General features: G+C 44.0%; 3 protein-coding genes and 1 pseudogene across 11 annotated transcripts in view; 3 read left to right on the top strand and 1 right to left on the bottom strand.

Annotated features, from left to right (window-relative positions):
• Nucleotides 1-8,151: 8,151 nt before the first annotated feature.
• LOC134339246 (transportin-2) lies at nt 8,152-57,400 on the top strand. Of its 3 annotated transcripts, none has more exons than XM_063035597.1 (24): nt 8,152-8,258; nt 18,567-18,679; nt 25,282-25,357; nt 25,538-25,687; nt 32,152-32,392; nt 32,481-32,562; nt 33,980-34,102; nt 43,274-43,392; nt 43,887-43,947; nt 44,135-44,294; nt 45,152-45,304; nt 45,986-46,211; nt 47,030-47,201; nt 48,344-48,430; nt 50,066-50,173; nt 50,700-50,858; nt 51,688-51,775; nt 52,381-52,479; nt 52,785-52,880; nt 53,221-53,296; nt 53,521-53,620; nt 54,267-54,341; nt 55,705-55,834; nt 56,665-57,400. In XM_063035597.1, exons 2-23 carry the CDS (start codon nt 18,581-18,583, stop codon nt 55,810-55,812), a joined length of 2,658 nt encoding a protein of 885 aa, XP_062891667.1. In that variant the 5' UTR covers nt 8,152-8,258; nt 18,567-18,580; the 3' UTR covers nt 55,813-55,834; nt 56,665-57,400. The 3 variants fall into 3 exon arrangements, with proteins under 3 accessions (XP_062891667.1, XP_062891666.1, XP_062891665.1); XM_063035596.1 differs by lacking the exon at nt 8,152-8,258 and adding an exon at nt 14,876-15,589; XM_063035595.1 differs by lacking the exon at nt 8,152-8,258 and adding an exon at nt 14,876-15,601.
• A 14,804-nt stretch (nt 57,401-72,204) lies between these two features.
• Nucleotides 72,205-110,922, top strand: fbxw9 (F-box and WD repeat domain containing 9). 6 transcript variants are annotated; one of them, XR_010016372.1, is made up of 13 exons: nt 72,593-72,759; nt 78,200-78,384; nt 91,881-92,356; nt 96,058-96,197; nt 96,540-96,668; nt 97,438-97,550; nt 100,249-100,340; nt 100,520-100,668; nt 102,873-102,986; nt 103,179-103,268; nt 105,440-105,505; nt 107,259-107,440; nt 107,900-110,922. XR_010016372.1 is itself a non-coding variant. In XM_063035654.1 (12 exons), the coding sequence occupies exons 3-12, from the start codon at nt 91,915-91,917 to the stop codon at nt 107,331-107,333; spliced, it is 1,410 nt and encodes a 469-aa protein (XP_062891724.1). In that variant the 5' UTR covers nt 72,205-72,512; nt 78,200-78,384; nt 91,881-91,914; the 3' UTR covers nt 107,334-110,922. The 6 variants fall into 6 exon arrangements, 5 of the variants coding, with proteins under 5 accessions (XP_062891724.1, XP_062891726.1, XP_062891722.1 ...); XM_063035654.1 differs by lacking the exon at nt 72,593-72,759 and adding an exon at nt 72,205-72,512 and having other exon boundaries at nt 107,259-110,922; XM_063035656.1 differs by lacking the exon at nt 72,593-72,759 and adding an exon at nt 72,544-72,562 and having other exon boundaries at nt 107,259-110,922.
• Nucleotides 110,923-110,986: 64 nt separating this feature from the next.
• On the bottom strand, nt 110,987-115,741 carry LOC134339480 (guanine nucleotide-binding protein G(I)/G(S)/G(O) subunit gamma-7-like; annotated as a pseudogene).
• Nucleotides 115,742-125,011: 9,270 nt separating this feature from the next.
• Nucleotides 125,012-129,194, top strand: part of dhps (deoxyhypusine synthase) — a 16,769-nt gene continuing 12,586 nt past the window's right edge. Inside the window, exons 1-2 of one of the 2 annotated variants that reach the window (XM_063035849.1) lie at nt 125,012-125,074; nt 125,648-125,917. In XM_063035849.1, the coding sequence (XP_062891919.1) occupies nt 125,708-125,917 (210 nt within the window). In that variant the 5' untranslated portion in view covers nt 125,012-125,074; nt 125,648-125,707. Of the gene's footprint in view, nt 125,075-125,423; nt 125,546-125,647; nt 125,918-129,194 lie in introns of those variants that run through there. The other variant, XM_063035848.1, reaches the window with a different exon arrangement.

Here is a 129,194-nt window from a genome sequence, read left to right as displayed (position 1 = left end):
AAATGGTTAAGGCATTGGACTAGCTACTTGAAGGTTGTGAGTTCGAGCCCCTGCCAAGGGAACGTGTTGTGTCCTTGAGCAAGGCACTTAATCACACATTGCTCTGTGACGACACTGGTGCCAAGCTGTATGGGTCCTAATGCCCTTCCCTTGGACAACATTGGTGTCGTGGAGAGGGGAGACTTGCACATGGGCAACTGCTGGTCTTCCATACAACCTTGCCCAGGCCTGTGCCCTGGAGAGTGAAGACCTTCCAGGCGCAGATCTATGGTCTCGCAAGACTAACGGATGCCTTTATTACTTACTGTTGTAAACACAATGAATTACGTTTTTCTCGTCAGAGGACACAATGAGGTGCAAACACACCACCACACACAATAACTATTCTCCACAAACAGCTCTACTTCTATTGGATCTCAGATCCAAGTTGAAAGTCCTACATGCAAATCATGGACTTGACAGGAGAACTGCAAGAGAAGTTCCAGGCAGTAGAAATGAGATGTTTCAGAACGCCCCTCGGCATCTCCTATACTGACCATGTCTCAAACAATGAAGTGCGAAGAACCATCACCCAGCATATGAGACACTACAAAGATCCACTGTCCACAGTAAAGAAGAGGACACTGAGATGGTATGGCCGCATAGCAAGATCAAGTGGACTCTCAAAGACTGCTCCTGAGGGAAAGGTGCAGGGGAAAAGGAAAAGGGGCAGACAAGGGAAGAAATGGGCAGTCAACATTACAGAGTGGACCGGACAGAGCTTTGCCGCAACCCAGGCACTCACCCACAACTGAGAGAGATGGAGGCAACTGGTGCAGCACTGATCTATACAGCATCCCTATGACCCAGGCAGGTTGTGGAATCCATAACCGTAACTTATACCATTGATTGATGTCACCTTCTCTGAGCAATGGTATTGACTTATGCCTTTTCTGATGAATCATTGTCATAGAGAAGTACAGCGCAGCAACAAGCCCTTTGGACCATCCAGTCCATGCCAAAATCCATTTAAACTGCCTACTTCCAACCACCATAGTCCTCCATATCCCTACATCCATGTACCTATTTAAACTTCTCTTAAACATTAAAATCAAGCTCGCATGCACCACTTGTGCTGGCAGCTCATTCCACACTCTCATGACCCCCTGAGTAAAGAAGTTTCCCCTCATGTTCCCGTAAAACTTCTCACCTTTCATACGTAACTCATGACGTCTGGTTGTATTCCCGCCTAACCTCAGTGGGAAAAAGCCTGCTTGCATTTTCCCTATCGGTACCCCACATAATTTTGTATATCTCATTCAAATCTCCTCTCAGTCTTCTACATTCTAAAGAATACAGTCCTAACCTATTCAATCTTTCCTTGTAATCCAGATCCTCCAGACCCAGCAACAATCATTGTAAATTTTCTCTGCACTCTTTCAACCTTGTTTACATTTTCCTGTAGGTAGGTAACCAAACCTGCACACAATACTCCAAATTAGGCCTCGCCAGAGTCTTATACAACTCCAACTTCCACCCCATCTTCTGTACTCAATACATTGATTTTTGAAGGCAAATGTGCAAAAAGCTTTCTTTACAACCCTATCTACCTGTGATGTCACTTTCAACAAATTATGTACCTGTATTCCCAGATCACTTTACTCTACCACACTCCTCAGTGTCCTAACATTCACTGTGTGAGGCCTACCCTGGTTGATCCTTCCGAAGTGCAAAACCTCACATTTGTCTGCATTAAATTCCATCTGTCATTTTTCGGCCCATTTTCCCAGCTGGTGCAGATCCCTCTGCAAGCCATGACAGCTTTCCTCACTGTCCACTACACCCTCAACCTTGGTGTCATCTGCAAATCTGCTGATCCAGTTAACCACATTATGATCCAGATCGATGATACAGATGACAAAACAAGGGCCCAGCACCGATCCCTGTGGCACACCACTAGTCACAGGCCTCTAGTCAGAGAGGCAACCCTTTACAACCGCTCTCTGGCTTCTTCCACAAAGCCAATGTCTAATCCAATTTACTACTTCAGCTTGAATGCCGAGCGACTTGTCCTTCTTGACCAGCATCCCACACAGGATCTTGTCAAATGCCTTACTAAAGTCCATGCAGACAACATCCACTGCCCTGCCTTCATCCACTTCCCTGGTAACTTCCTCAAAAAACTCTGTAAGACTGGTTAGACATGACCTACCACGCACAAAGCCATGTTGACTGTCCCTAATCAGTCTATCCAAATAATTGGCCCCTTATCTGGCCCCTTAGGATACCTTCCAATAACTTTCACACAACTGATGTCAGACTCACTGGCCTATAATTTCCAGGTGTCTGTTTAGAGCCTTCAAAAGGATAACATTGGCTATTCTTCAGTCCTCTGGTACCCCTCCCGTCACAAAGGACATCTGAAATATCTTTGCTTGGGCCCCATAATTTCTGCACTTGCCTCCCGTTGGGTCTGAGGGAGCACCTTGTCAGGCCCTGGGGATGTATCCACCCTGATTTGCCTCAAGCAAGCTAACATCTCCTCTGTAATCTGTACAGGATCCATCAAGTTGATGCCATTTTGCCTCACTTCTATAGACTCTGTATCCACCTCCTGAGGAAATAAGAATGCAAATAATGCATTTAAGATCTCCTCCAACTGTTTTGGTTCTCACGTGGATTACCATGTTGGTTATCCAGAGGACCAATTTTGTCCCTAACAGTCCTTTTGCTTTTACCATACCTGTAGAATCCCTTATGATTCTCCTTCACCTTGTATGCTAGAGCAACTTCATGCCTTCTTTTAACCTTCCTGATTTGTTTCTTAAGTGTTGTCTTGCATTTCTTGTACTCCATAAGCACAATATTTATTCCTACTTGCGTATATCTGTTATGCACCTCCTTTTTACTCTTAACCAGGGCCTCAATATCTCTTGAAAATCAAGGTTCCCTACACTTGTTATTCTTACCTTTTATTCTGACAGGCACATACAAGATTTGTACTCTCAAATTTTCATTTTTGAAGGCCTCCCACTTTCCAGGACAACAGCATGTCCCAATCCCTACTTGTCAGATCATTTCTGATACTATCAAAATTGGCCTTTCTCCAATTTAGAATCTCAACCCGCAGACCAGACATATCTCTTTGCATAATTACTTTGAAACTAATGGCACTGTGGTTACTGGATGCAAAGCGTTCCCCTGCACAAACTTCTGTCACCTGCCCTGTCTCATTCCCTAATGGCAGATCCAATATCGCATGCCCTTTCGTTGGGACTTCTATGTACTGATGAAAGAAACTTTCCTGAGCACATTTGACAAACTCTATCCCATCTAGTCCTTTTACAGTATGAGATTCCCAGTCAATGTGTGGGAAGTTAAAAGCAACTACTGTAACCACCTTATTTTTCCTGCAACAGTCTGCGATCGCTTTACAAATCTGTTCCTCCCAATCCCTAGGACTTTTGGGTGGTCTGTAATATAGCAACATTAACACGGTCAAAACTTTCTTATTTCTCAGTTCCACCCGCGCTTATGGAGTTCTCCCATCTATCCTGACAGAGCACTGTCATGATATTTTCCCTGACACCACCCCTCCTCCTTTAATCCCTCCTGCTCTGTCATGTCTAAAACAATGGAACCCCAGCATACTGAGCTGCCAGTTCTGTCCCTCCTGCAACCAAGTCTCACTAATGGCTACAAAGTCATAATTCCAGGTGCTGACCCACGCCCTGAGCTCATCCACCTTTCTTACGATACTTGCATTGAAATACACGCAGCTCAGGGCACCAGTTGCACCGAACTCAACCTTTTGATTTCTAACTTTGTCAGAGGTCTTACCAACATCTGCCTCCACAACCTCACCACTAACTGTTCTGGCAATCTCACTCCCATCTCCCTGGAGCTCTCATTTAAACTCCAACTTGCAGCATTAACCAACCTTCTCACTGGGATATTAAGTCCCCCTCCAGTTCAGGTGCAAACCATCCCTTTTGTACAGGCCCCAACTTCCATGGAAGAGAGCACAATGATCCAAAAATCTTATGCCTCCCTCCTACACCAACTCCTTAGTCACATATTAAATTGTATAATCTTCCTAGTTCTGGCCTCACTAGCACATGGCACGAGTAGCAATCCTGAGAGGTCTTGCCCTTGAATTTAGCACCGAACTCCCAGAACTCCCTAAGCAGAAACTCGTCACTCATCCTACCCACATCATTAGTACCTACCTGGACAATGACCTCCAGCTGCTTGCTTTCTCACTTAAGAATGCGGAGGACTCAATCTATTGATGTCCCAGGCCCTGGCACCCAGGAGGCAATATAACATCCGGGAATCTCACTCTCGCCCACAGAACCTCCTGTCCATTCCCCTAACTAATGAGTCACCTATTGCCACAGCGTTCCTCTTCTTCCCCCTTCCCTTCTGAGTCACAGAACCAGACTAAGTGCAAGAGAGCCAACCACTGTGATTTTGCTCTGTAAGATCAACGTCCCCAACAGTACCCAAAGTGTCATACCTGTTGTTGAGGGAAAAAGCCACATGGGTACTCTGCACTGGCTCCTCAACCCCTTTCCCCTTCCTGACTCTCACTCATTTTCCTGCGTCCTACACCATGGACGTAACTACCTCTCTATATGTCCTATCCATTACCCCTTCAGTCTCCCGAATGATCCGGAATTCATCCAGCTCCAGCTCCTGAATGTGGATTGTTAGAAGCTGCAGTTGAATGCTCTTCTTGCAGTTATAGTCGTCAGGGACATTGCAGGTTTCCCTATCTTCCCACATCCTGCAAGAGCAGCATTCCACTATCCTGCTTGGCATGTCTAGTCGTCCTAACTGAGCAGATATGAAGGAGGGAAGGAAAAGAAACTTAACCTACAGCTTTTCTTTGTTTTTGCTTTCTCTGACTAAAGCCTCAAAGAGTAAAGTCTCAAGATCACCCCTCTGACTCTGTCCCCTCAGATGACAGCCGCTGCGCTTGCCTGTCTTTCTTTAGTTTGCTTTTGCTAATCAATCTCAAACGCGGATTGGTCGCTGTTCAAAGCTCTACTACGCTGCTGCAACCAGCTGCTCCCTTTTCTACTCAGGCAGTGGACCTGAGTGAAATCCCCTCCTGTCAAACTTACTATGTCAGGATTTGCTGCTGGGCAAAGTTTTAATATGCTGTTGCAACCCACTGCTCCCTTTTCTACTCAGCCAGTGGATGCGAATGAAATCCCCTCCTCTCCAACATCTGATGTCCAGTTTGGTTGCTGGTCAAAGCTCTATTACCATTTTCATGAAGAGGGATTCCATCAGTCAGAGTTGACCATGGATAATGCATCCTATCTGTCTGAATACTCAAGCCTGGTCAGTACAATATGGAGAGCAAGCTGTTGCCCATGTAGCAAGCTCCCCCTCTCCACACATCTGATGAACCCAAAGGAATGGCAGAGACCGATACAATTTGCTACCAGCAGCATCACAAGAGTTGCCAGTTGACATTGAACTCAGGAGTTGAACTTTGTTGTCAGAGGCTATTTGAGGCATACACCATTGGGAGCATTTAATAGGTAGAGAGAGCTTGTCCCCATTTTCACCCCCGGCTATAACAACCTTAAGGAACCATTACCATTTTGATAATGATAATTGATAATTGTTTGGACCCAAGTTATTGCTTATTTTCGTATTGCTGTATTGCCAAGTGGAAGATATCCACAGCACCTCTAAGTGTGTGAGAGAGAGGTGTGTCTCTGTTCTGATTCATACAACTACTGTGCCCATATAATTTACAGCTAAATGAACAAGTCCAACTATGAGCCCAATTTTCCAGCCACAACTGATCCTTAACTTTGGCAGCTGTGTCAAGCAGTAAGGAACAGCTGCACAAAGCTCAAAGTAAATTTTATTATCAAAGTACGTAATTGTCACCAAATCCAACCCTGAGATTCCTTTCCATGTGGGCACACTCAGCAAATGTATAGAATGGTAACTACAACAGGATCAACGGAAGATCAACCAGAGTGCAGAAGACAACAAACTGAGCAAATGCAAATATAAATAAATAGCAATAAATAATGAGAACGTGAAATAATCAGATAAAGAGTCCTTAAAGTGAGACCATTAATTGTGGGAACATTTCTCTGATGGGATAAGTGAGTGTAGTTATCTCCTCTTATTCAAGAGCCTGATGGTTGAGGGGTGGTAGTGCGAGTCCTGATGGATGCTGCTTTCCTACATCAACATTTCATGTAGATGTGCTCAATGGTTGGGAGGGCTTTAACTGTGATGTACTGGGCCAAATTCACTTATCTTTTGTAGGATTTTCTGTTCAAAGGTATTGGTGTTTGTCCATACCAGGCCGTGATGCAGCCAGTCAATATACTCTCCACCACACACGAATAGAAGTTTGTCAAAGTTTTAGATATCATCTGCAGACTCCTAAGGAAGTAAAGGTGCTGCGATACTTTCTTTGCAATTGCACTTACGCGCTATGTCCAGGACAGGTCCCCTAAAATCAAAGTTGCTAATCCTTTCCACCTCTGCTCCTCCGATGATGACTGGTTCATGGACCTCCAGTTTCCCTCTCCTGAAGTCTCTAATCAATTCCTTGGTCTTGCTGACATTGAGTGAGAGGTTGTGGTTATGACATTGTTCAGGGAAATTTTCATTCTCCCTTTTGTATGCTGATTCATCACCACCTTTGATTCAGCCCACAACAGCAAACTTGAAAATGGCATTGGAGCTGTGCTTAGTCACACAGCAGAGCAGGTGACTAAGCACGCAGCCTTCTGGTGCACCTGTGCAGATGGAGATCGTGGAGGAGATGTTTTCGCCAATCTGAACTGACTAGAGCCTGCAAGTAAAGAAATCCAGGATGCAATTGCATAAGGAGGTATTGAAGCCAAGATCTTGGAGTTTATTGATTAGTTTTGAGGGGATGATGATATCGAATGCTGAGCTGTAGTCATCAAAGGGCAACCTGCTGTATGCATCTTTGCTGTCCAGATGTCCCAGGATTGAGAGAAGAGCCAATGAGATGCCATCTGCTGTGGGCCCGTTGCTCCGTTAGGCAAGTTGGAGTGGATGCAAGTTGCCTCTCAGGCGGGAGCTGCTATATTTCAACACCAACCTGTCAAAACTCTTCATCACTGTGGATCTAAGTGCAACTAGATGATAATCATTGAGACAGGTCACCACTCTCTTCTTGGGCACCAGTACACGCCACAAAGGGAGTGATAATTTCCTCTTTTCTTCAACAAACAATTTTGTAAGATAATTATGCAGGATGTTGAATTTGCTAAGTTTTCACAATTTCAATGATTTCTATTCAGTTCCTCACGATCAAGGGTGACTTACTTCCACTCCAATTTAATAGGTTTTGAGGTTTACTGTGGAACCCACACATTCCATGCCAGGAAGCACAGGGATTACTTTTGGGTTGTTTGTGTGTAGTGTGCTTCTTCTGATGCTGGTCCTAGGTTTCTATGTCTTCTTGATAAAAAGACAATAGGTTCACTCTCAATGACCCAAGAGAACACCTAGTTCATGACCGCTCAAGAGGGATCATCATCTGTGCTTTTGCTGAGAAATTGTGTTTATGTATCAGGCTCTAACAATAGTGAAGGACAAACTACGGAAGGAATGTGTCACCACCCAAGCTGCCCATTCACCCAACTACCCAGTTGCGCACATCCCACTCCAGCCAACGGGTGCCATGCCGATTGCAACCTCAGAACAACTGAACTAGATATCTATTTGCTCCAGCCCACTCAACGTTAATACTCTCTATTCTTTAGAATCACCTAATTCTTGTTCTGACCCTCGCTCGTACTTAGCAGCTCACCTACCTACCTCGTTCGTTGCCTCGATATCCTTTGCAGCCTCATGCCGGCCAAAGCGGGCACCTCCCCACAAACCCTGCTTCAGTCTGGAACAATTGCATAAATACAAGTTATCCTCTCTCTCTCTAGAATTAGTTAATGCCATTGACTTAATAAAAATGGATAGCTATAATCTTTAAAAACATAATTAGCCGTTTGCAGCTACTGTGGGCTTCAAGCTGAAGCCAGGGATCTAAGCACGTATCCTAGCAACACGGCATGGGGGTGAGGGGTAGTGGAGGTAAGCCGCCCTCATCCAACAGCGCATGCTCGGAGCGCAGCGCCTTCTGGGTAGAATAGGCTCACGGTCACGTGTAGAGAAGCTGCGACTAGGATTGGCGGAAGAGAATTTAAACCGGGTCCAGGGCAGCGGCGCGAGCAACCCGGAGAGAGCGAGAGAGAAGGGAAAAGGAGGTGAGTGAAAAGGGGAAGGGAGGGAGGCAGGACCGGGTGAGGGTAAGGATCTGCTGGAGGAGAGGAAGGTCGGGGTGGGTGGCGTGCTGGAGTCTCACGATGTGAAGGGTGAGGGGAGGAGAGAGAAGTTCGGATCAAATAGGCCCGAAGGGAGGAGGAGGAGAAGGAGAGCGGCGAGGGCGGGCTTCTCGCCCTCCAGAGGGGGGGATTGCTGGCCAGATTTGTAATGATGGGATGCTTTGGAGGCAGACCAAAGAAAGAGAACCGCAGGTTCCATGAGGAGGAAGTGGTGGGAGTGGACGGAATATATGGTACCCAGGAAGCAGGATGAGTTAGAGGGTCCGAGTGTGGGGCCCAGGATGAGGAAATGTAGGGGCCATGGGTGGAGGATGAGAGGTGTGGGGTGGCCGTGGGTGGAGGGTGAGAGGTGTGGGGTGGCCGTGGGTGGAGGGTGAGAGGTGTGGGGTGGCCGTGGGTGGAGGATGAGAAGAGGTGTTGGGGGGCTTTAAGAGAGGTGTGGGGAGCAAGTGAGGGGGATGGCAAGGAGAGGCTTTGGGGGCAAGTGAGGGGGAGAACGAGGAGAGGCTTGGGCAATGGGGGGTGTTTGGGGTAAGGGAGGTGGAGGACCAGGGGTGTTGGGGGGGGTAAGGGAGGTGAAGGATGAGGTGTATTGAGGGGTAAGGGAGGTTGTGGATGAGGGGTAAGGGAGGTTATGGACGAAGGGTGTTGGGGTAAGGGAGGTTGTGGATGAGGGGTAAGGGAGGTTGTGGATGAGGGATATTCAGGGTAAGGGAGGTTGTGGATGAGGGATATTCAGGGTAAGGGAGGTTGTGGACGAGAGGTATTGAGGGGTAAGGGAGGTTGTGGACGAGAGGTATTGAGGGGTAAGGGAGGTTGTGGACGAGAGGTATTGAGGGGTAAGGGAGGTTGTGGACGAAGGGTGTTGGGGTAAGGGAGGTGGGGGACGAGGGGTGTTGGGGGGGTAAGGGAGGTGGAGGACGAGGGGTGTTGGGGGTAAGGGAGGTGGAGAACGAGGGATATTGAGGGTAAGGGAGGTTGTGGACGAAGGGTGTTGGGGTAAAGGAGGTGAAGGACGAGGAGGGATATTGGGGTAAGGGAGGTGGAGGATGAGGAGGGGTATTGGGTAAGGGAGGTGAAGGACGAGGAGGGGTGTTGGGGGTAAGGGAGGTGGAGGATGAGGAGGGGTATTGGGGGGTAAGGGAGGTGGAGGACGTGGAGGGATATTGGGGTAAGGGAGGTGGAGGATGAGGGGTGTTGGGGGGTAAGGGAGGTGGAGGACGAGGGGTGTTGGGTAAGGGAGGTGGAGGACGGATATTGAGGGTAAGGGAGGTGGTGGACGAAGGGTGTTGGGGTAAAGGAGGTGAAGGACGAGGAGGGATATTGGGGTAAGGGAGGTGGAGGACGAGAGGTGTTGGGGGTAAGGGAGGTGGAGGACGAGGGGTGTTGGGTAAGGGAGGTGAAGGACGAGGAGGGGTGTTGGGTAAGGGAGGTGAAGGACGAGGAGGGGTGTTGGGTAAGGGAGGTGAAGGACGAGGAGGGGTGTTGGGGTAAAGGGAAGTGGAGGATGAGGAGGGGTATTGGGGTAAGGGAGATGAAGGACGAGGAGGGGTATTGGGGGTAAGGGAGGTGAAGGACGAGGAGGGATATTGGGGGGTAAGGGAGGTGGAGGACGTGGAGGGGTATTGGGTAAGGGAGGTGAAGGACGAGGAGGGGTATTGGGTAAGGGAGGTGAAGGACGAGGAGGGGTATTGGGTAAGGGAGGTGAAGGACGAGGAGGGGTATTGGGGGTAAGGGAGGTGGAGGACGAGGGGTATTGGGGGTAAGGGAGGTGGAGGATGAGGAGGGGTATTGGGTAAGGGAGGTGAAGGATGAGGAGGGGTATTGGGGGGGTAAGGGAGGTGGAGGACAAGGGGTGTTGGGTAAGGGAGGTGGAGGGCGTGGAGGGGTATTGGGGGTAAGGGAGGTGAGGGACGAGGGGTGTTGGGGGGTAAGGGAGGTGGAGGACGAGGGATGTTGGGGGGTAAGGGAGGTGGAGGACGTGGAGGGGTATTGGGGGTAAGGGAGGTGGAGGATGAGGAGGGGTATTGGGTAAGGGAGGTGAAGGACGAGGAGGGGTGTTGGGGGGTAAGGGAGGTGGAGGGGTGTTGGGGGGTAAGGGAGGTGGAGGGGTGTTGGGGGGTAAGGGAGGTGGAGGACGAGGGGTGTTGGGGGGTAAGGGAGGTGGAGGACGAGGGGTGTTGGGGGGGTAAGGGAGGTGGAGGATGAGGGGTGTTGGGGGGTAAGGGAGGTGAAGGACGAGGAGGGGTATTGGGGGTAAGGGAGGTGGAGGACGTGGAGGGGTGTTGGGGGGTATGGGAGGTAGAGGACGAGGGGTGTTGGGGGGTAAGGGAGGTGGAGGACGAGGGGTGTTGGGGGTAAGGGAGGTGGAGGACGAGGGGTGTTGGGGGGTAAGGGAGGTGGAGGGGTGTTGGGGGTATGGGAGGTAGAGGACGAGGGGTGTTGGGGTAAGGGAGGTGGAGGACGAGGGGTGTTGGGGGGTAAGGGAGGTGAAGGACGAGGAGGGGTATTGGGGGGTAAGGGAGGTGGAGGGCGTGGAGGGGTGTTGGGGGGTATGGGAGGTAGAGGACGAGGGGTGTTGGGGGTAAGGGAGGTGGAGGACGAGGAGGGGTGTTGGGGGGTAAGGGAGGTGGAGGACGAGGAGGGGTGTTGGGGGGTAAGGGAGGTGGAGGACGAGGAGGGGTGTTGGGGGGTAAGGGAGGTGGAGGATGAGGGGTGTTGGGGGGTAAGGGAGGTGGAGGACGAGGGGTGTTGGGTAAGGGAGGTGGAGGACGAGGGGTGTTGGGCTAAGGGAGGTGAAGGACGAGGAGGGGTATTGGGGGTAAGGGAGGTGGAGGACGTGGAGGGGTGTTGGGGGGTAAGGGAGGTGGAGGACGAGGGGTGTTGGGGGTAAGGGAGGTGGAGGACGAGGGGTGTTGGGGGGTAAGGGAGGTGGAGGACGAGGGGTGTTGGGGGGTAAGGGAGGTGGAGGACGAGGGGTGTTGGGTAAGGGAGGTGGAGGACGAGGAGGGGTGTTGGGGGGTAAGGGAGGTGGAGGACGAGGGGTTTTGGGGGTAAGGGAGGTGAAGGACGAGGAGGGGTGTTGGGGGGTAAGGGAGGTGGAGGACGTGGAGGGGTGTTGGGGGGTATGGGAGGTAGAGGACGAGGGGTGTTGGGGGGTAAGGGAGGCGGAGGACGAGGGGTGTTGGGGGTAAGGGAGGTGGAGGACGAGGGGTGTTGGGGGGTAAGGGAGGTGAAGGACGAGGAGGGGTATTGGGGGGTAAGGGAGGTGGAGGGGTGTTGGGGGTATGGGAGGTAGAGGACGAGGGGTTTTGGGGGTAAGGGAGGTGGAGAATGTGGAGGGGTGTTGGGGGGTAAGGGAGGTGGAGGACGAGGGGTGTTGGGGGGGTAAGGGAGGTGGAGGACGAGGGGTGTTGGGGGGTAAGGGAGGTGGAGGACGAGGGGTGTTGGGGGGTAAGGGAGGTGAAGGACGAGGAGGGGTATTGGGTAAGGGAGGTGGAGGACGTGGAGGGGTGTTGGGGGGTAAGGGAGGTGGAGGACGAGGGGTGTTGGGGCTAAGGGAGGTGGAGGACGAGGGGTGTTGGGGGGTAAGGGAGGTGGAGGACGAGGGGTGTTGGGGGGTAAGGGAGGTGAAGGACAAGGAGGGGTATTGGGGGGTAAGGGAGGTGGAGGGCGTGGAGGGGTGTTGGGTATGGGAGGTAGAGGACGAGGGGTGTTGGGGGTAAGGGAGGTGGAGGATGTGGAGGGGTGTTGGGGGGTAAGGGAGGTGAAGGACGAGGAGGGGTATTGGGGGGTAAGGGAGGTGGAGGGGTGTTGGGGGGTATGGGAGGTAGAGGACGAGGGGTGTTGGGGGTAAGGGAGGTGGAGGATGTGGAGGGGTGTTGGGGGTATGGGAGGTAGAGGACGAGGGGTGTTGGGGTAAGGGAGGTGGAGGACGAGGGGTGTTGGGGGGTAAGGGAGGTGAAGGACGAGGAGGGGTATGGGGGTAAGGGAGGTGGAGGGCGTGGAGGGGTGTTGGGGGGTATGGGAGGTAGAGGACGAGGGGTGTTGGGGGTAAGGGAGGTGGAGGACGAGGAGGGGTGTTGGGGGGTAAGGGAGGTGGAGGACGAGGAGGGGTGTTGGGGGGTAAGGGAGGTGGAGGACGAGGAGGGGTGTTGGGGGGTAAGGGAGGTGGAGGACGTGGAGGGGTGTTGGGGGGTATGGGAGGTAGAGGACGAGGGGTGTTGGGGGGTAAGGGAGGCGGAGGACGAGGGGTGTTGGGGGTAAGGGAGGTGGAGGACGAGGGGTGTTGGGGGGTAAGGGAGGTGAAGGACGAGGAGGGGTATTGGGGGGTAAGGGAGGTGGAGGGGTGTTGGGGGTATGGGAGGTAGAGGACGAGGGGTGTTGGGGGTAAGGGAGGTGGAGAATGTGGAGGGGTGTTGGGGGGTAAGGGAGGTGGAGGACGAGGGGTGTTGGGGGGGTAAGGGAGGTGGAGGACGAGGGGTGTTGGGGGGTAAGGGAGGTGGAGGACGAGGGGTGTTGGGTAAGGGAGGTGAAGGACGAGGAGGGGTATTGGGTAAGGGAGGTGGAGGACGTGGAGGGGTGTTGGGGGGTAAGGGAGGTGGAGGACGAGGGGTGTTGGGGCTAAGGGAGGTGGAGGACGAGGGGTGTTGGGGGGTAAGGGAGGTGGAGGACGAGGGGTGTTGGGGGGTAAGGGAGGTGAAGGACAAGGAGGGGTATTGGGGGGTAAGGGAGGTGGAGGGCGTGGAGGGGTGTTGGGTATGGGAGGTAGAGGACGAGGGGTGTTGGGGGTAAGGGAGGTGGAGGATGTGGAGGGGTGTTGGGGGGTAAGGGAGGTGAAGGACGAGGAGGGGTATTGGGGGGTAAGGGAGGTGGAGGGGTGTTGGGGGGTATGGGAGGTAGAGGACGAGGGGTGTTGGGGGTAAGGGAGGTGGAGGACGAGGAGGGGTGTTGGGGGGTAAGGGAGGTGGAGGACGAGGAGGGGTGTTGGGGGGTAAGGGAGGTGGAGGACGAGGAGGGGTGTTGGGGGGTAAGGGAGGTGGAGGACGTGGAGGGGTGTTGGGGGGTATGGGAGGTAGAGGACGAGGGGTGTTGGGGGGTAAGGGAGGCGGAGGACGAGGGGTGTTGGGGGTAAGGGAGGTGGAGGACGAGGGGTGTTGGGGGGTAAGGGAGGTGAAGGACGAGGAGGGGTATTGGGGGGTAAGGGAGGTGGAGGGGTGTTGGGGGTATGGGAGGTAGAGGACGAGGGGTGTTGGGGGTAAGGGAGGTGGAGAATGTGGAGGGGTGTTGGGGGGTAAGGGAGGTGGAGGACGAGGGGTGTTGGGGGGGTAAGGGAGGTGGAGGACGAGGGGTGTTGGGGGGTAAGGGAGGTGGAGGACGAGGGGTGTTGGGTAAGGGAGGTGAAGGACGAGGAGGGGTATTGGGTAAGGGAGGTGGAGGACGTGGAGGGGTGTTGGGGGGTAAGGGAGGTGGAGGACGAGGGGTGTTGGGGCTAAGGGAGGTGGAGGACGAGGGGTGTTGGGGGGTAAGGGAGGTGGAGGACGAGGGGTGTTGGGGGGTAAGGGAGGTGAAGGACAAGGAGGGGTATTGGGGGGTAAGGGAGGTGGAGGGCGTGGAGGGGTGTTGGGTATGGGAGGTAGAGGACGAGGGGTGTTGGGGGTAAGGGAGGTGGAGGATGTGGAGGGGTGTTGGGGGGTAAGGGAGGTGAAGGACGAGGAGGGGTATTGGGGGGTAAGGGAGGTGGAGGGGTGTTGGGGGGTATGGGAGGTAGAGGACGAGGGGTGTTGGGGGTAAGGGAGGTGGAGGATGTGGAGGGGTGTTGGGGGGTAAGGGAGGTGGAGGACGAGGGGTGTTGGGGGTAAGGGAGGTGGAGGATGTGGAGGGGTGTTGGGGGGTAAGGGTGGTGGAGGACGAGGGGTGTTGGGGGGTAAGGGAGGTGGAGGACGAGGGGGGTTGGGGGTAAGGGAGGTGAAGGACGAGGAGGGGTATTGGGGGGTAAGGGAGGTGGAGGACGTGGAGGGGTGTTGAGGGGTATGGGAGGTAGAGGACGAGGGGTGTTGGGGGTAAGGGAGGTGGAGGACGAGGGGTGTTGGGGGGTAAGGGAGGTGGAGGGGTGTTGGGGGTATGGGAGGTAGAGGACGAGGGGTGTTGGGGGGTAAGGGAGGTGGAGGACGAGGGGTGTTGGGTAAGGGAGGTGAAGGACGAGGAGGGGTATTGGGGGGTAAGGGAGGTGGAGGGGGGTATGGGAGGTAGAGGACGAGGGGTGTTGGGGGGTAAGGGAGGTGGAGGACGAGGAGGGGTGTTGGGGGGTAAGGGAGGTGGAGGACGAGGAGGGGTGTTGGGGGTAAGGGAGGTGGAGGACGAGGAGGGGTGTTGGGGGTAAGGGAGGTGGAGGACGAGGAGGGGTGTTGGGGGGTAAGGGAGGTGGTGGATGTGTAGAAGCGGTGTGGGTGTATTCCACGGTGTGGGGGTGGGGTGCTGATATTGGTCGCCGGATGAGGAGCAAGTGGAGGGGAGTAATTTTGACTCGGTCGTAGAATGAGACGGCGGAGGCCTGAATAGAAGCCCAGGAGTTGAGGCCTGTGATTGTCTGCGTGGGGTTGGAGGGCGGCATAGCTAAAGGCAGTGCATGTAGCACAAAGCTCCGGAATGGAGGGGAGAGGATGGAGGTTTAGGCCTTGGGCGGAGAGGTCGTGTGGGCCTTGGGGGGAAGTAGTGGGGATTGAGTGAATGGGCTGGGTCTGCGAGGAGATGAGCTGATGCCGAAGGCAGTGGGTGATGATGCTCGGTCGGGCAGCGGGCGAAGTGGTTCCGTAGCCCTGGCGGTGGGGGAGGCCTCCCCGAGGGAAGCCGAGGCGGCAGTTCAGCGGTGGGCTGGGAGGATGGGTACACTGGGACAAGGCGCCGGATCCAGTGAGTCAATCGCCGTGGCGGTCGGGGACTGAGAGGAAGGTCCGCTGCTTGGGGCCGGGATGTGTGCAAGCCGCTGCTTAGGGCTCTCCTTCGTCTCGGTCGCGGCCGGCGCCGAGCAACTGCGGGCTTTAGGCCTCGCTCGCTTCAACCCGCTTCCCGCCCATAGGCGGAGCCGCACTCCCCCGTATTGGCGGCTGCATATATCGAGGCCCTGGACACCCGGCCGGCGGTCCTGGGTGAAGTTAGTCTGAATTGGTAGTGGTGTGCTTTTAGGCGACAGGCCATTGCACCATGTCCGATTACTTCATGCTCAAGCCTCCAAATGATTACTGGGAGGAATGGTGAGAACAAAGGTATTGATTTCTGCACAGACGTTGGGCCTTTGTGAACTAAATATTCTTTCTGTGGGGTGATCTACAAGGTTGCTATCCGAACACTGGGAGAATTGTATGATGAGCAGGGTCAGGATTTAAATTTAATGCCCGCGTTTTTACAACATAGCTCAATAAATTTTAATGTAGTAGTTATTTGTCCCTTTCCACTTGTACTATTCCACTCGGTTAAGAGCATTTTTTTTTCTGCCATTGTGTCCCATAATGTGCAGGTTGACGAAAATAGTCGGGTAAAGCAGGGATTCTGATTTGTACTTGCTGTCATAATCACTACAGTAGATTCTGAGATCGCTCCTGAGTTCAGTATGACCCTGAGCAACAGTGGATTCATTGTAATTAATTAAAATGAACGATGGACTGTATATTAAAGCAGTGTGAAAGATGCACAGACAATTGAATAAGATGGTGTCTGTGTGGGACATCTTGTTAAAACTGCTGAAATATTGCACATGTTTTGTCAGACAATTGAAGGCATTCAGGAACCAAAGCAAGTGATTTTACAAAGCTGTTTTTATTAAGTTGACAACGACACCATAGATAACACTGTCACCTGAGTTCTTTTCTGAATTCTTTGTTAAAAAAATGTAAAAACCTGTTTGTAAAAATGCCATTCCCTTCTGTTTCTTTGCCTGTTCTCAGGACATGGTTTTTAAAGAACAGGGTTTCCCTTCCTCCACTGTTGATGCTGCTCTCACCCTTGTCTCTTCCATTTCCCATGTATTCACGCTCACCCCATCCTCCCACTGCCCTAACGGTGGCAGAGTTCTTCTTGTCCTACCACCCCATTAGTCTCCGCATCCAACACATCTTCCATCTACAAAGGGATCCTGCCATTAAACATTTCTTTACTTCTCCCCCGCCCCCACCGCACTTTCTGAGAATCACTTCCTCCACAGTTTCCTTGTCCATTTGTACCTACTCGCTAATCATCCCCTCGGCACTTAACTCTGCAAGCGGCCTAAGTGCTACCCCTGCCCATACACCACCTCCATTCATTCAGTGCCCCAAACAGTCCTTCCAAGTGAGGCAACACTGCACCTGCAGATCTGGGGTTGTCGATTGTGCCGGTGCTCTTGATGCAGCCTCTTCTGCATTGCTGAGACCATTCGTAAATTGGACAGTTTCATCCAGCACCTCTGCACCATCTGCCACAAGTAAGACTTCCCAGTAGCTAAACATTTATCAGAGTCCCATTCCTGCTCTGACGTGCCGATCCATGGCCGCCTCCTGTGCCAAGATGAGGCCACCCTCAGGGTGGGGGAGCAACACTTTGTATTCTGTCTAGGGACCCTCCAGCCTGAAGGCTTCCAGTAAATCCCCCGTCCCCTCTATTCCCCAATCTGTTCTTTTACCTCTTCTCACCTACCCGTCACTTTTCTTTTTCAGTCTCCTCTCGGGCGATCAACAGGGGTGATGCCAACAGGCTCAGTAAACTGATTAGAAAGGCAGACTCTGTTATAGGAGTCAAACTGGACACATTGGAGGCTGTGGTAGAACAAAGGACCCTATGGAAAATCCTGGCAATTCTGGTCAAGGTTTCTCACCTTGACTGAACAGAGGAGTACTTTTAGTAATAGATTAAGATAACTGCACTTCTCCGAAGAGTGCTATATGAGGTCATTCTTGTCCTCTGCCATTCGGCTTTATAATGAGTCAACCTATTGCCGGGGAAGTGATGACCCCCGCCTGTTTCTGTTTATTCTTTCTACTTCTCTTCAAATATTTATATCTGTGCCCTTGTAATGCTACTGTGACACTAATTTCTTTCTTCTCCAGCCCTTGACCTTTCCCACCTGGCTTCACCCAGCACCTTCCAGCTAGCCTCCTTCCCCTTCTCTCCCCCCCCCCACCTCTTTATTATGGCATCTTCTCCATTCATTCTCAATCCTGAAGAACGATCTCAGCCCAAAACATCAACTGCTTATTCATTTCCAGAGATGCTGAGTCCTGCTAGCATATTGTGTGTATTTTGTAAAGTACCGTGTTTTTACTTTGAGCCTACGGATTAAACAAGCGACAGCTAAAATCTGCCTATAGCTGTTGTACTCTGGCTTTACAGACTTTCTTTCAATGTCAAAAATTGTCCTTTCCATCAGCATTACAGATTCTTCCAATATCCAGTTTTATATGATTTGATATTAAGTTCAGCCTCTGATCCTTCAGCTTATCTGCTAGCCGTATGTTAACTTTTGGTTAAACTAGATGCTGAGCAAATTCTTCTGCAGCAAATGTATCAATGCTGATATTATCCCAATTGAACACTTCGGAGCCTTATCGGTGGTATTTTCTGTTTTCAGGAAATTTCACCTAGGCTGGGGACAGTTTCAAAGTGTTTCTCAGACTTGATTAGTGGTACGAGCTGAAGTGGAGGATGTGTTTTGTTAATTGTATTGCCTGTTTATTAAAAGAGGTTTGTTTTGGGCCTATAAAACAAAGTGCCATTTAAGCTTGTTTAGAAACGGATATTGACAATCCACAAGTTCCAGAGAAGCTTGGGTATTACTCGTGATAGTAATATTCATCACTTGTTCTTCAGGCTTTCTCATCAATGATTCATGTATGATCTCTAGGTATTGCTTGTGTTGAGTGAAAGTTTATATTATGCTCAGCTACGTGCATTTGTTAGGTTGTACAGGGTATCATGGAAGCGGACAGTGTCTAGAAACTATAATGTGTCTGTTACATTTTATATTAACCAGGCTCAGAGTGACTGGTTTGCTTGTTTAATTTGAGGTGACCCCACTTACTAGTTTTGTACATTTGGACTCGCCCAGCAGTCAGATGCGACCTTGGTTGTGCTTTTAGTTCAGCTTGATTATTTTTTCTGCTATCTGATTTAATTTCTCCTGCAAGTTATGCAGTTATAAACTGGTGCTGGTGTCCTGATTTAACCAGATGTCTCATGGATTTTCTCCCTTCGTTGCAGGTTTGTTGTTTACGATGGAGTGGCAACCTGATGAACAGGGTCTTCAGCAAGTGCTCCAGCTGCTCAAAGACTCTCAATCGCCAGACACAGCAACACAACGGGCAGTTCAACAAGTATCCTATCACTGTTCACCATATACTGTCTATATTGCAAAGGAAATCTGCTCGGTCATATCCCAGCCAGGCAGCCAGTCTCTCTGATTTAGGAACTTGGACTGCCAACTTATCAAATACTTTAGATAGTGAACCAGTTGTCAGTATACTCAATTGTGTCTGATGTGCCGGCCAGTTCCCTGAAACAGTCAGCATTGCTGCTGGTACTTCCAAATGAAGTGATCTCGTATCTCCTGACATGGAATTTGCACATTCTCTCTACCGTTGCATGGGGTTCCTGGCTGCTATAAACTGCTTCCAAATGCGTGGATGAGTTGTAGGATCTGTAGTGTCGTTTGGAATGTGGGCGGAATAAAATGGGATAAATATAGGGTTAACGTAATTTGTGCTTGATGGCAAAGTGGTGGGTAGCAAGTGTGTGCTACGTGACCATATCACCTATTGATGAGCTTAATTCTGGGTGGATATGCATTCCACCATTTGGGGCCTGATGTTGCTGAGGGTGGGTGTTCCCATTTCTTCCTTCATTGTAACTGCATGGGCAATGACTTCCTGAGCGGTAAAATCGCATTTGCTTTGGGTAGTGCCACATCAGGTAGTTAATAGCTTTTACCTCAGTCATTGAGGTCAGTGCCTCCAACCTTTAGGTCCGCTGAGTGCTCTGTTTTTCTCCATTGCTGCCTTCTAAGATTTGGTCAATGGAGAGCTGGGAGAGGAAAATTCAGTGACGGTGGCTGTTCTCTGGCACCTGGAATCAAAAGCTTGTGCATTGGATGTTATGTTTGTGGTGCTGCAAAACCAGAAGGCCACAAATAACACACGAAAGATTTGGGGGGGGGGGGTGATGAAACAAAATGTACGCAGTTTATTTTACTTGTAAGTCTACCCAGAATGCCCCCTCTCATTACGTCATCACGTTTAGTACGTAACGAGTGGGGAAGCTTGATCGCAACCTGTAAGGTCAAAATTTACGTGAATACATAACATATCCTTCCTCCCTTATTTTAAAGGTTTCTCCCCCTTCCCATATACAGACTAGCTGCTGAACTCTTCACATACAATGGAGTAATCATCAAATTCAACCAACAACGAAACTTTTTTTTTCTAAACTCGGGAAAGCGGATACACTGCCTTTATTCCCAGATGTAACCCTGGGGGTTATTCTGCTCTGTGTTAAGGGTTAGTCACTAAATGTGATTCAATTGGGCAGGAGGCTGCCTGTTCCTGTGAGTGTATCGACGACCTAGGGATGATGCTAAAGTTATTTCATCTCTTGGTGGTGTATGTATAGATCTTGGCTTGGTTACTGCATTTTCAGTACGTGTGCGCTTCCGGGCTTACCCTGCAGCTAACAGCAAAGGGAAGTCTGGGTGGTCCATCAGCATTTAAATGGTGCTTGGATCTCTTGTACTTTACATCATGCTGATGCGCAGATAGTAACAGAGCCCAATGTTCCACTTGACTAACAACTGGGGAAGGAATGCCTCCCTGGGGACCAAAAATTGGTGTTGTGGTGACCTGTCAGTAATGTAAATTGTTAGCTAAAGATTTGATGGATTTAACTCCAAAGACAATTGCATGTGCTTCCTGCCCAATATGGGCATAGTAGCTTTCTGCCTTGCTTGATGTCCTTGAAGTGAAATTGATTGGGGACTTCACCTGATGCCATGATGTGTGAGATAACTGCCGCCACACTATAGGGTGATGGGTTGCAGGTCAACTGTATGGGCAGTGACAGGTGGAAGTGTGTGAGTGCTTCAGATTGTGACAAAACTGCTCTGGGTTTTTAAAAGCCTCTTCACAGTGATCTGTCAACTGCCAGTGTGTGTTGATTTGTTTTAAAATCTGAAGTTTTCAGCTTTCTAGCTGGGTTAGGAACAAACTTTGTAGTATGTTAGTAGTCCTAAGAAAGATCTTAATTGACTCATAGTTGCAAGAAAGTTTGTGAACCCTTTGCAATTACCTGATTTTCTGCATTAATTACTCGGAAAATGGGGTCTAATCTTCATCTAAGTCACAACAATAGACAAACACAATCTGCCTAAACTAATTGTACAAACAATTGTACTTGTATTTATTGAACACATTGTTTTATCATTCACAGTCCAGGCTTAAAAAAAAGTATGTGTACCCTCGTATTTAATAACTGGTAAAACCTCCTTTAGCAGCAATAACCTCCACCAAATGTTTCCTGTAGCTGTTGATCAGACTTGCACAATGGCAAAGAGGAATTTTGGACTATTCCTTCATACAAAACTGTTTCAGTTCATCAATATTTATGGTATACCTTCCACGAAGAGCCCTCTTCAGGTCATGACACAGCATCTCAGTTGGGTTAAGATCTGGACTCTGACTTGGCCATTCCAGAACACAAAATTTTCTTTTTAAGCCATTCTGTTTATTTTCTCGTGTTTTGGATCATTATCTTGTTGCATCATCCAACGTCTCTTAAGCTTCAGGTGACAGACTGCTGCCCTGACCTTCTGTAAAATGCCTTGATACAATTTTGGATTAATTGTTCCCTCAACAGTTGCAATCTGTTCAGTCCCTGGGGCGGCAAAGCAGAACCAAACCATGATGCTCCTTCCACCATGCTTCACAGTTGGGATGAGGTTTTGGTGTTTTATAAAGTTGCAACATAGCCTGACTTTTGACTTTCACTAATAAGAGCAAGCATTCCATAAGCTGCCTCAACCACCTTATCACGGAGCTATGGACTTGGATCTCAAGATATCTCTGCTCAGGAATACCGTTGATCTTGTCTTTAACTGTGTACTGTCTCCTTGCATTTGCCCTGCTGAGGGGCAACACCTCACATTTATCTGGGTTAAACTCATCTCCATTTCTTGGCCCGTATGTGCAACTGATCTATGTTGTGTATTCTTTGCCTCTCTCCACTAATCATGGTATCAACCGCAGATTTACTAACCACCCATCTACATTTTCATCCAAGTCATTTATATACATTACAAACAGCAAAGGTCCCAGCAGAACACCACTAGTATCGACCTCCAGCGTGAATGTCCCTTCTACTACCCTCTGTCTTCTATCCGCAAACTAGCTCTGAATCCAAACAGCTAATTCGCTGTGGATCCCATGCATTTTAATCTTCTGGATTAGCCTCCTATGAGGGACTTTGTCAAACACCTTACTAAAATCCACATAGATGACATCCACTGCCCTACCCTGATGAATCTCTCTATAGTCCCCATGTCAAAAAAACTTTCCACTTCAGCCTTTGCTTTTGGTTTGAGAGTATATAGAGCACTACTTGTGTTCATGAATTTAGGTTTGGTGTCAGGCCTAACTGTCAGTTCAACAGTGATTTTTTTCATACTGCCCAATTCTCCATTGAATACTTCTGTGTGTTTCTTAAAAGCCTGTTGTAGATTAGTGCTCCCACTGATCAAGTGCACTTCATGCCAGTTGAGTTTGAGCTGCTTCAATCACGAGCAGCCCTGAAGCACTGGATAGCCACCTCTAACTATGTACAGTGGAAGTTTCTTTGTTAATCTCCACCGTACATGTACCACTCCCCTCACTAGAACAACTTCACTCAAGTCTCGCATGTGATTACATTCAGTACATAACACACAGAAGCTTGAAGGCAAACCGTAAAGGTCAAAATGTACATGAATGCATAACGCTGGAGTGACTTTCTCAAGAGTAAGACATTGATGCTTGTGGGTGCAAATTTTAAAGGCTGTCATATTGATCCAGAGGTCCTCCCATTTGGTCCTGATGGCATCTCATCATGGCAGACAGAGCATGATCTGTGGATTGGTAGGTAGCACGTAGGATACTAAGCTTTTTAGCAGAAGATTATGGTTATCATTATCAAGCCACGTTGAGCACAGTTGTCAAAAATGGGATGCTGTTAATATTGGCGTTCCCTTGCAATTCTTGCGATAATTCCATTCTAGTTCCCTGCTGTAGAGACAAGAACATTATTGTAACCTGAGTAAAATCTTATCCTGTCCTCCATTACGGAGCTGGGAAATGTGTGCTTCAATGGTTGATAATCGTGATGTGTTGGTTTTTAAGGTGTAGACAAAGGGTGATTTGACACCCAAGGCAATTTCAGGAAATGTGCCAGCAGCACTATTCCTGACAGCAAACCTAAGCCTCTGCAGTGGGGTCACTGCTTGATTTTTACCCTCTTTCCCCCCCCACCCTTGGGAAGATGTATTCCCCATTAATCTTGCCTTTGCTTTGTTTCCCTTCCCAGTGGTGTTGGTTTCACTGCAGCAGTTATCTTAGCATTGGTCCTCCATGCCAGCTTCTGGGCTACATTGGTATTTCTTATTCTAAATATTCATTCCTTCGTTTATCTGAGTATTCTCTCATATCAGGTTCAGAAGGTTAGCTCTTTTCTATTCATATCACATTGTTGGAGATCCCACTAGGTGTGGTCTTCAGAAAGAAGCATGGGGCAGCATATGTTTGAGGCATCTTTTCTAACCTCTCAGTTAAGGTTAACAAAAGACATAATGAAGATGCATTTGCTGTAGGACGCTCGGGGAAGTGGAGTCCTGTGGCTATTGCTAATCCTCCAGTACTTTAGGTGTGACCTAGTCTTCTTGCTGTATATTACAATTTTAAAAAAAAACAATAGTCCAGTGACCAATTTTTGGTATTACTGATGGTTTAGTATCTAGCTCATTAGTTGTGTGTGTGAGAGCCAGGGCTCCAGAATGCATTCAGTGTGCAACAGCAGTCAGGGTCAGACTTAAGAATATGAGTAAGTTTGCAGCTATAGCCAGTGTACAGTGTATTTGCACATACTGAAGCAACTAAGCTGAAACCTGCAGCTTTCTATTTAACATTCCCTTTAAATTGACAGGGTTCACTGAAAATTTCATTATACAATGTTTTTTCTTTAAAGCATTAAAGTATTGAATATTAAAGGAATAACGTCTGACAGCCCAGAAATTTTCAGATCTAGCACCACCAAATTGGTGGATATCAGAGTTCACTATATTTAGTTTCCAAATGTCCATCTTGATAAAATCTGTGATTTGAGGGTTCCTTTGTCTATGGGGATTTGTCTTTCTCTTTTAAAAAATGTACGTAGACTTTTTGCTATGTGTATTAAATTCATTAGAGATGCAGCAGAGGCCCAGCAAGCTCATGTCACTCAATTACACCCAAGTGGCCAATTAACCTATTCACCCATACATCTTTGGAATGTGGGAGGAAAGTGGAGCCTTTGAAAGAAACCCATATGGTCACGGGGCAAATGTAGACTTATTTGGAACTCCCTAACAGGGTTTGTAGATGATTTCATGACAGTTGCTAATGTGTATGAAGATGTTAATGGGGGGGGGGGGGGGGAACTGGCAAGTGGTTTATAAATATCCACTTTGGACCAATAATTTGAAATTTAAATTGTTATCACCAGGAGTTATTGGAAACAGAAATTTGAGTAGTTGGGTGCAAATGAAAGAGGTGGAAAGCAAATAAAAGGTTATGCAGTTGCAATTCTTAAAGGAGAATTTGGAGTGCAGAATCTTCTTTGACTAACATAAGATGCTCATTTGTTGTGATGTAGGCAATCATGGTCTTTCCATAACCATGCTGGTTCCCTTGTTCCTGACAGTTGTTTTTTCTACAGAAGTGGTTTGCCATTGCAACCTTCTGGGCAGTGTTTTTGCAAGATGAGTATTCTCTCCTCCCTCCCCGCCACCCCAGTCGTCATCAAGACTCAGACTCTTCAGAGATTGCCTGGTGTCAGTGATTGCATAACCAGGACTTGTGATGTGCACCAGCTGCTCATCTGGCCATCCACCACCCACTCCTATGGCTTCATGTGACCCTGATCCAGGGAGGGAGCTAAGCAGGTGCTACACCTTGCCTGAGGGTGAGCAACAGGCTAGCAGAGGCAAGGAGTGCCTTACACCTTTGGCAGACGTATCTCTACCCTGTCACCCTTGTGTGCTTAAGACATATGACAGTAGTGTTAAACACATTTTCTCAGTTTGGGGAAATGATATACTATAATGGAATATTTATTTATTAAGCTAGTGTGGAATAGACTCTTTGAGCCGTGCCACCCAACAATCCCCTGATTTAACCCTGGTCTAATCATGGGACAATTTGCCATGACTAATTAACCTTTAGACTGGGAGGAAACCAGAGCACCTGGAGGAAATCCATGTGGTCATGGGTAGAATGTACAAACTCCTCACAGGCAGAGGCCTGTACAAATCTCCAATTTTTGACAGTGACTTGTGAATTAGGTAAGGGCAGATTTCCTTCACCTAAATTGCTGAAACACTGTGTACATTATAATTTGAAAACGGAGTTGACAAGGATTGTTTTTCTGACTACTTTCTTAAAGGTATGGGTATGCAGAATTAAGGGGATTTTAATTAGCTCCAAGAAATTAGTTGTAGGGAATGTAATGAGGGATAATTTTTAAAAATAAATAAATAAATAAAGAGTGAAATTGGGAGTGGTCCTTAATCCTCGGATTCTTTCTCTGAGATTAGGGATTTTCAGACTTCTGGTGTTCTGGGGTATTTTCTTTGTGGCATCTATATCTGATATTTGTTGAGGATGTCTGTACTTTTTGTCTTACTTTCCTGAGCCATTTTTCCCAGAAATTGGAGCAGCTGAACCAGTATCCAGACTTCAACAACTACCTGATTTTTGTCCTAACCAGACTGAAATCTGAAGGTGCTGTTTAATAAATTATCTGTAGGGAAAAAAATAATTTTCACCTTCTCAGTGGGAGAGTGCATAGCTGAATCTTGAAGATGTGACAGTACCTAAGTGATGTTTTTAGATCAGAGATGCTGTATTGTGATCCTGTAATCTGGGCAATTCTAGCAAATAACATTGTTTCTTTCCTTTCAGATGAACCAACACGGTCCCTTAGTGGCCTGATTCTCAAGAACAATGTGAAAGCTCATTACCAGAGTTTTCCCCAGGGGGTTGCAGAATTCATCAAACAGGAGTGTTTAAATAACATTGGAGATGCCTCCCCACTCATCAGAGCAACCATAGGTAACTACTAACCAGACCAGTGTAGACACTCGGTAGGAGAACTTGATATATTCACCAGTCAGTCTCCTCCCAATAACTATTAGTGTATTGCAATGTGAGGGGCTTGGATTCAATAAGCTAACATTTGCCTTTGTAAGTAGGTTCCAATGAATGTGCCTGTCTGTCATTTTCAGAAAGAAATGAGTTTTGGATCTGCTTGTTTAGTTTTGTTCTTGATGTTCATTTGAAGTATGGAGGTTTGCAGCTTTGGACAGACTTGCCACATTTATCAGTCAGGAGGTGGGTGGGGGTAGTTGTTTCCATCTTAAACTGTTTGATTTTTGCCTCTACGCAACTTTGTTAACTTGAAATTCGGTTTTGAAATTTCATTTTGGCATATTATCTAATTTTTCTATAGCAGGCATATTAGACATGAAACAGTTCAGCACGGGAACAGGCACTTTGGCCCACAATGTTGAGCTGAGCCAGATAAAAAGTAAATTAAACCCTCCCAAGAACTAATCCCTCCTACCTACACAATGTCCATATTCCTCCAGCTTCCTTACATCCATGTGCATCTTTCAAAAGCCTCTGATGTATTTACCTCTACCACCATACCAGGCAGTGCATTCCAGGTATCCACCACTCTATATATTTAAAAAAAACACTTGCCCCTCACATCCCATTTAAACCTACCCCTCTCACCTTCAATGCATGCCCTCTGTTATTAGACATTTCTGCCCGGGGAGAGAGCTGCATAACTGATAAAAGAATTACCTCCAGCCTGGACCACATTAACCTCACCTGCCAGGCTATGAAATTGAAGCAGTCTTCCAAATCTCACTTTAAACTTTTAAGTCTTCTGACAACCCAATGTGCTGTAACCAGTACCTTTTAAATTTGAGTTAATTGTCCTTTGAATTAAAATCAAAGGACAATTAATATCAGTTTTAAATTGTTTATTGCATTCAGATTTCCATGTGATCAGTGGCTGAGTTTGAGTTTAAATGGCTGTAACTACCACACAGAAAATGTAATTTAAACCTTGAATGTTGTTTCTATAATATAGTTTGGTGGCTTTTGAGTAAAGGTAGAGCCCTGGAGACTTGGCAACATCTTCTTTTATTTTAAACCCCTTCGAAACTAAAGGACATCTGAAGTTTTGTTAATTTCTTTCATAGCTCATAGTTGTCATTTTGAAAGTTAGAATTTTAAAAGCAATCTCTTAGTATACTTTCAATTCATTATTTAGATTTTTTGACCAAGTAGGTGTTCAATTATCAATCATTAGGAAATTCAGTGAAATGTAACAGTTAATTGTTCTCGACACTTTCTTCAGACGCGGGATAGCCTCTACAGCATTTGTAGCTATACCGAGTTGATAACTTTGGCAAATGAGGGGAAATGCTGAAATTATACCAGATAGCTGAGTAAGCAGAATTAATCTGTTCAGAATCACCCTTCTGCAAAAGGGATTAGCACAGTTCCTTTTATTCCTGTCATCTTAACATTCACTTTCTTTCAGTGGTTAATTTTTGATTAATCACATGAATCTGTTGACTAATAATTAGTTCCCCAACTAGCCAGTGTCATAAGGGCCAGTTTGAATTCAGTAGCTGTTGAGAAATCTGGCTACCTTTGGTCAAGCTGATCCTGTGCAACATTATGCAAGGCAACTTACTAAAAACCCCAAATGTGCAATTTCTGAACCATGGGTTCAGATTATTTGCCTGTGTGCTTGACACTTCCATTCTTGCGAGTCTTTTAAATGTTTTTGATTTGGTTACATATACCTTGAATGGGTTGTTGCAAGGAACTTCCCACGGTTGAAAGTCCCCAGGTGTGTTTAATCCGGTGATTCTGATTGCGCCAAGTGAACCAACACACACGTTGCTGGAGGAAGAAGTCAGCTTCTGAGGGGGGGGGGAATTACAGTCGATGTTTTGGGCTGAGACCCCTTGACTGTCCTCCTGAGTGATTTCAGCCCAAAACATCGACTGTTCCTTTTTCCATAGATACTGCCTGGCCTGCTGAGTTCCTCCATCTCAGATTTTCAGCATCTACAGGTTTTCTCTTGTTTGTGGTTCACTTGGAAATAGATTTTAGTGTATTAGATCCACACATGGTCCTCATGGGTATTTTGGGGGAGCTAGGTCGTGGCCTGAACCCACTGCAGTTTGCCTGTCACCGCAATATGTCTACAGTGGACACAATTTCATTGGTTCCTTGTGCGGCCTTGGATAATCTGGACAATAATACTTGCACCAGGCTTTTGTTTATTGACCTGAGCTTAGCGTTTAACGTAATCATTCCTACAGTTCTGATTTTAAAAAGCTCCAAAACCTGAGCCTCCTGTCTCCCTATGCAACTGGATCCTCAGCTTCCATACCAGAAGAGCACAGTCTGTGCGGGTCAGAAATAACATCTCCACCTCACTGATGATCAACAGTAGCGCACCTCAAGCATGTCTGTTGAGCCCACCACTCTAGTCTCTCTACACCCATGACTGTGTGGCTTTCTTTTCCAATACTTTTTAGTTATTTCTATATAGAAGAATAGAGTCCAAGAGAATACATATTATAAAGCAAAATAAAAAATATAATGAAACCAGATACAGTATATTGAATCACATTAACAAACTCCTTACTCTATATTCGTGTAGATTAGATTAATTTGTATATTAGAACAGGGGTCCCCAACCTTTTTTGTAACATGGACCGGTTTATTATTGACAATATTCTTGCGTATTGGCCGACCTGGGTGGTGGGGGGGGTGCGGGGTAGGGTTGCCAACGGACAAGAATAGCAGTCAAATACGTTGTTTCCCGGAGAAAGACTACAATGACCATGAAGCCTTGCACGGGCACCAGTGCGCGTGCGTGTACGTGCTGATTTTTTTTTATCTACAAATCGTTTTTGGTGATTCTGTTCGGGGGGGGCGGGCAGGGTGTTAATCACAACCGGAATTTAGGTGATAAGTGGCTAATACAATCAATTTCATGTCTAAAAGGGTTTATCTAACGAATTTAATATCAAACACACAGCGCATATTTTCCTCACATGAGTATAGTGATAAGTCAATTATCAGGGGAGGACAGAGGAGCTTGAAGTAAGTGTTGAACGAACTTCCAGTAGAAGTGGTAGAGGCAGGTTCGATATTATCATTTAATGAAAAATTGGATAGGGATATGGACAGGAAAGGAATGGAGGGTTATGGGCTGAGTGCAGGTCGGTGGGACGAGGTGACAGTAAAAATTCGGCACGGACTAGAAGGGCCAAGGTGGCTTGTTTCTGTGCTGTAATTGTTATATGGTTATATAAGTCACTTATAAGTCAATAGCATCATAATATTTTAAGTAAAGTTTGGATATTAAACACACAGTGCATATTTTAACCGTATGAACATATAAAATCATTGCAACACACCAATATCGCTGAATCAGTGGGAGCCCTGGGCTTGTTTCCCTGCAACAAGACGGTCCTAGCGAGGGGTGATGGGAGACAGCGATACTCGAAGAGGGTTCCTTATGTCCAGTCTATTCCGCAATTTAGTTTTCGTTGCATTCATTGCAGAGATATGTTGGAAATGGAAGCAACGTTTTCAGTGCTTTCGTGGCTACCTCAGGATATTTAGCCTTGACTTTGATCCGGAATGCCAGCAGAGATGTTATGATAATCATACTTTTCAGCCCGCTGTCATTTGCAAGCTTGAGGAGTTGATCTCCTTCCCACACTGACATGGATGACACGTGTGTAATGACATCACGTGTGTTCAAGCTCAACAGTGGGCGTGACAGGGAATGAGGAAAGGTGCAGCTGACTCCTATCGCCAAATCATATCGTTTCCTCAGGGCCTGGTAGCACATGCTTTCTGGCCTGGTGGTTGGGGACCACTTTATTAGAATATAAACAAATTTATTTTAAAAATAGAGATCCACACCCACTACCAAAGTCGAAGCTGTTTGGGGAATAAAAGAAAAAAAACTTTATCAGATAATAAAATATGCTATTAACCAACTTCTGTACTTTAACAAGAAGTCAAAGATTATGAAAATTAAAAACAGTCCCCACAGATTTTGAAAATCTTAAGAAATTGAACAACGTACCTTTTCTAAATTTAGGCATGCCATAACATCCCGTAACCACCGAGCATGGTTAGGCAGAACAGCATCCTTCCATTTAAACAAAAGCACCCTCCTAGCCATAAGAGGGATAAAAGCCAGAATGTGCAAATCAGATGTCTTCAAAATGATCTCTTTCCTTCCAGCAATACCAAATAGGGCAGTCAAAGGATTAGGCTTAAAATTTACTTTAAAGAGTACAAAAGATGTTTGGCATACTTCCTTCCAATATTTTCCAAGACTTGGGCATGTCCAAAACATATGAATAATTGAAGCTTCTCCATTGTTACACCTATCACAGTATGGAGATATATCCATATAAAAATGACATAACTTATCCTTGGTCATATAAGCCCTATGAACCACTTTAAGTTGTAAGAGGGAATGATGAGCACATAATGAAGAAGTATTAACCAATTTAAAAATTTCATTCCAAGTTTCTTCAGAAATTGAGGTCTGTAAATCTTCCCAAAGATTTTTGATTTTGTCTAAAGAATCATTTCTCATTCCCAACAAATCATAAATATTGGATATTGAACTATTATAAAATGATTTCATGAAGAGTTTCATCTAATACGTTCTTATCAGGACTATTAGGAAATGTATATAATTGAGATCACAGAAAATCTCAATTTCTAAGTACCGAAAAAAATGGGTTTTTGGTAAACTATATTTAGTTGACAATTGTTCAAATGAAGAAAGACTTCCTCCACAACAGATCCCGGAAACATGTAATGCCCATTCTTTCCCATTGTTTAAAAACTACATCAGTCATAGAAGGCTTAAAAAAAATAATTTAAAGAAATGGGCTAGAAAGGGAGAATCTCAATAAGCCGAAGTATTTTCTAAATTGTATCCAAATCCTCAAAGTATGTTTGACTACCACATTTTCAGTTATCTTACTTAAAGGATAAAGGAAGTGAAGATCCCAAAAGAGAGATAATAGAAAAATTATTAACCGAGTTAGCTTCTAAAGAAACCCACCCGGGGCAGTCCTCATGATTAGTATAGTATAACCAAAATGTGAGATTCCGTATATTAGCTGCCCAGTAATAAAACCTAAAATTTGGTAAAGCTGAACCTCCATTCTTTTTAACTTTCTGGAGATGGACTTTATTCAATCGAGGATGTTTATTTTTCCATATGTAGGAGGATTAAAATGGAGTCCAGAGAGTCAAAAAAAGGATTTAGGAATAAAAATGGGTAAAGCCTGGACTGTGTGGCTACAAATTTGCTGATGACATAACTTTGGCAGAATTTCAGATGATGACAAGAAGGTGTACAGGAGCGAGATGTACCAGCTAGTTGAGTGTGTCGCAGCAATGACCTTGCACTCAACGTCAGTAAGACCAAAGAATTGATTGTGGACTTCAGAAAGGGTAAGATGAGGGAGTACACATCGGTCCTCAGAGATCAGAAGTGGAGAGAGTGAGCAATTTTAACTTCCTGGGTGTCAATATCTCTGAGGATCTATCCTGGGTTGAACGTATCTTTGAAGTTGTAAAGAAGGCAAAGCGGTTATATTTCATTAGGATTTTGAGGAGATTTGTTACGTCACCAAAGACACTTGCAAATTTCTACATGTACCAAGGAGAGCATTCTAACTGGCTGATCACCATCTCGTATGGGGAGGAGGTGTGACCACTGCACAGGATTGAAATAAGCTGCAGAGAATTGTAAATGTAGTCAGCTTCATCATAGGCACTGGCCTCCCTAATGCCCAGGATATCTTCAATGAGCAATGACTCAAAAAAGTGGCATCCATTATTCAGGACCCCTATCACCCAGGACATAGCCTCTTATTGCTACCAAAAGGGAGGCAGTACAGGAGCCCGAAGGCGAACACTCAGTGATTCAGGAACACATTCTTCTCCTCTGCTGTTAGATTTCTGATTGGACATTGAACCCATGCACATTACCTCACACTTCTTTTGTACTAATTTAATTTAACCATGTGTGTATAAAAAAAAATCATATTTCAATTCAGTTTTTATTATTTTGTATTACAATGTACTGCTGCCGCACAACAAACTTCTCGACATATGCTAGTGACATTACACGCGATTTTGATTGAGAGTCTCTAGTAGTATTTATTTGCATATTTATACCTCGAAGTTCAGCTCCGGTGTGCGTGATTCATCGGATCTGAACCTCTGGCTAACTTCTCCCTCAAGCTCTTCCATCTAATTTTACGGATCTTCTAATGCTGTGAAAGGTAGCTAGATGGGAATGTGGTGTTGAGGTTCTGTTCAGGTCAGCTGTGATCTTGAATGGTGGAATATACTTTAGGGGCAGAGTGGTATAACTCTGCTACTTATTGATCCATTGAATTGCAAGTTTTTCTTGACCCTATAATCTTTTTCAGGTATTTTGATCACTACTATTGCTTCGAAGGGAGAGCTGCAAGCTTGGCCAGAGCTGCTTCCTCAACTCTGTAACCTGCTCAACTCTGAAGATTACAATACATGTGAGGGTTCTTTTGGAGCCTTACAAAAAATTTGTGAGGATTCTTCTGAAATGCTGGACAGTGATGCTTTGAATAGACCTCTCAACATCATGATTCCCAAATTCTTGCAGTTTTTCAAACATTGTAGTCCCAAGATCAGGTAAGAAATTATTTAATCCTAGTGAGCTATGCAAGAGATAGAGGCCCTGGGTTCTTTATTGAAATGCGTGTGTGTCTTTGTTTCACAGATCCCACGCAATCGCTTGTGTGAATCAGTTCATCATCGGCAGGGCCCAGGCACTCATGGACAATGTCGATACTTTCATTGAGGTATCGTGTTTAAGTGCTTGGGTAGTTGGGTTGAAGGCTGTGATCCCATCTGTTCAAGAATCCCTAAGCTGTTGGGGAGTGGGGATTCCTGAATTAGAGAATTCATCCAGGAATCCTGCTCCGGAGCATATTAAGAATCCTATTGTAAGCTGTTTAAATACAGAGGCTGCCCATCATATTTGCTAGCTCTAGTGTGGAGAATTGGGTGTTAAGGAAGTATTTTAGCTGCTTGGAGAAGGGGAGGGTGGAGAGTGTGCAAGTGGCAGCCTTAAAAACAGTATTAGCGTTTTATTTCTTTGCCTATATGCATCTGAAGTTCATTATTGAAGGTACAGGAAATGAGCGGCCTTTGGGCACTGTATTATACCTTCACTGAATGTACTTCTTGATTGCTCCTGTGTACTTCTCCAAAGTGGTCAGACCAAAATGAAGTAAGCTCTTGGTGAGGGTTGGGAGGATTGCACAATGATCTGAATGAAGTAAGAATTGGCTGACTTGACAATAAATCAAAGGGTATTTTACTAAATTTTGTATTTCCTTTATTTTGCCTTTTAAAGGTATGTCATGGACTCTTTGAAAATGTTTGGCCCTCGGTGAAAGAGTTTTAGTTTGAATTATGCAAGTCTAAACCAGCAATTTCATCAGTCTCATTCCAACTCTTTTATTGAAGGTTGTTATCAATTAGTCTTCTGTAATTTGTATGCACACCCTGATTTCTCTGTTCCTACATTCCCATTAAAATTGTGCTGTTTGGTTTGTCCTCTTTTCTGTGTAAGTATATCACTTCATACACCAGTAATATAATTTCAGTTGTCTTTCCTTACTGCCTTGCAGTCTATTACAATCTTCCTGTTTATCAAACTTCTAAACTTTGTCATCTGCAAATTTGGAAATTTTGCCTCGTACATCCAGCTTTCAATAAATCATTGTTATAAAAAGAATGATTCCCAACATTAGTTTCTGGATTCACAATCTACTGTCCTTCATTCCTGACAAATGATCATTTACTGCTGCCTGCTGTTTAGTTTTGTATGCAGGCTGCTGCTACCCCTTCAATTCCATTTGTCTACAATTTTTTTAAAAAGGCTCCTTTTCCTTACATTTTACTGATTCTATTTGACTTTAAGGTTTAATTTTATCTCCTAGACTGTGCCTGACTGTAAATAGTCACCTTGCTTGCCTTTGGCTGGAAAGCAGTCTGATTTGTGTATCAAGTTCAGTTTATGTATTCAATGCCGACCTTTTAGCGTGGGCGAGTTCATGGGATAAATGTAAAAAGCAGTGTTAAAACACTTGGCTGGCTCATGGCTTAATTGGTAGTAAGTGATATACTTGCCATATTAACGTCATTATATAAATGTAAACATTATTCAGTGTGAGTTCTGATCGGGTGATAGTGTTAGCTTGCTTCCTGCAGCACCTATTTGCGTTGGCAACAGATGAGGATTCAGAAGTGAGGAAGAATGTATGCCGGGCACTGGTGATGCTGCTGGAAGTTCGGATAGACCGCCTAATCCCACATATGCACAGTATAATCCAGGTAAGGTATCTACTGTGTGTGTATTATTTCCTGCCGCTGTCTATAAGGAGTTTGTTCTTCCTGTGACCATGTGGCTTTTTGGGTGCTCTAGTTTTGTAGGTTAATTGGTTACTGTACATTCTCCCAAGATCAGGCTAGGGTTAAATCAGGTTGCTGGATGGCACGGCTCAAAGGGCCGGAAGAGCCTTTTCCATACTATATCTCAATTTTTTTTTTAAAAATGTGCACTAAGCTTCATGGCTAGGTGTGCACAAACTTTTGAGTTATGTGGCACAGAAATGGGACCTTCAGCCCAATTTGTCCATGCCATTCAAGGTGCCTGAGTGACCTAATCTTACTTGACAGAATTTGGCCCATATCTCTGAACCAGGGGTTCCCAGCCCCTTGGGTTAGGCTTATTCACATGAAAAAGGTTGGAAATCCCTGCTCTAAATCTTCATGTTCATGTACCAGTCCAAATATGTTAAATAACTGTACCTTCTATTGCCTTTGACGACTTGTTCCATAAACCTACTGCCCTTTATGGAGTAGGGGGTGGGGGGTGCTTGCTCCTTGGACCTCCTTTAAATCTTGCCTTCTCATCTTAAACTTTTGCCTCCAATTTTTGGACTTGTACTCGAGGGAAAAGATTGACCACATACCCTAGCAATGCCCCTCATAATTTTACAAAGCACCATATGGTCATTTTTTTATTTTATTGAAATGCAGCGTAGAGTAGGCCCTTCTGGACCTCCGAGCCACGAGGCACAGCAGTCCCCTAATTTAATGCTAGACTAATCGGACAATTTACAATGACCAATTAACCTACCACCTGGTATGTCTTTGGGCTGTGGGAGGAAACCCACACAGTTATGGGGAGAACGTGCAAACTACTTACAGGCAGTAGCAGGAATTGAATCTGGATTGGCTGTACTACAAACCATTGTACTAACCACCACGTTCCCATGCCGTCCCTTGTCTCCTTCACTCCAGGGAAAGTAAATGTGAGTAGCATCAGTTATTGTACTTGGTGTAGAAGGAAGTATTCAAATCTTCATTGTTTGTAGCCAGTAAATTAGTATCCTTATGTAAGGCTGTTTGCATAAATGTGACTGACATCTAAGTTTTTGCCTTTTGCGAGGAGCAATTTTGGGCAGTATCCTTGAGGGTTAGTTTGAACAGGTGGAGCTTTCAAGCATGGCCTTGATATAGGATCTTGCCAAAAGTACAGCACATCACTAATGTGTTAACTGCTCTGCACATAACTGCAAGAAGCTGCAGAGAGCTCATCTCATCACAGAAACTAGCCCGTGTGAACTCTACTCACTACTCCAGTAAAGCAGTTGGCATAATTTAATGCACTTCCCTGACTCCCCCCCACCCCCCCCCCCCGGAATTTCTGTAAAATGAAAAAGTCTGCAGATGCTGGAAATTCAAGCAAAGAAACAAAATGATGGAAGAACACAGCAGGTCAGGCAGCACCTCTGGGAAAGAGTAAACAGTTGACAATTTGGGCCGAAACCCATCATCAGGGCTGGACTTTCTTTCCTCTTCCAGTGGAAGGAGATATAAAGCCTGAACGCACATACTACCAGGCTTAACAACTTCTAGCCTGAAGCTGTAGTTTCTCATTATGATAAGTTGGGACTCTTGACCTTGTATTCTGCCCTGCTATGATCTTGGAGCTCACTGTTTTCGTGTACTTTCTCTGTAGCTGTTGGTCTATTCTGCATTGTTATTGTTTTACTTGTTCTGCCTCAGTGCACTGTGTAATGATTGCATCTGTGTGAACAGATTTTATCTGCGTGACAAGTTTATCACCATCACAGTACATGTGCCAATAATAAAGTAATTCCATTTCCACATTCCTCTAGATAAATCCTTCGGCCACTCAACTCCAGGCCAGAAGTCCCTGTGTCTAATATGTTTTAATTGTGTTAGAACCAAACTTTAAATCAGGATCAGAAGACTTGAGATTATTTTTTTGTGGTATCAAAATACATAATTACTATAAATTACAAAATAGTGCAATATACCAGAATAATGTAGTGGTGTTCATCAACTGTTTAGTAATCTGAAGGCAGAGGTGAAGAATCAGGGTGTGGACCTTCAGGCTGCTGTACCACCTCCCTGATGGTAGAAATAAGAGCATGTCTCAGGTGGCAAGGGTGTTTAATGCCACTGCCTTGATGCATTGTTTCTTGAAGATGACCCTTCCTACCAGAGGAGATGGATCTCGCCATTTCTACAAGTGCATGTGTAGCCACATGTGATCCTGTGCATTGGAGCCTCCATACCAGGATGCAAAATGCTCTCCGCTCTACATCTGTAGAAATTTGCAAGTTAGAAAATTGACCCCTGTGAGCAGTCCACTGTTCAGTTTATCTAATGAGGAATTCTTATGAAATGTGTAGGATTTGATTATTTTATCTATTTTATGTAAAATATCATGGACTCTGTTAATTGGGACTAGTACATTTTGGCCCAATTAAGCAGCTGGCCCATTACCTAAAGTTTCATGGAAATGGTTAAAAGGTATTTAAAACAAAAACTAACTGCCATTTATCTGAGTAACAAATTGTGTATTTAAATGAAAGGCAGAATAAATTGGAACACTACCAGTTCCTCTACAGTACTACAAAACTATTAGTTCCTAACACAGGTTGACCACCTATTTTTCCGCCTCCCTCTATTCCTGAGCCTTTGATGAATTAACATTTTTGCCTGATTAAGAGGTCATGCAATAATAATGGCAAAAATGGACTGTAGAAGCTTGTAAAGGATTAACAATTAAAAATTAAAAGTAAATTAATTACTGTACCTACAAATGTTGCTTAGTTATCTTTTTAAACATTTCATCCAGGCGAAGTTGTTTCATGTTTTTTTGACCACTTCCCGTGTAACTTTCTTGCATCATATAAAAACTCGTTCACTTTTGTTCCGTAAGGAAGGTATGTTTCTATAATTTGATTAAATTACTGAACAGCTCAATTAACTTGTCAATAGTAAATTGTTCAGTTTTGTCTGTTCCATCATCATTGCCATCTTGATCACTTGCAGTGTTTTTATCAGCATTCAGAGCACTGTATAATTTCTGAATCTATAAGGTCAGCTGTCCCCAACCACCGGGCCGCAAAGCATGTGCTACCGGGCCACGAGGAAACGATATGAGTCAGCTGCACCTTTCCTCATTCCCTGTCACGCACTGTTGAACTTGAACATAGGGTTGCCAATGGTTCCATATTTGCGGGGAGATCCATATATTGGGCTAAATTGGTTTGTCCCATATGGAACTGCCCTTGTCCTGTATTTCCCCCACTAAGGTAGAGCGTTCCTATGAAACCTTTTGTGCCGAAATGCCGTAAGGCGAAGAAGCAATTACCATTAATTTATATGGGAAAAATTTTTGAGCTTTCCCAGACCCAAAAAATAACCTACCAAATTATACCAAATAACACACAAAACCTAAAATAACTCTAACATATAGTAAAAGCATTAATGATATGATAAATACACAGCCTATATAAAGTAGAAATAATGTATGTACAGTGTAGTCAGGAAGATTAAGCCAAAACCGATTTGTGGGGAAAAATCGGCACTTGCGCGTATGCGTACGTCACGCACGCGCACACAGGTGCCCGCGCAAGGCTTCGTGGTCACGGTAGTCTTTCTCGGGGTAAACACAAGTGTCCCGTCAACACACACGCTTATGCTGGTGAACGCAGTAGGCCAGGCAGCATCTATAGGAAGAGGTACAGTCGACGTTTCGGGCAGGGACCCTTCGTCAGGATTTGACTGCTACTTTTGTCCCTTATTTGGGAGTGAGAAAGTTGGCAACCCTAACTGTAAAAGACACGTTGAGGTGAGTTTAACCCTACTTGAACCCGCGCCCCTCCCCCATTAAACCGGTCCGCGGTGCAAAAACGGTTGGGACCCCTGTGTAAGGTGACAATCATCCACGCTAGAGATTTTCTTCATTAAGACTACTTGCTATAGCTTTCAAAGCAGGTCCTGTAAAACTTGAACATTTGTTTCATATGCAAGCAATCCATGAACAACTTTCTCCTTTGGTACGTGATATCCTGTAAAATCATTGACAAGCTTTCCTTCAGGTGCATTGACAAACGTCAAGGCAGGCCACAGCTTATTCCAGCCATTCTTTAGTGTTGAATGTTCTCACTTCTCCCACCCTCAAGCAATGAACCAAAGAGTATCCATGTTAAATTTTTAATAAATATCTGTACAGAATTGCTAGCATTCACGTCATCTAACATGTTTCATGAAAAGTAAGCGATACCTGGCTTTTAGAGAGCGCAGTATTCCTTTTGTCTTGAGGTTGGATAAGTGATGTACAGTTTGGTGAATACACTAAAAAATTATTCTTACACAGGAGTTCAGCTTTGGGGTGAGCTGAGCAGTTGTCCAAAATAAGAATTTTGCAACCTTTGGGTAGCCTTGTAGATGTACAATGTGCTCTGGCTTCTGACACAAAATATTTTTAAAACCACTCTACCATAATATCGGTGGTAATCCAGCCATTTTCATTTGCACAATATGTTACTGGGTCAATTTTAACACCTTTCAAGGCCCTAAGGCAGTGGTCTCCAACCTCTGGGCCGCGGACAGATACATTGCCGCGAAGAATGCAGCGGTGCAGCGGTAGCTGGAACGCACCCAGCACATCTTTAAGAAAAAAGCCGAAATAAACAAGCTAATTAATTAGGTGCTGCCTAGCACGTAAGTGTTGGCCCAGATCAGAGGCGATTGCTAATTGCGTCTCTTCTGATCTGGGCCAACATTTACGTGCCATGCGACACCTAATTAATTAGCGTGTTTATTTCGGCTTTTTTCTTAAAGATGTGCTGGGTGTGTTCCGGCTACTGCTGCATTCTTCGCGGCAGTGTATCGGTCCGTGGCCCAGAGGTTGGGGACCACTGCCCTAGAGTTTTTACTTACCAGTGGTTTACATCGGGGTCCCCAACCTTTTTTGCACCGCAGACCGGTTTAATATTGACAATATTCTTGCGGACCGGCCGACGGGGGTGGGGAGTGTTAATCATGACTGGAATATAGGTGATAAGTCAACTATAAGTCACTTATCAGTGGCTAATACACTCAATTTCATTCTTAAAAGGGTTTATCTAACGAATTTAATATTAAACACAGTGCATATTTTCCTCACATGAATATAGTGATAAGTCAATTACAAAGGGGTTTCTTATGTCCAGTCTATTCCGCAATTTAGTTTTCGTTGCATTCATTGCAGAAAACTCCGCTTCGCAGAGATATGATGTTGGAAATGGAAGTAGTGTTTTCAGTGCTTTCGTGACAATTTCACAATATTCAGCCTTGACTTTGATCCAGTATGCTGGCAGAGATGTTATGTCAAACATACTTTTCAGCCCATCGTCATTTGCAAGCTTGAGGAGCTGATCATCTTCTCACACTGACATGGATGATTCACCGGGGACATTCACAAATGGGTCACAGACCCATTCCTTTGCACGTCTTGGGTCATTTGCGGTTGGGAAGTTACGCTCGAATTCTGTCGACAGCGAAGATAGGTGATCTCACACCAGCCGTGAGAAGGATGGTGCAACCTCAGTCTCTCCCAAAATCCCAGCTAATGTTGGGAACATATCAAATATGCCCCTGTCCACTCTCAGTCCCCACAGTTCCAGTTTGGCTTGAAGACAGTTGTCATTCTCCCCTGAAGTGACAAATTGAGTTCATTGAGCTGGTTGAAGATGTCACACAGATAAGTGAGTTTTGCTATCCACTGAAGTGTGCTGCCAGTGGTGACTTCTTTCTTAATAGAAAACTCTAGCTGCTCTCTTATCTCATAAACCCTGGCCAGGGCTCTCCCCCTTGATAGCCACCTGACTTCAGTGTGTAAGAGAAGGCATTTGTGCTCTGCATCCATTTCCTCGCAAAGCTGCTCAAACAGACGTGAGTTCAGGGCTTTTGCTTTGATGTGATTGATAACTTCAACGTCACTCAATACGCTGTTAAGATCAGGTGACATTTTTCGGCTAGCCAGCATTTCCCTGTGTGTGACACAGTGTGTAGACTGGCATTCAGGAGCAACCTCTTTGACTTGGGTAGTGAAACCAGACTCGTTAAACCGTTCCAACAGCTGTGCTTCGATGTCCTCCGCTATGTCACCGATTCTCTTGAAACTGTGGTAGCTGAAAGAGAAACCTGTGCCATCTTGTTAGCTGCAGCTTCTCCCAGCAGTTCATGGCACATGTCCTTGGCAGCAGGCAGAATCAATTCTTCACCAACAGTGAAAGGCTTCTTAGCCTTAGCAATACGGCTACCCACCAGTACAATGCTGTCAGAGCAGCAGCATTTGTGAAGATGGTGGCTCTCAGCGCTTGCTTCTGTTCCGCTTGTTCACGTTTTTTCCGCTCAAGAAACTCAATGTGTTTGTCTTTAAGTGCTGGGTGCTTGGATTCAAGGTGCCAAAGCAGTTTTGAGGGCTTCATTGCCTCGTTAGACAGCTTGTCTTCACATATCACACACAGGGGGCTTGGAGCGTGCGAGTCACCAGTTGCAATAAAGCCTATTTTATGTACGACTTGCCTTATTGTCTGTTGAATGCACGCTTTCTTTTTGCAGTCTCGGCCTCAGCTGTCTCTGCATTATCATCATCGTTGGGCCTTTTATGTCCCCTACCATCTCTTCCAAAGAAACTCTCAAGTGACATTTGCTTTTTACTCATCGAGTAGTTGCAGGTTAATGACCGACTAATGACTTCACGTGCATTCAAGTTCAACAGTGGGCGTGATGGAATGAGGAAAGGTACAGCTGACTCGTATTGTTTCATATTGCCAAATCATATTGTTTCCTCGCGGCTTGGTAGCACATGCTTTGCGGCCCGGTACCGGTCCACGGCCCGTTGGTTGGGGACCACTGGTTTACATTTTGAGTACCTGCTGCGTTGAAGCACCCCAAAATGGTAACTCTGTCCTTAGATTGTTTGAATCCTGTGGGATCTGCTTCTATTGCTAATGTTTTCTAGGTGTACATAGCCAGAATGATGCAGTTTTACCTGCTTGGGACTGGGGTTTTCGTCAGCTGTGAGCTTCACAAATTCATCCACCTTCAAACAAATCCATTCATTGCACCTCATTACGTTCTTTGAGCTGCCTGTGGAGATTATTAGAGTAGAATTTCTCCTACATGGTGCAGCTACTCCAAACCCAACCTTAATAGAGGAGCTTAAATTACCATCACGCCAATGGAATGTTGATGAATCTGGAAGCTCTTCAGCTTTATATATATAAAAAAATTCAATGAGGTCCATTATTCAACCAAACTAAATGAACTGTATTTAAGATACACAACTACAATTTAAAGTAGATTCTGGTAATTGGACCATCGGTTTATTGGGGTAATGGCTTATTTGGAAAATATTTAAAGAACAAAAAAACTGAATCAAGAAAATAGCCGGGATTCCCTTTATTTATTTGGGACACTATGCTGCTTAATTGGGACAGAAGACTACTGCTGAACAGTTTCTAACTGGTGTCAAGTGCATGCTCTTGAGCAACTATTAGATACTACACCTGCTTAAAGTGATCAGTTCTTAAGTAGCATCAGTTGTGCATGTTTGTGTTCAGAAAACAGTGATTTTTGTCATTGATAGTTGGTAAGAAATAAGTAGTAAGACAATTCAGAAGTGTTTTGCTTACTGCTGTTTCAGGCTTGGAAATGGCAAAAACAGCTGGGAGTAAAAATGAAACAATTTCACTACAAAAAGATAGGAATTATGAAAGTATCAACAATAATCTTGAATGCTACAATAAAAATGAAGATTTGAAGGATGCAATTGATTCAAGTATTATCTGCACCAGGTGTATGCACTGATTTTGTTCGTTTACAGTTAATCAAAAGAACACAAGTGTTTTCTGGATTAATTCCTCTGTCAATAACTTAAGTCGTCCACCGATTTTCCAGAAAGTGATGGTTCAGCTCCTCTTTTAATTCGGATGAAATTACAAGACATTTACTGGGCAGCCACCAGATGGCACTGTATGTAGTGCACGCAGCGCCATCTGTGGCGAGACTCATTTTGACAAAAGCACACTATTTTTATTATTTACATTGCACTTGATGGTAGTCCCAATATTTGTGCATATTTTATATAAATTTAACCCTAGCTGTGGCTTCTAAGATGAGTGCGAATACCAGTGGTGGTGTCAAATGTAAACATCAGTCAATGTTGATCTAAGAAGGTGGAAATGTTGAAAAAACTTTAGCAAGGTGTTCCTATGCATAAGCTGTGTGACCTGTATGGCATAGGTTTATCAACTGTGTATGATATAAAGCACCAAAGAGAACATTTTACAATTCTATGCAAATAGTGATTCACTAAAACAAATGGAAAGAAAAGGTACATCGCATCCGGAGTTTCTCCAGTTAGCAGACGTAGTGGGGTAGAGTGTACGAGGCAAGTTACAGCAGTGGTTTGCCATTGCCTTCTGCCAAACAAATGAGCATTAGAAAAACTATGAAAGTTGATAAGAGCACTGAGCATGATTGAGTGTTGATTGAATGGTTTCACCAGCGTTGGAGTGATAGAACTTGTCGGGCAGTATGATAATGAACCAAGCTAAGTTGTTCCATAAAGAACTTAAATTTGAACATGCGTGTGACTCTAGTGAAGGATGGCTTCAAAGATTTAAGAAGGGCAATGGAATTTCCATGCATAAAGTATGACCCTTTTGGGTAATGCTTTTTTCCTGATCTGAGGAAGTTACCACCAGATTACACACACAATGTTGGATGAATGCAGCAGGCCAGGCAGCATCTATGAAAATGTAAACAGTCAATGTTTTGGGCCAACTCCTTTCATCAGGACCCATCAAATGTCGGCTATTTACCCTCTTCCATAGATGCGACCTGGCCTGCTGAGTTCCTTCAGCATTTTGTGTGTGTGCTTGGACTTCCAGCATCGGTAGATTTTCTCTTGTCTTGTTTGCCACCAGACCTTTCAGGTCATTGACTTGTGTGGGGGTTAGTGTTTTTGAGTAAGCACTATCTGTACAGAAATTGAGTAAGCTAGAAATCCTGCTAGTGTTACAAACTTATCTCTGCAATTACAGTTCTTGTATTTCATCTCAGGATCTTTTTCTATTTTGCACCTAATTCTCTTCTCTCCACTGCCCCCCCCCCCCCCCATCTCAGTACATGTTGCAGAGGACGCAAGATACTGATGAAAATGTAGCATTGGAGGCGTGCGAGTTCTGGCTGACACTGGCTGAACAGCCAATCTGTAAAGAGGCCCTATCAGGACATTTGATCCAGTAAGTAAAGGAATGGGGTTCATTAGAAATACAGATTGCTGCTTCCCCTTCTGATATCCTGGTAGTCATTTTTAAAAAAAAAAAAGAGGTAAACTGGCAGTGGAGAGCTTTGGAAAAATGAACACTTTACAAGTGGTCTGAATTAGAATACGTCTCCAAATGACATCTTTTGTTATTGAAATAACTTGCAGTTTTGGGTCAATCAATAGAATAGCAAAAAAAAACCGGAGTGCTTCTGCCACCTTCTAAGGAACACTGGCTAAAGATTGCTCACCGAATCACTTCATTAGATCAGTTTGAATTACCCCATGTTACCCCATCAGTTTGACTTGACTTGATGTTTAGGCCATGTTCTCCAGTTCTTTTGATGTGGAAGCAGTGAGCTGACCTTTGGGTTGTACTAGAGGGGGCTGGCTATTGGATATCTTAGTGCTCTGGTGGAGGCAGTTTATTCTGGTTACAAATGAGAGCTGATGTTTTTTTTTGTCTTTAAGGTTGATTCCTATTTTAGTGAATGGAATGAAATACTCGGAGATTGACATAATCCTTTTAAAGGTGAGGGCAGTTAACACTTGTAATGCTTTCTGGGAATTAGATTGGAGCTGGGACTTGCATGGTGCACAAGTGGATCTGTTATTCAGTTCATGGGCTGGCTTTTTCTAAACTTTATAGAATTTTAAAAATTGAAATTGTTGTATCTTCTGAATCTGATGTTTCTCACTGTCTTAACATTTGCCCATAGGGTGATGTGGAAGAGGATGATACCGTCCCAGACAGTGAGCAAGATATAAAGCCCCGTTTTCACAAGTCCCGCACGGTTACCCTGCAGCATGAGGAGGATGCCACTGAGGAAGATGAGGACTTTGATGACGATGATGACACGCTTTCAGATTGGAACCTGAGTATGATTATTTTAAGTGACTTTTGCCAGGAAGGGATATTTACTCAGATACTTGAGGCAGTGTTAAAATCCAAAAGCCATCCAACCCACTGTAGTTACATTGAGAATATAAGCTAGATTAGTTGCTTTGGTTGCAGGGCCCCTGGAGGGTATACTTGGTTTGAGCTTGCTGAATGGGGTGGATAGGGACCACTACTTATTCCTACTGTGCAGGGTGCTCTATAAATGAGGGCATAGAAACATAGAAAACCTACAGCACAGTACAGGCCCTTTGGCCCACAAAACTGTGCCGATCATTTCCTTACCTCAGAACCGCCTAGGCTTACTCATAGCCTTCTATTTTTCTAAGCTCCATGTACCCATCCAGGAGTCTCTTAAAAGACCCTACTGTTTCTGCCTCCATCACTGCCACCGGCAGCCCATTCCACGCATTTCCTTAGCTTTTGTATCACCTCTGAATACCCTCAGCTGTCACAGGCTGTTTGTTTGTAGTTCTGGAGTACATGAAAATCAGTGCCTTTTAGGTGCAACACAGATGCATGGGGAGGGGCTTCACAGGAGGCATCTCTAGCCTTGTAGTTTCCATTAGTCTTTCTCACTAGGTTGAGAACAGGAAATGAAGGTATTCTTTGAGTGGCTTTGCATTTGGTGTTGCCTGTGAGTAACTGGCCTTTGACCATAGTTTATCATCAGCACATTGTTTGACACCCAAGATTTTTCCTATTGGTTATTTACTCTTTGTTGGGTAAATGTATTCTGGTGGGTCTATACGCACTCCAGACCAGCACTTCCATGCTGTCTTAAGTGTGAGTAGTCATGGACATGTGGGTGCTGATGGTCATTGTTCTTTCACATTAGGAAAGTGCTCGGCTGCTGCACTGGACGTCTTGGCAAATGTTTTCCGAGATGATCTTCTGCCTCACCTTCTGCCACTGCTGAAAGGATTGTTGTTCCATCCGGACTGGGTTGTTAAGGAGTCTGGAATCTTGGTTTTAGGTGCAATTGCTGAAGGTACGTTTTGGGAAAAAAAAGAGCTGAAACAGCTCTGGGGGGATATTATTTACTGACAGTACTCCCTTGGAATCATATTGCCTAGCAGTCCCTCAATTTAATCTTAGCCTAATCATGGGACAATTTACAATGACCAATTAATTTTTCAACTGGTACGTCTCTAGGCTGTGGCAGGGGGTGGAGCACCTGGACGAAACCCATGTCACTAAGAGAACGTACCAACTCCTCATAGGCAGTAATGGGAATTGAACCCAGGTCACGCTGGTACTGTTAGCATTGTGCTAACCACTGTGCTACTGTGCTGCCTCTCCTAAGATGCATGAGGATCAATCCTTAAAGCCTGTGTTTGTTTGCCTGCCTTGCTTTGTAAATTATCTTAGAAATGAGACTGCTGCTGCTCTCTGAGCCATGTGCAAAATCCTTTGTAATAGCTGCTTCCAAAATTCTAGAGGTGCAGACTTCAGCCCTGCCTGCCTCACTGTAAGAAACCACTGTTTAGGCACTGTTGAGCTATGATTCTGATCTGCTTCTCATCTGAATGTGTTTAAGCAACGTATGTGCTTGCTGGTTTAATGAATTTTCCACTTTACTCTTCACGCTTCTAAACACTATGGCTAATTGCACCCCCCCCCCCACCCAAACCACCCAACTCATTGCCTAAAGCTTTGTTTCTGCTATTAGGTTGTATGCAAGGGATGGTTCCCTACCTCCCAGAGTTAATCCCGCACCTCATTCAGTGTCTGCCGGATAAGAAGGCGTTGGTGCGTTCAATTGCCTGCTGGACATTGAGTCGCTATGCACACTGGGTTGTCAGTCAGCCACCGGATCAGTACCTTAAGCCATTGATGACTGAGCTTCTGAAACGAATCCTGGATGGAAATAAGAGAGTCCAAGAGGCAGCCTGCAGGTAAGCTGGGTCAGATTGTTCAGCTTCTTCCTTTTGAGGATGTAACGAATTAGTACTGAAAATGTACGATTGATGTATTTATCTAAGTCTTGTGTGTATAAGAGCTGTTCGTCGTGATCCTGAAGGTTGTTTGAGAAGCCTGATGCTGCTGAACCATTTTCAGTAAGTCTTACAAAGTAGATAATTACTCGGCAATATACAAACTCAGCAGGTCAGCCAACAAGTGTTTCACGCCAAGACTTTTCTAAATGTTGACTGTTTGTTTCCATAGATGCTGCCTGATCTGAGTTCCTCCAGCATTTTGTATGTGTTGCATTGGATTTCCAGCATCTGTAGAATTGCTTGTTTTCATGAGTTTGGATGCAGAGAGCAGCTGGGTACACTGTTGCCGACTGCTGCCTAAATGGCTATTATAGGAAAAATACCTGTAACTGATAGACTGCGGGAGGGTTTTCAGTCACACTGAGTTCACTCCGGCAGTAGTGACACAGATGAGCAGATTGGGTTCTCCCATTCTCGAATTTAGCACGTTGCAGCTGAAGAGATGAGGTTGAGCCATTTGGGCTTCATTTGGAAGGGGGTGGATTTGTCAGTTGCGATCATTGTCTTTCTGAGCACCTGAAGTATCATGGTGTGTGCATTCATACTCTTGGATCAAGATTCTATAAATGAGACCGAGTATGATGGATATGAACCAGGTTTTTTTTTCCAGTTGACTGTGGAAGCAATGTAGATCATTTGCCACATGGCAACTTTAAACATTCATCACTCAGAAATTTCTGTCTGTATAATGCTGACTTTCTTTTATTCTCCCCCAGTGCATTTGCTACATTGGAGGAAGAGGCCTGCACTGAGCTTGTGCCATATCTCAGCTATATCCTCGACACACTGGTATTTGCCTTTGGAAAGTATCAGCACAAGAACCTGCTGATCTTGTATGATGCTATTGGCACTTTGGCAGACTCTGTTGGACATCATCTCAATCAGCCGGTAGGCAGCAAATGTGACTTGGGAGGATGTGGGTCAGGGGATTTTCACCTACTTCTGAGTCGAGACCAATACATAATTTGAACAATATTGAATTTAGGATAACCCAGAATGGATTTTTTTTTAAAGCCATTCAAAAATGGGCATCCATGAGGTGGGTTGCTGCAATTGGTAACCCCATGTTATTGCTTCATTCTACCCAGTGCATGTCCTTTGCTGTACCATTGCAATAAAGTTGGGACATCAAGCCTGGTTTATTAGGTGTAAGCCTGGAGACACTGCAGCTAAACACAAACAGCATTGGGTAGACAGAAGTAAGCAAGCGTGCAGTCAGTGGGTCCAATCAAAGCTATGCCATCTTGCCAGGTCTGATCACGCATGGTGATGGGCAGTTAACGAGTGATAGAAGGCGGCTCTGGGAACATTCCATCCTCAGTAGTCATGGGGCCCAGTATCTGAACGGCAGAAGCATTTGCAACTATTCATCCAGGTGTGTAAAATAAATGATCCACTGTCGCTTCTTCCTGAGATCCCCTTATTCATAGCCAGTCACCCAGAGGATCCACTCTTCCACAGCAAATCAATCGTACAGAAGTCAGTTTACTCTGATTTTTAAGAAATGCCTTGAAAAGAAGCTGTAACTGTAACCAAGCTATTCTGGCATAGTTTAATGACTGTCTACCCAACAGTGAGGAAACTTAACTGTGTTCTCTATCCATAAAGTGGGAAATGTATCTGGCTAACTAGTGGATTATTTTTTATTGAACTAGTCAAGTCTCAATCAGCAAAGTGATGGAGAGTGCTGTTATTGGTAGCACTCGGTCTTTTTCTTGGTGTTTTGTCTTGAGCCTTCGTACTTTTTCTCTCCTACCAAAGCGCACTCAATTACTATATTTACTTACTTTGTACCTTAGATGCAGTTTTATTTGTGTGATGTATTGACAAACCGTTCTCAGCCTTCAGATTCATCTGCCCTTGTTAGGCTTCCCAAAGAGTAATGTACATAATAGTTTTCATATTAATAGGAAGTATATTGGAAATTATTCGGTAATTTTGTGTGGTTAGTCCCCTGTGTGTGGACAGTTTATGCTCCATAGAGCTTCATTTGTATAAGAGTAGATGTTTATAACAACTTGTGTCCACAGGAATACATCCAGAAGCTAATGCCTCCACTCATTCAGAAATGGAATGAACTCAAGGATGAAGATAAGGATCTCTTCCCTCTGTTGGAGGTGAGTGATCATTGGGTGGTATTTTCCCAGAGATGCCTATGCCTAGAGTCATATCATATAGATATGGGTGTCAATATTCCATACACTATCTCAGTACCCTAAAGTGACAGAATAGAATTGAAAATTTTTTTAGTGAAAGAAATGCCTGACTTTCATGCTTCCTCTGGCTCTCTCAAAGTTTTCCACGTATTTCTTTTGTTGATGATCCACAGCACTTAAAATAGTGCTTCGAATGCTTTATTGGTTTCTTGTCAAATATCCTAATCTTGTCCCCAGCTGCCTTTCATCTACATTGAGCTTAAATTGATTACAAATAAAAGAAAATCTGCAGATGCTGGAAATCCAAGCAACACACACAAAATGCTGGAGAAACTCAGCGGGCCAGGCAGCATCTATGGAAAAGAGTACAGTCGACATTTCAGTCCGAGGCCCTTCATCGGGACTGGAGGGGAAAAAAGAGGAGTCAGAGTAGGAAAGTGGAGCGGGGGGGAGGAAGAAATGCGGTGATAGATGAAACCGGGAGGTGGGAGGAGGGGTAGAATGAAGAGCTGGGAAGTTGACAGGTGAAAGATACAGAACTGAAGAAGCGATGGTTTGTGAGAGGACAGAAGAAAGGTGGTGGGGTGGAGCACCAGAGGGAGGTGATGGGCAGGTAAGGGTTGAGGTGAAAGAGGGGAATGGTGAAGGGGGAGGGGGAGGTGCTGCATTGCTAGATGTTCGAGAAATCTATGTTCATGCCTTAGTTTGGAGGCTATCCAGGCGGTATACAAGGTATTGGTCCAACAAACTGAGTGTGACCTTATTACGACACGACAGTAGAAGTGGCCTCACTCTGGTGCCTGCCTTTCTTCCATGGCCTTCTGTCATCTTCTCGTTTCCCCCTTCAGCCCTGTATCCCTTTCACCTACCAATGTCCCAGCTCTTTACTTCATCCCTCCTGCTTTCACCCATGACCTTGTGTTTCTTCCTCCTCTTCCCCCACTTTGACCCATCTTTTTTTTCTCTCCAGTCCTGACGAAGGGTCTTGGCCTGAAACGCCGACTGTGCTCTTTTCAAATTGATTACCTTCAGCTGCTGCATCACTGAATAGTTTTTACTGTCTCCTCTACTGATGTTACCTTTGACTTCCAGATATTGAAAATATTTTATTGCCTTATGAACCTTAAGCAAATGTATATTTATTATCTTTCTACAAGTATAACAAATGGTGGAAAATTGAGACACTATAGGAGCAGTAGTACAAGGAATGCAAAGCCCTGCGTGGGCTGGTTGGTTGAATGCCTATACTATGCTATTCTATATAGTTTCCATCTTGTCCTTTGCAAAGACATCCAAATGCTTTCTAAATTGTTAGGTAATACTCGTCACCAAAAATTCTAGGTTTTGCCTCAGGTTTTTGCTGATCTCTGGGCATGGAATTAAGATGTGTCAGAGTTCACTGCCTCGTGGAAGCTTGTGATGGAGTGTCTGCTGTGGGAATTTGGGTTCCATAATAAAATAATTGCGTTATTCAGACTGTTAAATAATCCACAATGATGGTTCCCTCCCTGTTACCTGTGTGGTTGCTCTGACATTTTCCATTGATCCTAATATTCCCATTTTTAGTTATATTCATTGATTCTTTTTCTTCCCCAGTGTCTTTCATCAGTGGCCACAGCTCTACAAAGTGGCTTCCTCCCTTACTGTGAGCCTGTTTATCAACGTTGTGTCACTCTTGTCCAGAAAACACTAGCCCAGGCAATGGTAAGATCCTTTTACTGGTGTTTAAATCCATAAAGAATACTATTGGTGACACTTACCTTTTTTTTTTTGCAGCATGGAATTTGGTCTTTTGTCTAAAGCTAGCTAAGCAGATTCATTCACTGCAGAGTATGTATCTGTAGAGTAGACCATAGTGTCACACAATGGAATATGCTGTGTATACGCCATGTGGTGTTGGGTGAATGGGTCAAAACATGCTTAAAGTTGCCTTCTCTGTAGGTTGTGATGAAGATGCTATTTAACCTATGTGAGATGCAAAAGACTAGGTAGGTGAAAGTAACATAGACTTTCAGCTTGGTTATGCTGATTGCAAGTAGTTAAATGTGGGATATGCCTTTGCTGTGATGAATAAAAATGCAGACATTTGAATACTGAAAAAAAAAATCTGTTGAATATTTTTATTCTGAGTGCGGCATGTACTATTTTTAATGTTCTCCATGTAAGAATAGGGCAGATTCCTTTCCATGTTGTGGACTAACACTACCCACTGTGCTATTCTTGTCCTCAGATGTACAATACTCAGCCGGATCAGTATGAGGCTCCAGACAAGGACTTCATGATTGTGGCACTGGATCTGCTCAGTGGCTTGGCAGAGGGTCTTGGGGGCAATGTAGAGCAGTTGGTTGCTCGGAGTAACATCATGACTCTTCTATTTCAGTGCATGCAGGCAAGTAAAGTGACGCACCAGTTCAGTATGGCACTAATTTTGCTCAGCTTTGAGATGGGTTCTGTTTTTTTTGCCATTGAGTAAAGGAAAAATAGCAGTTGTTCTGAACTAAATGACTTCTTACTTGAAGGTGAACCTGGTTGTTGTCTGCTGATTGATTCATTCTTCTAACCTTTGGTTCTTTTGGACCTCTTTTTTCGTTACGCCACTGGTGTTGAGGGCAGCAATGAAGGTCGTCCAACCCTGGTGGTGTGCATGGCTTCCTTTATTGTGTCAGTAGCTTCCGCTCTGTTTACTGTCATGCAGGTCCTGGGTGGAGACTCAGGAATATGCAGATCTAGAAGAAGTACAGCACACAGATGTACTGTTGCTGTTTCTGTAACAGTCTTGTTTTACCAGTCGGGGTGTTGACCCTGAGCTGAACCTCCAAACCTGGAGGACTGGTGGACCACACTTGGTCTGGCCTCTACCTTTCGATGTGTTTGGCAAAAGAAACCACTAACTTCAGCCAGCTTAGTTCTGTGGGTCATGAGGCAGGTACACCTTCAAACTATGACATGGTTGTGGTCCTCTTGAAGGTTTTGGACCCTTGGGTTTACATTACAGCCTGGGCAGTTTCTCAGAGAAAGTGCTGCTACTTGATTGCCTTTGTTGGTTTAACACCAAACTAGATAATGCAGGGTTGTTCTTGAATGTAAGAATGAAGAGTCTGTTGGCATCAGCATCAAGTACAGAAAATGAGCAGGATTGAGGAATAAGATCAATTCATGCAACATTCTGGGCCACGGATTTGGCAATGTCACTGACTTGTCTAGTCTCTTCCCTACAGGACACCATGCCAGAGGTCCGTCAGAGTTCATTTGCACTTTTAGGAGATCTCACCAAAGCCTGTTTCCAGCATGTTAAACCATGTATAGGTGAGTGTGTGGCTTAAAACCACAAGTCTGTATGTCTAGATGGCTGTTAGCAGTCTGACTGTTGATGTGGCAAAGGCAGTTGCAATTAAACAATGTTTAAGACACTTGAACAGTTACGTGGATAGGAAAGGTTCAGAGAGATACTGGGCTCGTTTCAATTAGCATCTTGGTCAGCATGGATGTGTTGGGCTAAAGATTCCTGTTTCCATGCTCTGACTCTGCATGAACTCTCAGGCACTAAACTTAAGTGTATTGTTCCACAGGCATTGACCTCACTGGGGTACAGAACTGCGGGCGTTACCTATATGACTTTGTAAGCTTCTGTGAAAATCCTATGTTCAGCTGTCATTTTCAGGAATGCTCCCAAATATTGCTGAGCTAATCGGTTTGCATAGTCTGACCTGATTCTGCTCTCAGATTATCTTATTTACCTCATATTCCAGACTCCTTTCCTTCCCTAGATGCTAAGTTGGTAGCTTGTACCGGCTTTGAAGATAGTTAGAATGGCTACCTTCTGTGTCTTGCATCTCTCCATTTAGTGTGGATGTAGCAGTGCATGAAGCATTTTACTGTTATGATTAATATTTTCCTTTTACTCTCTCCAGCTGAGTTCATGCCTATCTTGGGAACCAATCTGAACCCAGAGTTCATATCTGTGTGCAACAATGCCACCTGGGCAATTGGGGAGATCTGCATGCAGATGGGTAAGTTTGATGATTAACCAAGTATGATGCATCTTGGGTTGTGTTGTTTTTTTTTTGTGTTACCTTGGACCAAAGGGCACCCACAAAGATACCTAAAGGTACGGTGTGTAAAATGCCTTTGAAATGTTGCTTTATCTTCAAATGAAAAATCAGTTACAAGCTAAATGTTTCAAATTAAAGGAGATTAATTTTCAATTTTTTTGCCTGATTTTCATTTGGGAAAGCTTTTTTTACTATTTTATCTGCTGCTGACCATTTTTGAGCAATGTATTCTGTATATGAGCCTTGCTTTTTTTTTTGATTAGGTTCAGAGATGCAGCCTTATGTGTCACTAGTCCTGAATAACTTAGTGGAAATCATCAATAGACCAAACACTCCCAAAACTCTGCTTGAAAACACAGGTAAGAAATGGATCTCTATACCAATTATGTACTGACTACTCCGGGCTCAAATAGCTATGCTTTCCTAAAGCTGTCAAATTTATCTGCCTTTGTTTTCCTGTACCAATACCAACCTGGTTACAGGTGTGTTGAACCTATCCTGGGTGACCATTGTTAGATCCTTAAGCCAGGAGAGAGGGTGGTGGCTGACACCTGTCAACACTGCAGTGATGATTAGAAAATGCAGACATTTGAATCCTGAATTAAATGTTGAATTTTTCAATTCTGAGCATATTTGCTGTGAGAGAGATTTCAATTGACTGTGTTGATGTTTGTTGACTTTATATTTCTTTCTCCTCAGCCATAACCATTGGTCGCTTGGGTTATGTGTGTCCTCAGGAAGTAGCACCCATGCTGCAGCAATTCATTAGACCATGGTGAGTGTTCCATTAACAGCTTCTCAATCTACCCGCAAACACACCACCATCACTTTCCTCCCCAGCCCTCAAAGCCATCCAGCTGCGATCTCTGGTCCAGGGCTATTACTCTGATTTAAGATGACCTCACTTGGAAGTCATATACCTTGTCAGAGGTTGGGATCTTTATGCCAGAAATTTGTGTAATGCTGCTTTTAAACGTCAGTATGACTTGTCACTCACAGGTGCACGTCTTTGAGAAACATCCGTGACAATGAAGAGAAGGATTCTGCATTCCGAGGGATCTGTATGATGATTGGAGTGAATCCAGGGGGTGTAGTCCAGGTAAATATTCTTTCAGTAGTCTACCCTCTGGCTGAACCACTCTGACCTGAGTTGATGCTGAGGTGACTGATCATCTGTTAGCCCTGTACCCCTAGGTTAGAGGCACGCTGCTTTACCTGCTCCTTGCTGAACTCCTTTTCGTGGGTGAGATACTTGGGGGAAACAAATGATGGCACAGTAGTGTAGCGCTCAGCACAACACTTTACAGTACAGATGACCTGGCTTCAATTCCCACTGCTGCCACGTTCTCCCTGTGGCCACATGGATTTCCTACTAGTTCAAAGACTCACCAGTTGGGGGGTTAATCGGTTATTGTAAATTGTCCTGTGATTCGGCTCAAATTAAAAATCAAGGGATTGCTGGGTGGTGTTGTTTGATGGACCTATTCAGTGCTGTATCTCAAATAGATGATGCCCATTGTCATTCAGAGGATAACACCATGTGGAGAGGGAGTGTTATGTTGGTTGTATGGGATTTTCCTTGGATATTTTTGGTGGTGAAATGAGAATGTTCACCATTTTCTGTATTCCCTGTTTTGTGCTAATTTTAATCAGTGTTGACATGGGTGAGTCATACACAGTATGTTCGGTGTGTGGAGGAGATGCACTCGACAGCAGATGAAAACTGAGCAATTTGTTCCTTCTAGGATTTCATCTTTTTTTGTGATGCTGTTGCTTCATGGGTGAACCCAAAAGATGACCTGCGCGAGATGTTTTATAAGGTAAGTGCTTGTACTGTTGATTTTACCTGGAGATCGCTGGCTGTTTGGCCACTGCACTCGCTCCCCTCGTGAGCGATTGGATTCTCCTTTTGCTATCAGCAGTTTGTACAGCAAAATGGAGAGTAGATATTATTTCAAAAGTAGTTAGGATTTTCAAAACAAATGAGTAGTGATCACCCTTTGGTTATCTTATTGTAAATAGATCTAAAAGATCTTCAAAGTCAAAGAAAATTTATTATCAAGGTATGTATTTGTCACTAAATATACCTTGAGATTTATTTTCTTGCAGGCATATACAGAGAAAGTACGATAGAATTTATGAAAACTATGAATAAACAAAGACTGAACAACCAATGTGCAAAAGACAAATTGTGCAAGTAATTTAAAAAAAAACAAATAATGCTGAGAACATAATCCTTGAAAGTGAGTCTATAGGCTGGAGACACTTGTCTAATCAATTGGAGAGAATTCAACTTCTGTCACATTAACAACTAGATATTGTGGAGGTTCCTGGGCCATCTGGTGTCTCAAATAGTGATTCTTCATGTGTATGTGTACAAGTTGCTGGTATTTCTCAATGCCACTGTTGTATTGTCAGAATGTTTACCCAGTATTGAATGAACTGTAATGTCCCCTGATGAAATATTGTGAAGTCACAAGCTATTGAACTGTTTCAGCAACAAATAGCCAATTGATCTAACCATTCATAGCCTATGAGTTGGGGATACACCTCCAAAGCACAAAATGCTGGAGGAACTCTGTGTCAAGCAGCATCTATGGAGGCAAATGCAGTTGATATTTTGTACCAAGTCTTTCTTGGCCTGAAACATCAACTGTTTATTTACCTCCATAGATGCTGCCACTGACTTCCTCCAACATGTTGTGTGCTTAAGATTTCTAACATCTGCAGAATCTCTTGGGTCTGAGGTGTGCTTACAACTTTTTTTGTCAGCTCTGAGTGTGTAACCATAAATCAGCTTTTTGTTTGTTGAAGCCCTACTCTCATTGTATCTTGTACTTTTACATTCATGTCTCCTCCTCAGACTTGCCCACTGTTTCTTTTAAGATGATTTTAAAGCCCCTTCCTTTCATCAAGCATTTAGTTTGGTGTCCTAACATTTTTACAGATTCTCTGGGGAGTGCACTTGGCTTGTTTTACAATGTTTGCAGAGCTGTGTCCATTCATTGTGGTCAGGTTTAGGAATATGAAGAACAGCATATTGCTGCCCTCTGAGTGTAGTAGATATTCTGGATCTGATCTGGAACTTTGTGGTGTATGTGTGGTCTTAACTGCTGCTAGAAGATAAGACTTGCTTAATGCTAAGTACTTTGGAATGTTATTGTATATGTCTCTGCCTTGCAGATACTGCATGGGTTCAAGGAGCAGGTTGGTGAGCAGAACTGGCAACAATTTTCTGAACAGTTCCCACCACTTCTGAAGGAGCGGCTGTCTGCATTCTATGGCGTATAGCTGAAGTTAAGGGACATGTCAGGTAAGTGTCCTGTGCCTGAGACTAATGGGGTACAAGGACAGTGTCCAGGAGGGACAAGATCTGGTATTTCTTCAGTTCATATCTCCTTGGCTGCCTAAGTGAGGTTTGGAGTGTTGACAGCTCTCCACCTCTGTTTATTGGCTTTAGAACGGGAAGTCTTCCTCTTAGAAGGAATATCTGAAGTAGCATGACTTGCGGGGCGGCATGGTAGCATAGTGGTTAGCACTATGCGACCCAAGTTCAGTTCCCACTGCTGCCAGTAAGGAGTTTGTACATTCTCCCTGTGACCGGGCGCTCCGGTTTCCTCCCACGGTCTGAAAGGTGTACCAGTTGGTGGGTTAGTTGGTCATTGTAAATTGTCCTGTGATTAGGCTGGGGTGAAATCAGGGTTGCTGTGTGACGTGGCTCAAAGGGCTGGAAAGGCCTATTTCACCTATTATGCTGAAGCTTGGCAGTATCTGTGGGAAGAGAAACAGCTTGCATTTCAGATGTGAAGAGTCTTCAACCTGAAAAGTTGTTTCTGTTACTCAGCAAGTCGAGCCACATCTGGAGTACTTCCAGCATTTTCTATTTTGGCTTCCTGGCATCTGCAGTTATTTTTTGATTTTTTTTTTTCAGTGGTTGGGCTTGACAGCAATCCCAGTATCTGGTGCAAAAACTGTCTGGGCAATTCCTTTAGTAGTCTAGGTTTAAGATGTCTTCTGTAGGTGGAGAGGCAAGGCGGGTGGTTATATGATTTTAATGCAGAGTTTAAACCGGATAAGAATGAATCTTTTATTTCTGTAATGCATTGGATATATACTAAAGTCTCTTTCTCTTTCTTTTGTCAGGTTTCTGTTGCTGGGAGGGCTACTGGGAAATCATCCACATCTAGGAGTTGCAATGCCCTGTCAACGGGGGGTTAGGGTGGAGCTGGTGGGACTAAAATAAACACCCCCTTTCTCCGGAAATATCGGGGGAAAAGAGCCTCTAAAGCAGAGCAAACAGGATTAATTAGGCTGAAAGATCTTGCACGCCTTCTCTCTAATGAGGCAATTGCCACTACACACGGGATAATCCAAAGATTCCTGAGAGTCAAATCTCTCGGTTGGACAACTCGGGAGGGGGCAAAACGTGTTGGGGAAATTTAGGGGAAAAAATTAAAATCTAGGCAAGCTTAGGGAAGAATTCTAAAAGGTTAATGAAATTGGCTAGGTTTAAACAGCCTTGTCCATCTAAATTTGGGTAACATCAAGTCTGATGCTTGTGCCGTGGTTTAAGAGTAGAAGTTTTTAAAAGTTAGTTTTTTTTTAACACATTAAAGCTAGAAAGCATACCAAGCTTTGTACTGTTGCATAGATCCCCAGCAGTCATCTAAAGAGTCACTGTTTCAAGCTAGACTGCATGGTGGTGAGCTGTAATACTCTAGTGATCTCTGAACAGAATGTAATGAACCATAACACGTGTCTCTATATAGATCAAGGCTTCACTATCATTTCCGATGGTTTGTAACGGATTGGTCCAATACAGTAGCGCTCAGCTTTCTGCTTCCCTCGAGCCCAACAGTGGGCAGAAGAGATCGTCGGTGGGAAGGGGAGGGTTGTGGGTGGGGGGCGGGGGGGGAGGGGGGAGACGAGGAGCTGAAGTCTGTACCTTGATCCTGTAATGAAGCATGTCTGTACTGTCGGGCTCTGGCAATGCCCTGTTAAATGATGAACTGTTTGAGTTGTTCCTAATTATCTTTTGTGATAATGTGCTGCTGCGCTCTTTTTAAAAATGTGTAAATTGAAAAGGCAAGTGTTCAAAAAGAGAAACTTTTTTTTAACAAAATACCCTTGGTAGGTCCTGTGATTTATTTAAATTTTCTTTAGTTGATTCTATCTTCCTGAACTGCAGTTTGACATGGGTGTGCTTATGGTAGAGACTGGTGGGGTTTGAACAGATGAGGGACTAACTGATCAAGCTGCTGCATTGAGAGTGGCAAAGGGAAGTACCATGAGTCTCACAAGATGGTGGGAATTGGATAAGTTGCATCCTAGATGGTTTCATGGTTACTTTGCCATAATTTGGTCAGTGTTGTGACTGTGATTTTGTGCTTGCAGTGTGGGGTCCTTGAAATTAGAACTCTTTGCCATTAGGGAAATGGGTAATGGTGGCTTCATGCTAGGAGTTCTCAGTTTTGCTTTTAAGGTCAGTGGTTCTAAATTTGATCACTGTGGCAACCTCCTATAGATCCTACACACTTGAAGACCTGACTTGGCATTGTAGGACTGAACCCTGTGACAAAGCATCTCAGTGAGTAGCTCATGAAACGGCTTCACTCCAAGTCCTGCATAGCTGATGTAGTATTTTGTGGAGATAAGTGTCATGATTAATATTTTTGTAAATGGCCTATATCCTCTTATGAGTGTTCAGTTCAATTACGCCCAAGGACTTGAATGCCTTTGCCTCGTGTATGTGAGCATTGAGCTTTATGTCTATCAAACCTGAATCCAGCCTGCCGTGGACTCTGATCTCTGAAGCAAAGTGTCGCCATTTTGGTGTGGACCATATAGATTACTAGTATCACAACAGTTTCCCACCAAAAATAGTGCTGTATAACTGGCTTACAGTGACATGGATACAACTTCCCACGTTTATTGGTGCACTTTGGCAGTGTTGATCAGTGTGAACTATTCATACCCATTATTCTTATTCTAGGGAAGCAGTGTTCTTAACCATTTTTTACTGTCCTGTTTTCTCTTGGCAAGTTTGTTCCTGTGAAGAGTCTTTTTAAAATGTTTTCCAGCTGTTAAGTGAAGTTCTAGGGTCACAAGGATTACAGTTGGTCAAACTTGCCCAGAGTCTGTGCGTCTGTTGCATTAGTTAGGCAGGATTCTATTCACTGCATTCCTCCCGTTTGTCTTTAAGCTTAAAAGTGAAAGATTTTTGTCTGTCCAATTTAATGTGAGAATACTGGTCTGCAATTGAGTTTGATTTTACTGGGGAATGTGGAATGTCTGGCTCTGAGCTGTCCTGTGGGCTGTGTAGGCGCTGGTCACTCATGCATGTTGCCAGGCAAGTAGATTGCTTAAACCCTTAATGAGTAACCAGACTTGGTGTTAGCTGGTGTTCCACTTGGTGGTAGGGGGTGATAGTTGAGCAGGAATTTTGGACCAGACCCAGTAACTTCATTTTTGGCCACCCACCCTTAATGTTGGGATTTCATTCCCAGTTTCTTGCCTTCAAGTTTGTCTTGTGTTTGATTTTCTACAAACATTCCCAGAAATCCTCCCACAGTCCAAAAATTGGCTAGTAGGTTAATTGGCCCGTGTAAATTGTCCTGTAATTAGGATGGGGTTAAGTCAGTGGGTGCAGTTCATCGGGCTGGAAGGGCTTATTCTGTAGTATCTTAAATAACCCTCTCTCCCCCTGTCCAAAGTGAGATATTCTTATACGTTTCTGATTTCTGCAGTTTGAAGTGGCACTAGGCAGTTAGTGCTGTCTGTCTGCTGCCATAGATCCTGATAGCAGATCTTTAGACACATTGCCACTGGAGTGGTAGGGTACAAACCTGCCAGGAATTGACTTTTTTTTTTGGGGGGGTGCAGTGGATGGGTATGGAATTCCCTTTGGACAAAAAATGGGACTAAGAGCCTAGGGCTCCTCTGTGAAGCAAGTCCAAATATTAACTTTACCAGCAATCACCAAGACTAGGGTCAAGTTGTATTTTGTATGGCTTGCAATGGGTGCTGAAGAAAGCTGTGCTTGGAGTACCTGCCGATAGATTGTGTTCATTGTCTGTTTTAATTTATTAAGTTTGTGTTTAGCTGTGGCCCTCTACAGTACCAGTAAGTAGGCGAGAGTGATCTCTGAAGGTGAGTGAAACTGTTAAAGGGTTTGTGGTGCTCCTCTGCCATGACATCCAGAAGCAAACAGTTGACTTTATCTGGCTGTATCTCAGACTGTCTGAGCACTTGTGGACTGGATGTTGCATGCTCAATGTGATGCATACTTTCCGTATCCTTAAGTGTTATTCATAGATGTAAACAGCAGTGTATCTTTGTCATGCTGATGTAATCAAGATGTAACTTGGGTATATTGTTTGAAGATCTAAACTGGGAAGGTGGTGATTTCAGGGAGTTGGGTGGGTTAGGGGGAAAGGTAAATGGGGAGGGGGGAAGAAAGGGTAATTTGGGATGTTAGTGACAGAGCATCGAACAGATATCAAGCTGCTTTGTTTTAACTGTGTGACCAAGAGTTTTTGGTATATTTTTTGCCTCTTCACTCACTACCATTTCCGTGAGTGAAGTTACACCAAAAAAGTCAAAAGCCCTCACCAGGCCTTGTTGGCTGAAAGGTGTTCTTCCATTGTTTGGTGTTCCGGCAATCAATTGGAATTAGGCAGAGGTGAGATTTCCCCGTGATGGTCTGCAGAGCAGTCATTATCCCTGGGTGTAGAAGAGGAAATCAAGGTGGGAGCTCGCCTGGAAACAGCAAGCATTTTTACAGGGGTGTCTGATATGTATTGCATAACTAAATTGTATTAATAAATTATGATTAAAGGGAGGGGTGGGAACCCCTTAGGAAACCTTTGTAGGGATTTGAATTCTACGTCTCCTTTCCTCTGGCTGAGAGTCGAGCAACTGCATTTGCTGTGGTCTGCTTCCTGGCTATGCTGGGTACTGGTCTAACCAACATGACTGCGATGAAGACTGAATTGGAATTTCGCTGCTCCCTGGTTCCACTGCTGCTTGCAGATGGTGGACCCTGTGCACGGACTTTGAGTGGGCAGAGGATTGGCACATTTTCTCACATTGGGATGGACTCTTATACCTGTCTTGTGGTGCGGACCACTAGTAAGGAAGTGAGTTGTGTCAGTGTACTGTGTACTGTGTTAACATTATCACTGATACTAATCTCAATGGCCTGTAAAAAGATGGTTTAGCTTGATTCTTTTGTCAAAAGTTATCAATTATACAACAAACTATAATGGTTGACTGTTCTAACAGTCCTATTTCAGAATATTTTTATGGAATTTGGGTTTACAGAAAAGATTGAGAATAAAAACACTGTAAGCTGTGAAATCTGGTTCAGGCAAAGAAAGTATCTGAGAAAAGTCTCCCTGCTAGATTTTGCCAAGTCCTGCTGCCTGCTTTTGCCAACAACTATTTGTACTCAATTAGAAAATCTCAGTGCCTGCTTCTGAAATGCTGCTGTTGTGGTAATACATTCTTCTGAGAAAACCCAAACAGGAGACCATTTATAAAATGACCTTCATTCACAAAAGCTGTGCAGTCTCCAGTTCTGAGATGTGGTAACTGGGTGCATTATAACATGGGAAGGCAGTCTGTGGCAGCTGGGTGCATTATAATGTGAGAATGCAGGCTGTTTGGCAAGTCTGAGCAGTGAGTGAGCCAGATCAAGTCTGGCTAAATTGAAATAAGTATCCTTTGATCTGCATGAAGGCAAGCTCTTGCAGGTGTGCTGCTCTGTCAAAAAGTTTGTTATCACACTAGGTGCTCAGAAGGGATGAATTGACTGTTTCTCAGATACTCTTATTGCTGAACCTATGACTAAAACTGACCCCTCCCTAAACTCCTGTACAAGTGTTATGCTGTTGTCCCCTTTTAACTTTGAGTTGTATATTTGTAAATGTGCGGTGTGTTTCCTGTGAATTGATCAGTGTAATGCCGGCCGTTTGCACCTTTGCTCAACTGAGATTTTTCTCATTTTTATATAAATTTGTTTTTTTATTTTTTTCCTTTATGGACTAAAATCGGTTTCTTGTGACTCTAGTTTGTGCAGTCCTGTTTTTTTATTATGATTTCACGATGAATTGGGTCTCATCTTTCAAAGCCCAGCTTTAGTGACATTGATCAACAGTGGTCTGGAGCTTTCACCTGCACCACATTGAGAAAGAAAGGCTCCATGAAAAAGATGTGTCATCTTTGGCTGCCGGAGGGAATTTAGGAAGGTTATAAACAACAAAAAGTGGGCACTGCTGCAGAGGTTAATAGTAGGTGAGATTAGGAAACTATTCTAAACCAACAAACATTGACATGAAGAGAATGGAAGTAAACTAGCAAATGATATAAAAACAAAGCTTTATAAGCTTATGTACACTAAAATAAATGCTACTGACAGATTAATAATGGGCAGATTGTACCAGTTTGAATTCTTCATCACAGAAGACAACATCTTGATAAAGATGATGACAGGGCTATATAGAAACAAGCAAAAACAATTTCTAACACTAGACAGACTACTGATTTAAAGGATGATGTACATTGGACCTGATGGCCTGCATCGAAGAAAGTTTAGTGGTTGCTGACCATGAATATAACAAAACACTCTATTCTGGAGATGTCCAAGTGGATTAGAAAGCTGTAGATGGAATATCTAGACTGATTAGCCTATCATCTATGACTGGGAAGTACTGCAGTTCATTACGTAAGGCTAAGACATTTCAAAATAAAGCAGAAGCAACTTGGTTAACATGAAGGAAATGTATTTGACAGATTTGCTAGAATCTGGGTTAACAGTTTGTAAAGAGGCCACCAAAAAGCCTGCAAGGAGATGCAGACAGGCTGTGGCAAAAAATTGACAGTGGAATGTAATATGGGAAAACATTAATTTATCCTTTAAACACAAATTGAGCTTTGAGTATATAATGTAGTACAAAATCATCTTGCCAACTGGTACACTAAACAAAGTTGTAAATGGGTATGACAGAAACTAATGTTGGCCTTAAAGGATATGGAGAATGAAAGATTTTGGTGCCACTACAGGATTCTGGTGAGGCCATGTTTGGAATATGGAATTCCATTTTTAGGAATTAACAACTTGGCATTGGAGGCTATGTAGTGATGTTGTTTTGAGTTGGAGGGGCAAACAAGAAAGATCAAACATATTCAGCCCATGCTCTTTAGTGTAGAAGACTGAGGGGTGTTCATATTGAAACAAAATTCTGAGGAGAATTGATTTTCTTAGGTGGGCTTATTTCCTACAAGGGGACCTAGTTTTAGAATAAGAGGTTGCTAATTAAAAGTGAAGATGAGGAATTTGAGAGTCAAGAAATGTCACCATTCTGTCCCCAGTATCATTGAATATATTCAAATCTGAGACTGATGTTCATTTGAACTATAGGGTAACTGAGGGGAATGGTACGGAGGCCAAATCATGACCTTTTTAAATGGTATATTTAAATTTAATGTCTTAAAAATCACTAGTTACTCTACTAATGGGAATAGTTCATCTCAGTCTAGCATCAAATCTCTTGACATCTGCTCCAAGAAGAACAGCCACCTTGCTGATTCTCAAACTTAATTCACTGGGAGCTACTTTAGTAAATTGTTTCTGTGTACCTCTCGTGCTTCATCCTAAAGTGTGCTAATCACAATTGGAGAGTTGGCAAACTGCCTTTTCGAAGTCTAAAAATATTCCTAGCTTCTGTTATGTAGCCCAGAATCCAATGTTATCTTGTCAGTAATTAGCATCCTAGTTGTCTGCATGACAGGTGAGTCAGGGCAGTATGATATGGAGATCAAGGTCTTATCCATGCAGCAAGCTTCCCTTCCATACAATACTGTTTGCCAGTCAGCATAGAACTCAACTTGGGGCTGCTTTAGGGACTCCAGGTCTGGATTTTTCCTTAGCGTTTACTCCCAACGCCTTCCCCATCAGTGAGTATACTGCAAAGCAGCAGAGTTTTGAAATCACTTTTCCTTCTAGGTGAGCTATCCACCATTACAGACAAGCCCCATCTTCCCAAAGCAACTGGTTGTATGGTGCCAGTAACTCACCTTTACCCCTTGTCAGAAATGGTTTCACTAGGCTTAGTAGCTAAGCCAAGCGTAAAGGACAGAAGCCGGACTTGGTTGTCAGAGGCTATTTGAGATGCATGCCTTGGGAGCATTTGATAGGTAGTGGCAGTTTATCCCCACTACTGCCCCTGGCTCTGATGACCTTAACCTGTCAACAGTATACATTTATATCCCAACTCTTAAATAAAAGTATTGCAGAAGATGAGTCAAATTTCTTGCTCTCACTGAGCATCCTGGTAAACCATCCCCATCCTTCATAACACCAAGTGTCATCTAACTAGTTTTATAGAGCTGCAATATTACTTCATGACTTGAACTCAAACTTCTGACTAGTGAAGGCCAACACACCATAATCCTTGACCACCCTATCAATTTGTGAGGCAACTTTGAGGGATCTGTGAATATGGACACCAAAATCCCTCCATTCCTCCATACTGCTAAGGATTCTGCCTTCAAGCCAACCTTACAATGTGTAATTTGTATTTCTCAGCCCAACTGTGCATGCTATCAATGACCTATTGAATCCACAACAACCTTCTACAATAGACACACCACCTCCAACCTTTGTGTCATCAGCAAACTTGCTAACCTACCCTTACAATTCCTTGTCCAAGTTATTTATAACAATCGGAGCAGGAGTCCTGGAACAGATCCTTGCAGACCACTGATAATCCAAGACCTTCCCCCCAAATCATGCCCCTTTATATTCAAGCGTTAGATCTGGGTACTACTCAGTTTAAAAAAAAAACATGCATGCTTGGGTTGAGTAGAAAATTTCCAAAGATTTGCCATCAAGTGTGGTGAGGATACTTTGAGGTCATCATAGCTGTGGAATCCCCATTCAGGAATTACTGGTTTGGTTTTAATATAATCGCACCTTCTAGAGAATGCAGTTCTAATCTACTTACCTCCTATTACCACACTCATCTCTCTTCTCTCCAGTCCCAATCCAGTGAATATCTGTTGCACTTGCTTGACAAAGACTTCCTTAAATTGGGAAAAACAAAATTACAAACAAGTCTCACCAAAGTCTTGTGTAACACTTCAGTGCTCTCCTACTCCAATTCCTCTGTAATAAAGGCTAATGCCCTGGTGTCTCCATTCCTTATGATGTAATAGCAGCTATTCCGAGCCATGCTGTTTCCCACTTCCCCATAACTTATTTAACCTGCTCTTCATGTCCCCTATGATATTCTTGTGCCCACCTGCACTATGGATAATTTACAACAGAAGATTAACCTGCCAATTGACATCTTTGGGATGTGGGATGAAACAAGAGTACCTGTTAACATACCAAGAAATCACAGCGAGAACATACAAGGTTGGGGTTGAGGCCAGGCTGTTAGAATTGTGAAGCAGCTGCTATAACCTTCTCTCTCCAACCCGCCCCCCCCCCCCCCCAGATTGGTTAGGATTTGTATACAAGAGCATCCAGTTCCTGCCAAATAAACATCTGTCTTTCATCAGAAGAAATACTTAATAATTTTTCTATAATATCTTTGCATGGTTTTATCCTCCAGTCATTTGCTTCTTACTTTGACCTAGTAAGAGACCTCCCAGCTACTGCCTACAATCCAGGTCAAAGGCACCACTTTCTGTAAAGAGTTTGTATGTTCCCTATGACTGAGTTTCCTCCTACGTTCCAAAGAAGTAGGTTAATTGATCATCTGTTATTGGGCAATATAGGCACATTGTGCCAGAAGGGTATATTACTGTGCTGTATCTCTAAAGAAATTTTTAAAAATCCTATCTAACCTTGCATTAAGAAACTTGGATAAATTATACTTGGTCTCTGCAGTCTGCTATTTATATGAATAATTGATCCTTTGGCCCAGTATTTCATTATCCCACTATTGAAAGCTCACCAACTTGGAAAATATCCCAAAGCTCCCTAATGTAGGGACTCTAACTTTGTGTAATTAACTATGGCATATTAATGAATATTTTTGGTAATTTAAATATTCTAGACTGGCTTCTCCTTTATCTTCCTTAGTTATTAAATTCTATGAAATAACCATTTCCCCAACAGGTTTCTTAGCTTTCCTAACAGTTAACTGTATCATATTAACTCTGAAGTTAACCCGTTCCTAGTTTTCTTTGCATACTGATAGTTTTGTCTTGAAAGTATTTTTGCAGTGTTAGGTCATTTAGTCTGTTTGAAGATTCATGTCCTCCACAACATAGCATTTCATTTGTTATACGTGCTTTAAATTTATTCCATGTGCAATGGTAGAAAAAGTAATACACTATGCTGAATATAGTCTGCAAATGCTTCTAATGTTGTTTCCACCCTTTTACTCATGATCAATCTGTTCCACAGCTTTGCTTTCGTGAATTCTCCAACGCTTCTTCCTTCTTGCTCCACCCCACCATAGTGCAATTGATTATCTCTAACCTTTCACGCAGGTTATGGGTTTTGGCTTTTCCAAGCAGCTAATTCAAGTCGGTTGTGTTTCTTTTGTGGACACGTTGCTATAGAGTTAAGGCAGCCACTTTCTATTGGTGTTGTAGTCCACCCACTCCTTTCCTTGGTTCCTGCTAATTAAAGGAGGACTGTAAGTATGAATATTTCTCTGACTTAACACTGAAAAGACTTCTATTTGCCTTATTTACCTCTTTCTTATACTAGATGTCAGGTTTGTGACTCTGTGCTGCACTACATTGTTCCATCATAGAGTTGTAAAGTCCAGACCCTACTACTTTGAACCATAATCAATGCACACCACAGTGGCGTTGAAAGCCCTTCGCAGGTAATAACAAATAGGTTGTTTATAAAGTATTGTTTGCAGATTAATGAGGCAGCGCATGAAGCCACCAGCTTGTGCAAAGCGGCTGCTCCTGCACCCTTTCCTTTGATTGATCTGGAGTAAATTATTCAATGAAGATAATGCACAGTTCCATAAAAAGAGAAACAATGTTTGGTTAACACTTAAGACCAGTAAGAGATAAATAAAATACAATTAATATGTTGAAAGCAACAATACTTAAAGAGCCTTCAACCTGAGTAATACGTATATAGTACAGGTTAAGTACCCTTTATCTGAAATGCTTAGGGCTGGAAGTGTTTCGGCTTTCTGATTTTGGAACATATAATGAGATAGCTTGGGATCGCCATCATTTCCAACTCTGAATTTATCATTCTTTGTCTTATACTTGTTTATCACGCATGTGCTTAACAGTAAGTTATTGCATACTATTAATATAATAGAAATATAGAAAACCTGCAGCATAATACAGGTCCTTCTTCCCACAATGCTGCACCAAACATGTCTTTACTTCAGTAATTACCTAGGGTTACCCAGAGCCCTGTATTTTTCTAAGCTCTATGTACCTATCCAAGTCTCTTAAAAGACCCTGTCGTATCTGCCTCTACCACTGTCACTAGCAGCCCATTCCATGCACTCACCACTTCTTTTAAAAAAACAACTTACCAAGGGCCTTAAAACTGCCCTCTCATGCTAGCCATTTCAACCCTGAGAAAAAGCCTCTATCAATGCCTCTCATCATCTTGTACACCTCTAGCAGGTCACCTCTCATCCTCCATCGCTCCAAGGAGAAAAGGCCAAGTTCACTCAACCTATTCTCATAAGGCATGCTCGCCAATTTAGGCAACATCTTCGTAAATCTCCTCTGCACCCTTTCTATAGTTTCCACGTCCTTCCTGTAGTGAGGTGACCAGACCTGAGCGCAGCACTCCAAGTGGGGTCTGACCAGGGTCCTATACAGCTGAAACATTACCTCTCAGCTCTTGAACTCAATTACTCGGTTGATGAAGGCCAATACACTGTATGCCTTCTTAACCAGTCAACCTGCACAGCGGCTTTGAGTGTCCTATGGACACGGTCCCCAAGATACCTCTGCTCCTCCACACTGCCAAGAGTCTTACCATTAATACCATATTCTGCCATCATATTTGACCTACCAAAATGAACCACCTCACACTTACCTGGGTTGAACACCATCTGCCACTTCTCAGCCCAGTTTTGCATCCTATCGATGTCCTGCTGTAACCTCTGTCAGCCGTCTACACTATCCACAACACCCCCAACCTTTGTGTCATCAGCAAATTTACTAACCCATCCCTCCACTTCCTTGTCCAGGTCATTAATAAAAATCATGAAGAGAAGGGGTCCCAGAACAGACCTTCAGGCAGAATATGACCCATCTACAACCACTCTTTGCCTTCTGTGGGCAAGCCAATTCTGGATCCACAAAGCAAGGTCCCCTTGGATCCTCTGCCTCCTTACTTTCTCAGTAAGCCTTGCATGGTGTACCTTATCAAATGCCTTGCTGAAATCCATATACACTACATCTACTGCTCTATCTTCATCAGTGTGTTTAGTTACATCTTCAAAAAATTTAATCGGGCTGATAAGGCATGACCTGCCTTTGACAAAGCCATGCTGACTAATCCTAATCATATTATACTGCTCCAAATGTTCATAAATCCTGCCTCTCAAAATCTTCATCAACGTACCAACCACAGAAGTAAGACTCACTGGTCTATAATTTCCAGGGCTATCTCTACTCCCTTTTTTGAACAAGGGAATAACATTTGCAACCCTCTAATCCTCTGGTACTTCTACCATCCCTATTGCTGATGCAAAGATTATCACAAGAGGCTCAACAATCTCCTCCCTTGCTCCCCACCGTAGCCTGGGGTATATCTCATCTGGTCCCGGTGACTTATCCAACTTGATGCTTTCCAAATGCTCCAGGACATCCTCTTTCTTAATATCCACATGCTCAAGCTTTTCAGTCTGTTGTAAGTCATCCCTACAATCACCAAGATCCTTTTCCGTAGTGAATACTGAAGCAAAGCATTCATTAAGTACTTCTGTCTCCTCTGATTCCATACACTTTTCCACTGTCACACTTGATTGGTCCTATTCTCTCATGTCTTATCCTCTTGCTCTTCACATACTTGTAAAATGCCTTGGGAATTTCCTTAACTCTACTCGCCAAAGCCTTCTGGCTCTCCTAATTTCATTCTTAAGCTCCTTCCTGCTAGCCTTACAATTTTCTAGATCTCTGTCATTACTTAGTTTTTTTTTTGAACCTTTTGTAAGCTTTTCTTGACTAGATTTTCAACAGCCTTTGTACGCCATGGTTCCTGTACCCTACCATCCTTTCCTGTCTCGTTGGAACATACTTATGCAGAATGTCACGCAAATATCCCCTGAACAATTGTCACATTTCTTCCGTACGTTTCCCTGAGAACATCTGTTCCCAATTTATGCTTCCAAGTTCTTGCCTGATAGCTTCTTATTTCCCCTTACTCCAATTAAATGTTTCCCTAACTTGTCTGTTCCTATCCCTCTCCAATGTTATGGTAAAGGAGATAGAATTGTGATCACTATCTCCAAAATGCTCTCCCACTGAGAGACCTGACACCTGACCAGGTTCATTTCCTAATACTAGATCAAGTATAGCCTCTCCTCTTGTAGGCTTATCTACATATTGTGTGTGAAACTATAATGTGTGCAGGGTCCAGAGCAACACAACAGCATCGAGAGAATACCTGAATTAGTTGTTGAACAACGACAGGCTTTCAGTCTCCACCCACGGTGCTATGTTATGATTAAAAGGTTACAGTACACTCTGTTTCAGGGGTGGCCAACTTTTCACATTCCATGCGTCAATTTTTTCATGCATGAGTTCAGATGCGATTTTTTTCACATGCGAGTTTTATATTAACATTTTTACATTTTTGGGGGTACAAGAGCTGTATAGCACATCTGAACTCGTGAATGGAAAAAATTGACGCATGGAATGTAAAAGGTTGGCCACCCCTGCTCTACTTGTTTAATTTTACATGCATAAAAACCTAAAAAAAAAATCAGCATTATGGATTTGTTCTAGTTAGATTTTCATCAGCGACAATCTTTGCAAACGTATGAATTTATCTGTGGCATCATTATCAGCAGATGCTTTATCTTTTAAAATCTTATGGCAGTGCCTTTTAAGTTTCTGCAAACTGCCTGCTGAATATTCAGTTAACTTCAATTTTTGGTTCATTTTTCTGTTCATTGCGTATGTCATGTCTCAGATCTGTCTGTGGTGCACTGAGACCTGTGCATTGCCCGGGAACCTTCCCAGCATCTTGTGGATTTTCTTTTTAATGGATTTTGGAGGTTTTTGTGTTTTTGGAATTTCAGATGAGGGCTATATGATAGTCAGTTAAATTGAATACAAAGAAATTGTACATCAGTCTTTCCAGGTGAGGCAACACCTCATCTGTGAGTCTTTCAAGGTCATCTATTGTATTTGGTGCTCCCAGTGCAGCCTCTACATTGGTGAGACATGGTGTAGTTTGAGGAGCTGCTTTGTCAAGCAACTTCACTTCATCAGGTGTAAAAAGGTGGTATTTCCCAGTGGTCTGCCATTCTGACATGGCCTCCAGTGCTACAATGAGGCTGCACTCGAGTCAGAGGAGCAACACCTCATATTCGTCTGAGTTGTCTCTGACCTTAAGGCATGAACATGATTTTTTTAATAACTTCTGGCGATTCTGTTTCCATCCCCCCCCCCACTTTATCTCTTCCAAAGTATCAGCTGTTTATTTCCTCCATTGATGCTGCCTGAGTTCCTCCAGCATTTTGTTTCTGTTGCTGAAAATATTTCCAGTATATTTTATGTTCTGGACAGTCAGGGTGGTTGATCCAGTTGTCTAATCTTGAGGTTAGAATTGTTCCCATCTAGTGATACTTGCAGCAAGGGTAGACTTGGATGTCTTCCTCTCCATTCCTGCTTACTTTAACCATACAAACAAGTGGAAGCTGCTGAAACATGGAGCAAATGCTAACAATCTTAAAGTGGACACCAAAGTTTTCTTCAGATCTGTAAAGTGTACAAGAGAGGCAAGAGTGGATATCGGACCACTGGAAAACGATGTTGGAGAGGTAGTAATGGGGGACAATGAAATGGTAGATGAACTGAATAAGTATTTTGCATCAGTCTTCACTGTGGAAGACAAGCAGTATGGTGGAAGTGGAAATGTGTGAAGTTCTCATAATAACTAGAGAGAAAATTCTTGGGAAACTGAAAGGTCTGAAGCTAGGTAAGTCACCTGGACCAAATAATGTACACCAGGGAGGTGGCTGAAGAGATTGTGAGGCATTAGTCATGATCTTTCAAGAATCACTAGATTCTAGAATGGTTCTGGAAGATTGGAAAATTGAAAATGTCACTCCACTCTTCAAGAAGGGGGAGAGGCAGAAGAAAGGAAACTATAGGCCAATTAATCTGACCTCAGTGGTTGGGAAAATTATTAAGGATGAGGTCTCTGGGTGCTTGGAGGCACATGATAAAATAGACTACAGTCAGCATTGTTTCCTCAAGGGGAAAATCTTGCTTGATAAATCTTTTGGAATTCTTTGAAGAAATAACAAGCAGGATGGACAAAGGAGGATCAGTTGATGTTGTGTACTTGGATTTAAAGAAGGCCTTTGACAAGTTGCCACACATGAGGCTGCTTAACAAGCTACGATCCCATGGTATTACAGGAAAGATTCTAGCATGGATAAAAGTGGTTGATTGATAGGAGGCAAAGAGTGGGAATGAAAGGAGCCTTTGGCTGCCAGTGACTAGTGGTGTTCCACAAGGGTCTGTTGGGACTCATTCTTTTCATGTTATATGTCAATGATTTAGATGATGGAATTGATGGCTTTTTTTTTGCAAAGTTTGCAGACGGTATGACGATAGGTGGAGGGAAGTGGTTTTGAGGAGGTAGAGAGGTTACATAAGGACTTAGATATTTTAGGAGAATGGGCAAAAATATGGCAGATGGCATACAGTGGTAGGAAGTGTATGGTCATACACTTTTGTAGAAGAAATGAAAGGGTTGACTTTTTTAATGGAGAGAAGATACAAAAATACAGAGGTGCAGAGGGACTCAGGATTCCCTAAAGGTTAATTTGCGGGTTGAGTCTATGGTGAGGTAGGTAAATGCAATGTTAGCATTCATTTCAAGAGAACTAGAATATAAAAGCAAGGATGTAAGGTTGAGACTTCATAAAGCACTGGTGAAGCCTTACTTGGAGTATTGCGAGCAGGTTGGCCACTTAGAAAGGATGTGCTGAAACTGGAGAGGGTTCAAAGGAGATTATCAAAAATAATTCCAAGATTGAATGGCTTGTCATAGGAGCGTTTGATCGCTCGGCGCCTTTATTCATGAGAATTCAGAAGAATAAGGGGTGACTTATTGGAAGTCTGTCTAGAGTCTTTTAAGTGAATCTGTAGAATTCTTTGCCACAGGCAGCTGTGGAGGCCAAATCTTTATGTATACTTAAGGCAGAGTTTGATAGATTTTTGATCGGTTAGGGCATGAAGGGATACGGGGAGAAGGCTGAGAGAGAAAAATTGGATCAGTCATGTGGCGGCAAAGGGATTATTGATGTTTCAACTTGCTACACTGCTTTTGGAGTGAGAGCTCAGAAGGAAGAAAGCCAAGCTAGAGAGGTGTGTGAAATGGGCTGATGAAGTAGAGCGTGTTGAGGTGGGGGGATGATGGGCAAATTGAAACGTGGTGGTGGTTGGTGGAAATAGTTAGAAAACAGTGCTTGGGGGTATTTGATGCTGGGAATATATAGGCACGAAAGGTAGAAATTAATTATTTAAGCAAGAGCGTCTACAGTTCTACTATCTATAACGCGGTTCAGTGCATAAACTGACTGTGAGTTGTTAGGATATGTAAAAATTCTAAATGTGTTCATGTGATTTTTAAAAGATGATGATCCTGTTAAGGACAAATGGCAAAATTAGAAAGCCGCCGTACTCCGGGAGATGAGGAACGGAGCCACAGCAGCCTATCCGTAACCCCAGGCAACGCGCCGGCGCTCCTGGCCGAGGACTCCGAGCACAAGACGGGGGCGGTGCCTATGATGCGAAAAGCCGTAAGCCGCAGCAGGGCAGTGACGTCATAAAAAGCCGCCGAGGGAGAGCTGTATGTCACGTGGTATTTGTGACGCAGGCAACAGGCGCCGTAAGCAGGCGGAGCTGGGATGCAGCGGCTAAGCGGGAGCGAAGGCGGGTCAGGGAGGGTTTGCCGCCCGCCGGAGGTATCCGGACCCCCAGCTTCTCGGTTCAGGCCGCCGCCTCAGAAGGGTTCGGTTACGTGCCGGACGCGACCGGCTACTGGTGGTATGGGTCAAGGGTTAGTTTGAGGGGCGAGGTCAGTTGGAGGGAGGAAGGTTAGGGCCATGGGGAAAGGGCGGAGGGATGCAAGGGAGCAGGTTGACTTGGTACATAATAAGCCAGAGGAGATGGTTGGTGATGTCGGGGGTTTTCTTGCGTTATCCTGAGAATCCGGTTTATAGCCACTGATATATGTCATGAAATTTGTTATTTCCCAATTCCCTCCTTCGGAGGTTCGAATAACGATCTCCAGGAGCCGCAGAACTTAAGGAAATGGAAATTTAGCAGTTGGAAGTCTGAAATTTGGGAAATAATAGAACATTGTTTGAAACATACATAGAAAGAAAAACGAGGTTAATATTTCAGGTCTGAGGCCTTTCAACTGGAAGAGAAAGGTAACAAAACAAAGAAAGGTGGGGTAAGGGATTGGATTCTGTTCTGTATTCAAACTCCTGTGTAGGAGTACCAAACATAGCTGAGATGAGTCAGAGAGAGATGGCACGGAACCAGGCCCTTCAGGTCATTGTCCATGTTGATCAAGATGCCGACCTGAGCTTCTCCTGTTTGTCTGCATTTGGCCTATATCCCTTTAACTCTTTCTTTTGTACATTTCTTCTTAAAACTTGTTCCACATGCCCACCAACCTGTGTGGGGGGAAAAAATTGCCCCGAGGTTCCCTTTAAACCGCTCCCAGTTCAGTATACGTAAACTTATGTTCCCCAGTATTAGTTTCCCTGACCCTAGGAAAAGGACTGTAATTATGTTGATAATTTTGTATACCTCTGATCCCATTGTCCTAAGGAGCCGCTCCTTAAGATACCTTGAATTCTACATAAACTAGTATCCATGATGGAGCTGACTAATTTTACAAATTTCTGCAACTTACTTTAATCTTGTACACCACACACACACACACCCTAGATGGTGGTGCAGCAAGTCACTATATCTCCATGGTACATTTCTAGAAGTTTTTGAGTGCTTCAGTTGACAAACTAAATCTCTCCAACTCCTAATGAAATATGGCTGCTGTCTTGCCTTCTTTATAGCTGTATCAATGTGGTGTGTTCAGGTTAGGTCCTCAGAGATCTTGACACCCAGGAACCTGAAATTGCTCACTCTCCCCACTCTGATCCCTCTGAGGATTGGTTTGTGGGTTTTTTTAAAAAAAGAAAAGAAAATCCTTAGAAAGCAGTGAAATAGGATTGGAAGATGTAGAGACAAGAAACTGCAAGTGTAAAAAGACGCTGATGGGAGTTCACACAGGCCTCCGAACAGTAGGCAGGGTTTGGGGTATAAATTACAATGAGAGATTTAAAAAAAGGCCTAGAAAAAAAGCAATGCTACAGTGTCATAGGGGATTTAAATCTGCAAGTAGATTGAGGAAAATCAGATTGCTGCTGGATCCCTAGAGAAGTTGCACTCAGCAGCCACTTTATTGGGTACACCTGTACACCTACTCATTAATGCAAATATCTTATCAGCCAGTCACTGGGCAGAAACACAATGCCTGAAAGGGAATCCGTTGTTCAAAGCAAACATCAGAAGAGGGAAGAAGTGTGATGTAAGTGACTTTGACCGTAGAATGATTGGAGCCAGACGGGGTGGTTTGAGTATCTGAGAAACTGCTGATCTGTGATTTTTCACGCGTGCCTTTAGAATTTACAGAGAATGGTGCGATAAACAAAAAAAAAATCCACAGAGCTGAAGTTCTGCGGGTAAAAATGCCTTGTTAATGAGAGAGGTCAGAGGAGAATAGCCAGACTGGTTCAAGCTGACAGGAAAGTGACAGTAACTGAAATAATCACATGTTACAACAGTAGTGTGAAGAAGAGCGTCTCTGAATGCACAATGCATCACCCCTTGAAGTGGATTAACTACAGCAGTAGAAGATCACGAGCATACACTCAGTGGCCACTCTTATCAGTTTCAGGAAGCACCTAATAAAGTGGCCACTGAGTGTATTTTAGAGTGGTGTGGTCAAGTCCCCTAGGGAAGAGGCACTTCTGGGTTGGACGTTGTGTAGTGAAACAAATTTAATTAGCGAGTTTAAGGGAAAGGAACCCGAAGGAGGCAGCGATCATAATATAATGGAATTAATCCTGTAGTAGTTCATGAGGGAGATGCTAAAGTTTGGATAAATCAGTATTTCAGTTGAGTAAAGGCATGAGAGAGGAACTGGCCAAAATTCAATGGACGGGCAAGTAAGCTAGCCAATAACATAAAAGAAGATACCAAAAGGTTTTTTTCATAAGTGTAAAAAGGATGCAGGAGTGAACATGAACGGACTAGAAAGTGCCACTGGAGAGGTGGTAATGGGGAACAGAGAAGTGGCGGATGGACCAACTAAGTATTTGGCGCCAGTCTTCATTGTTGAAGGCAAAAGCAACAAGCCAAAAATTTGTGAGTGTTAGGGCAGAAGTGATTGCAGTAGCTGTTACTAAGGAGAAAATGCTTGGGAAGCGAAAAGGTCTGAAGGTAGATAAGTCACTTGGACCAGGTGAGCTACATCCCAGGGTTCTGAAAGAGATATTTGAAGAGACTGTAGAGGCATTAACAGTGATCACTTGACACAACACCACAGCCAGGCTCCTGACAGGTGCCCAGAAGAGAGACCATATTACTTCTATCCTGGCCTCTCTCCACTGGCTAGCAGTACGGTTTAGAATTGATGTGAAGGTTCTCCTGTTTGTTTTTAAAGCCCTAAATAGGCTGGCCCCCCTCCTATATCGCAGACCTTCTCACCCCTTATTCTATTTCCAGGTCCCTCAGGTCGGCTGACTTGGGGCTCCTGGCTGTCCTGCAATCTAAATTTAAGTTCGGGGGTGACCGCGCCTTTGCTGTTGTAGCCCCTAAGACTGTGGAACAGCATTCCCCTCCCTATCAGATCAGCCCCCTCCATTGACTCTTTTAAGTCCAGGCTCAAAACTTACCTTTATTCACTAGCATTTGAATCTTCCTGATATGGCTGAATTTTGGCTTGTGCTTAGGCTCATGTGTTGTTTATTTTGTGCCTATAAGATGTGTGCCTTGTTTATACCTGTGTTTCTTGCATTTGTGCAGCACTTTGGTCACCATGGGTTGTTTTTAAATGTGCTTTATAAATAAAATTGACTTGACTTGACGAGATTCCGCAGATGTTGGAAATCCAGAGTCTCTCACACAAAGTGCTGGAGGAACACAGCAGGTTATGGAGAAGAATAAACGATGTTTCGGGCTGAGACCCTTCTTCAGACCTGAAAAGGACCCAGAATCACTAGATTCTAGAGGACCACAAAATCACAAATGCCACAGAAATGGAGACAAAAGACAGAAAATTATGCATCAGTTAGCCTGACTTCAGAGGTTGGCAAGATGTTAAGAGACCATTATTAAGGCTGAGGTTTCGTGGTATTTGGAGGCATACAGTGAAATAGTCTGAAATCAGGTTAGTTATCTTGCTTTGTTGGAATTCTTCAAGGAAATAATAGGAAGGGTAGATAAAGGAGAGTCAGTGGATGCTGTTTACTTGGATTTGCAGAAGTTCCTAAAAAAAAAAGTAACATAATTATCTTTTCCATCCTCGAGAGGTACACCCCTTACCTCTTACAACCCTCAGCCCAGACACACAATTGAGGAAAACAGACAACAGGTCTGTAAGGAGGGAAATATTCTTCATTATCTAATCTTAGGGTACAGGTACTAGTGTACAGCTATAGACTGACTCCACGTTCCAAGTTCACACCATGTCGACTTCAAACTTCCATTTTATTTTGGCATGAACCAAGGAGGAATCACTATTAACTCTTTCCTTAGAGTCTGTTAAACAAGACAGGAGCCCATTTTATTACAGGAAAGATACTAGCATGAGCAGAAAGCTTGACTGACTGGCAGAAAGCAACAGGAAGGAATAAAAGGGCCCTTTTGTGGTTGGTTGTTGGTGACTAATGGAGTTCCGCAGGGATTGATGTTGCTTCCACTACTTATCACCAAGCTGGATGATATATCACCATCTAACGGGTAGTGTTGAAGAAACTGAGTTTGCAGAAGGACTTGGACAGATCGGGAGAGTGAACATAGAAGTGACAGATGGAATACACTGTAGGGAAGTGTATGGTCATGCACTTTGGTAGAAGGCATTAAAGATGTCGACCATTTTCTAAATGGAGCAAATTCAGAAATCGGAGATGCAAGGGGACTTGGGAGTCCTAAAGGTTAACTTGCAGGCTGTGTCAATAATAAGAAAGTCAAATGCGACGTTAGCATTCATTTCTAGGAGTAAAATATAAAAGCAAGGATGTAATTCTGAGGCCTTATAGGCATCGGTCAGACCACAGTGGAGTAGTGTGTATTTCTAAGAAAGGCAATGGAGACGGTCCAGAGGAGGTTCATGAGAATGATGCTGGAAATGGAAGGTTTAACGTATGAGGAGAGTTTGATAGCTCTAGGCTGTTACTTGCTGGAACTTAGAAAGAATTAAGGGTATGAATATTGAAAGACAAACATAGAGTAGAGGTGGAAAGGATGTTAGATTAGATTATAGGATGTTTCCTATAGTGGGTGAGTCTAGGATCAGAGGGCTCAGCCTCGGACAGAAGGATGTCCCTTTGGAACAGTTGAGGAATATCTTAAGCCAGAAGGTTGTGATTCTGTGGAATTCATTGCCACATGCAGCAGTGGAAGCCAAGTCATTGAGTGTTTTTAGCAGAGGTAGGGCATCAAAAGTAGAGGAAAATGGGATTGAGAGGGAAACCAAATCAGCCATTATCAAATAGTGGAGCAGACTTGCTCCACTCATTTGTTTTCGGCCTATCTGAGCTGTCGCTTTTGTGCTAACCATCCTCCCCACCTTCATGATACTGAAAATTAACTTGTTTTCTCATTCTCTGTTCCAATGAAGGGCCATGGATCTGAAATGGTAATTTTGTTTCTCTTGCTGCCAGATCTTCTGAGTGTGTCTAGCATTTCTCGTTTTTATTTTGGGACTTCAGTGTTAGTCTTAAAACTAGGAAGGATCAGTTGTAGAATTGCAAGCTGGTCAAAAAGTATTTGATGCTTTGTGAGAGTAATGTCACTGTGGCATCATAATGATATACACTCAAGCTATTGTTCTTGCACTGGCTCCTTGAAAGAGCTCTCTAATTAAGCCCTGTTCTTTCGCATAACGCTGAAGATGTTTCCACTTTCAAGCACTTTTCACAATACCCTCTTGATATAGTCCAATCACACATTGCAGATTGCAACAAACTGCTGTGTTTAAAGAAAAGTTTACCTCTGATTGTCAATGTCTTTGTTTCCTTTGGTTACTGACCCTTCAGCCATTGTAACAAATTACCCTTCATGCGTAATTCCATGTCAGTCTAATTTCTTAACTTGATGCATTGGGGCTCAAAATATTTAGGCTCTGAGCATAGGGAAAAGTTGGCTTGTGTATTTAAACCTGGGTAAAGTACTTGTGATCTTTGATTAGTGCTGACTCTTGAAACACAACCTCAGAACGGTGTTGTACGTGCCACGCCGGCCGGTCGATTCTCGCTTTGAGGGACGGGCTGCTGAGACTGATTTCAGTCCAACTGATGAATCGCAATGTGGCATCAAGTGATTTGTGGAGACATATTCCATCAGTGTTCTTCAGCTGAGGACTATTCCTGAAATGTAAGTCTTGCACTCAATATCTTCTTTTAGCATATGACGACTTTATCCTTTGTTTAGTTATTGCTATGACATTGCCTTTTAACCACACTTAGAATGATCTGAGGACTGGTATTCTACCAATGTTTTATTGAGCCTTGCACAAAGTATTGGTTCAAAATAAGTTTTGCAGTGTCTTTTGAAGACCCAAGGTTACCCCAAAGTTCTTCACAACCAGTGAAATTATTTATGTGAAAGGCCTTTCTTGTAAGTCCCACACTATTGGGCCTCTACCGGAATGGATTGTGTTGTCTGACTCACTGTTTCCTAACATCTTCCCTACAGTTCAGGTCCCTAAGCACCTCCTGGAGACTCTTCTGGAATTTATATTCTGCATCCCCAATCCCAGACACCAGACTTGCCTGTTTCTGCAGCCAACACTGCAAAACAGACCAGTCACATTCCTGGATTGGAGCAATTTATTGTGCAGTGCACTGAGGAGCATGTTTCTGGACGAGTAGGTTGCGGGGAAAAATATGATGGTTAATGATGTTAAAAAAACATGGTCTAATAACAGGATTTAAATGTTTTTTTATGTTTAAGACATGTTTTATGTAGGTTAAGCAGTTTTCCCCACAGAAGTGAATACCTGTATTGTCTTTTGCAGATAACCTGAATTAATAAACATAATTTTACTTGCTTTCCAATACTTTTATTAATTTTTATATATATATGAAAACAGTACGGAAAAAAATATGTCAATACATTAAACTAAATCGCATATAAAGACTCCTTACTCTATATTTGTATGAGTCAATTAGTTTGTAACATTGAAAATTAATAATTTTATTTTTAAAAAAATCTAACCCACTACCAAGACTGAAGCTGATTAGTAGGGAAAAAAAATAAAAAAGATTGTTAGTCATCATCTGTGCTTTAAGAGCAAATCAAAGATTTTTAAAATAATTCAGAAAAGGTCCCCACAATGTTTGAAAGTCTTGATTAGATTCAAAGATTGAACATCAAATCTTCTCTAAATTTAAACATGACATCACATCATGTAACCATTGGGCATGAATAGGAGGGGCCACATCTTTCCATTTAACCAAAAGTGTCCTTCTGGCCATACGAGACATAAAAGCCAAAATGAGCCAATCAGATGGCTCCAAAATAATTTCCTTTCCTCCAACAATACCAAATAAAGCAGTCAAAGGATTATGCTTGAAATTTACTTTAAAAAGTATCGAAAAGGTTTGAAATACTTTCCAATATTTTCCAAGACTCGGACATGTCCAAAACATATGAATGAGTGAAGCTTCTCCATTACTACATTTATCACAATATGGAGATATGTCTAAATAAAAACGAGACAATTTATCCTTAGTCATATGGGCCCTATGGACCACTTTAAATTGAAGGAGAGAGTGACGGGCACATAACGATGAAGTGTTGACCAATTTAAAAATTTGATTCCAAGTTTCCTCAGAAATTGAAGTCTGTAAATCTTGTTACCAAAGATTTTTAATTTTATCTAAAGGAATACTTCTCATTCCCAATAGCATATTATAAATATTAGATATAGATCCTTTATAAAAAGGTTTCAGATTAAAGATTACATCTAGTAGATTCTTATCAGGACTTTTAGGAAATGTACTTATTTGAGACCATAAAAAATCTTATTTGCAGATGTATAAAAAAATGCGTTTTGGGTAAACTATATTTAGTTGACAATTGTTTGTAGGGGGAAGTCTTTTTTCATTTGAACAAGCCCTGAAAGCATTTAATACCTAATCTATCCCATTCTTTAAAACCCACATCAGTCATAGAGGGTTTAAAAAATTAGAGAAAATGGGACTCAAAAGAGAAAATCTCAGTAAGCCAAAATATTTTAGGAATTGTATCCAAATCCTCATAGTGTGTTTAACTACCAGATTATCAGTTAACTTACTCAAAGACAAAGTAAGTGAGGATCCAAGAAGAGAAATAATAGAGAATTTATTAACAGAATTAGCTTCTTAAAAAAACCCACATCGGGCAATCCTCACGATTTATGTATTATAACCAAAATGTAAGATTTCTTGTATTAACTGCCCAACAATAAACTATAAAGTTTGGTCAGGCTAATCCTCCATTCTTTTTATCTTTCTGAAAATGAATCTTATTTAATCCAGAACGCTTATTCTTCCATCTATAAGAAGATATAATAGAGTCAAGAGAATCAAAAAAAGGATTTAGGAATGCAAACTGGCAATGCCTGAAAAAGATATATAAATTTAGGTAACATATTCATTTTGATAAAGTTAATTCGACCAATTAATGATAACAAAAGAGGCGACCAATTTGATAGAATTCTTTTTACATGATTCAGTAGAGTAAGAAAATTTTCTTTAAATAGACACTTATAATTTTTGGTGATTGTTACACCTAAATATGTAAATTGGTTTCTTACTATTTTAGAAGGAAAGTTAGAATTTATTGGTATCAAATTGTTCAAAAGGAAAAGTTCACTTTTATGTAGATTTAATTTATAACTTGAAAACTGGCTAAAACAGTAAAGAAAGCACATGGGGTAATGAAGACTCAACATTAGAAATAAATAGCAGCAAATCATCAGCATACAATGAGACTTGATGAATAGTGTCTCTCTTTTAAAATACCGGTGATATCATTAGATTCTCGAAAAGCAATGGCTAAAGGGTCTAAGGCCAGCTCAAAAAGCAAAGGGCTCAACGGACAACCTTGTCTAGTGCCACGTTGAAGCTTAAATGGTTTGGAATTATGAAAATTAATGATAACCCTAGCAGAAGGGGCTAAATAAAGTAATTTAATCCATTGAATGAAAACAGGTCGGAAATTAAATTTTTCTGAAGTTTTAAATAAATTAACTCCATTCAACTCTGAAAGCTTTCTCAGCATCTAGGGATACGACACATTCCGATACCATGTTAGAGGGAGAATAAATAACATTTAATAACCAGCGAATATTAAAGTGAGAATATCGAATTTTGATAAATCTGGTTTGGTTACCAGAAATGACAGATGGTAAAATATTTTCAATCCTATGGGCCAAAACTTTAGATAAGATCTTAACATCAACATTAAGTAAAGAAATTGGTCTATAAGAAGAGCATTCAGTTGGATCCTTATTCTTATTAAGAATGAGCCAAATGGAAGCCTCATAAAAAGATTGAGGAAGTCTGCCCGGCTTAAATGAATCTGAAAAAACGGAACATAAATGAGGTATAAGCAGTGAGGAAAAGATCTTGTAAAATTCTCCAGAAAATCCACCTGGACCCAGAGCTTTCCTCACACGTAATGAGCGCACAGCCTCAACAATTTCCTCAAAGGAAATAGGTTGTTCCAACAGTTTTCTGTTGTCGGCAGAAATTGTAGGAATATTTAGTTGATCTGAAAAATTGTTCATTACAGTATCATCCTTAGAAGATTCAGAACTATAGAGTTTAGAGTAAAATTCTCTGGAGGTATCGTTTATTTCTAAATAATCAGTTGTCCTATCACCATTAGCTTTGCATATTTCTTTAATCTGTTGTTTAGCTCTAAAGATTTTAACTTGATCAGCCAATAGTTTACCTATTTTATCTCCATGAATATAAAATTGACTTTTATCTTTTAGGAGTTGGGTTTCAATTGGATAAGTTAAAAGAAGATCATATTTAGTTTTAATTTCAGCAAATCTTTTACATAAAGCAGGTTCTGGAGCCGTAATTTTACTTTCGCACAACTTAAATTCAAAGCTGCCATCAGGAAGGAGGTACAGGAACCTTAGCTCCCACGCCACCATGTTCAGGAACAGTTATTACCCTTCAACCATCAGGCTCCTGAACCCCAACACTGAACTGATTCCACAACCTGTAGGCTCACTTTTAAGGACTCTATACCTCCTGTTCTCAAAAATATTTATTAATTATATATAATTGTTTTTATTTTAGTATTTGCACGATTTTTTTTTGTCTTTTGCACGTTGGTTGCATGTCTTTGTGTAGAATGATTCTATACGCAAGAAAATGAATCTCAGGGTATAATGTGGTGACTTGTATGTACTTAGGCAATAAATTTACCTTAAACTTTCGAACTTTGTCTTGTCCACAACTTGGCTACAGTTTTGTTTGAAGTTCACCTTAAGTTGTGTGGAGCCTTATTTATGTGGTTTCCTTTGTAGGGTATGGAGCAGCTAATTTGCCTGCAACAGGCTTCCATGGAACACCTCTGTTTGTTATAGCATACTGCCTGCCTTATACCAAGGGATGTTTGCACATTGTGGACAACACAAAATCCAACAATGAGCTGATTCTGGTTATTGAAGCTTCTAGTTTATATCATGAATTGATTGCATGATGTGTTCCATCTGAGTTAAGCAGTTGGAGCTGAAATGAGATGAACTCTGGGTCATTCAGGAGGCTGAGAGTGTGATAGGAAGTTTCATTAGCACCGATGACATAGGCAGAAAAGCAGAAGAAATCCTATGCTTGATATTCTGGGGTTCCATTGTTTTAGATATGACAGTGTGGGAGGGGTTACAAACCACCAGCTGTCCGAGGAATTTCGAGGAACAAATTTGTAGGCAGATCGCAGACTGTTGCAGGAAACAGGGTTGTTACAGTAGTTGATTTTAACTTTCTACATATTGTCTGGGACTCCCATACTGTAAAAGGACTGGATGGGGTTCGAGTTTGTCAAATGTGTTTGGGAAAGTTTCCTCCTTCAGTACATAGAAGGGAGTGCGCAGTACTGGATCTGCTATTGGGGAATGAGACAGGGCAGGTGACAGAAGTTTGTGTAGGGAAACAGTTTGCATCCAGTGACCACAATGCCATTAGTTTCAAAGTAAACGTGCAAAAAGATAGGTCTGGTCCGTGTATTGAGGTTTTAAATTTTAGAAAAGCCGGTTTTGATGGTATCAAAAGTTATCTGGCAAGTGTGGATTGGGACTGGCTGTTTTCTGGCAAAGGTGTACTTCGTAAATGGGAGGCCTTCAAAAGTAGAATTGAGAGTACAGAGCTTGTATGTGCCTGTCAGAGTAACAGATAAAGATAACAAGTGTAGGGAACCTTTGTTTTCAGGAGGTATTTTGGCCCTGGTTAAGAAAAAAAGGGTGGGCAGGAGGGATAGGCAAGTAGGAACAAATGAGGTTCTTGTGGAGTACAGGAATTGTAAGAGAATGCTAAGAAAAAAATCAGGAGGGCTAAAAGGAGGCGTGAAATTGGTCTAGCAGACAAGGTAAAGGAGGATCCTAAGGGATTCTGCAGATATGTTAAGAGCAAAAGTATTACAAGAGACAAAGTTGGTATTCCTGAAGATTAGACTGGTAATCCATGTGTGGACCAAAACAGATGGGGAAGATCTTGAGTAAATATTTTGCATCTGTATTTACTCAGGAGATGGACACAGTCTATAGAAGTGAGGCAAAGTGGCATCAACTTCATGGGCCATGTACAGATTACAGAGGAGGAGGTGTTTGCTATCCTGAGGCAAATCAGGGGGGATAAATCCCCCAGGCTGGTCAAGGTATCACGTCGGACCCTACGGTAGACAAGTGTCGAGGCCCCAGATGAGAGATTTAAATCATCCTTAGCAACAGGAGAGGTACCAGAGGACTGGAGGATAGCCAATGTTGTTCTGCTCTTTAAGAAAGATTCTAAAGATAAAATAGGAAATTATAGGCCAGTGAGTCTGACATCAGTTGTGGGGAAGTTATTGGAAGGTATCCTAAAGGACCAAATATGTAATTATTTGGATAGACATGAACTGATTAAGAAAGGTCAGCATGGTTTTATGTGTGGCAGATCATGTCTAACCAGTCTTAGAGTTTTTTGAGGAAGTTATCAGGAAAGTGGATTAAGGTAAGGCAGTGCATATTGTCTACATGGACTTTAGTAAGGTACTTGACAAGGTCCCACATGGAGATTGGTCAAGAAGGTTCAGTCACTTGGTATTCAAGATGAGGTAGTAAATTGGATTAGATATTGGCTTTGTGGAAGAAGCCAGAGAGCGGTCGTAAACGGTTGCCACACTGACTGGAGGCCTGTGACTAGTGGTGTGCCACAGGCATCAGTGCTGGGCCCGTGTTTTGTCATCTGTATCATCGATCTGGATCATAATGTGTTTAACTAGATCAGCAGATTTGTAGATGACACCAAGGTTAATGGTGTAGTGGACAGTCAGAAAGCTATCATGGCTTGCAGAGGGATCTGCATCAGCTGGGAAAATGGGCTGAAAAATGACAGATGGAATTTAATGCAGCCGAGTGTGAGGATTTGCACTTAGAAAGGATCAACCAGGGTAGGTCTTACATAGTGAATGTTAGGGCACTGAGGAGTGTGGTAGAGCAAAGTGATCTGGGAATACAGGTACATAATTCATTGAAAGTGGCATGACAGGTAGATATGGTCGTAAAGAAAGTTTTTTTGCATATTGCCTTCATAAATCAAAGTACAGCAGATGAAATGTTATGTTGAAGTTGTATAAGACTCTGGTGAGGCCTAATATGGAGTATTGTGTGCAGTTTTGGTCAAAGCTGTAAATATGAACGTAGAAATTTATAGCGCCTTACAGGCCCTTCAGCCCATAATGCTGTGCCGAGCATGTAATTACTTTAGAAATTACCTAGAGTTGCCCATAGACCTCTATTTTTCTAAACTCCATGTACCTATCCAGGAGCCTCTTAAGAGACTCTATTGTATCCACCTCCACCACAGTCACCAGCAGTCCATTCCATGCATTCACCACTCTCTGCGTAAACAACTTACTCCTGACATCTCTGTACCTACTTCCAAGCACCTTAAAACTGTGCCCTCTCGTTTCAGCCATTTCAGCCCTGGGAAAAAGCCTCTGACTATCCACACGATCAATGCCTCTTATCTTATACAGCTCGATCAGGTCACCTCTCATCCTCTGTCGCTCCAAGGAGAAAAGGCCAAGTACACTTAACCTATTCTCATAAGATATGCCCTCCAATCCAGGCAACATCCTTGTAGATCTTCATGCACTCTCTCTATAGTATCCATATCCTTCCTGTAGTGAGGTGACCAGAACTGAACACAGTACTCCAAGTGGGGTCTGACCAAGGTCTTCTATAGCTGTAACATTACCTCACGGCTCTTTAAAATCAATCCCATGGTTGATGAATGCCACACACCATATGCCTTCTTAACAACACTGTCGACCTGTGCAGCAGCTTTGGGTATCCTATCGACACGGACCCCAAGATCTCTCCAATCCTCAGCACTACCAAGATTCTTAACATTTATATTATGTTCTGTCTTCAATTGGACCTACCAAAATAAACCACTTCACACTTATCTGGGTTGAAGTCCATCTGCCACTTCTCAGCCCAGTTCTGCATCCTATTGATGTCCCGCTGTAACCTCTGACAACCCTCCAGACAATCCACAGCACTCCCAACCTTTCTGTCATCAGCAAATTTACTAACTCACCCTTCTACTTCTTTATCCAGGTCATTTATAAAAATCACAAAGAGGGGTTCCAGAACAGATCCCCGCAGAACACCACTGGTCACTGACCTCCATGCAGAATACAAACCATCTACAACCACCCTTTGCCTTCTGTGGGCAAGCCAATTCTGGATCCCCCAAAGCAAGGTCTCCTTGGATCCCATGCCTCCTTACTTTCTGAAGGAGCCTTGCATGGGGAACCTTATCAAATGCCTTATTGAAATCCATATACACTACATTCACTGCTCTACGTTCATCAATGTGTTTTGTTTAATCTTCAATGAATTAAATCAGGCTCATAAGGCCTCTTGACAAAGCCATGCTGACTATCCCTAATCAGATTGTGTGTCTCTCCAAATGCTCATAAATCCTGCCTCTCAGGATCTTCTCCAACAACTTTCCCACTACTGAAGTAAGACTCACTGGTCTGCAATTTCTTAGGTTATCTCTAATCCCTTTCGTGAACAAAGGAACAACATTTGCAACCCTCCAATCCTCCGGTACTTCTCCAGTCCCTATTGATGACGCAAAGATTATCTCAAGAGACTCAGCAATCTCCTCCCTCTCTTCCCACAGTAGCATGGGGTATATCTAATCCAGTCAGTGACTTGTCTAACTTCATGCTTTTCAAAAGCTCCAGCACATCCTCTTTCTTAATGTCTGTATGCTCAAGCGCTTCATCCCCACAGTTGCCAAGATCTTTTTCCCTGGTGAATACTGAAGCAGAGAGTTCATTAAGTACCTCTGCGATCTTCTCCGACTCCATGCACACGTTTCCTCTATCACACCTGATTGGTCCTATTCTCACAATGCTCATTCTCTTGCTCTTCACATACTTGTAGAATGTCTTGGGGTTTTCCTTAATCCTGCTCACCAAGGCCTTCTCATAGCCCCTTCTGGGTCTAATTCCATTCTTAAACTCCTTCCTAGCAACCTTGTAATTTTTTTAGAGCTCTAACAGTGCCTAATTTCTTTAACCTTTCGTAAGCTTTTCTTCTGAAATAGACTTTCTACATACTTTGTACACCATGGTTCTTAACTCTACCATCCTTTCCCTGCCTTAATGGAATGTACCTGTGCAGAGCTCCGTGCAAATATTCCCTGAACATTTGCCACAATTCTGCCGTGCATTTTCCTGAGAACATCTGCTCCCGAGTTCCTGCCTAATGGCATCATATTCCCCTCTACCCCAATTAGGTGCTTTCCCAAATTGTCCGCTCCTATCCCTCAACAGCGCTATGGTTTAGGATGTAGAATTGTGGTCACAACCTCCAAAATGCTCTCGCACCGAGAGATCTGACACCTAACCAGGTTCATTTTCCAATACCTGATAAAGTAGAGCCCCTCCTCTAGTTGCCTTATCTGCATATTGCGTCAGGAAACCTTCTGGAACAGACTTGTCAAACTCCACTCTATCTAAGCCCCTTGTGCAAAGGAGATGCCAATCAATCTTAGGAAAATTAATATCTCCCATCACAACGACCCTACTGCTATCACACTGTTCCAGAGTCAGCTTCCATATCTGCTCCTCCCTATCCCTGTTGTTAGTTAGGGGGTCAAAAATAAAACACCCAGTAGAGTTATTGCCCCTTACCTGTTTCTGACTTCCACCCACACTGACTCAGTAGACCATCCCTCCATGACACTGAGCACTGTGAGGGTCATGTTTTTTGACTTCTCCAGTGCATTCAACACTATCCGCACTGCTCTGCTGAGGGACAAGCTGACAACGATGCAGGTGGATGCTTCCCTGGTGTCATGGATTCTTGATTACCTGACTGGCAGACCACAGTACGTGTGCTTGCAATACTGTGTGTCCGACAGAGTGATCAGTAGCACTGGGGCTCTACAGGGGACTGTCTTGTCTCCCTTTCTCTTCACCATTTACACCTCGGACTTCAACTACTGCACAGAGTCTTGTCATCATCAGAAGTTTTCTGATGACTCTGCCACAGTTGGATGCAACAGCAAGGGAGATGAGGCTGAGTACGGGGCTACGGTAGGAAACTTTGTCACATGGTGTGAGCAGAATTATCTGCAGCTTAATGTGAAAAAGACCAAGGAGCTGGTGGTAGACCTGAGGAGAGCTAAGGTACTGGTGACCCCTGTTTCCATCCAGGGGGTCAGTGTTGACATGGTGGAGGATTACAAATACCTGGGGATACGAATTGACAATAATCTGGACTGGTCAAAGAACACTGAGGCTGTCTACAAGAAGGGTCAGAGCCGTCTCTATTTCCTGAGGAGACTGAGGTCCTTTAACATCTACCGGACGATGCTGAGGATGTCCTATGAGTCTGTGGTGGCCAGTGCGATCATGTTTGCTATTGTGTGCTGGGGCAGCAGGCTGAGGGTAGCAGACACCAACAGAATCAACAAACTCATTCGTAAGGCCAGTGATGTTGTGGGGATGGAACTGGACTCTGGTGGTGTCTGAAAAGAGGATGCTGTCCAGTTGCATGCCATAGAAACATAGAAAATAGGTGCAGGAGTAGGCCATTCGGCCCTTCGAGCCTGCACTGCCATTCAGTATGATCATGGCTGATCATCCAACTCAGAACCCTGTACCAGCCTTCCCTCCATACCCCCTGATCCCTTTAGCCACAAGGGCCATCTTGGACAATGTCTCCCATCCACTACATAATGTACTGGGTGGGCACAGGAGTATATTCAGCCAGAGACTCATTCCACCGAGATGCAACACAGAGCGTCATAGGAAGTCATTCCTGCCTGTGGCCATCAAACTTTACAACCCCTCCCTTGGAGGGTCAGACACCTTGAGCCAATAGGCTGGTCCTGGACTTATTTCCTGGCAGTATTTACATATTACTATTTAACTATTTATGGTTTTATTACTAGTTATTATTTATGGTGCAACTGTAACCAAAACCAATTTCCCCCGGGATCAATAAAGTATGGCTATGACTGTGACTATGACTAAGACCAAGGAATTGCTTGTGGACTTCAGGAAGGGGAAATCGAGGAAGCACACACCAGTCCTCATCGAGGACCCAGCAGTGGAAAGGGTTAGCGGTTTCAAGTTCCTGTCAACATCTCTGAAGATCTATCCTGAGTCCAACATATTGCTCAGCAGCCATTCCTGCTCCTGAGTCATCTCAGTCTCCGTAATGGCCACAACATTACAGTTCCACATATTGTTCCATGCTCTTAAGTTCATCTGCCTTGTTTATGATACTCCTTGCATTAAAGTAGATGCATCTCAAACCATCAGGCTGAGTGCATCTTTGCTCTATCATCTGCCTGTCCTTCCTCACCGACTCCCTACAGGCTGTTTCTACTTATGCTTCAACCTCCCCACCTCTGCTCTTCGTGTCGGATCCCAACCCTTGCAGATCTAGTTTAAACCATCCGCAATAGCATTAGCAAACCTCCCCGCCAAACAAGGTTGAAGGAGTACAGAGAAAATTTACAAGGATGTTGCTGGGTCTGGAGGACCTGAGTTATAGGGAAATATTGAATAGGTTAGGACTGTATATTTTAGAACGTAGAAGATTGAGAGGAGATTTGGTAGAGGTGTGTAAAATTGAGAGGTATAGATAGGGTAAATGCAAGCAGGCTTTTTCTATTGAGGTTGGGTGGGACTACAGCTAGAGAACATGGGTTAAGGGTGAAAGGTGAAAAGTTTAAGAGGAGTATGAGGGAAAACTACTTCACTTGGAGGGTTGTGAGAGTGTGGAACGCGCTGCCAGCACAAATGGTGCTTGCAAGCTCGATTTCAATGTTTAAGAAGTTTGGATGGGTACATGGACAATGGGGATATGGAGATCTATGGTCCTGGTGCATGTCGATGAGAATAGGCAATTTAAGTGGTTTTGGCATGGACTAGATGGGCCGTAAGGCCTGTTTCTGTGTACTTTTCTATGACACTCTGATTCTTCAAGTTCAACTGAATGGTGATTTCATCCAGTATTCACTGCTTGTGCGCATGCCCCTGCAGAGACAAGTGATCAGATAAGCAGCATTGACTGAACTACCTCTCTGTCTCTGTAACCAGGAACAGTGACACTTTTTTGTGGCTCCGAGACTCCCCACTCAAGACATCTAACTCTGTACAGACCATAATTAAAAATAAAATTCCAGAAACATTAACAGATCAGGCGGTGTGTGTGGAAGGAGAAAAGGTCAACTTTTTAGGTCTGTGCCTATTACTTAGAATCGGTTTCTCTTTCTAGATCCTGACTGACCTACTGAGTGTTTCCAGCATTTTGATATTTCAGATTTAAGTGTCCATTTCAAGCATTGTGAGCATGCTATGTTGGTGCCAGGTGTGTGGGACACTTAAGAGTCATAGAGAACTACAGAATAGAAACGGGACTTTTGGCCCATCTAGTCCTTGCCTGACTAGTTTGTTTTTTTTTGCCTAGTCCCATCAACCTGCACTTGGACCATAACCCTCCATAAGGCGGCATGGTAGCATAGTGGTTAGCACAATGCATTACAGTACTGGCGACCTGGTTTCATTTCCTGCTGCTGCCAGTAAGGAGTTTGTACGTTCTCCCCGTGACGGCCTGAGTTTCTTCTGGGTGCTCCGGTTTCTTCCCAACAGTCCACAGACGTACCAGTTGGTAGGTTAATTGGCCATTGTAAATTGCCCCATGATTAGGCTAAAGTTAAATCAGTGGTGCAGTTTGAAGGGCCTATTTCCTGCTGTATCCCAATAAATAAATAAACTCCCTTTCCCATCCATGTACTTATCCAAACTTCTCTTAAATGTTTCAGTTGAACCCCTTCCTCCTCCTCCCCCCCCTCATCCACCACTGTCCTCAAATGTTTACCTACAGCATTTACACTCTCAGATCCTTACTAAAAGTGATGGGTTTAAGTAAGAACGTGTAGTGAAGGCGTATGATCAGGTACTTGTCTTGAACACCTGCAACAGTATTCATTAGAGATTACTGCTTAGGGGAAGGGTATAATTGGAGATAAAAGGGAACATTTTGTTTATAATCAGACCTAAATACCTCTTTTCTCAAAGAGCATATAATGCAAAGACGAAATGCATTTAATCCCTGTGACGTCCAACTTTCATTGGTTTTAGGCCAGGTCTTGTTTGTGATTGGGTTTAAACTCTGTGCAACCCTTGAAGATTTTTGTATTTAAATTAATTAGTAAATTTTAAAGTTTGGAGGGATTCCCGATTGTTAGTGAAGGAGGAGCGGATGCCGTGTTTGGCTCTGGTACTTGGTGCTGCCGGAATGTAGCCAAAAATGCTCATCTGGGACTATGTTCACCAGCTATAGGCACTGGATTGTAATCAGGAGCTGGAAACCTAACTGATTCATCCTTTCTAGAACAAAGGTTAACACAAGGCTGGTGTCCTGACCCTATCCTTGGTGTGTGGACTGATGAAGCATGTAAAATAACCCATAACCTGTGCAACTCTGCTGTGACTAGAGCAAGGCTTGAGATCTTTGTTCAGAGAGGTAGGGAAGCAGGGGGAAACTAGTTGGGAAGGGTCCATGAGCAATGCAAGACCTGGCAGATCATGAGCAATCGGAGTTCTTCCAATGCAAGGCACAGACTTGATAGAGTGAAGATGCTGGAGCATGCAACACACTGCCTGTCCTGAACCAGAGTGGATAATGTCACTCACGCCAACGCTGAACTGATTCCTGGACTTAAGAACTCACTTTCAAGGACTCTAGCTCAAGTTCTTTATATTTATTGTTTACTTATTTATTATAATTTTGTTTTTCCTTTTCTGTTTGCACAATTTGTCGTCTTTTGCACATTGGTGTTTGTGTGTAGTTTTTCATTGATTCGATTGTTTCTTTGTATCTACTTTGAATGCCTGAAAGAAAATAAATTCCAAGGTAGTATATGTACTTTGATAATAAATTTTTACTTCAAACCTTGATTACTTCACCTGAATTAGATGAAGCCGCTCAACCCTAAATGCAGACTGTTCATTTCCCTCCACAGATGCTGCCTGACCTGTTGAGTTTCTCTAGCATATTCTGTTTTCTATCTTTTAATGCTGTCAGAGGATTCACCAGGCAAATTTATACTCCTTTGTTGTTCTTGCAGCCTGTTCTGCTGACCCTGGGACAGTGAATGCAGTATGGCAAGTGGATCGGGCGAATTCTGGTGTGACCAGTTTCAGGCCGAGGGCAAGCTTGATCTGGAGACAGAAGAGGAGCTCGAGCTCCAGGCCCAGGAGTACGTGGACCGAATCCGGAACCCTGACCTATGTGGCCCCAGACCCCCAAGCTGCCCGCCGGAGCTGAGCGCTGAGTGTCAGCCTCGCAGCAGCAGGTCCAGCGCTTCTGAGCTGAGCGTGAAGTTGCGATCCAGTCAGGTGCTGCCAACTGACAATGTGCAATCCAGCCTGCTCTCCCTCCCCTGGGAGATTATCCTGGAGATCTTCTCCTATCTAGATGCCAGATTTGTGCTTGGCGTCCTCCCATTGGTGTGCCGAACATTCCAATATGTCCTGACTGATGAGGTGACCTGGAGAATCCGAGCACAGAAGATCCTTGGCTTGAGCTACCCAATACTGGAAGGTTTGTAATTTGTACGACATTGACAGTAAGACATAAGACCATAAGGCATGGGACCATTTGCCCCGAGGCTGATTTATTTATCCCTCACAACCCTATTTTTCTGCCTTCTCCCTGTAATGTTGATGCCCTTACTAATCAAGAACCTATTAACCTTTTTAAGTATACCCATTGATGTCGATTACCCTTATCAAATGTGATTTTTCCAGAGATTCTATCTCCCCTCCCATTGCAAAGAATTTCGGTGGATATCAGTTCTTCCACCACTCCACTTTGGTGTGAGAATTTTAGGAATATTGAATTCCCTCCACTTCTGGTAATGGCTCCAATATGGGGAATGCAGGGATACTGACGTCCCTCCCATGTAATAACGGGATTTTGTGGAGCACCAGCCTCTTCCTCCCATTGCAGTAGAGTGCTTCAAGGGTACAAGATCCCATCCAAACCTCCTTCAGGTTTGGAATCAATTTGAACTGGCTCACTACTGAACTCACCCCAGTGTTTATTTTCCACATGGGTGAGTGCAAACGGATCCTAGCCACACCTGGTCCTCACCAGACAGCCCAGTGGGAAGTCAGGGCAACTGATCTTCCCCTGCACGAGCCAAAAGACCCTAGATCCAAACCTGGTCTAACCTCAACCCTCAACAGACAGCTCAAAGGGAACTGGTGGCATGCTGATCTGTCCCTGGATAAGCCAAGAGCCCCTAGATCAGGGGTTCCCAACCTTTTTATGCTATGGTTCCAATACCATTAAGCAAAGGGTCTGTGGACTCCAGGAGAGAGCTCCTGCCCTAGGTACTTTTCAAATGTGTAACACCAGAAGACAGAGGAGCAGAATTGGGCCATTTGGCCCATCCAGTGCTCTGCCAATCCATTATGACTGATTTATTATCCTTCTCAAACCCTACTCCTGCCTCCTTCCTGAAATCTCTAATCAAGAATCATCTGCTTTAAATATACCCAATGACTTGGCCTCCACAGCGGTCTGTGGCAATGAAATCAACAGGTTCACCCGCTCTGGCTAAAGAAATTCCTCCTCATCTCTGTTCTAAATAGACAAACGTATTCTGTGGCTGAGCCCTTTGGTCCTGGGTTCTTCCCAATTATGGAAACATCCTCTCCACATCCACCCTCTCCAGGCCTTTCAATATTCGGTAGGTTGCAATGAAATTCTACTTGCATTCTTCTGAACTCCAGCATGGACAGGCCCAGAGCCATCAAATGGTATCATGCAAAACCACTGTCAGCATCTTCTCCCTGGCCGCCATCCCCAGCACTGAGGCTCTATTTACACTCAGTCAGAGTCCCTGGGTGAGTCACATCATTTCTGTGCCTGACACCAGATTCCCAAAATAATCATTCTGTTTTGGGCTCTATCATGACACACCATTGCCAGCTGGACAAGAAAAGATTTAGAAATGTCCTCCGAGCCCCTTTGAACAATGTAACATCCTCATTGCCTGGGAGTCCCTGGTCCCTGACTGCTGAAGATGGAGAAGGACATTCAGGATTGTCCTGAGAAGCATGATCCATTGGTTGAGAGCAGACTTGTAGCCCAGTAGAAACGATAGAAGGAGTGCGCACTCTCTCAAACTAACCATCTGCAACCCCAACCATCTGTTCCACCCGTGGCAGAATTTGCAATTCCCGCATCAATCAGCTCAAGCTCTCTGGGTATTTTTTCCCCGAGGGGATTGTTGTGAACTTTTTACTTGGCGGGTAGGTTGACAGAGGACCTTTACTTTATGGGAATACAAGGCCCTTCATTTAATTTACTTCAGAGAAGGAATTGACCATGACTTGGCATAAAGCTCTACATTTGTGCATATACAATCAGTATTAGATCATTTGGCCATTCGATCATGTCTGATATATCATCCCTCCCAATCCCATTCTCCTGCTTGCTCCCTTTGATGTCCCCCTAATCAAGAACCTATTAACCTCCTCTTTGAACATACCCAATGACCTGGCCTTCACAGCGATACGTGACAATGAATTCCAAAAATTATCACCCTCTGGCTAAAGAAATTCCTCATTTCTGATTCTAAAGGGACACTCTTCTGTTTTGAGGCTATGCCCTCTGGTCCATAGAAACATCCTCTCTATGTCCAGTCTTTCACTATACAGGAGGTTTCCATGAGATCCCACCTCACTCTTCTAAACTCCAATGAGTACGGGCCCAGAGCCATAAAATGCTCCTCATATGTTGAACCTTTTGATCTTGGGATTATTCTTGTGAAGATTCTTATGAACCTTCTGCAACGCCAGCACATCCCTCTGTAGATTAGGTGCCCAAAGCTGCTTACAGTACTCCAAATGCCTGACCAGTGCCTTATAAAGCCACGGCATTGCATCCTAATCTTTATTGCTCAGCATTATTCCCCTGAGATTGTTACCGCCATGGCGATAAACCCAAAGAAGGGGTATTTGGGAAAATGTGATGGGGGAAGTACAGACAAGGTCAGGGGTAATGAGAAGGCTGGGAGTTCAAATTGGGGCTTGGTGGACTGTGTATTGGATGGGAGTGCCAAGAAGGGATGAGTCATTGTGGCTGAAGATACAGACTTAGACCCACAAGGAAGGAGGAGAACGCTCCGAGTGTGAACTCGGACAAGGGGCAGGGTGCACACTTGGTTGTGGTGGGGCTACACAATTGTAGAATAGATGCCAGCTCAGAGGGAGTGACATCTAAAACTTTGACAAACTTCTATAGATGGTTGGTGGAGAGTACGTTGACTTGCTGCATCACATCCTAAAATGGAAACACCAATGCCCTTAAGTGGAAAATCCTACAAAAAGTAGTGAATTCGGACTAGTACATCATGGGTAAAGCTCTCCCCACTACTGAGTGCATCTACAGGAAATGCTGTCACAGGAAAGTAGCATCCACCATCAGGGGACCCCCCCACCACCACCACCCAGAACGTGCTTTCTTCTCACTGCTGCTATCAGGAAGAAGGTACAGGAGCCTCAAGACTCACACCACCAGGTTGAGGCTAAGTTTCTACCCCGCAACCATCAGGCTGTGAACCAAAGGGGATAACTTCACTCAACTTCACTTGCCCCATCATTGAAATGTTCCACAACCTATGGACTTTCAAGATCTTTTCATCTCATGTTCTTGATACTTATTGCTTATTTTATTATTATTATTATTTCTTTTTGTATTTGTGCAGTTTATTTTCTTTTGCACCCTGGTTGAACACTGTTGCCTCTTTCATTGATTCTGTTAGTTATTATTCTATGGATTTATTGAGTATGCCTGCAAGAAAGTGGGTCTCAGGGTTTCAAAGAGTGACATGTATGTACTTAGAGGTGTGTTGGAAAGGGTGTCCAGGCTCGGCAAGTGTATTCGGAGAACATCCAAGAAGAGCTGAGAAAATATTCAAATATTCACAAGTTCAGAGACACAAGCTCCAAACTGTTGAGATCAGGGAGAGGAACATCAGGGACAGATGGCAGGGGATGAACTTTAGAGGAGAAGGAAGGTGGAAATGACAAGGAGTGAGATTTCAGGATAAGGTCAGAGTTTGGGAAGAGTACAAGCTACGTTCTTAAGCAATGGGACATGGAATGGGGCTGTCTCTAAACCTGGTAGGGAGACGAGGTATGAGAGAGAAGAGACTAAACTCAGTGGGACCAGTGGGTGAAATTCAGGCAGACTTAATTCTGATTCATTTCATTCATTCCTTTTTTTAATAGGTAAAGAATTTGATTGGCCAACTGCATGCATTGAGCTTGAAGAACATCTTTCCCATTGGTCAGGCACCAATCCCAAGGTGGAGCATTTTACACTGAACGATGGGCACTTTGCCTCGGTGGATTGTGTGCTGCTGATTCAGGTAATGCTCCAGGTCTTGTCCACGTGCTCAGCAGCTGATCCTAGCAAAGCCACACCTATGACTGCTGATGCTTCTCCTCTGTCCCCCCCCCCCCCGACCCTCCCCAGCCTTCCCTCCCTCATTCTATATGCCTCCGTTTTCCAGTTTCTGTCTCTCACTCTTCTCCTGTCTGTCAGCCTTTATTGATGTCTGCATTTTCCTCTCCATGTCTCTGCCTGTCTTTGTCTTTTTGTGGCTCTGTCCATGTCTATTTCTCTTTATCTCTCTGTCTCTCTCCCTCTTTCTGTTGTCTCTGTCAGCACACACAATATTTAACCATCCCTGCGTCTCCATGTTTCTCAGAACGCTTCACTCTGTATTTCGGGATCCAGGGATCGGAACGTTAACATCTGGGACCTAAGGCGTTTGTCCCAGGACGATGAGAAGGTTCTGGTGAAAACTCTTGGACGTGAACAACAGGGAACTCACAGGGTGAGGATGCCAGCTTTAAAAATCTATAACCGGGAATTTTACACAATCTATATACCCAACAGTGATCTTATCAGCCTCAGAATTTTGTGTTTCCTCTGGTCAGGGAGACCATCCCTGAGCCAGACTCCTGCTCAGTCTGCAGTATGAGATTCTGTAGGGCTGTAGTGAATTGTACTCAGTGAGGAGCCTTAAGGTGGAAAAGGACAGAGGGGTGAGGGAGGAGAGAAGCCGGTTAGAGGAGGTGAATTTAGTTGAGGCAATAAACACTCTGTTCTGTCAGTTGAACATTAAACATCTGATGGCTACCAGTGGAAGAAGAGTAAAGATTTCAAACATCAATCAACCCTGAAGTTAAAAAAAAAACAATAGTGCAGTAAGCGCTCAGCAGGTAAGGCAGCATCTGGGGAAAGAAGAACGGTTTTGTTCAAGTCCGAGATCCTTTATCAGAACTAGGAGAGGGAGGGTTTTTTTTTTACTGTTTTTCCACAGTTACTGCCTGACTTGCTGAGTTTTTCCAACTCGTTCTATTAACTCAAAATTACTTTGGTCAGAGTGATTTTGCTTTTTATGAGAGCTTGATGTGCATATTTTGAGAACCACTTTTCCTACCTTATAACAGAGACTGCAGATCTAAACTAATGGAGCACTATTAAATATCCTGAGGTGAAAAGCACTGTAGAAATGCTCTGGCTCTGAGTGGGTTGTTTTGTTTTTTTGATTCTATTAGCTCTGCCTCATTGGTGCCACCCAATCTCTGCTCTTGTTGCAGGGCTGGGTCTGGGCTCTCGCAGCCCAGGACAATATGCTGTGCTCTGGATCGTGGGACAGCAGTGTCAAGCTCTGGGACATGGCTTCAGATGGTGCAGCAGTCCGAGATATGAGGTAACGGCTATGTCTAGGGAGTGGAGGTGTGAGTGAAGTAACATTGTGTGACAGTGGGAGGTTAGACCCCAACCCACTGAAGTGGTGCTAGTCATTCACTGTTTCTAGCATTCCACTTCACTGGTTGTCTCGGGAAAGTTGGGATATAGGTGCCCCAAGAGGCATTACTGCACACACCACCAGCCTGTGCTTCCCATTCATATTCCAAAAGACAATGAAATAGTTTTAAGGGAGAAAGGTGAAAAGTTTAAAGGGAACATGAGGGGAAACTTCTTCACACAGAGGATGGCGTGAGTGTGGGAAAAAGCTGTCAGCATAAGTGGTGCGTACGCGCTTGATTTCGAAGTTTAAGCGAAGTTTGGGTAGGTACTTGGATTATAGGGGTATGGAGGGCTTATGGTCCTGGTGCAGGTTGATGGGGGTAGGCAGTTTAAATGTTTTCAGCATGGGCTAGATGGGTCGAAGAGCCTGTTTCTGTGCTGTACTTTTCTATGACTCTCAAAGCAGCCAGTGCTGTTGCTCATCGTTCCAGGTGTCAGAGGATGGTCCGCACATGTCTTGGCTTCATTGCTTTCCATCTCATTCTTGATTCCTGATTTAGGAGATGAGTAAACTGAGAGCATGAGTTGAGTGGCTGTGTGATTCTTCAGTTTTCCACGATGTGGAGGCTATCAGACACTTGCATCACCCTGGCTCACAGTCAGCACACTTGCTGAATGTTCATACTGCGTGCCTCCCTGCTTCCACCAGAATATTCCAGGAAAATGGGATATGCTGCTCAGTGCCATTAGGAAAGCAAAGCGTGAGTACTCATAGGAAATTCACAGACATCTTTGTGACACCAGGGACATGCGCATGTGACAAGGCGTGCAAACCATAACAAGCTTCATGCAGCCACCATCATTTCAGTGCCCGAGAGAGCGACGGTAACTGGCCAAAACAATTACCACTTAGTGACAGTGACCTCAACAATCATGAAGTCCTTTGGGAGGCTGGTGATGGGTTGTGTAAAATTCCACCTTCCTGCTACATTGGACCCTTTCCAGTTTGCCTACCACTCAAACTGGTCCACTGATGATGCCATAGCCTCGGCCCTCCACTCCGTCCTGTCCTACCCGGAAAACAATGCCTCATACACTGAGATACCGTTCATCAACATCAGCTCGCTGTTTAATGCAATCATCCCTCAGGGGCTGGTGGGTAAATGGTCTTTGTTGGGACTCGATGCCCCTTTGAATGGATCTTGGACTTCTTGACGGAAAGAGCTCATTCAGTCCGAGTTTGCAGTAAATTCTCAAGCTTCATCACGGAGTACTGGTGCCCCCAGGGGCTGTGCAGACAGCCCACTGCTGTTCATGCAGCTGACTCACGACTGCATTGCCAGATCCAGCTCAAACCGCATCATCAAGTGCATTGATGCTACAGTGGTTGGCCTCTTCAGCAACGATGATGAGTCGGCAAACAGAGGAGGTAGAGAGGCTTGTCGAGTGTTGTGAGAACAACAACCTAAGTCTCAATGTGGATAAGACAAAAGAAATGTCTGTGGGGGACTTCAGGAAGGCACATGTTGACCACTCCCCATTGCACATCGATGTCTGTCATGGATAGAGTGAAGAGCACAAAGTTTCTTGGTGTGCACATAACAGGCGATCTAACCTGGTCCCAAACACCACCTCACTACTCGAGAAAGCACAGCGGCATCTACGCTTTCCGAGGAGATTGAGATATGCAAGGCTCCCCGGCCCCTTTCTAACAACTTTTTTACAGGAGCACCATGGAGTGTCCTGTCTGCCTGCATTATCGTGTGGTATGGAAGCTGCAAGGAATCAGACCACAAGGCATTAAAGAGGATTGTAAAAATGGCTGAGAGGATCACTGTGGTCTCCCTCTTCCCTCCCCCCTCCCCATTTGTGACGTTTACTGGGAGCGTTGCAGATAAAGAGCCTGAATCATTGTTGGGAATCCCCACCACCCATCCCACTCACTCTTTGACCTACAACTGTCAGGAGGGAGGATCCTTGTTGAGGATCCCTACCACCCATCCCACAATCTCTCTGACCCACTACCATCAGGAAAGAGGTGCAGAGGCGTTAAGATTAGGACTGCCAGGCTGGGTAATAATTTCTTCCCTCAGGCTGTGAGATTAGTGAATATTCTGTCACCAAGGAGGTCTCGTCATTAGGATTGCGAGCTGTTTACTGTTTATCTGTGTTGTGCATTTTGAATTTTATTAACTTATTTATGAGCATATTTGGGTTAATGTGATGTGGGTGTACCATAGTCTGGGGGAATGTTGTTTCATTTGTTTGTGTGTGTGTGCGCACACGCGCACACACACACACACACACAGTCAGATAAATTTTAACTTGTGTATCAGTCCAGGAGTTGGCTCCTGTAGGAAGCATTGGAGTTTACACTGCACTTGTGGGCATAAGCTCCCCAACCGATTTTGTGCTAAGTCCTTGCCATGTACATGTGGATATGCGGTAACAACAGAATGTAATTTTCCCGTAAGAGAATGCTCTTTACTGAGAGACCAGAGGTAAAGATGTGTTCCTGAGCCACTGGGTGGCATGGGAGGGGTAGACGAGGCAAATCAGTGTCTGACCTGCCCCCTTATGGTGCGGTTAGGAAATGTGAGGCAGCAGGATGTGTAATACGAACTGATGTATTGCTGACTGAGATTTTATTTCCACAGCGGAAAAGCGGCTGTGCTCTGTTTGGTGTATCTTCCCGACGTCCTGGTAGCAGGATCATATGATAAACTGGTCACCGTGTATGATCCACGAGGTCAGTATGTGCTTTCTACTGATGGGGGAAGGGGTAGAATTTATCCCTCCTCCTCCTGATTCGCACACAGTAGGCAATCTCATGTAGGTGCTGGTTTGAGCAGTGATGTGTATCATTTTGATAGTTTGCTGTGGGTAAGTCGGTATTTGTTTAATTGCACTGTGCCCTCCATTCCACAGTCGATAACCCAGTGGTGGCCAGATGGAAACTACACTCCAGTGCTGTTCTCTCCCTGGCAGCTGATGATCATTTTGTACTGTCTAGTAGTGAGGACAGGACCCTGGTGGTAGTAGATCGCAGAACTAATCATGTTCTACAAAGGCTACAGGTATGTGTTGTCGCCTATCAGCCTGCTTTTGACCCCACCAGGGCACCCACGCCCCTTGGGTCCATTCGCCATCACCTCCCTGCTCTCCCCATTCACTCACACACTATGTAGGAACAGGGTGGCCGCAAAGCTGATTCATAAACCACTCACATGACTGATTTGGCTGAAAGTGTAGAAGAGTCAGTTAGTAAGTTTGCAGATGATACGAAGGTTGGTGGAGTTGTGCATAGTGTAGAAAACTGGCAGTTGCAGATGTGGGTTGAGAAATGGCAGATGGTGTTTAAGCCGGCAGAATATGAAGTGTTGCACCTTAGTAAGTCAAATGTAACGAGACAGAACGCTTGAAGGCAAGACCCTTAATAATGTTAATGAGCAGAGGGATCTTGGGGTCGAAGTTCATTGCTTCCAAAAAGTGGCCGTACAGGTTAATGGGGTGGTTAAGAAGGCATAAAGCATACTTGTCTTTATTAGTTGAGGCATTGAGTCAAGAGCCAGGATGCTATGATCCAGCTTCATAAAATTCTAATTAAGCCATGTCCAGAGTATTGTATATGGTTCAGGTGACCCCATTGTAGGAAGGTTGTTAAGGCTTTGGAGAGGGTGCAGAAGAGGTTTACTAGGATGCTGCCTTGGTTGGAGGGCAGGTGCTATCACAAGGGGTTGGACAAACGGATTGTTTTCTTCTGAGTGGCAGAGTCTGAGGGGAGATCTGATAGAGGTTTATAAGATTATGAGAGGCATAGATAGGATTGACAGTATCTGTTTCCCAGGGTTGAAATGTCTAATACAAGAGGGCATGTATTGAAGGTAAGGGGGTAATTTCAAAGGAGGTGTGAGGGATAAGGTTTTTTTTTAACATAAGGAGTGGTGACTGCATGTAATACGCTGCCTGGGGTGATGGTAGAGGCAAATACATTGAGTATTTTTAAGAGGTATTTCGATAAGCACGTGAGTGAGAGGGAAATGGATGTTGTGTAGTTTAATTGACCATTTGGTTATTAATTTAATTGGGTTGGCACTACATTGTGGGCTGAAGGACCTGTTCCTGTGCTGTAATACTATGTTCTATTGAGTCCACGGATCTACCAATGTCAGCTTTGAATTTACTCTCCATACGAGTATCGTTAGACTCTGCAGAAGAACTTCACCCTTCATTTCTAAATGTGATTTGATCCTGAGGCCATGTGCCCAATTAGTAGACTCCTTGTCTGAAAGGAATGGCCTTCAGGTGTCTAACCTGTCAGTACCTTGTCAATCAACTCTATAGAGTGCTGCACTTGCCAAAGCCACCACTCCTCCAGCTCCAGTTATTGTGAGTAATAATATGCAGAGCAGTGGTTCCAAGTACCATTGAACCGAGAATGCCACAGTGGCACAGCTAGTTGAGCTGCTGCCTCACACCTCCACTGACCTGGATTCAACCCTGATGTCCATTGTTGTGTGTACGCGTGTGCACTCTGCAAGTAATTCTGTGTGACCGTGTGGGTTTCCCTGGGTGCTGCAGTCTCCAAAGGTGTGTGGATTGATTGATCGGCGGCAACTTACAGCAAGTGGTAGTTAAGTGCAGTGGTTTTGGACGAAAGATGAAGGGAATATTGCGAATAAAATAAGATCAGAGCCTGATTAGTGTTGATAGGTGCTTGATGATTGTTGCAGACTCAGTGGGTCAAAAGGTGTCTGCCCCATAGATCTGGGCGGAGAAATGGCAGATGGAACTTAAGCTGACGAAATATGAAGTGTTGCAACTTGGTAGGTCAAATGTAAAGGGATGGAACACTGCTGAAGGCAAGACTCTCAACAGATGATGAGCAGAGGGAGCTTGGGGTCCAAGTTCATAGCTCCTTGGAAGTGGCTACATATCTTAATAGGGTGGTTATGAAGGCTTATGGCATGCTTGCCTTTATTTTGTCAAGGCATTGAGTTCAAAAGCAAGGAAGTTATGTTGGAGCTTCATAAAATTCTAATTAGGCAGCATCTGGAGTACTGCATACGGTTGTGGTTGCCCCAGTTTGATGGTGAGGGTGTGGAAGAGGTTTACCAGGATGCTGCCTGGATTTGAGGGCTTGTGCTATCACGAGTGGCAGAGGCTGAGGGGTGATCTGATAGGGTTTTATAAGGTTATACGAGGCATGGATAGAGTAGACAGCATTCCTTTCCCAACACTGAAGTGTCTAATACCACTTGCTTTTATCTCCTTCTCTCAGTTTGATTCTTACCTGTTGAGCATGTCATATGAACGTGGTGAGCTTTGGGCCGGGGACAGGTGGGGCTTGGTCCACATCTTCGACCAACAGGATGGTAAATTCCAACATGTCAAGGTAAGGCCCTATACATTTTTTTCATTGTTGTGTTTGGCAATAAGGGAGAGTTGTGTGTGCTGATGGAGCATTTCTGAGTGTAAATTGCCTATGGGTTATGGATTTGGGAATGGTGGAAAAAGAAATGATTTTTCATGGAGTGTTGAGACTAATCTTGTCTCTCTCAATTAATGATTCTGCTTTTCTCCCCAGTGCTTCAATGTTGGCCATCGTTCCCAGCTTACAGGAATCAGACATTCTGTAGGCACCCTGTACACTTGTTCAATGGATAAAACTCTTAAGGTAGGTGCCTGAGCTGGTTAGCATAGTTTCGCTTCATGTACCATCATGTCCTGTGGAGGGTCAGACACCCTGAGCCAATAGACTGGTCCTGGACTTATTTTACATCTGGCATAGTTTGCTTTTTGTTGTTTGATTGTTTGTGGTTTTTGTATTGCTATATTTATGTTCTATTCTTGGATGGTGCGGCTGTAACGAAACCAAATTTCCCTCGGGATCAATAAAGTATATCTATCTATCAATCTTTTACTACTTGGCTCCCTCGTCTTGACTGGACAGCGTTGAGACTGGGATGAGCACAATGGGCTGAATGGCCCTCCTGTAGAGTAACAGTTTTATTTTACTGCCGTTTAGGTGCTCCATTTAGGGCTTCTTTTACCGGGTCATTAGCTTCTCTCAGTTTTCACCGCTGTTGGTCTTGCAAGTCCCAGGTGGAGACTCAGGAATACCATCGCACTCGGATGTAGAAGGATTCTTCATTGCTGTTTCCATAATAATTTTATTTTATCAAATCAGGGCTGTTAGCCCTGAGCTAAACCCTGAACCTGAGGTCTGGTGGACCACTCCTAATCTGGCCTCTACTCTTTGACCTGTTGGGCATGGGTGACCCTACCAAAAGCCAAAACACAAGGCCCTCACACCAGATACCATAGTTCTCCAGGTTATTGAGGCACACAACTTTCCAATCAGAAAAGGTGGCCCTCTTGGAGGAGGATAACAGAGTATGAAAGTACTATTCCTTGTATTTTACATTACAACAGCCTTTGTAGATAAAATCAGTTAATCTGTTCATTTAACCCTAATTCCCAAATAATAGAAAGGGCACAGATTAATCTTGTTTCCTATTGGTGGCTAACATTGGTGTAAGATATCAGAAACCACAGAGGATTTATTATATCTGGAAGTCCTAATGAACTCATCATGACAACTCATAGTGAGATATCATTCAGGACCTGGAACCTTGTCTGTGGAATCAGGTTACGAATCGTGAAGGCTGGTTCCAAGGGAGCAAGTGGTAGCCATTCAGTTCTTCCAGATATACTATACCATTCAGCTAAATCCTGACTGGTCTTTTTTTAATTCTAAATTCATTAGTTTCATAACCTATTAACTTACTGCCCGTTACACCACAGTCATTTAGGGCAACAATGAAAGTCCTCCATCTCTGTCTATATAGAAGGATTCTTCACTGGAGTTTCCACAACAATTTATTTTGACCAGTCAGGGTTGTTAGCCCTAAGCTGAACCCCTGAACCTGGAGAAATGGTAGACCACTTTTAGTCTGGCCTCTACCCTTTGATCTGTTGGGCATGGGTGACCCTACCAAAAGCTAAAACTCACCCTCACATCAGCCAACGTAGTTCTTCAGGTCATTGAGGCACACAACTTTCCAACCACAACAAGGTTGTGGTCCTCTTGGAGATAATCTATTAAACTCATTCCAAAAATCTTCATATTTTGGAAGACAGTTTGTGATAAAATAAATTCAGTGACTACCTCCTGGTGTTAAGATTGTTCTGTTTAGTTTGGCCTTGGGAAACTTTTCTCTGGCCCTCTTACTGCAAACGCTGGTTAGATCTTCCCCTCTCTGGCAGCAGAACACGTGGTCAATGTTCCCTCTAATTTGTAATCTCAGTGTGTGCAAAAATCTTGTGCTGTGCAATTTTTGCCCAGTGACGACAACAGGTGCACACTGAATATTTAAGTGAAAGTAAACCTGAAGCTGTTATAACGACAATAATCTTCCAAGTCCAATTTGTTGTTCATTGTTTTCAGTGTAGCAGTTTCTACTGTTTCATTAAGCCATTCCGCTTTAAAGAAACTGACAATTCTTTTGAGCTTCACGCCATTTGCTTCTTGAGTGAAAAGTATAAATAAGCCAGTTCTAAAATCTGCAGACAAGTCATTGCAAACTCTACATTGCCAACACTGTCCGCATCAGAAACCAGAAAAGGAAATGTGAGTGTGTATGATTGTGAAATATATTTAACATGCCAACGTGATAGAGGGTGACAACCTTTTGTGCGCTAGTAGCGAAAGATGTGTAAGCGCGCGCGCACCCTAGAGAGAGCACTGCAAGTGGTTTATCCAAGTTTGTGCCCCAACCCAGAGCTCCAGCACCCTTCTGATTTACTGGTGGGTTTCTGTAATTGTATGTGTTACTTTGTCCACAGGTGCACGTGCCAACGGCGCCACCTCACACAATTTGCACTTTACCGCACAATGACGTCGTGAATGGGGTGAGTACGATATCTGCACGTGGCTACTCCTGAGTCAGTACTTAAGGTTTGGTGCTTACTTGCTGCCTGTTTCTCAGTATGATAGTCTTAGACACTGATGATGTGGGCAGAGGGTGGAGCCGTGGAAGGTGAGGGTTCAGAGGAGGATCATGATCCTAGGAAGAAAAGGTTAAAGTATGAGGGGAATGTGATGGCTCTTGGCCCATACTCGCTTGAGTTTAGAAGAATGAGTTGGGCGGGGGGGGCTGGCGCTCTCATTGAAAGACCTTAGAGTGGATGTGGAGAGGATGTTTGCTGTGCTGGAGGAGTCTAGGATCAGAGGGCACAGACAGAGATGAGGATATATTTAGCCAGAATCTCTGGAATTCATTGCCACAGACAGCCGTGGAGGACGTCATTGGGTATATTTAATGCGGATGTTGATAGGTTCTTGATTAGTGAGGGCGTCAAAGGTTTCAGGAAGAAGGCAGGAGTAGGGTTTGAGAAGGTTAAGTCAGTCAGTCATAATGGAATGGCAGAGCGCTGGATGGGCCAAATGATCTAATTCTGCCCCTCTGTCTTCTGGTGTTACGTACTTGAAGAGTATCTAGGGCAGGGGCTCCCACCTGGTGTCCACAGACCCTTTGCGTAATGGTATTGGAACCACAGCATAGAAAGGTTGGGAACCCCTGATCTAGGGGCTTTTGGCTCATCCAGGGACAGATCAGCATGCCACCAGTTCCTGCTGAGCTGTCTGAGCGTCAGGTCTGGCTAGGGTTAGACCAGGTTTGGATCTAGGGTCTCTTGGCTCATGCAGGGGAAGATCAGTTGCCCCTACTTCCCACTGGGCTGTCTGGTGAGGACCAGGTGTGGCTAGGCTCTGTTAGCACTCACCCATGTGGAAAATGGACGCTGGGGTGAGTTCAGTAGTAAGCCAGCTCAAATTGATTCCAAACCTGAAGTAGGTTTGGATGGGATTTTGTACCTTTGCAGCACTCTACTGCAATGGGAGGAAGAGGCTGGTGCTACACAAAATCCCGTTATTGCATGGGAGGGACGTCAGTATCCCTGCATTCTCCATATTGCAAAAGAAGAGGGGATTCAATATTCCTTAAATTCTCATACCAGTGTGCAGTGGTGGGGGAATTGATATCTACGAAGTCCCTCACAATGTGAGAGGAGATGGGATCTCTGGAAAAGCCACACTTGGTGAGGGTAATCAACATCCCTGATTCACCTGCAAGGCAGTTGCGAGAAGAGCCAGTGAATGTGTCAACGTTAGCGTAGTGTTAAGCGCAACACTCTACAACAGCCAGCTGTAAGATCAGCGTTTCCTTCTTGTTGCTGTCTGTAAAGTTGATATATTCTCCCCATGACCACGTGGATTTCATTTAAGTGTTCTTGTTTCCCCCTTCTCTTCCCCCCCCCAACTCCAAAGACATCCAATTAGGGTTAGTGAGTTGTGGGCATGCTGTGTTGGCACTGGAAGCATGGTGACACTTGCCGGCAGCCTAGCGAAATCCTCACCGATTGGATTTGACAGAAATGACACATTTTAATCAATCAATCCATAGAATTCCTAGATGAGGCGGGAGAGCGGTGAGCGTGGGTATAAATTAGTTGGTAGCCCATGAACGTTTACACAAGTGGGTGAGGGAGGGCTGAGTGTCTGTAGAAATGGAGAGAATTCTGTGCAGAAAGGGCATGGGGAGAGCTGTATATTTTGGATTGGGTGTACCCTCTGCTAATGCTGGAACGGTGTTCTCTGCTCCAGATAAGTGTGGAGAAGGACGTGTTGGCAGCAGCTTCTGGATCCATGTGTGTGGAGATCTGGAGAATGACCAAGTGATGAGGATATTGGCTTGAGCTCAGTGTTTTGGTTTCTGAAGAGCAGCACAAGGAGGTCTTCAGCCCCTGTCATCATCAGCAAGGCTACAGGTGGTGTCAGGATCTTCAGTAAGAACCTCCACTGGCGTCATATGACTACAGACAACACCCCCATCATTTTCCTAATGCATTAAATTCCTATTGAATGAGACACTTACACACTAATATTCTTCCTGTTGTTGCTTGAATCTCTCCTTTCTCTTTCTGGGAGTGGAAGGTGCTAAGAGAGCAGAACTGGACATCAAGAGCTGGTTGTGATGTCAGTTAATGGCCCTGTCATTATATGCCAAAGTTTGACGCTACTCTGGTTTAGATCAACTTTTCGTCCTGCAGAAATTCCAATCAATGTTCTGGGATCCTTCCACCTGCTTCTTTGACACTCATTCAGAGACCTGAAGTTATAACTGCATGTTTAATATGCACCTATTTTGGTGAGGGGCTTAGCAGTGGGCTGGGAAAGGTGATACCCTCAAACGTTAAGTGACCAGTGGTGGGATGTTTATGGTGGACATTCTGTCTGTTTTTCAGGCTGTGTACGCTGAAGAGCAACTCTTACTCGAGATTGTGCTGACATCTGGATGAAGAATCACACTGTAAAGTTCCATGGCATCACACTACAGGCCATGTAGTTCACTCCCACCCTCCATTTCTCCCCCCTCTCCCTCTCCATTGGTGAATCATTTCCTCTGGGATTACAGGGATTGTGCCTGTTCTGTAAACGGATTTAGTGCGGGTAGTTACCCTTCATCTTTGCCTTACCTGCAAGTTAGCACATCTGCCTGAATCAGAAAGTTGTGGGTTTAATTCCTACGCCAGTGACTTCAGCACAATAAACTAGATTGACTGACACTGTCGTGCAGTGGTTTTGGACGATCCCTCTGCTCTTCATGTGGGTTCAAAATAACTGTGGCAATGCCTCCGACTTAGTTGTTCATAAAAACCATATCCTTGCTGACGTGCAATTCTGACGCTAGTTCTATTTGCCTGTATGCAATCCTGGTACCTGAACTTTTCCTTGTATACGGCACCGTACACAGAACGAGCTATGGGTCTCACCGTGATGAACCGACTTCAGCATCATCAACCAGTCAATCTGAATGTGTCCTTAGAAACATAGAAAACCTACAGCACAATACAGGTCCTTCGGCCCACAATGCTCTGCTGAACATGCACTTACCTAGGGTTACCCATAGCCCTCTATTTTTCTAAGCTCCACGTACCTGTCCAGGAGACTCTTAAAAAGACCCTATCATATTGTATTATGACTTTTCCCCGTTATCCTAGGAAAAATTAACCTCTAAGCCAGTACTCCAGAGGCACATTATCTGGCCATCCAACATCTTGTTACTTGAGGTGTTCAGGTTTGTGCAAATCAGTTGCCAAGTTTCCCAGGCAGCACAGCCTACTGAGAAATGGGGCTTTGCGTCGGTTGGAATCTGTGCATAGGTTTCACCATTGTTCTTCATTTCTCTGAGGCTACGAAAGACACTGGATAAATGTATCCATGAATGGATTCCTTTAGCACTCCTTTTTGGGACAAGGTTGGTCAACTGAGATTGGAGCTCAAGGCAGGCACTTTGATATCATTTAGGTAACAGAACCCCAACTTTTTTTTTTCTCCCTATGAGGCCACAAATCCTCCACCAACTGACGTCCCTGAGAGCTGCGATTTTAGGGTAGAAAAGCTGTCCGTTTGTCTAGACTCTGGCCTAAGACAGATCTGTGTGGCAATTGCCCAGCCTTGCTTGAATCAGGTGGAGACTAAATCTCTTTGCGGATAAGATATGGCTCTGAACAATATTCAAGTGGAGCTGGTGAGTGGAAGAGGCGAAGATGCGGAGATGGTACCCAAATAGCAGAAAGAAACTTAACATAAGAGAATGCTGTAAATTTAAATACTTGTAAGCGTCTTTGTTTTAATAGTTGTCCAACTGCATTCAAGACTTGTTCACTTTAGTCTGAGGAGGAGGAAAGGAACATTAGTGTCCTGTACTTGGTCCTGTTCAATGCCCTAGGCTCAAGAGGTATTGCAGATGCTGGCAATCTAGAGCAATACACACGACGTTTATTCCCATGCCCAATCTGCTGAGATCCTCCAGCACATTGTGTGTATTGCTCTGGAATATCTGTTCACTGTATGCAGTTTTTGTGCCTGTACATGTCGCTGTGGTGGAACTCTACTTCCAGCATGGAGGCAGAGACACGGAGCTGCAACATCAGGTGTAATGGAGAGATCGGGTCCTATTAGAAGTGCTCTTCCTTTACTGCATCCCTAGCCCTTAACTGGTGACACAACATCGGGAGGGACCGTGGTGTAATTGAGCACAGGAGGCTACAATGAGATGCTGACTAGTTAAGAGATCAAACTATGACAGGGAAGTGACCTTACTCGAGCTCATTGACTGCTGGCCTGAATCTTTTCCAGAGCTGTGGGCCTTCAGTTTCCCACAGAGAGTAACTGTATAAATGAGGTTATCCTGCTCCACACTGCAGTGAAAGCACAAGTGGACACAGTATTGAAAGTGCTGAAAAGCAAAAATCTGCAGATGACAGAAATCTGAAACATAATCGGAAAATGCTAGAAGCACTCAGCTATCAGTATTTCTGGAGAGAGGAAGAGTTAATATTACATGAAACATTAGCTCTGTTTGTCTTTCTACAGATGCTGCCTAATTTGCAGCATTTTCTGAAATCACTGATGAATCCCCAGGCTGTTACTGTGTCCCGTGTCTCATCACTGGATAACCCACACCCCATGGAGAGGTGCACACAGGGCCCAGAGCTGACGTGTTCCGACCACAGGCGTGTTTTTTTTTGGCCTTCTGCTCTCACAGATGCCTCAGATTCAGAAGGTCAGCCGCAGACACTATTGCACTGAGGGTATGCTGTGTTGCCAGTGGGACAGCAGTGGGGTTGTGACATCCACTGCAGGGGGCAGCATTGAGAGTGTGTCACACTGTTGTATGGGATTCAATAAAACTCTATCTGATCACATCACTCTTCTTGTGAGCTTGCTATACTATTTCTATCACTACAAGAGCAAATTGACCTTAGAACCATTCAATGCCTATCTTTAATTTGCCCTTTGGTATTGATTTTCACCAGTAGACAGCCCAGCTCCAGGTTAGACATGTCATAATCTTGAAGCTTCTTGCTGGTATCAATTCATCAGTGTCTACACCCTCACTCCTCAACCCAGTTTGCATTCTTCCCCATCCCTTTTCCATCACCACCATTCTCTAACAATAAATGTTTCCTGTTCACCCTTCTTGGAGAAGCAACATAAAATTCTGGATAATTAACTGGATCTTAGTGTCTGATTATCTTCGTGTTATCCCTCCTCACCCTGACACTTTGATACCTTTTGGATTCAGTCTGCTGCTGTTGAACTGGGGAGGTCCTGCTGCTGTTGTGGAACGTGAGGAAACTGGGGCAGATGCTAATCAAATAACTCATCACCTCTCGCTCCTTATTGCTGGAGCACTCTCAGTCATGACAAACAGAAGGCTGAAGCTGAATGAAATGTGACAAAAGCCTTTAATTTCCAACAATTGTGCATCAAAATTGATCCCTATAAACTGCATCAGCCTCAGCGCCCCCCCCCCACCCCTCTGTCTGCGTTTCTGCCCAGCCCCCAGAATCCTTGCTAACTAGGTCTGCCGTCAAGGCTGATGTCAGAATGCAGCCTGTACTCAGGGCAGTGTCTGAGGTGAACAGTCAAATTCTGGGCAAGTAGGAGGACACAAAGGCCCTGTGTCATTCCCACTCCAACTCAATTCTCTGGGCAAGCTATAAAACAATTGACATTTGCAACAATTGTGCTTGGGTGATTTCCTATGTTTCTAGAGTTTTTTTTCCCGCCATCACTCCTCAGTCTTATGACAAGCTCCTTTCCCTTTGCAACCTCCCACTTTTGAAAGGATGGTGAATACATTACCCAAAATGATGAGGAATGAGAGGCTGATTCTATTAGGATAATGCAGGAATGGATTGTGGTTCCAGGGCATGTCAGGTAGGTGCTGGGTGTCGACATGTGTCAGTAAGGCTACAATATGATGCAAGGCTTCTTGTCTTTGAAAGGATTCTCTGAGGTTGGGATTCCTGTCAGCAGTGGGTCTTTTGTCGTGTGTTCCTCGCAGTAGTTCATCAGGTCTGTTGCAGCTTTTGAAACCTAGAAGAGAAATTAGGTCAGAGAAAGAGAGATGGGGTGATGCTAGCATGAGGGGTGGTAGACATACACCTAACTCAAACTTCTCTTCCCCAATCCAAAGTTATTGACCATGAAAATGAGATTAAAGTCATGAGTCCTGATGAAGTCTGGGCTTGAAACGTCGACTCATAACTCTTTTCCATCGATGCTGCCTGGCTTGCAGAGTTCTCCAGCATTTTGTGTGTGTTGCCTTAAGGTCGTGGTGCTTGAGACCTTTCACAGCTGATCTTGCAGGGAGCAGCCTTGGAGCTGGTTCCCCTGGTAGTTAAATTGTCCAGCTTACCAGCAGCTCCTAACTTTCTCATCTCTGGTACAAGACAGTATGACTAATTATGAGCATTTTCCCTCCCTTTTCTCCCCCCCCCCCCCCCGCCAACCCTCAACAGTAAAATCATCCCCGGAGCCTGGCAGAACATAAAGCCAACAAATCTCATTAGAAATTTAGGAGAAATGTGGAACTGTTTCACAAAGACTGTCACTGAGGAGAATAGTACTGTCATGTTCCTGGGGACTCAGAATCAGATCTAATATCACTAGCATATGTTGTGAAATTTGTTGTTTTGCAGCAGCAGTACATTACAATACATAAAAATACTGAATTGCAACGCAAATATATTTAAAAATTAAGTAGTGCAAAAAGAGCAAACAAATAAAAAGAGGTATTGTACGTGGGTTTATTGTCCATTCAGAAATCTGATGGCAGAGGGGAAGAAATTTCCTAAAATGATGAGTGTGTCTCTTCAGGCTCCTGTGCCAGCTCATGATAGTAGCAATGAGAAGAGAGCATGCCCTGGGTGATGGGGGTTCTGAATGATGGATGCCACCTTTTTGAGGCATTGGATAAACAAATAGGGTGACAGGAGTAGAAAAGAATGTGCTGATAGGAAGAGAGGTGGTGAAGAAAGATGGAGCAATATCCCGCTTGTGATCAATATCCACACCAGTTTTTTGACTGATGTATGAAATTGATCAGAATTTACTTCATGTAGCTTGAATGGAACAAAATAGGATGAAGCAAGCTTCAAAATGTACTGAATTACTGCGAGTTGGAAATTTATTTATTGAGATACAGCAGGGAATGGGCCTTTGAGCCACGCTGCCCAGCAGTATCTGATTTAACCCCAGCCTAATCATGGGACAATTTACAATGACGAATTAACCTACCAACCAGTCAGTCTTTGGACTTTGGGAGGAAACCCATGTGCCATGGGGAGAACATACAAACTCCTCGTAGGCAGCGGCTGGAATTGAACCCCGGTTGCCTGTACTGTAAGGTGTTGTGCTAATCACTACATTAGTGTGCCGAAATGAGATGATTTTAGGATTAAGTTTAAAAATGTAACCCGCTGTCTGATTTTTAAAAAGTCCTTAAAATCCAGGAACATGTCTTCTCTGCTTGGATAGATTTGTCATTGATTTTATTTTTGTTTTTCCTACAGAATTACTAACAATCCTTTGCCTGTTTTACAGCATTTGCCACTGAGTTTGAATCTAATCCCAAATTCTTCTCTGCTGGAAATCAGTGAGCCAGTCGAAGGCTGCACCACAACCACACAGTCAGGGTGTTGTCTTCTTAAGCCCATCACCCATACTGGGGGCATAGGCTGCGGACAGCATCTCGCCAGATTTCTCTGTCCTGTGCCCGTTTATTTTTATCCTTCCTCTCCCAGGGAATAGATCTTTGGAGCTTTTGTTGGTATTTCTGTTGCTCTGGGTTCTTATGGGGATGGAGTTGCTGACCCCATGCCCAATCCTCCTCCTCTTGCAGCTGGGATTGGTCAGGGTGTCCTCTGCTCAATGTGTCCAGAACTACTAGATCAGTATCGTCCACCCCTTCCACAGTCACTCACTGACTCCCTGCTCCCTTTCACCCAGTCCATCACTGAATGTCAGCACCTGTTCCTTGGTCTATCCCTCACTATTCAACACTGTACAATACTGTCACCACAACTTAATGGTACTCATGTGGCCTAATTAAGATCCGCTCAGCTAATGGTACCTTCCCCTTTCTTAAACCCCAGTGCTTGGTTTGGATAGTTTTAATTGCTACGTTAACCCATGGTACAGTTTTAAGTAATTTGTGTATCTGTGCTCCAAATCTTTCTGTTCCTCTACCCTGCCCAGTCATTCAGTAACCTGCCTATTTTTGCACCAAAATGTACTACCTAGTATTTATGTGTTGATCTTCACTTGCCAATTCTGCAGTTACTGTTACTGTATTTTGCTATTAGTCTACTGTCCAGCATCTACTACCCCGACATATTCTCCAGATAATCTTTTGACCAATTGGGACTGCTAAGGTACCTTAATCCTGTCGATGCCAGCCTCCATCCGCAGCTGTTCCACTGCCTTCCTAGTGTGAGCAATGTAGTTTGCTGTGACCGCCTTTGTGGACATTCTTGAGCCCGTGTGAAGTACAGTTAGCAAGTCCAGCAACAGTCCTGTGGGAGGCAAAACAGGGCAGAACTCAAGGAGCAAGTACAAGTAAACACAAGTGTCCACCTACAAAATATGATCAACATCTCAGCATTTGTTGGAGTAACAAGCTCCTGTGAAACATGGCCCCTTGTGTTAAATAATTGGTTTTAATCTCCCTCTAGACACTTGGCGAGATGGATTAAACCAGAAATGCCCGAAATGGAGGAAGGTTGGCTACATTCTGGGGTATGACCAATGTCTGAATGATGGTATCAGTTTTCAGGGGCTCAGTGAAAGACAGATTAACAAATAGAGAGCAATTAATCTGATCTCCCCGAACACAGCATCTGTCTGGGTCAGTGTTCCCAATTCTCCATCTATGTCTTCCCCAATCAGACAGATCTGCTGGGTCTGGTTTAGCAGTATAGTGATTTTTGTCCACGGTGTGAGGCTCAGTGATGGACTTCCTGCCCCCTCAATATTGTGCCCAATTCCAAGGTTTTTCTAAAGGTGCTGGCACTTCACTGCCCTCACCCCAAACCCCTGGGAGTTTGCTGATTCATTTGTGGCTATGCTAACACCACCTTATTTGACTAGGCAAATAATTTTGTCTCCAAAAGCAGCTATGGGCCAGAACTATTGAACATACGACTGCATTGATTCTGGTCTGAGAATTGTACCAACAAGCAAGAGATTCTGCAGATGCTGAAATGTTGGAGGAATTCAACAAGTCAGGCAGCTTCTACGGAAGGGAATAAACAGTTGGAATTTTGGGCTGAGATCCTCGGGTCCTAGCCCGAACTACCAGATGAAGGATCTTAACCCAAAACATTAACTGTTTATTTCTCTTCGTAGATGCGACCTGACTTGCTGAATTCCTCCAGTACTTTGTTTAAAATTAGACTCAATGATCACTTTATTAGGTACAGGAGGGGAACTCAGTGTGCTGTTGTGCTGCTGTACCCATCACTTCAACATTCACTGTGTTGTGCATTCAGCGATGCAGTTCTGCAATCCACAGTTGTAATAGTTCAACAGTTTCATTTAGTATCAGAGAATTTATAACCTGAAATTCTTACTCTTCACAGACAGAAGAAATTCCCCATAGAATGAATGACAGGAAAAATGTAAGAACCCAAAGCCCCCTGCTCCCCTCCCACGCACAAGCAACATCAACTCTTTCTCCTCCCCCCCCCATTTATTCTAGCATAAAGCATCAGCATTCTCACCACCCACCATGCAAGCAACAACAAAGCCCCCCCCCCAAACGTGGTTATTTGAGTTACTGTCACCTTCCTGACAGCTTGAACAAGTCTAGCTTCTAGTTTTTTCTGACTTCTCATTAACAAGGCATCTTTGCCCACACAACTGCCACTCAGTAGTGTCTGAGATACTTAAACCACCCCATCTGTCACCAGCAATCATTCCACAGTTAAAGTCACATTTCTTCACCATTCTCCTGTTTGATCTGAACAATAACTGATCTCTTGACCATGTCTGCATGCTTTTATGCATTGAGTCATTGCATTAGATAGTTGCATTAATAAGCAGGTATATCTAACAGAGTGGCTATAGAATATATACTTACTCCTCTCTCACCTCCTTTTGAGAATATTGAAATTAGCTCAAAAAATTCATTCCTACTCCTATTAGCATGTCTTACCTTCAGGCTCCTATTGTTCTTTCTGTCTGAGCAGTCCCACAACAGGAGATACCTTAGAGAACATCCAGCACAGATGTTTTTTGATGGATGTCATCACAGAATGCCACCAAAGTCTCAGAGCAGTTGCAGTTAGTGTGGTGTACTGTCCATTAGCAACAGCATTTCCCATAGATTTATCACCTCTAGCACTGCAAGCTGTCTGACGATACTCCACCGTAGTGTAATCAAAAATAAGGGGGTTAGGGTGGGTAACTAAGCTTTGTTATGGATATCTCAAGATTGTGAAAAGAGGTTTAGGGAAAGTGGTGGTGGGAATTGCAGAGGAGGGAGACCAGTAGCAGAGAGATGAAATCTGAGAAAGGATCAAAACTGGGACAGCATAAATAAACGGTAAGTTATCTGGAGGTAACATCAGTCTTGGCAGACGAGCTTTAGGCAGCGATGAGTTGGATTTGTTAATGACCAAAGTTTTACCGTACTTTATCAAGTTATTCAAATAGCAGTGATTATATTAATAAGATGTTAACAACAGTTTGTTAATTGACCACGATTAGACAGAACTACATACCTGAGGCAAGGGGCGGTTTCCAGTCTCTGCTTTCCCTCTTCAGAGCTCCGTATAGATAATGCAGGTAAATCACTTCAAATGGGAACCTGATTTTCCTTTGAAGGGAGAATCAGAGAGACGGCAGCTTGGAGTCGAGTCCTCTGACTGACTGATACACTACTGCTGCTACTGGGCAGGGCTCACACTAAGCCACCAGCCCACCTCCCTGCCTGATTTATTTGCTACCTGGTGCTTCAGAACGGCAGCTCACTCGCTGAAAGCTGCCTGCCCACCAAGGGGTCATACAGTTAAATGTCAGGCTTCAAAACAACCCATCCCTCCTCCTGCTGCTCTTCACTTATTTATAAAGTCTTTGTTTTCAAAATGAATCCCCTTTGGAATTCTTTTAATCCTTGAGGAGCCCCAGATCAGTTCTCCTGTTCTAATGCTTCAAGGGGTGTCTGTGACAATAAATGTTGGGAGGTGGTTGATAAAGATATTAACATTCCCTTTGGATTTGTTGATTTAAAGCTTCCTGTTCAAGTTCTTCACCTTGCACTTCACAAGAAGCTAAAACCATCTGAACAGAGGGTCCTGCAAAGCTCCCACCTAGCCAAGGCACAGGCCACTGTGAAGCCCAGATCCAAACCTCTTGGCCAGGGTTGCTCTGAGGTGCGTACTGTGCTATCGGGGAGGAGAATTAAAACCCAGAGATCTGTAGAACTCTGGAACAAAATCTTGAAATAGCAGAAATACTCAGCTGGTCAGACAGTGTCTGCAAAAGGAGAGTTGAGTTAATCTTATAGGTTAACAGCCTTTAATTTGTAGAAGGCTGCAGAACGATAGTAGCCATTGGATGTGAAAACTGGTTAGAAACATAGAAAGCCTACAGCACAATACAGGCCCTTAGCCCACAATACTGTGCCAAACATGTATGTACTTCAGAAATTACCTAGGGTTACCCATAGCACTCTATTTTTCTAAGCTCTATGTACCTATCCAGGAGCTTTTTGAAAGATCCTATTGTATCCGCCTCCATCACTGCCGCCAGCAGCCCATTCCACACACTCACCACTCTCTGCCTTTTTTAAAAAAAAAATCACCACTGACACCTCTGTACCTACTTCCAAGCACCTTGAAACTGTATCCTCTAGTGTTAACTATTTCAGCCCTGGGGAAAAAGCCTCTATCCACACATTCGATGCCTCTCATCATCTTATACACCTTTCATCCTCCATCACTCTATCTATTCTCATAAGATATGCTGCCCAATCTGGGCAACATCGTTGTAAATCTCCTCTGCACCCTTTCTATAGTTTCCACATCCATCCTGTAGTGAGGTGACCAGAACTGAGCACAGTACTCCAAGTGGGGTCTGACCAGGGTCCTATACAGCTGTAACATTACCTCTTGGCTCTTGAACTCAATCCCACGGCTGACGAAGGCCAATGCCCTGTATGCCTTCTTAACCACACAGTCAACCTGCGCAGCAGCTTTGAGTATCCTATGGATATGGACCCAAGATCCTTCTGTCTATCTGCTCAAGCTTTTCAGTCCACTGTAAGTCATCCCTGCAATCGCCAACGTCCTTTTCCATAGTGAATACTGAAGTAAAGTATTCATTGAGTACCTCTGCTATCTCCTCTGATTCCATACACATTTTTCCACTGTCACACTCGATTAGTCCTATTCTCTCACGTCTTATCCTCTTGATCTTCACATACTTGTAGAATGCTTTGGGATTTTCCTTAATCCTGCTCGCCAAGGCCTTCTCATGGCCCCTCTCCTAATTTCATGCTTAAGCTCCTTCCTGCTAGTCTTACCATTTTCTTGGTCTCTATCATTACCTAGTTTTTTGAACCTTTCGTAAGCTTTTCTTTTCTTGACTAGATTTTCAACAGGCTTTGTACACCATGGTTCCTGTACCCTACCATCCTTTCTCTGTGTCATTGGAATGTACCTGTGCAAAATTCCACACGAATATCCCCTGAATGTTTGCCACATTTTTGCCGTATGTTTCCCTGAGATCATCTGTTCCCAATTTATGCTTCCAAGTTCCTGCCTGATAGCTTTTTATTTCCCCTTACTCCAATTAAAGCTCCAATATTTCCCCTTACTCCAATGGTTTAGTGAGACAATTGTTATCAATAGACTACAAGAAAATATTACAAATAAGTCAGTTAATTGTTAGTTTGGAGTACATTGCCCCCACCATCCAATGTGATTAAGGCTGATCTACAATGTCCTTAACTCCTCTTGTGCCAAATACCCATAACTCTCAATTCCTTGATCTTTAAAATCCAAAGGGGTTATTAGTTGTCTTTCACCTATCTCCCAGCTTAAGTGTATCTCGTGGACTGACCTCTATTACTTTTGGGCAGAGTAGAAACCAGGAGGGGGCAGAGAATTCCAGGGATTTACTACCTCCTGAGAAGAAATTTCTGTGCACCTTAGTTCTAAAATACTGGGTCCTTATCTTGGAACTATTTCTCCCTGTCCCTGTATCTCCCACTGGTGGGAAACATCTCTACATCTATCCTACCAAGCTCCCTTAGGATCTCGAGTAAGGCCACCTCTCATTCTCCTAAATACCAAGGAATCCCTGATGAAATAGCAGAGTTTGTCATTGAAACATTGGAAGTCGGAGAAGAGTTTATTTGTCATAAAGCACTAGATCCTTTTTCAGTAATGAAGAATACTTCTACATCTGCGTGCAATGGTATTCCTGAGTCTCCACCCAAGACTTGCATGACTGACAGAAATGAAACTTGAGCGGAAGCAAATGTCACTCCATTCTTTAAGAAAGGAGTAAGGCAAAAGTAGAAATTATGGGCTATTTGGCCTAACCTCGTTGGTTGGGGAAAGTATTACTAAGGATGAGGTTCTGGGGTACTTGGAGACCAATGATAACATAAGTCAAAGTTGGCATGGTTATTGTAAAAGGAAACCTTGCCTGACAAATCTTTGAGTTCTTCGAGGGAGTAACTAGTAGGGTGGACAATAGGAGAAGTAGTGGATGTCATTCATTTGGATTTTCAGAAGGCATTTGATAAGGTGCCATGCATGAGGCTGCTTAACGAGATAAAATCCTGTGGCATTGTAGGAAAGATACTAGCATAGATAGAGGAATGGCTGACAGACAGGAGGCACTGAGTGGGAATAAAGGGAGTCTTTTCTGGTTGGCTGCCAGTGACTGGTGGTGTTCCTGAAGGGTAAGTGTTGGGAATGCTACTTTTCACATTGTTTGTGGTAAAGATTGCAGATGATATGAAGATAGGTGGAGGAGTAGGTACTGCTGAGGAAACAATGTGATTGCAGCAAGACTTAGACAACTTGGAAGAATGTGGGGAAAAAAGTAGCAGATGGAATACAGTGTTGGGAAATGTATGCCTTTGGCAAAAGGAACAATAGTGCAGACTATTATCTAAATGGGGAGAAGGTTCAAACATCAGACGTGCAAAGAGACCTACGAGTCTTGTAGGTTGAACCTGTGTTAAAGAAGGCAAATGTAATGTTGGCATTTATTTCAAGGGGAATAGAATATAAAATGAGGAGATAATGCTAAAGCTTTATAAGACTCTAGTATGGTCAACAGTTTTGGGCCACATATCTCAAAGGATGTCTTGTCTTTGGAGAGTCCGGAGGAGGTTCATGAGGGTGATTCTGGGAATGAAGGGGTCAACATATGTGTAGCATTTGGCAGCTTTGTACCTGTACTCACTGGAATTTAGAAGAATGTGGGGGGACATCATTGAAACCTACTGAATGTTGAAAGGACTACATAAGGTGGATGTGGAAAGGGTGTTTCTTATTGGGGGGGGGTATCCAGAACTAGAGAGCACACCCTCAAAATTGACTGGCAACCTTTTAGAACAGAGGCAGGCAGGAATATTTTTTTTAAGCCAGAGAATGGTGAATCTGTGGAATGCTCTGCCAAAGACTGTGGTAGTTGATAGTTCCCCAATTGGTCAGGGCATCAACGGATAGGGGGAAAAGGCAAGTGTATGGGATTGAGTTGAATCCGGAATCAGCCATGATGGAATGGTGGAGCAGTCTCGATGGGCTGAATGGCCTAATTCTGCTCCTATGTCTTATGGTCTAAGCTACTGGCATGATGAAGGAAGCCCTGAACACCATGAGAGATGGACGACCTTCATTGCTGCCCTAAATGCCAGTGGCGTAACGGGCAGTAAGGACTATTTAAATAATAACCTGCCTTGTGTTGGACTTCATATTTAAACCCCATTTGCCAGGTTTTCACCCAGTCACTCAATCAATCTACATCCCATTACAGGATTGCATTGTCCTTTCCACACTGCCATTTCACCTATTTTCATGTCATTGGCAATATTGTTTCCTTCACCAGCTCAGTAATGCAAATAACAATTAAGGGTGCGGAACCGATCGCTGCAGTGCTCCACTGGTCACACCTCTACAACCTGAAAATGACACATTCATTCCAACTGGGTTCATTTTATGCTAAAACACCCTTGTCAAATGTCTTTACGTAATCAAAATATCTAACTACAGCGCCGGATCCCCCTTTAACTCATAACCTCAAAGAATTCAAGCAGATTTGTTGGCCGTGGTTTACCTTTCATAAAACCATGTTGAGCAGGTTTGATTGTAATCGGCATAAGCATTTGTACCAAATGTACCATGGAGAGCATTCTAACTGGCCGCATCGCCGTCTGGTATGGGAGGAGGCTTCTGCACAGGATCAAAGTAAGCTGCCGAGAGTTGTAAACTTAGTCAGCTCCATCATGGGCACCAGCCTCTGTGGTGTTCAGGGCATCTTCAAGGAGAGATACCTCAGAAAGGCAGCATCCATCATTAAGAACCCCCAACACCCAAGTGCCCTGTTCTCATTGCTACAATCAGGAAGGAGGTACAGAATCCTGAAGAGACACACTCAACAATTCAGTAATAGCTTCTTCCCCTCTGCCCTCCGATTTCTGAATGGACATTGAACCCATGAACACTACCTCACTACTTTTTTATTTCTGTTTTTGCACTAATTTAATTTTTTAATTAATATACACTACACAGCAATTCAGTTTTTTTCTCTATTATTATGTATTGCATTTGCTGCCTTTGCTGCTGCAAAGACGACAAATTTCATGACATGTACTGGTGCTGTTAAACCTGATTCTGATTTGGATCCCTTGCCTGTTGTCTTTCTCCTTTTTTCGAACAAGAGTTAAATTGGCTATTTTCCAATCTTCCGGTACACACCTGTGAGTTTTGAAAATTTTCAACTAATCTAATTGGTTTACTATCTCTGCAGCCATTTCCTTCAACACACTTGGGCATAGACAGTCTTTACAATTTCATTTATTTGAAACAGGCCCATCTATTTTCTAAGGAATATTTACAGTTTGTGTCACTAAGACTGATGCAAAAAAAAACACGAATTTAACATAATCTGCCAATTAGACCATAAAACATAGGAGCAGAATTAGGCCATTCAGCCCATCGAGTCATTCAACCATGACTGATTAATTATTCCTCAATCCCATTCTCCTGCCTTCACCCATAACCTTTGTATCCTGTTAATATACCAGACTCGTTTTCTTGACGCCCCATACTAAACTTAGCTGCCTTCTTCCTATTTACAGTATATTCCATAACTTCCTGTTTACAGTATCTTCTATAAACTCCCATTTGTTGTGATATTACACAAATGTTTTCTATCAAAATAGATGTTCTCCCTTCTTGTGAGCTTTTGAATCTTTAGCTGCTGAGTCCTAAGTTTCCCAGTCATCAGCATCATCTTTGACCTCCTTTGATCCCTAACTACAGATTACTTCTCAAGGAATTACTCTTCCTAATTGAAATAAATTGCTTATGTCACGTGACCAGCAACAATGAATATACAATTGAGTCAGGTTTTAAAAACAAACATAAACATTTATTAGACTGCTCAACAATGGCAAAAAGTATTCAAATGTCTAACTTAATGGGAAGTTAACTGCTATGCGGCGACTCTGGAACAGGTCTTAAAGTGGTAAATTTGAACACAGTCTTAAAGTGGTAAATTCGGAAGTCCAAGTGATTTACACAGTCAATAAGGACAGACTTTTCTGGAACCGGATTTCTTCGAAGACGTGATGTTACTGCCGATCCCATCCAAAGGATTCACGATGAAGAAAATAAAATGGCTTAAAGGAACTGACCTTTTTCTGACGAATGAACACTGCAAAAACCTTCCTGATTTTACAGGGGTTATCTCAGATGCAGGTAACTATTTCTGAACGAGACTCATTAAGTTCAATCCTTTCTGAAACCACCAAACAACACCAACTTTACTCAATCCTTCAGGTTCCCGTACATAAGTTAGGTCTTCACTCTCCAATACTAGACTTATAATAGAAAGTAAAACTCCACTTTAAAACGAAACTGCGTCATGAGACAAATACACAGCATAACAGAGTAACTGATGATTTAAACAACGAATCGACCGTGTAACAACAGGGGCTTCCCGTTATATACCTGTTGAGCACATGTCATCACGTGACCTCACACTGGCGGGAAAATTACACCACCCCACCATCACAAGACCATTACATCATGCTCATAAGACACTCAATTACATCATAGTCGTTAGACAGTCACAAGATACCCACGAGGTATGTAACACTTAGGTCGGGCTTATTTAATATCTGCCACTATTCAGCTATTCCATTGTTCAAAGTAAATTTATACAGTTCAAATTAAAAGTACTGACCCTGAAAATTAATTTTCCTTTGTGCATACACAGTAAATCTAAAAAAGGAAATGGAATCAATGAAAGATTGCACCCAACAGGACAGACAAACAACTAATAAGCAAAGGAAACAGCCTGTGCAAATACAAATGGAAAAAAAAGGATATTATAATAACAGAATCGATGAAAGACTGCCCAGCTAGGGTGTTTTGTCAGAGTGCAGAAGGCAGCAAACTGTAAATACAAAAAGAAGTAATAATAATAAATAAATTAACAAATGTCAAGAACATGAGATGAAGAGTCCTTGAAAATGAGTCCATGGTTGTGGGAACAGTTCAGTGATGAGGTGAGAAAAGTTATCCCTCTGGTTCAAAATCCTGATGGTTGAGGGGTAATAACGGTTCCTGAACCTGGTGGTGTGGATCCTGAGGCTCCTGGGCCCCTTCTTGATTGCAGCAATGAGAAGAGAGCATAGTCTGGGTGGTGGGCGTCCATGATGGATGCTGCTTTCCTGCCATAACACCCCACATACAGTAGATATGGTCAATAATCTGCTCTTTGGTTTTGCTGACATTGAGTGAAAGGTTATGGCTTTACCCATGATGGACTGGGCCGTATCCAATACTTTTTGCAGGAATTTCCATTCAAGGGCATTGGTTTTTCTGAACCAAACCGTGATGCAAACAGTCAATATACTCTGCACCACACAACTATAGAAGTTTTTCAAAGTTTTAGATGTCATGCCACATCTTTGCAAACTTCTAGGAAAGTAGAGGCACTACTGTGCTTTCTTCATAATGACATTTATGTGCTGGACCTAGGGCAGATGCTATGAAATGATAACACCAAGGAATTTAAAGTTGCTGACCCACTCCACCTCTGATCTCCCAATGAGAACTGGCTCATGGACCACCAGTTTCCTCCTCCTGAAGCCAATAATCAGCTCTTTGGTTTTGCTGACATTAAGTGCGAGGCTGTTGTGGCACCACACAGCCCAATTTTCAGTCTTCCTCCTATATATTGATTCTTCACCACCTTTGATTCGGCCAACAATAGTGTCGTCAGCAAACTTAAACATGGCTTTTTTTTTGTCTCTTAGCTTACTTTCCTACTACACCTTAGACAGATTCGCCTTCATAAAATTATAATTGCACTTACTTAAATTGAAAGTTTTCAATTTTGTCCGCTCTTCATAATGACGCTCTCCCCTCTACAACTCGACCTCTTCTGACGTCCTGACGAAGGGTCCCGACCCGAAACGTCGACTGTACCTCTTCCTATAGATGCTGCCTGGCCTGCTGCGTTCACCAGCATTTTTTGTGTGTGTTGCTTGAATTTACAGCATCTGCAGATTTCCTCGTGTCTACCTCTTCTTGTCTCTTTTTGAAAATTTACTTCCAAGTTTTGATAAGGGCAGATCGACCTGAAATACTTGCTTTTGATCCCCTTCCCTCAGAAGCTGGTGTGAAAACCCAACTCCCCACAAGGTGACCACGACTAAAGAACTCAACTGAGAAGGGGGCATTGTGGAATCTTGCCGTGTACACGTGGTTTTCCGATCACAAACAAGAGAAAATCTACAGACGCTGGAAATCCAAGTAACACACACAAAAAAGCTGGGAGGATCTCAACAGGCCAGGCAGCATCTATGGAAAAGTGTCTCAGCTCGAAACGACGACTGTACTCTTTTCCACAGATGCTGCCTCGCTGAGTTCCTCCAGCATTTTGTGTGAATGACATGTGGGTTTCCTTTCCGTGCAACACACATCAAAGTTGCTGGTGAACACAGCAGGCCAGGCAGCATCTCTAGGAAGAGGCACAGTCGACGTTTCAGGCCGAGACCCTTTGTCAGCACTATTGGCTGCATTTGTTGCCTCATCCAATAGGACTAAGAGATGGTGTCCCCTCATCCAATAGGAGTAAGAGACGGTGTCCCCACATCCAATAGGACTAAGTTACGGCGTCTCCACATCCAATAGGACTAAGAGACGGCGTCCCCACATCCAATAGGAGTAACAGACGGTGTCCTCACATCCAATAGGAGTAACAGCCGGTGTCCCCACATCCAATAGGAGTAACAGACGGTGTCCCGCCCATTTCTGTTCTGCATCCGGCTGGGGTCACAGTGCACAGTCGCAGATCGGGCACCTTCACGCCAGGTGAGTGCGGGCGGATCCGGAGTCCGTGCGGAGACCCGGAGATCGCGGTGGATCGGTCCCGAGACGAGGCGGGAAGCCCGGCCTTGGCACTGACACGAAACCGAGTGCCTGCCCGCTTGTGACGGACTGGGTTGTCCGCCCGCTGTCTCCTGCGCTGCGGCCGGGATCTTGCTTTGTACAGGGCGGCCGCGGCGTTCGCTCCGGTGCAACCAGAGCGTTCCCCAGTCTGCGGGCGATCCTGCGAAGGGTGCCCGGACCCACGCTGCTGCTGCTGCCTCTGCCGCCTCCCGTCACTCGTTTTGTCCCAGGCTTCTGCCCAGAGGCGGGGGACGCGCCTGTTCCTGGTACATTTACGAAGCGTCTAGGCAACATAGCCAGCCTGGATGAGTGGGGCTGAAGGGCCGGTTCCGTGCTGCAATAACTACGGATCACTAGCATTAGAGAGCACCGGGCCTAGTGGGGTTAATGTAGGTAGGTACAACGGGAGGCGTGAAGCTGCTGCTTCTGCAGTTTATACGTCTATGACCATGACAAGGCCTCAGACTATCATCGTATAACGTGCTGTCTTTACAGTTGACTGACTTCCTCGCCCATTACAAGGCCGTACCCCAGAAGAAGCTTACTGACCAGCCGATGGAATCGGAGGGAATGGCAGAGTCGGTTCCGTCCTTGGCCCTGGACTCGGTTCTCAAACGGAGTAGCACGATGCCTGAGGGTTCAGTGCAGATCAGGGGCTATGACTTCAACAGAGGCGTTGACCACCACGCTCTGCTGCAGTCCTACCTGACCACCGGCTATCAGGCATCCAACTTTGGCCAGGCCGTGCACCAGATCAATGCAATGGCAAGTACCTTCATGTCTCAGGTGGTATCAGACACAACCTACCAGTCGTACAATGCAGTATAGTGATTACAAAGTATGACATTGGGCTGTTGGGCTGGATGCTGAGCTGGAACTCCAGAATTGGTTTGGGTGGGGGGTGGATATGGAGGGGGAAGGGTGAGGGAGGAGAGAATAAAGGAAATGAAGGTTTGTTGTAGTCATGAAACACCCAGGGTTGTCAGGAGTTAGATACTTGGGTTATGACCGAAGGAAAAATGGCCGGAGTCGCTTCGCACTTCAGTGCAAGGGTGTTTATCAAAGATGAAACTTACAAAAATTAGTGAAATATTTACGGAAAGATATCTACCAGAAAAATCCAACATTAGTTCTGTACTTGGCCAGAGTGAATGGCTGGCAGCTCCATCTCTGTCCCACCAAGAGCAAAGTAGCCCTTTTATTTTAGGCAATAGGACATACCATCATTAATTACCAGCAAAGTTAACTTAATGCTAGCCATGAATTAGAATGTGATGCACCCCACAAAGTAGTTACAATCATGTTAGAAAATAAACAAAAGTATCCATCGTGAATACAGTAGCCAAACAACGTGTACACATTTACACATCCATATTACTAAAGAATTCATTGTGTAGAGCAGGAAAGCATCAACTTGGTTTAGGAGGATATACCGGGGAAGACATTAAAGTGTGCACACTTAGTGCAACAACAGCAGAGTGTCAAGGCAATGTTTCTGCGTGTGCATGTGAGAGTGTGTTTATCAAGTGCTCTCCATCACACCAGGGTACAGAATGCAAGTATTGGGACTGGAATGCTCAGGCAGAGAAAGGAATGTTGAGTCTGGTGTGAACACATCGTTCCGGTGTACTGTGGAAACCACACATGCTGGAAACCTGGAACCAAATTTAGAAAAGGTATCAGAAATGGTTCAATGGTTCCATTTAATGTCAGAGAATGTACACAGTATACAATCTGGATTTCTTGTTCTTCGCAGACATCCATGAAAACAGAAGAGTGCTCCAAAGAATGAGTGACAGTAAAAACGATAGAACCTTAAAGCCTCCCTACGCCCCACGCACAAACAGCGGCAAAGCACCGATCCTCCCTCTCCCTCATTTCAGCAAAAAAGCATTAGCACCCTCTACGCACCGAGCAATGTATAGCAAAGCCCCCGATAAAGACTATAAACAGCTGTACAACAAAAACTAATTGTTCACTTGACAGTTCGACGTACCACAGGCTCTCCCTCCCCCCTCTCGTTAATAAAAGGACAGGAAGTGTCACTCAGCAACATGGGAGACCTAAACAAAAGGACTCGCTGAATCACAGTGTTAAAGTCTGCCGTGTCGCGCCCCCCCCCCCCAGTTCTCTGATTGGAGAATCAGCAACAAACTCTTCCCCCCACCAACGAGAGAGAGAGAGCGATCTGAGACTAGAACCCCCCCCCCCAAACAGCTGATCTGCTGTTTCTGATATTCTGTTTTCTCCCGGGGCGCCTCAGTGGGCAGCACGGGCGTAGAATCAACTCATTCCTGAGGCTGCAAAACCTCAGAACCCTGAAGGCACGCTCGCCTCCTCGGCCCCGTCCTCGCGATATTGGTGAGCCCTGAGAGTGGGCCCCTTCACCGCAAAGAACCCAGGTTTGAGGGTAGCTCTAGGTCAGGGTCTTGGACAGAGCCCCATCCACCTTGATGAGGAACAAGGTAGAAATTAAACTAATTCCGCAGGTGAGCTCGAAGAAATCGCCGTCTAGCGCCATCATAGCTCAATTCAACAGACCAGGCTGCGTCTGTGAAAAGAGAAGCTCAGCCAATGTTTTAGATTGGTGCCCTTCGTCAGACACTTCAGGCTTGGTTTCTCTCTCCATTGACGCTGCCCGCCTTGCTCAGTGTTTCTGGCATGTTCTGTTTCTGACTCGGTGCAGTCCGCCCCGTGTGCTCCATGTATGTTCATTTCTTAGTTAAGATCTTCTAAGAGTTTGTTTTTTTGTGAGTGCCAGCAGGTCACGGAGGGAGGTTTTTTACCCTGTGTAAGATTTTTTGACTTGCTCTTTAACTGGTTCATTGTGAGCCAAAGGGCCAGTGCCTACTGTTCTGTGCGAGGGCCATGGGGTTTTGCCGAGTGGCCGTTCTTGGGACTAGTCATGTTTGGGCTCTGTGCCATGCTTGAAGATTTGGTTCAGAAGGCTTTGGCTTTGGTGAGAGGAGGCTGAGCAGGTTAGAGTAGGTATGTCCAGGTAAGATTTTTCTTACGATTACCCATGATAGGATGGCATTTGGGGCTGTGACATACTCCTGCAGGATGTGGGAGATCAGGGGACCATTAGGAGGATTACAGGAGGTATGCCAGCTGTAGCTCCTGGCTGACCACTTTAAGGAACTGAAGTTAGACATAATACGTGGGTCATCGGAGATGTTGAGAGCATCATGAAGAGCTTTATTGAGGTAGTCACACCTAAGGAGTGGTCTACTTGGAGAGGTAAGGTGAGGATGCAGACAGTACAAGGTCCCCTTGTGGCCTTTCCCCTCAGCAACAAGTATATGCCTTTGGATATTGCTGAGGGGAATAGCATTTGTGGGCACAGCAGGAGTAGCCAGGTTGGTTCAAATTTCAAATACATATGTCACCATATATGTACCTTGTACGTATGTACAGAGACTCCCACGCTGTAAAAGGACTAGATAGGATAGAGTTTGTCAATTGTGTTCAGGAAAGTTTCCTTCATCAGTACATAGAAGTCCCAATGAGAGAATGTGATACTGGATCTCCTGTTAGGGAATGAGACAGGGCAGGAGACAGAAGTTTGTGCAGGGGAACACTACGTCTAAGGATCATAATGCCAATGGTTTCAAGGTAATTATGGGAAAGGATAGGTCTGGTCCTCTGGTTGAGGAAGGCTAATTTTGACCTGATCAGAAATGATCTGGCAAATATGGATTGGGACAGGTCGTTTTCTGGCTAAGGTGTACATGGTAAGTTGGAGGCCTTCAAAAATGAAATTTTGAGAGTACAAAGCTTGTAGGTGCTTGTCAGAATAACCGGCAAGGATAACCTTGAATTTTGAGAGATATTGAGGTCCCGGTTAAGGGAAAAAAGGTGCATAGCAGGTATATGCCGTCAGGAACAAATGAGGTGCTTGAGTATAAGAAGTACCAAGAGAATGGTTAAGAAAGAAATCAGGAGGGGTAAAAGAAGGCATGAGGTTTCTCTAGCAGACAAGATGAAGGAGAGTCCTAAGGGAATTTGTGCTGTAAGAATTTATAGGTATGTTAAGAGCAAA

The sequence above is a fragment of the Mobula hypostoma genome, chromosome 29 (assembly GCF_963921235.1).
Source record: "Mobula hypostoma chromosome 29, sMobHyp1.1, whole genome shotgun sequence".
Classification (NCBI taxonomy): domain Eukaryota; kingdom Metazoa; phylum Chordata; class Chondrichthyes; order Myliobatiformes; family Myliobatidae; genus Mobula; species Mobula hypostoma.
This window is presented reverse-complemented; position numbering and strand designations above follow the sequence as displayed.

Bases quoted from the DNA above. Each gene is read 5' to 3' on its own strand.
- fbxw9 (XM_063035654.1), top strand. From the start codon at position 91,915: ATGGCAAGTGGATCGGGCGAATTCTGGTGTGACCAGTTTCAGGCCGAG. The intron at 92,357-96,057 runs GTTTGTAATTTG...TTTTTTTAATAG, and splicing joins GAGCTACCCAATACTGGAAG to GTAAAGAATTTGATTGGCCA. The intron at 105,506-107,258 runs GTGAGTACGATA...TCTCTGCTCCAG, and splicing joins ACAATGACGTCGTGAATGGG to ATAAGTGTGGAGAAGGACGT.
- LOC134339246 (XM_063035595.1), top strand. From the start codon at position 15,571: ATGATTACTGGGAGGAATGGTGAGAACAAAG. The intron at 32,393-32,480 runs GTAAGAAATTAT...TTTGTTTCACAG, and splicing joins CATTGTAGTCCCAAGATCAG to ATCCCACGCAATCGCTTGTG. The intron at 47,202-48,343 runs GTAGGCAGCAAA...TTGTGTCCACAG, and splicing joins GACATCATCTCAATCAGCCG to GAATACATCCAGAAGCTAAT.